Here is a 144,179-nt window from a genome sequence, read left to right on the forward strand (position 1 = left end):
GTATGAAAAGCAATTTATTCTACAATCAAATTCGGCAAAAAATATGTTGAAGCACACAGGTAAAAGAAATAACATGTGCGGAGACTTTGGAAAGCGATTTATTTAATAATCAAGTTTAGCAAGAAATATGTTATACCTACAGCTGAAAAATCACACATTTGCTCAAGGTGTGGAAAGCTGGGTTAATACATATTGGTGATAAACAGCATCCGTGCGAAGATTGTGGACAGCAATTTAATCGAAAATAAAATTCAAAACACATTTCAATACACACGAAATCTTTCATACATGCCCATAGTGTACAAAAGGATTGAGTCAAATATTACGTTTAAGAAAACACGATCATACAATTACGTAAAAACGTCATAAGTTTCTAGAGTATAGAACGGGATTCAATCGGAGTTTAGTTTTAATAAAACACATTTAAAGTTGGTCTGCTGTACAAGAGCTCGGATGGGAGAACCGAGCATACAACACTATAAATTGAAAACTGCTTTTACCATTAATTCGCTAATCCTGCCTAAATACCTCGACTAAAGGAAGCTAGCTATATGTTATTTTTTTATTATATTGTTTCAGTTCTTATTAACATGAAAATTATACATTTCTTGGACGGGATGGGATTCGATCTGGTGTCGAAATACTTGAACAACATATATTTAGCCTCTACCTACGGAGACTCTTCTAAATTTATATTTTGTCTTAAATTTTTGGATTCTTTTGTAGCAATTGCGAGTTTCACTTAGAACCCCAAGAAAAGAGTTTTGCTCTTTGTTTCACTATTTGCATCTGAAATCTTGGTTACAAACTAATTTATACTTGGCAGGCAATGTAAACACTAGGTTCAAACCAAGAACTTCAATATTTTAGTCTAATTTGCAATTTCTTGCTCCAGCGAATTTACTGGAAATTGTCAATTTCCCTTTTCAATCGCGCTCTGCTACTGCAAAAGTCCGTGGAAAGCATGATTGCCGGGATACATAAAACCGAGTGTAATTTTCCTTTTTGCTTATATTTTTATTGCTTTCCTATATATATTGAAAATATCTTCATGAACTGATTGTTTTCTATTATCTTCGCTCACCAATAACAGAATTTTATCCATAAATCTAGAGAAAATGGAATAAATGCGACAAATCTTGAGTTACATTATACATGCCATTTTTAGCATAGTTTTTACATATTGATTTCTAAGATATAGAGCAAAAATTTAAAAACATGGAAACATATAATACTCCAGAAGATGCGATAGGGCTATTCTGTATAAGTTATAAAATTGAAAAATTCATTCAGCAGAATTAGGTATAATTCCATTCCGTTCTTACAATTTTTTCATAAAGTACGTAATCTTGAGTTACATTATACATGCCATTTTTAACATAGTCTTTACATATTGATTTCGAAGATATAGGGCGAAAATGGAAAAACATGAAAACATATAATACTCCTGACGATGCGATAGGGCTATTAAATTCTATATAAGCTATAAAATTGAAAAGTTCATTCAGCAGAATTAGGTATAATTCCATTCCGTTCTTACATTTTTTCATAAAGTACGTAATGCACTTTAAAATTCATAAGTACTGGTACAATGTGATAAGTAAGTTAATCTTGTGAAATTATATCTTAAATGTGACAAATTTGATAAGAACTGGTGTAGCCAGGAAATTTCTAACTTTCTCTTGGCCCTTCTTAGTGCAGGTAACCGTCTTCTAGCGGGTCCTGCTACATGGAGACTTTCCCATTTGTGGTCCAAATATTAGAGGACTTCCTTAGCTCGCAGGGTCTGGGATGGCTTGAGGCAATGGCACAATAAATTTCAGAAACATGGTTTTATTAAACCCTGAAGTGAATTCGCTCTTACTAAGACGCGAAATTAATAACCAGTGGAAAATCTTGGTGCATCTGGCAAAACCTATACTGATGTAATTGTTCTGTTGCCTAATGAAACATGTTTGATTCGAGTATGTCGTTATTAAAGAATAAATTGATATCGTGTGCTGAAGTTTCCGATATGAGTGTTTCGATACTATACAGGGTATTTAAAAAAAAAACTTACGGATTTCATTTAAGTTCAGAATTTTTAACTGAAGTACTATTTTTATGCAGTTTGTGACAATCGATCAAGGAAAAATGGAAAATTTATCGAACTATGTTTACTGGTTTAGATTCATCCAGAGTAATATCGCGCATGCCTCAAAGAAAACAGCAAATATTCGCCAGTGTACCTTACAATTAGAATGAAATGTGGTGCGGTGTGGATATTTTTCTTAGATGGCACGTTGCCAAGGTTAATACAAAACAGTAAGCTTGGCTGGAGTATTGGGAATTGTGCTGTACAGTTCTGTGTTAATGTGTGAGTAAGATCACGACACATAGAGAATAGTATACTCTTTGGAGCAACATGAGTTTATCGTTAAAAATTTTGGAGAACGGAATCTGTTGTTCCACGCAAAGGGCATTTACAATCAAATTACCCCCACGTTCTGCTCAGACAGAAATATAATATGGCCACTAGTGAAAAAATGGGAAGAAACAGAACTATTTCTGAGTGAGATACGGAATCATAGGACCCCGCAGGCTGGTGTTGTGGAACATATCAGTTATCGTACCGTAGGTAGCCCAAGAAATCTCATTGTTGTTTGTCGCAAGAAACCGACTATAGCTATTCTATGTGTGTTTTATGGGTATTACCATTAACACTTAATTTTTATTCTGCGATTTCGCTTCAAAAGTCCAAAATCACATTCCAGTTCTAATGTATACTGGCAAATATTTGCTGTTTTTCTTGAAACATTGTCGGTATTACTTCGGATGAATTTAAACCATTAAACATAATCTCCCAAAACTCCCATTCTTATTTGATCATCTGCCACAAACCATATGGAAATCGAACATCAGTTAAAAATTCCAGACCCAAATGAAATCAGTGAGTTTTAAAAAAAGTTACCTTTTTTTTACACTTATCTCATTGTGGTGTTCCTCCTGATAGTAGCACATTCGACAATGAGATTTTGTGCTTCCGTGGCTGCATCCTATATAGATGACAATTTAATCATTGTAATTTATATTGTTTCAAACGTAAGGTTCTTACGGTATACCTTGTGCGCCAGAGTACGTTGACTTGGACTTACACTTGACTGGCGTTTGGTTACAAATAATAAATTTCTGACTTTCTCAGGAGATATGTGTAAAGGTCGCTATAATGGTCTTTTATATATTATACGGAGAATTTAACACTTTAGGTCTGAACTCACCATTGTATCGTCATCAGGGAATTTGGAATTTATTTTATCTCGCAGAATTAAAATTTACCCAAACGCTTTTCCTCAAACTAAAATATCAAGCTGCCATTCGTGACCTGTCTATCTAGGAGTTACGCTTTGCCACCAATAGGATACATAGTAGTACGCATTTAAGATTAAATTATCTAGGCGCCAGACTCGTATTTGCAGTCTCCAGTTTTGGAGCCCTGTACGCATGTATATTGTGACTAGTGATGGGTAAATTCCCGGGAATACACGTGTTTCAACATTTTATTAACATTTGCGCATATATATTTATGTTCACAATATTGCAAGATACTGACTTTTCTTTACACTTTTGCATGTAACATTGCCACATGACCTTACGACCTTTATTCCTACCTATTTCTCGAAATTTCATGCGTTAATTCACATATAAAAGAAATCCGAGTATTTCTACAGAAATTCGAGTCAGGGATAATGACTGGCAAATTCCCGGGAAGATATTTTTAGGGAACATGCCCTGGAAAGATTTCCCAAAATGGAAATTTTCAGGGAATTTATGTACAATCACAAAGAAAATTGCATTCTTTTAGTATATTGTGATTTCAAAATCAAAGTAGTTTTTTTATCACAGTATATTATTACTGTTGTCCCCCGAGGATTCTTTAAAATGTATATTCTGAACGGTATTATGTTATTATATTAATATGTTATTATATTTAGAGAGTATTCATAAATGTATGTTTACTTACAATATGTTCTATGCGAGTAAATATGTGGGAAAAAATGGTATAGTAACTCCAAATACTTTTACACCACTAAACAGTTTAAATTTATATGTAAGTGGAGTTTCTAAACTTGATTCTACTACTGATATTATAAACATATATTTTTAAATGTTATAAACAAATTAGTTTGGATAACTTCCAGAAGACACATGTTTCACCATTTTATTAACATTTGCCCTTTTATATTTGTGTTCACAATATTTGCAATATACTGACCTATCTTAATTTTATACTAACATCGCCACACACGACCTTTCTTCCTACCTATTTCTCAAAAGTTCATGCGTTAATTCACATGTAAGAGAAGTCCTAGTATATTATCAGAAATTCCAGTCAGAGACAGGAGACAGACCGACGTCTATTACTAGCGGTGGTTCGGGGTTTATTGATAGTATTTCATCTATATTTCCACATAATTTCTACATTACTAACTGGTTCCTTTTCATCGTTTGTAAATTAGCACTCTCTACTTTCTAGTGCAAACGTAAATGGAATTTAAAAAATCATATTATTAGTTATGTAAAGTATAGTCAAAGAATTTTATTTTTTTAACCTTCAAATTATTTAAAACCGACAAGTAGATCATAATAATGAAAATAAAGTAATTAGTTATATTCTTCTTATAATTTGAAAGATAAGATAAAGAAATAGATATAAATTCTTTCCGGGTAATTTATATACTAAGAAAAAAACCGGGAATATTCCCAATTTTTATTTTCCTTCCTTACTGGGAATATTCCCACTGCCCATCACTAACTGGTTTATAGAATGATGAATATAGTATTTTATTAATATTCACATAATACATGACTCACGTTAAATTCACGCTTGCTTCGTTTATGACCCGAGTATGAAACACCTGGTACTAAAATTGATGTAATAAATGAATTGTATTTATTATATTGTACGTGAATAAGAATCCTGTCTGGATAACCAGCAGGTAATCACGCAAATATGATTAACCCTAATGCACTGAGAATGAAGATATAAATTGAGTGGATACCTTCTTAAGAATATTAGTATTATCAATATAAAAACACGCAAGGCTCTTATGATTATAACATATTTATTGAATGAGACAATCACTATACTTCATGAGAAGTGCCCTAGTAATATTGTTCCTCCAGTTCTAATATTTATTATATGTACTTCAACAAAAATGGACAACTGAACAAACGAACAAAACAAATAGATAGTGATGAACGTCGACTCCATGCACCCATTAAAATATAAAATTTAATCAACATCGTGAAATATAATGTGTTATATTAACATTTTATTGTTGATATCTCTCTTCTCCCAACAGGTCACCTTATAATTATAATATTTCTCCAGATATGGTGATGAATGTAATACTTTGTACATGTAAATAAATGGATAAAGATATCAATGAATATCAACTAATACGTTGCTGGTTTTCTTTGCGATAATATTGTAAACACTAGGAAACATGAGGTATCTACTTACCTTACTATTTATTCCTCACTTTCGCAAACGGATGATTTTAGCTTTCCTATATTTTTTGTATATAAAATTATGGTCATACCACTGGACATGTACAGATTGGTAGACAATGATACGGGTAAATATCGATTTATATACTTTCACCTAAACAATAATATTATAGGTAATATGAAGTGTGAAGCATTTACTTATTATTTTGCTAGTTATTCTTTACTCTCAATAATGAATAACTTGTGTATTTTTAGTTTATTTTCGTTTCATTATTTCAGCATGCATTTATACTGTACAATGCGTGGTGCACGTGTATATGTATCAGAAGGTCTGGTCAGAACACTTAATATCCCATGACTAAACATTAGATTCACTATCACTCGTTTCACAAATAACAACGACTCTATATCACTCAACAGGTGGTTAATATATAATTAGATTCTTCAGAACGCCTTATAAAACTCTCGAAACGCCAAAGCTGGAAAAATATGCTTCCACCCTCAGTTGTTGACCGCCCGTACGGTACAGCGTCGGGTTCACTCTCTTATTGGTAATAATTTTGTTGCTATATGTGCTTTATCTGTGAATGGTGTTACAGACTAATCTTTCAGAAAGAGCTAACACCTTAGGCCACAACGTTGCGTATATCTTTGACTGCACACAATCCTACAGCGTTTTCTCGTTTTTGGGCAAGGTTAGGTTGGAATCTGTTGAACTTCAGCGACACTACCAGTGACGATACGAGCTTTAATTTTTATGAGGGCAACGAAGGGGCAGAGATATTTTATGGGACTGCTATTTTCGGGTACAAGAAATGATATTTGTATGATCTTTGACTTACATAGAGTACAACGTGAATTACTTTGTTGTTTTCATATTGCATAATTGTAAATTAATCTTATTTCAACTATCAACTAAAGTAACGTCTGTTCATGAAATATATTTCAATGTAACTTTTGACAGCCTAAAAATAAAGAGAATGACTTCTACATATACTACAAGTATCACATTCTTCTATATTATACGTAGTACAGTGAAACCTCCCTTAACGGACACCTCTATAATGCGGACAGATTTTTTTGTCCCGGCAAAAATATATGTTCTCTTACGGAACAAAACACTCCCTTTTACGGACACTCTCAGATACGAAAACGGACAGTCCTTTTTTACCCCAAACGTTTCATTAACCTTTTCATACCGGACAGGAATTATTCTTGGTTCTGCGATATTTGACAGTAGACAGAAAAGTCTTTTCCCCACAGGTGTATTTATCATCAAACAGAACAACTTCAAGCTGAACTAGAAATGCTTCTTTTTTTCTGCCTGCAATAAACTGCTCTCTGGTGGAAATTCTAGAAAATCTTCAATAAGCACTAACACTCATGCAGGGTTAGTTGTATGGTCAAGAATTCTATGCGGGTCTTACCTTCCCTAACAAATTTAGTGCTTTTTCCTCTGGGCATTGCATCTTTCCCGACAATTTCATAGATAACAAAGAAAACATTGCTTATTTTGCGATAACATTTTTCAACGAGCAATGTTTTCTCTCTCACTTTTTTTGGAAAAGAAAAATATTTCTTTTGTACAAATTGGTGTCTCAAACAGTTGAACAATTAAAGAAATTTACCATTAATCGCTGTGAAATAGAAGGTTTCCAATTGATCCAACAGTTGCAAACAAATTTCGAACAGAAACTAGTGTCCGTAAGTTGCACACGGCAGAGAACTACTGCAGACTTTTCCCCAAGAAATTTTGAGTTTCTTCTCCACATTTTCAGTATTTAACAATAATATTGCATACTTTTTAAAGCAATTTTTACTTTTAATATAGCCGGTATGTGAATTAATGGATTTTTTACAGGGTGATGACATGTCCTTAAGAGACTTACCATACACGCATTATCATAGCAGTATACGAACATATTAATACATTTCCCAACAATAATATTATTTAACAGAAATGAATTTCTCCTTCATCCGAACCAGTAATTCAAGTACGTACTTAATAGAGTATTTTCATATTGAACTTTACGTATTTACGTTCATACATAATGTATTTACTGTATATTACTGCATGCAATTACCGTTGAGAAAATTAATTTTTTGTAACCTCTCTGTAACGGACAAAAATTCCCGTCCCATTGTTGGTGTCCGTTATTCAGAGGTTTCACTGTAGTCTGTTTTGATATTTCGAAGTTGTACCGGAAAATGTTAAAGCGAGGACATTTGATGATTGTACAGCACAAGATATCTAGATTTCTACAGCACACTACATGTCCCTATGGACATAATAGTAGAGCAAAAGTATACCTTAGTTAATAAATCGTAATTCCTTTCTTGTCATGCGCTACAGAGAACATATCCAACACTTTCGACAACACAAGAAGTTTACGTTCTTTTCCTTTCCTCAGAATAGTAAAGTACGTTCAGCATCTTATATCCACCATTCTATTCTGAGCAATTTATTGATGATACAGTTATGATGTTAAGACTTAAAGGGAAAACGAAGGATCTAGTGGTGATACAGACATATGTACCGACGACTTCGCATGCAACTGAAGAAATAGACGAAAATTATGAGAAAATAAAAGAAATTATAGATTGGGAGAAGAGGGGTGTATGCGTAATTGTAATGGGAGATTTCAGTGCAGCTGTGGGAGTAAAACAGGAAGATAGTATCGTAGGCAAATATGGTATAAATGAAAGAAATGAAAGGGGAGAGGAACTAGTGAATTTCTGTACACATAATTCACTAGTAACTGGGAACACTTGGTTCAATCAGCACAAGAGAAGAAGATATACACGGAAATCACCAATAGACGGTGGAAGATATCAAATAGACTATGTTAAGATTCAGGACAGGTACCGGAATAGCTTAAAAAACGCGATGACCCTTCCCGGGGCTGATATTTTCTCTGATCATAATCTCGTGCTGGCCGAAGTAGATATTCAACTGAAAAATGTAGACAGAAGAAAAGTAGGTAACGAAGTATTGAATACTGAAAAGTTGAAAAACGAGGAAATAATAAAACTTTTCGTTGAAAAATTCGAAGAAAAATATTCAATCCAGAAAAGAATAGGCGCAGATAGTAACGCACAGTGGGAATACATAAAACTTTGCTTACAGCAGGCTGCAGAAGAAGCAGTGGGTTACCGCGAACACAAAACGGCTAAGAAACTATGGGTTACAGGGCAGATGTTGCAGAAAATAAGAGAAAGGAAGACGTGGAAACAGGTTGATACAGAAGAGGGCAGAAAGATGTACAGAAATATGAATTATGAGTTACGGAGAGAAAGACAGAGCGAGGTAAGAGTTTTACAAAAGAAAATGCGAGGACTAAGAAGAAGTAGAAAGAGTTGGGAAATATGAGGAATGTATAAGGAGGTGAAATACGTAAAAATTCGGAGGAAACAAGGGTGTATTACGGTGGCAGTAAAAAACAAAAATGGGAAGGTAGTCAGCGACAGAAATAGGGTCATAAAAAGATGGAAATAATACGTGGGAAACTCATATGAGAGTAGGAAGAGACCGTGTAGCCTAAATTTTGAAGTAGAAAATGAAGTAGGCGAGGATGATAAAGGATTTAGTATTCTTCGGGATGAGTGTGAAAAGGATGTATCCGAGATTAGGAATGGAAAGGCAACCGAGATAGATAATATACCAATCGAATTCATTAAAAATATAGGAGACAAGGGAAAGAAAGAATTGTTCCGACTATGCAATAAAATACATGAGACAGAGGAGTGACCAAAAGACTGCCTGAAGAAGATCATGATACCGATGGCTAAAAAATCGAACTCAATGAGATTGGAGGATAATAGAACTATTAGTCTCATATCTCATGCAGCTAAAATTTTGCTCTGAATACTGAAGAGAAGGTTATATGGAAGAACAAATGTAGAAGTTGAGAAGGAGCAGTTCAGGTTCAGAAGAGGTAAGGGTACAAGAGATGCTATTGGATTATTAAGGACGATCGGTGAAAGATTTATAGAAAAATTAAAAGAGGTGTATGTTGTATTTATCTATCTAGAAATGGCTTTTGACCGCGTGAATTAGAAATTGTTGTTAGACCGCGTGAGTTCTAAAGAAGATAGGTTTGGAATGGAAAGATCGAAGACTCACAAGAAAGTTATACATGAAACAACAAGTAAGTGTTAGGATAGGGGAAGAACTCGCGGAAGAGAGTGCAATGGGAAGGGAAGTTCGACAAGGATGCTGCCTCTCGCCAACACTATTTCATGTCTATCTAGAAGAGATGGTGAAAAAGAGTTTCTATGATGATGACGGCATTTCGGTAGGAGGTAGAATGATTAGATGCATAAGATTTGCAGACGATATGGCGCTTGTTGTAGAACCTGAAAAGGAAATCAATAAAATGTTAGAATACCTGAGGATGGGCATTGAAGAATGCGGGATGAAAATAAATGTTAGAAAGACAAAAACTATGGTGATTGGAACGAAGAGGTCTGTGTCAAATATAAAAGTGGGAAGGGAGAAAATAAAATAAATGAATAGTTTTCGATATCTGCGTAATATTCTTAGTAATGACATGAAGTGCGAACGTGAAATAAAAGCAAGGATAGGAATGGCAAAAAACCCTTTAGGAGAATGAAAAGTCTGTTTTGTGGGACCTTAAATAGAGAGTTGAGGAAAGGACTCTAAAATGCTTCGTGTGGAGTGTTGTACTGTATGGGGTGGAAACGTGGACATTACGTAAAATTGATGAAAAACGACTGAAAGCATTCGAAATATGGGTGTGGAGAAGGTTGGAAAGAATTAGTTCGGTCGAGCGGAAAACGAATAAGAGAGTGTTAGAAATGGTGGGGGAGAAAAGAACACTTTTTGATATTGTTAAGAATACGAAGAGAAAAAGTTTAGGACATTGCCTAAAAAGAAATTGTATCATGACGTCATAGAAAGTATGGTGGCGGGAAAACGAGGCAGAGGGCGAAGGAGACTACAATTAATGGATGATATTATAACCGCTACCAGGTTATAGAAGGATTTTTGTGGACACTGTATATTTCGTAAAGACAGTGATTATTATTTTCAATTTGTACTTTATTCTGCAACGCACATAAGTTCTTTCTTCATAATTGCTTCTTTCCCACACAATTGGACAAAGAAGTCTTTCATCGTTTTTCATATATATATTTAAAACATTGCTTTTGCTGAGAACATTTCAGTTAGTGACTAACCATTTCAGTGTTTCTCCCTGACTCATTATATACACAGTATATATTCTATAGTTATTGGGAACTGAATTAAGTGCTTTCTTTAATCGCTTATGGAAACATTATAATAGATTAGAGAAATACGGGCTGACCAGATGTTCAGCAACCAAAGTGGCACCAGCCTCACAATTTTCGCAGTTCGTTATCTGTACTTTCTCACGCCAGTGTTATCGCCGTGTCTAGTGCATTATAGGCAGTTGACTAAAATTAACATAAATTGTTTTCCGTATTCTGTTTGTATGTGCATACAGGTGAGTTAATTGAGTGGTTTTTGAAATGAACTGCCAACACTTTTCTGTTGACCATTGCAACCCGTAGCTTGAGCTTGGATGCTCAGGGAGTTTGACTCCAGGTCTGGAAGCCGTAACTACGCGCATCGCGTCGAGCTTCAGATACGACTTATTGTGAAGGGGCACAATCTATTTAGCCGGTGAAGGACGATTTCTTACGGCTAGCCCCAACTAGTGAAATCCCAGGTCCGCAGACCTTGTGCGTTTAAAATGTTATATACGCGCCCGCCAACAGCAGTATTCTACTTCGGAGAATTTCTTGTTTAATTTGCTGAAGAATCACCTCTACGTTTTAGGACGGTTCAGCGTAACAACTGGATTCATCGTGGGACAATCCAGACAACTTTTCCCTAGTGCTAATTCCCCAAGTGTGTCAATGGTGTGAGGGATTCATTTACAGTGATATCTGAATCATAATCATATATATATATATATATAAAGGGCTATATTGCTTGAAAAGGGCAAAGTTTAATTTCAGCGACGAAAATTATTATATTTATCCAGTGTTCAGTGTTGTATCCATTCCTCTTCGCTATTTCTTTTTCAAAATAGTGTTCTAATAAATAAGTATAGTGTCATTTAATTCAGTTTGTTTTCGTTGTTTGCATGAGTGATGTTTGTGTGCGTTATGGTCTGGATGACCGTCTGATCGTCCGTGATGTTTTCGAGACGAGACACCCGAACCTCTCGGCGCCTAATGCTCATATTATTGAGACCGACGAGCGATTTGGAAACAGTTTGTAACCTCTTCTTGGAGAGGTCCTTCATCGTCCTGTCCAGGTAAGTTAAAGTATCAGGAAGATACCTATTGGTAGTACCACGAGCCACGGACAGCGACCAGATTACACGGAGTGGTTACAAATAAATGGACGCTCGAACAGCGACTTGAACTCCAGGCGGTTACAAATAAATGACGCCCGAACTACCGACCCGAATCGAGACCGTTGGTGCTCGAATATACATATAAGATTAATATTTTAATATATGATTTCTCTTTCAGCTTAGTACCAGAAATCCGAAAAAAAACTTCTCTTTTAGGTGATTTTAATCATAGCTTGTGACATTATATTTTATTCTAATTGTATGTTTTTTCAAGTTTATTTTTGTCCAAGATGGCACAGGAAGTAGATATGATTACTAAGATAAGTTCACTTTTTAAAGAGAATTTTGATAGATTAGAACAAAAAGTAGATAAAAACGATGAGAATTTTGCTAGATTAGAGAAAGAAAGTAGAGTCCCGTGGTGAGAATAAAGAAAACCTAGCTAGATTAGAAAAAGAACTAAAGAGTGAGTTAGGTCAGAAGTTAGACGCTGTACAAAGGGAATGTCGCGAAAATAACCAAAGATTAGAACAAAGTATTAGGAATGTGGAGGCCGAAAGTAAACGAAGGAACGAAATCCTCGAACAAAAATACGATGGCATCACACTTAAGATTCATGACCAGCTTCACGAAGTCAGTCATAGTACTAAACAGGCAATCGAACTCGCCACACAGACCAGCGTCGAAGTTAGGCAACAGACTGAAGAAACATGCCATCGTGTAGAACAAATAGAAACAAAAGTCTGTAAAATTCAGAATCATTTAGGAGGCTTGCACGATTACACACAATCCCTCCAAGGGCAGTTGGAATCAACCCGAGATGTGTGTCAGGCTAATAAGGAACGCTGCGTTAGTTTACATATAGATACAATCGATAAATTAGATGAGATGCATGACCGTATTGAGGAAATTTCTGAACGCGTAGAAAGGCAAGGTAAAGACATTAAAATGGTATATGAAGAAGCGAAACTGATAGATTACAATATGAAGGTAAAAAATGAATCTAACGCAGAATGTCACGCCGAAATACGGGCAATAGACAGAACATAAAAGAAATTAGACGTGATATGGTAGAGCTCGCCCAGAGAGTAGAAAGTAACGAAAATAGAGCGTCAGAATTCCAACCCCGAGTAGAAGCAGATACTCCTAGGCAAGTTAGAAATAGGCACTACAGTGATTCGGCTTATTCGGAGTGTAAGAACACCAGTAGTAGTGATAGTGCAAGTGATGATTCAGAAATCAAGGTTGTATGTGACCGAAGGCGCAAGCGCGACAAAAATATTACTTTCACTAATCGCCAGAGAAAAAATACGAAATTAAAAGACGATGTCATGCTTAAGGAAATACAATGTTTTCCTAAATTTCAGGGGGATCCTTCCAGTGAATCAATTCACAATTATTTGCAAAAGCTAGAGCTTACAGCTCAATTAGCCAACCTTTCTGATAAAGCTCTGTTTAAATTCATTCCACATTTGTTGCAAGGAGTTTCGTTAAGTTGGTACAATATCAGGAAAGACGACTTTACTAACTATGAGCAAATCAAACAAGCACTTATTGAAGCTTTCGCGGGGAAAGCTACAGTACAACACAGGCTATCAACCTGTAAGAGTACTAGGTTCGATCCCAAGGTACATAGTTCCGTACATGATTTCGCGCTAGATCAATTCAATAAACTTCGTGAATTGACACCGCAATTGCCTGAATTTCTCATACTTACAGATGTAATACAGACTTTGCCTAATAGATTTAAAACTGAACTCTTTCTTCATTCATGTAATAATATCAGGGAGTTTTTGGCCGCAATTCAAAAATTAGAAACTTTACAGGCTCAGCAAATTCGTAAAGAAGAAAGATACAAGCAGGGTAATAATTATAATGCTAATCAAAATTTCAGTTTCCAAAATAACCAACGAAATTTTTCGTATAATAAGAGTAATAATCAAAGGTACCAGGATCAGCGTGTAAATAATATGAGAATTGATAGGAATCAGAACCGAGGTCGTACGCGACATGACAATAGTACAAATAATAGGAACCGACCCTCGAGATCACATGATCAGAGAAATAGTGAGGAACGGAACAGGAATCGCAACTCGCGCGATAATTTTAACACTGGACCTGAACGAAAGAACAATAATTCTAGGAATCAGCGAAACAATAGTACCAATAATGAAAGGAGGAATAATAACAGTAGAAATAACAACAAAAGGAAAAATAATAACAATAGGAACAACTCAAACCGGTCAAACCGACGTAATGATTGGAATTCTGGCCACTCGGAAAACAATTAGAAGGCGGTACTGAGGACCGGGTACCGGCCAATACATACTATCCCACTGTAGGTCCAACTAAGCATTTTCTGGTATCGCATACTCACATTTGTAGTGTAAATAATCCGGATTTAGCTAGAAGTGACTGTGAATCGGACACAGACTGTCTAGACCAATATATTAATGCGCAACCCAACCCTATCTCTGCTAAACTTAAAGTTTTAGTTTGTAATACTGAAGTTGAATGTTTGGCGGACACAGGCTCCGATACGTGCCTCATGTCTTTAGCGCTTTGGAAACGCATTAGCGCAGATGTGACGTCACCCAAACTCACTCCAGCTGATGATGTACTTTTAGTGGATTTCAGTGGGTCAACCAGAAGAAAAGTAAGAGGTTACACATTAGTCACTATTCAAATTGATAACATTTCTGTTTATGTAAAAGTTTATGTTACAGAATCTCTTAATCAAGATCTTATTTTAGGACTTGATGCACTTACTGCTTTGAGAAGCCAAATTAACCTCTCGGATGGTACGATTTCCATGGAATATAATAATTTGAAAACCATTATTAATCTTTTACCAGAAAACTTTGACTTTCAGGAAATCCCCGAAGATGAAGAGAGAGATACGATAGATAACAATTTTTCTATTTCAGCTGCCACTTTTGTAAAACAATGTGCTACAGACGAACGGATTAGAGATGCTGTTAACCGCACTTTTAATTTAAACAACCAACAGGAAAAACAATTATACTCTCTTTTGCCACAATATAGGGATGCTTTTACGAATTATCCAGGTCTCTGTAAAGACTTCGTTTATGAGATGGAGGTGAAAACTGACAAGCCACTGGTACGTAAACAATATCCCATCCCTCATAAGTATCTCCAAGATGTACGAGATGAGATTCATAAGTTATTAGAATTAGGATTAATTTGTCATTCGAATTCTGTTCACAGCAATGCTATCCTTGTAGTTCCCAAGAAAAACAGGAAACCAAGAATATGTGTTGATCTTCGCTTGCCGAACCGGTTTGTGGAACTTCGCCAAACAAAATCTGAGGGCATACAGGACTTATTATTAAAAGTAAAATGTAAACCTTTCCTTAGCTCCCTGAATCTTGTAAGTAGCTATAATCAAGCCTTGCTTACTCCTAAGTCCCAGGAATACACAGCATTCAATTTCGAAGGCCAGCATTACAAATATCGAGTCACATGTTTTGGTTACAAAAATGGTAGCAGTGTTTTAAACAGTATGCTCCAAAAAGTATTGGGACCAGAGTTACATGCTAAAATCTTACGATATATTGACGATTTGGCTTGCTTTACAGATAGTTTCGAAGAACATCTTGCATTGCTGAGACAAATCTTTGAAAAGTTTAGAGAACACAACCTTACTCTTAACATTGAAAAATGTTCGTTTTGCACTAGTTCAATATCTTTTCTAGGTTTCTTGATTACTCCCGAAGGCATCAAAAAAGATCCAAAAACCATAGAAGCGGTTCGTAACTTACCCAGACCCACCAATATTAAATCTTTACAATCTGTAATTGGTCTCTTTAATTGGTCACGAAATTTTATTCCTCATTTCTCAAAAAAAATGCAAAATCTTTTTCAGCTTCTCAAAAAGGGAAAACGGTGGCAATGGCTTGAAGAACACGAACAATCTTTTCAACAAGTTAAAGACGATATTTGTAAAGATGTTCTCTTGTCACATCCTGACTTGAATTTACCTTATTACTTAGAATCGGATGCATCCCGCTTGGGAGTCAGTGCAGTCCTATATCAGTACAGTGATGGACAGAAAAAGGTAATCCAGTTCGCTAGTCGGACTTTAACACCTGCTGAGTCTCGCTATAGTGTGAGTGAGATCGAATGTCTTGCAATCGTATTTGCGGTCCGAAAATGGCGTCAATTGCTAATTGGTCACCATGTTATTTTTATTACAGATCATAAAAATCTCAGTTGATTGGATAAGGCCAAGCCTTGGAACACTCGTCTTCTTAGATGGTCCCTGGAATTACAGCAGCTGGAGTACGAAATACGTTTCCAGAAAGGTTCCGAGAACCTTTGTGTAGATGCGCTTTCGCGTCTCTTCCCTTCCAAAGAATTACCAACTAAACGTGTTCATCTTTTACAGGCTATTCAAGACAAAATCAAAAATATTTCAGTTGAAGAGTAACAGAACGCACAAAAGGAAGATCCTGATTATCTCCCCATTATTTCTTTCTTAGCAGGCGAGAAGATAGAAGAGCTTCCAAGGAATTCACGCAATTGGGAAAAATTTTTCAAACTCGATAATGGTACTCTTTTGTACAGAGATTTTCATTTCCCACTCATATAAAATTTGCATTCCCAGGTCATTAGTGAATAACGTTCTTACAGCTTACCATGACGATTTAGATTACCCGGGAGTAGACAGAACGCTTCGGATCATCTCAAAATCATTTTATTGGAGCAAAATGAGATCAGATGCAAAGAAACATTTAAAGGATTGTGTGAAATGTATGCAATTTAAATCCGATCACCACCCACCAGCTCGTTTCTTGTCCACTAATCCTTATTCAGAACCTAGAGCTTTATTAGCCCTTGATTTTTAGGCCCATACCCATCAGGCAAAAATGGTGCGCGCTTTGCACTGGTTACTGTTGATGTGTTTACTCAATATTGTACAGCTTACTTCTTGAAGAATGCCACTGCTACTTCAGTTATCAAATGTTTATTTGATATATACATGCTACATTTAGGTCTCGTGCAGGCAGTGCTGACAGATAACGCTGCAGTGTTTCATAGCAAAAAGTTTCTACCTAAAATGCAAGAGTACAATATTAAAGTCCATCATACAACACCGTATCACCCCATGAGTAACATCACAGAACACTCTAATAAAATCCTTGTATCTACCCTTAGGTTATTATGTTGTCAGTCACATAATAAATGGGCAGAGAACCTGACGCAAGCAGTTCTGTTACATAACTATTCCATCGTTGAAAGTCTTGGTGTTTCACCAGCAAGTTTGTATCTTAATATTCATTTTCCTCGTCCCATTTTTAAGCATTTTGGTTTACAGGTATCTGAAGATTTTGATAAGGAAGACGGGATTAGTTGGTCGAATAAATTACTTATTGCAGGCCACCGACGAAAAGCCATCATGGGAAAAAGGAATGCACGATGGAACGACAGTCAGCAACAGCGACGACGTTTAAAACAAGGAAGTTTGATTTTTCTGAAGCAGCGTAACATCAGTAGTCTATTGAAAGGTGAAATATCAAAATTTTTTGATTTGTACCGAGGACCCCTTTTATGTGTTAAGGTCATTAATGACCGTGTTGTTGAACTTGTTGACCCTTCCACAGGTGAATATTTAGGACTTCATTCGATAGACAGGACCAAGTTATGGGAACCTACCCCTGAAACCCGTGAAATTTGGATGGCCTTGGCACGTCGCCAACTACCAGAAGATCTTTTGCATGACCTTAATTTGTCACCTGTTAATGAAACTCAAGAACCAATTTCTTTTTCCCCTAGTGGAGAAGTCAACTTGTCAAAATCCGAAAACGACAAGTCCGATGAGAATAATTCAACTCTTTACAGGTAATAACTTATCAACCACCCGTTTGTTATCTCTTTATTTAGGAGATCCTTGGTTACATTATTACTTCAATTCCACATATTGGGAGCCTACGTGTATCCCATTAATCGCACCTAACCTTACCGGTGGACTACAATTACGTAGAAGCTATACAGAGAACAGGAATTAAAACAAATGTTAAGTGAGGTTTACTTCATTTAAAAGACATCCTACATTGATACAATTTTTTCTCCTCGGCGAGCGACGCATTTCTAAGCGATAAACATGTATTCATTTTCTTCCTTTTTGCTTTTAGTTTTTGATAGAACACCTGGACACGAAAAGAAGAACTACGCATTTCTTTTAAACTCATTTTTGCTTCTAGCTTGTAACTGTTCACCAAAGAGCAGATAACACGTTTTTCTTTCATTATTTTGATAAGATAGTCGTTGCATTTTCGGCCACCTGTGTTTATGGTTACGAATAACGGGTGATATACAGCTGATTAATTCTTTTCCTCTTTTTGTCTTTGCTCCGTGTAGCACTTCATACCTCAGTCAGCTGTGCATTTCTGCTGCAAACCTTATCACTGACTTACTATTAGTTTAATATTATTAATTTTTCTTGTTTTCATTTCAGATGTTTGAATTTAGATTTTTTAGTAAATAATTAACGTATCCCATACGTAGGGGAACCGTACTTTTCTAAAACGGTTTGAACTAGTAGCGCAGTTCCGTACCCTCAGCTAGTGGGAAGATATTTTGGCCTTATAACATATTTTTATTAAATGTTTTAAATTTTAAATCCCGTTTTAGGATCCCTTCCCACTTTCGAAATTCTTAAATATGTTACTACGTTATTTACAAGAAATATTTGATTTTTTTTAGAAAAAAAGAAGAATGTATCCAGATGCGCAGGATCAGAAAAATTTTAGTTGTTACTTATATATATAGTTGTATGTTTATAATTAAAATTTAGTATGTAATCACATACGTAGGGGAATTGCATCTTAAAAGAAATTCGAGCTAGTAGCGCAGCTCCGTACCCTCAGCCAGTGGGAAGATATTTTAGCGTTATAATATATTTCTATTGTTTTATTTTTAAAAAAATCTTCTTGGAATCCCTTCCCACTTTCCAAATTCTTAAATATGTTATCATACGTATGACTCACAACTAGTTTGATTTCCTTTTAAGAAAAGGAGAATGTATAGATAAGAAAATTTTTAGTTGTTAGTTATGTATATATTTCTGTATTTGTAAATGAAACTTAGTATGTAATCTCATGCGTAGAATATGAAACTTTACATTTATAATCAATGTTAAATTTCTTTTCAGTGTTAACCTTAGTTTTTCGTTTTCATTTTAACACGTAACTAGATATGTGTAATCTTAGAATAGATGTTTTTTTAGGATATTTATCGTCTAGTGATATATCAATAAATATTTTAGTGTTTATGAATCGTAATTTTATTATGTGCATTTGTATGCTAATATGTTATAATGTTTAGTTTATACATGAATTTTCAGAAAGTTTTATTTTAGTCACAGTATGTCCCAAAACTATTTGGAATTTATTAGTAAAATTGTTTTTGTTATGGAGGATTTTTTAAATCAACATGGCCAAAGGTTTTGGAATATAAACCTTTAGGTTTCAGCCATAACAAACAGTATGGATGATTTTTTAAATCAACATGGCCAAAGGTTTTGGAATACAAATCTTTAGGTTTCAGCCATACTGCCAATTACGGATGATTTTCTTCAAAAATCGACATGGCCCATTATTTATGAGGTTTCAGCCGTCTTTGAGATATTGATATAAATCCCTAATGATAAACTTATTTTCTTTCCAACAGCATGAAGCCATAACGATTTTTTGAAAATTACTTTGTTAATTATTTCGTAAGCTCGATGACTTTGAATTTTAATGTGTCAATAAGAACAGTTTGAATATTTTGTAGCGAAGATGTCTAAGAAAGTTTAACTGTCGTGAAATTACATAACCGTTTTGTAGGGAATTTAATCTTGATGTTTTAGATTGACCAGAAAGTTGTAATGTCGCTGACTATATTTTTGTTTGTATCCCATGTTTTTCTTTAAGTAGGTCTCATGTATTTTGTCTTTTAGAGACATATTTTACGATGCTACGAGAGCATTTGTATTTTGTGCGTTTACACATCTTTTCAAGGTGGAAGACGTACGTTATATTCCAGGGAACATACGCGTAGTTTACTGAATATTAATGTTTATATTTCAGTTTTGTACAGAAACATTTTGTAAGTGCCTGTGGTTGCAGGCCTTTTCACGTTTCTAGTCTTGCCTCGCAGGTGTCGATGGCATATTTCGTGTGTAAGTACGTGTAGTATTACACATTTTTCCCACCTATGGTTTTGGTCAATTCATGGCATAATGACCATTCATCTTCAGGAATGTTTGGACTAGTGAGTCAACTTCCTTGATTCAGACCTTCGAAAAACTTGGATCAATATTGAATAGTTTTCAACACTTTATTAATAAAATTTTTGCAGATAATACCCATCTATTCTGGTAGCCCTACAATGGTTACGTTTTTGGAAGGAACAACAACCATTATTCTAGGCCTACGCTAATAATAACTTTGTTTCAGAACGAAACCATTTGTTGTATTGAGCATTATTGAATTAAAGTCTTGATTTTCTCGACGAGCAGATGGCATTTGATCTTATGGCGTGCCAAATTTTCTTCATGCATGTCAGCGAAATCACGATCTTTTCTTTGATATGCAGAATCATGCTTATTTCTTGGAATCACTATGAACGTCAATTTTGACACTTAAGTTTATTTTTTTTTATTTTTGAAAAACGATTTTTCGTTTTTTTCTGCAAAACAACACGAGGCACAGTTTAAAAAAAAGGAAGGACATACAGGTGAAAACCTTATTTTGTTTATATATTGTCAGTTTATCATGTGTTTACATTTCCATTCATTTTACTTTTTCAATGATTTTCATATTTTTCAAATATATTAGAGTGATATCGAAACTTTAACAATAATTTTAATATTTTAGTACCTTTAACATGTTTTGCCTATTTGCTTATTCATTCACATTTTGATATTTTAAATACAGATATCAGTATATTTACTAATTTTTATTGAGATATTTGATAATTCTTTAAGTCGATGTTTTCATGAATAGTTATTGTTTGTGTATATTTATTTCATATTGCACAAAATAAAGTGATCGAAACGGAACACTTAAACATTTTACGAAAAGAATTTATTAGTGTTAAAAATATATATATATTACTGTTTAAAAAAAGTAAGAATTTTAATAGCCCTATAAACGCTTTCTGCGTACTTAAAAAAAAATTATCATACAGGTGTTGTAACCGTACTTCGTTTCTCACACCAGTGTTAAAAAAATCTCCCCTTCTTCCCTCATCAACTCATCGTTGGAGAACCATGGAGGATATTCAACACATGGTTTCAACATGTGAAGAAACGGAAGATAAGGAAACCCAATTGCACCAATTGTTCAAGAGGATCTTGTTAATTCATGGAACGCTTGGATTGGACATTGCTCATGCAGGAACCTCATCATGTTGTAGTGAGTGGACAAGTTATTTAACTATTTTAAATAGCCCTTTTTCAGGTGAAAAACCATTCATCGTTTATGCACGTATGTCTCACACCATATGACAGTGTTGCCAACTAACTTATTTTAAATTTTCAGGTGAAAAACCTAATTTTATTCATATTTCGTCATACGGTCAAGGGTTCTCAACCTGTCTACGTGTGCACCTGACGGGTCGTTCCACGTTTCAGACGCCATATATAACCGCTACTAGGTTACAGAAGGATTTTTTGTGGACACTCTGTATATTTCGTAAAGACAGTGATTATTATTTTCAATTTGTACTTTATTCTGCAACGCACATAAGTTCTTTCTTGGTGGGAATTGCTTCTTTCCCACACAATTGGACAAAGAAGTCTTTCATCGTTTTTTCATATATATATTTAAAACATTGCTTTTGCTGAGAACATTTCAGTTAGTGACTAACAATTTCAGTTTTTCTCCCTGACTCATTATATACACAGTATATATTCTATAGTTATTGGGAACTGAATTAAGTGCTTTCTTTAATCGCTTATGGAAACATTATAATAGATTAGAGAAATACGGGCTGACCAGATGTTCAGCAACCAAAGTGGCACCAGCCTCACAATTTTCGCAGTTCGTTATCTGTACTTTCTCACGCCAGTGTTATCGCCGTGTCTAGTGCATTATAGGCAGTTGACTAAAATTAACATAAATTGTTTTCCGTATTCTGTTTCTATGTGCTTACAGGTGAGTTAACTGAGTGATTTTTGAAATGAACTGCCAACACTTTTCTGTTGACCATTGCAACCCGTAGCTTGAGCTTGGATGCTCAGGGAGTTTGACTCCAGGTCTGGAAGCCGTAACTACGCGCATCGCGTCGAGCTTCAGATACGACTTATTGTGAAGGGGCACAATCTATTTAGCCGGTGAAGGACGATTTCTTACGGCTAGCCCCAACTAGTGAAATCCCAGGTCCGCAGACCTTGTGCGTTTAAAATGTTATGTACGCGCCCGCCAACAGCAGTATTCTACTTTGGAGAATTTCTTGTTTAATTTGCTGAAGAATCACCTCTACGTTTTAGGACGGTTCAGCGTAACAACTGGATTCATCGTGGGACAATCCAGACAACTTTTCCCTAGTTCTAATTCCCCAAGTGTGTCAATGGTGTGAGGGAAGCATTTATAGTGATATCTGAATCATAATCATATATATATATATATAAAGAGCTATATTGCCTGAAAAGGGCAAAGTGTGATTTCAGCGACGAAAATTATTATATTTATCCAGTGTTCAGTGTTGTATCCAATCCTCTTCGCTATTTCTTTTTCAAAATAGTGTTCTAATAAATAAGTATAGTGTCATTTAATTCAGTGTGTTTTCGTTGTTTGCATGAGTGATGTTTGTGTGCGTTATGGTCTGGATGACCGTCTGATCGTCCGTGAGGTTTTCGAGACGAGACACCCGAACCTCTCGGCGCCTAATGCTCATATTATTGAGACCGACGAGCGATTTGGAAACAGTTTGTAACCTCTTCTTGGAGAGGTCCTTCATCGTCCTGTCCAGGTAAGTTAAAGTATCAGGAAGATACCTATTGGTAGTACCACGAGCCACGGACAGCGACCAGATTACACGGAGTGGTTACAAATAAATGGACGCCCGAACAGCGACTTGAACATCAGGCTTTTACAATATAAAAACAGAAAGATGATACGTGATGACGAAGAAGTTAGCGGGGGACCGTGGAGCATGGAAGCTTCTTCGCTGCTGCAAGTGACCTGCCAGTAAGGGCAGAACACCTATGATGATGATGATTCTGAGCAAGACACTTAATTTGCTTCAGAAAAGAAAACATTCTTTCACATCCAGAGCTGAAAACTGGTATTGTCAGAGAAATTGTCCGTTTATGTACTTCATGGAATGACAACATCTACTTGCTTAAGAACGGATGAAATCCAATAAATGAACTACTTTTGCACCATCTTCCTCGCATCGTTTTGAAGTTTTGGATAATATTTGCATTTCAGAATTCAATGATGTAAGGTCACATGAATATGATTTGGTGGATGGAATAGCTACGTGAAAATTCAGAAAAGCGTCTGATTGTACCAAAAATATACTCATAGAAGTAAGAAAAGAATTGCTTGTAAATTTCATGTCGATTTTATCCATAATTATAAGGGAAAAATGACATTGTAACGATTGTTCATCATTGTAGGAACTGGCACTGCTAGACACTCCTCAGTTCTGAAAAAAAACTTGTGAATTTCTCTGGTAGATTTATCTTTCTGTTACACTTGACAGTAGATCTCCCTCTCATTTCCTGCTTACTTGTTAATTTGAAAAATACCAAAGAGTTGAATTATTATTTAACACTATATACAGAATCCTAAACCTTGGTACAACCAACAATACACTCATCCATTTTTTGTTGCATGTCTGCACTTCAAATTTCAATTTAACAAATATGGCTTCAGTCAATATTCCTTGTGAATACGATTGATCTGGGATAGATTACTTGTAAATCTCGTCATGAAACAATACCTACGAGAGCAAACCTGCAATTTAGTCAACTATATGGTGGTTAAAGTATACTGTATAAGCTGAGCAAAACGCAAAATAAGCATATACGAATTTCGATTTGCTCAGCTCAATTAGCCCACGTAAAATAATTATTACAATGAAAACTTGTTTATAATGAAGGATGAACACCAGGTCATCTTAAGTAACTATATATCTTAAATCACTTTCAGATTTTCACAAAATCATTTTCCCTAATTATTTTATATATTTTATTGTCTTGAGAAAATATTTCAGAAGTGAATAAAAATGTTCTCTTAATACCAGTCCAAATGTGCCACTCCATCCAAATGTAACGCATTATTAACCTTAACCTCGCCACGTAAAATAAGGCTATATAAATAAATCCATACCGAGAATTATAATAGTTATTATGGATTTTAAACTGAGTAATTGGGAAAAAAATTTTACTCATTTCTTATTGTTATTTAAATGGGAAAATATTTACCTTCCCCCATTTTTCTACACAAGAATTTAAATTGACGTGTGGAGAAAGGGGTCGATATTTTCTTAAGTCATGGAAGACAGTAAATAAATAAATTGTATATATATTGTATATCCCAGTAGAAGTTGAAAAAATGTTTTGAACTCATTGTTTGAACACAGCAAAACAACCATGCAAAAATATTTTATCGATTTACAACAAAAAAATTTAACAGACGATTTCAATGTGAACAGAAACCAACATTACAGAATAAAAATTTCTTCTGAGTTTTGTTCCAAAAAGTAATGAAACTTTTTTGTGTGCGTTAGTAATCCAATTTTCATATTAATAAGAAAATCCTTATTGTTTTTTTTTTCAGGCCTCTGAAGTGATCATGTGTGTGCAACTGAGGTGATACACTTTATGCTAATTCGATTCTATGACTGGGTATCCAACTTCAAACGATCAGATTTACAGTAATTAGAATTCTGGCTGAATAAGTAAACCCGTAACGACCTTATAGACTCGTGACTAGGAAGTCACCATTATGTTGTACAAGTTGCACCAATCATTTACACCTTTGTTCATAGCTGACGTTAGGGGAAAGGAAAGAAAAAAAAATTTTGGTCGCCGATAAATTCCTTTCTTACGCTACAATTATAGACCAGTGAGCACAACGCTATTTAAATCCAGACTCTTGCACACTAATGGCATCGTCGGTACGGAGAAAGAGAAAGAAGGAAGAAAAAAATAATTTCGGAACAACACAACATACCTTGAAAATCATGTTTATTTAACTCTCTTGTAAATGCGTATAATATTGGAATTGGCATTAGTGAACATGGACAGCTAAACTCAGTTGTCAGAGAAAAAAAAACATCTGTATTCAGTCTTTAAAGATTCCAGAAAACTTCTAACGTCAACACAACTAAAAGATGAGTAACAACAATGTTTAAGTATTATCCTTAATAACAGCAGAAAAGTTGTTTACATTTCATGACCAAATATTAGGACATAATCATCGGTAGGCTGCATCACGGCGAGTGAAGGGAGATTAGAAATTACATTACTGTTTACATAACATCTCACCGCAGAGGGAGTAAGCATGTGGATGTGTCGACTAACCTTCCTCCCTAAACACATAACGTTTCCACTACCTTCCGCAACCAACTGTTAAGAGGACATTTCCCTCGACATAACTTACAATTTAACAGCGGCGGTAATAATAATACATACTGCAAAAACATTATAAAAAGTACAAGACCAACCAGTAAATTAGACTCTACTCCTGAGACCGTCACATCAAAATGTGAGTGCTATCGTATGCCCACCGTCTTCGACGCGTCCTAATGAACTAGTAAGTAGCATTATAGCTAGAGATATGACATGAAGACAACTCGAGGATCTACATAGCATTTGTTGTGTGGCAATTTAATACTTGGATTATGAACTATATATATATATATATATATATATATATATATATATATATATATATATATATATATATATATATATACAGACTGTTCCATAATTCGTGTTATTTTCTACAGTGCTGGGAGAAGATGAAGTTTATACACTATTAATGTAAAATTTGGCACTCTTATTGAGAAATATCTGAATTTTTCGAATTTCTAAAGAAAATAAGTGAAAATTGCTGTTTAGCCCCCCTTTTAGGGGTGTAAACACGAAAGTTCATTTTCCTTATGGGAGATTCAATGATAAATTTTAGAAGCAGTTTTCTCCAATAATTATTCGTGAAGATTTTGGAGCAAATGAGTTGTATTTGTTACAAAATGCAAAAACACTCATTCACAAAGCTAGTAAAGCCGTCTCAAACATTATTTTGCGAAGGTACTCCTTTTGGGGGGCAATGGGCGTAAAAAGATAGTGAGTGATATGTTACCAAAATCCCAAAATTTATTCTCGGAATGCCAGTAAGCGTGAGATTAATCACAAATGTCACAGAATTAATGCTCCAATGTCCTTACATGTAAGAGTGACTGATAATGGGGCTACAGCCCCTTTCAAAAATAAAAAAAATCACCATAAATATCCTTAGTAGGGACATACGAGAAGAAGGTATTTTTGTTAATTAATGTGAAATTTGGCGTCATTGTATCAAATGAGTATACGTTTTTCAAATCTGGAATGTTATTTTGATAACGCGCTGCCTTAGGGGGGCATAGGGGGCGAAGTACTCGATGATGGATCTTTATAAAAATTCAAAATTTTGTTCCGGAAATGCAAGTGAGCGTCAGATTTTTCACCACTGTCACAGACTTAATATTCTAATGCTCCTTGCATGTGCCAGTGACTTATATGGGGCTATAGCCCCCTTTCAAAAATAAAAAAATCACCATAAATATCCTTAGTAGGGACATACGAGAAGAAGGTATTTTTTTAAAAAAAATAATGTAAAATTAGGCGTTATTGTATCGAAAGAGTATGCGTTTTTCAAATCTGGGATGTTATTTTGATATCGCACCGCCTTAGGGGGGCATATGGGGCGAAGCACTCGATGATGGATCTTTATAAAAATTCAAAATTTTGTTCCGGAAATGCAAGTGAGCGTCAGATTTTTCACCACTGTCACAGAATTAATATTCTAATGCTCCTTGCATGTGCCAGTGACTTATATGGGGCTATAGCCTTCTTTCAAAAATAAAAATAAAAAAATCACCATAAATATCCTTTGTAGTGACATACGAAAAGAAGGTACTTTTTGTCAATTAATGTGTAATTTGGCGTTGTTGTAGCACAAAGGTATGAGTTTTTCACATCTGAAATGTTATTTTAGTAACCACTGCCTTAAGGGGGGCACAGGGGGCGAAGCACTCGATGATGGATCTTTATAAAAATTCAAAATTTTGTTCTGGAAATGCCAGTGTGTGTCAGATTAATCACAAATGTCACAGAATTAATATTGCGATGCTCTTTGCATGTGTCAATGACTGATATGAGGCTACAGCCTCCCTTCCAAAAATCATATTAAAAATTCACCATAAATATCCTTAGCAGGAACATACTATAAGAAACTATTCTTTTTAAAAAAATCAATTAAGTTAAATTTTGTGTTATTGTGCTAAAAAGCTATGTGTCTTTTAATATGGGATGTTACTTTGGTATCGCACCTCCTTAGGGGGCACAGGGGGTGAAACAACATAAAATGATAGATGTTTATAAAAATACCAAATTTTATTCTGGAAATGCCAGTGAGCATCAGATTAATCATAAATTTCGCAGAACTAATATTCCGATGTTTTTTTTGCATGTGCCAGTGATTGATATGGGGCTACAGCCCCTTTCCAAAAAATCACATAAAAAATTAGCCATAAATATTTTAGCAGGGACATCCGAGAAACCATTATTTCTTGTCAAATTAATGTAAAATAATTTGTAATCTTAGAAAAAAGGTTCGCGTTTTTGAAATATAGAATATTATTTTGGTGACATCGGATTAGGGGGGCACAGGGCGCGCAGCATAAGCATTTGAATCTTTATTAAAAATATCCAAATTTTATTCTGGAAGTGTGAATGAATATCAGATTAATCACAAATGACACAGAATTAAGATTCCGATGCTCCTTGCATGTGCCAGTGATTGATGTGGGGCTACAGCCCCCTTCCACAAATCACGATAAATATCCTTAACAGGGACACATCGGAAGAAGCTATTTTTTTAAATCAAGTAATGTGAAATTTGGCGCTGGCGTTTTTTTAAATTCGGTATAATTTTGATAACGCACCATCTTTAGCGGCAAAGGGGGTGAAGCATAACATTGTGGATCTTTATGAAAATTCCAAATGTTATTTTGAAAATGCTAATGAGCGTGAGATTAGTCACAAATGTCACAACATTAACCCTTAATTAGTCGCGTGCGGAATTTTGTTCCGCACTTTTACATTTTTGTTTTTGTTTTCCTTACTTTCGATCGTATGCTTTTGAACTTTTGTCTAGCTGTCTTTTAAAGTTTCATGATTAAACAACAATACATATTTGAATTGTTGCCCAAGCCACTAGTGAATATTTTGTTATTTATTTTGGAGTGATGCATTTTGCGGAGCAAAGTTCCGCGCGCGACTAAATAAGTTACCCTTTTTTTCTCCTACAAATTTTACGCTTTCTTTCAGTTTATTGTTTTTAGCCGACAACAATTAAGCGAAGACCAACAGGAAAACCAAATATTGTTGTGTCAAGTGTCAAAAATTTGTGTGCGGTGTGCATAAAGAAACTGTCACATATTGCAAAGAATGTAATCATCAAGATAGAGTGAAAAAACCTGAAGACGAGGATATGTAAGTAGTATGGACATGTAAACCGAGAGGCAAAACCATAATTTATATGAACGTTTCAAAATACATAAAAAACTATATTTCTTATCAGGTCTAATTATACATGTTATTATTCTTGTTATTTGAGAAAAAACGGAATAGTTCCTTCATTGTTTAGGTATTTATGTCTAACGTATTTTTATATTAGTTTAGGTCTTCATAGCATAAAATAAATTAAGACGCCTATTAAAACAAATATTTTAACCTAAAATTAAATATTTAAAAAAAAATTTACACGAGTTTTACTATGTAGTTATTATGCGGAACAAAAGTCCGCACGCGACTAATTAAGTAACTTTTTTCACGCGACTAGTTAAGGGTTAATATTCCGATGCTCTTCGCATGTCCCAGTGACTTATATGGGCTACAGCCCCTTTCCAAAAATCACAAAAATTAATAAGTAAGTTGTCATTATTCCAAAACAAAAAAAAAGTATACAATAAACCTGGAAATTACTGTAAATGAATAACTTCTGTCAGCGTAACTGATTATGCATATAGCTTTGTTGTTATGGTGTCACTGGAATATAATCAAAGAATTTTATATTTTTAAATATCAATTAGGGCTCTTTTTATAGCAGAAAATCTCACACACAAATCACCTACGTATTTTCTACACACTTAAGCAGAACCATCTCGAAATAGAACACAAAATGACAATGGAAAACGTAGCAGGAAAAAAAATCTTAATGAAAAGTAAGACCTTAAAAGTAAGATCTTAAGAAAAGTGAGCTTTAAGTTTCAATATTGTTTGCTTTATTCGTAAAAAGAAAAAGCATGTATTTTCATTACTTCTCACACAATAACCGTATTATCCAACTTTCCATACAACAACTTACTCGTATGTACTGCAGACGTAATACACACGGACACAAGGTTGTAATAGAAACAAATGTTTCCCGAGGAATAAGAATCAGTTGCTGGAAATTATTCTTTGTTGAAAACAACTCTTTTTGGCTCTACTATCACTAATTGTTTAAAAAGATCATTAACCTATGTGTAAAACCCATAAAATCAACTTACTTTTATTCGGCATGCCCTCCTGAACGAGCAAGACATAAATTAATGAAATTTACTAAAGAAACTGTGAACACCTTTTCCAACATATCTGGAGTGATCATCTCTATACTGTAGACAATCCCCTGTTTCAAGTCCTCTACACTGTTACATGATTTTTGGTAGACAATTTGTTTTAGGAATCCTCACAAGAAAAAATCGCATGGTGTAAGATCCGGACTTCTTGGTGGCCATTCGACACTTGATCCCATAGAAATAATCCGTTCCCCAAATTTCTCTCTCAAAAGATTTATAGTCGTATTTGAGCGATGCGCTGGTGCTCCATCTTGCATAAAACATAATTCATCACTTTGACCTAAATTTAAACGATCAAGTTCAGCAAATAATTTTTCTCTTAGTAGCTTTTGGTATGATGACGTTATTACATTTTCATCAAAAAAGAAAGGTCCTATCACCTCAGTCGCAGTTATACCACACCAAACCATTATTCCTCGTTTGTCCATTGACACTTCTGATCTCACGTTCGGCTGTATCGATGACCAATATCTTACATGTGATGAGGACACAGAACCATTTAAGAAGAATTTTGCTTCATCGGAAAACATCACTTGAAATAAAAACATAGGGTTTTCATTTAACTTCTCGATAAACCAGTTACAGAAATAAACACGATCACCATAATCACTTGCACACAATTCAGAAACCATTCGGACCTTGTATGGTTTTACCTTCAAGTTTCTTAAAATTCTTTGTAGCGTAGTTTTCTTAATATTTAAGCCTAAGCTTCGACGAGCAAGGGATTTCCGCGGTGAACTAGTAACAGATAACAACACCTGTCTTTTTGTTTCTTCTGTAGATACACTTGGATATCTTCCGGCACTTTTTCTAGATGCAAGATGGGCAGTGTGAAAACAATTGCTGTGGAACTGTTTGTACAAATGGTGAATTTGCATATCGTGTACTTTTAATCCGAGTTATTTAACTATACGGGATCTTGTTGCTCTTGCATATTTTTCTGATAAAATGTACCATTCAATTACATTAGCACGCTGATCCTGAATTAAAGACTGCATGATCGAAGGACACTACAGTATGAATGCACTCTTAAAGTATACTGGAAACGACAAGTAATTATCAAATGGTTAAGCCAGTCTATCCCCGATATTCACCTACTATGTAATGTCCATTTCCGAAAAAGTCAATCTAACCCAGGTGTTGATTACAGACACGAAATCCTATTGAACTGTCAACACATTAACTCGTAAATTGTTGGTGTATTGCGATAAGAAAAGGTCTGAAACTGTTGTCAGTACACATGAACAAGAAGTTGAGTCAGGAATTAGAGGGTGTTTTATAAAGAAAAGTTTGTTGACATTGCTTAAAATCAGCTTACAGTGGGACGCCAACACACATCTCTTAGCATGCATTCTGAAAAGTCTGACGCTCAGTGACATTTCCGGAACAAAATTTTGAATTTTTATAAAGATCCATCATCGAGTGCTTCGCCCCCTGTGCCCCCCTAAGGCGGTGCGTTATCAAAATTACATTCCAGATTTGAAAAACGCATACTCTTTTGATACAATGACGCCTAATTTTACATTAATTAAAAAAAAAAAAACAACCTTCTTCACGTATGTCCCTACTAAGGATATTTATGGTGATTTTTTTTATTTTTCAAAGGGGGCTATAGCCCCATATAAGTCACTGGCACATGCAAGGAGCATTAGAATATTAATTCTGTGACACTGGTGAAAAATCTGACGCGCTCTGGCATTTCCGGAACAAAATTTTGAATTTTTATAAAGATCCATCATCGAGTACTTCGCCCCCTATGCCCCCCTAAGGCAGCGCGTTATCAAAATAACATTCCAGATTTGAAAAACGCATACTCATTTGATACAATGACGCCAAATTTCACATTAATTAACAAAAATACCTTCTTCTCGTGTGTCCCTACTAACAAGTAAGGGACCATATGGTTGTCGCGCAAATCAGATGCAGACATACGCCATCTGATTGAGCATAAAAAGATATGGAGAACACAGAAATTTAAGGTGCTAAGGGCCATAGGGAGCGGAGCGAGGAAAGAGGAAACATTGAATGTCGGCAAAATTGAAGAAAGTCAGGAATGACGGGAAAAGTTAATTTCTTGCAAACAGGGAAAAAAATCAACCAAAAGAACGAAATTAAACATAACAAGGGCATCAAGGACGAAGAAAGACCATAATCAGGGTTGCCATCCGGACCGCAGTGTTGCCAGCGCTGCATAACATTGATATGGAAGGTATAGCACAGTATAGCAATTCATGCACAAGGAAAAATACTAGTAACACGAAAGACAATTGAAAAGACTCTGTACACGTGCGTAAAAAGGTTTAACGATAGTCGTGAGTAAATAATGTACATGAGGGAGGACAAATATAGACATGAAAGTGAAGGGGGTACACATTGCTTCCATATATGTATGTTCTTGTTCCGGAACCCAGTGGTAACTTTCCAGCGCGCATGGTCGCTGAATTCCCAAATGTGAAAGCATATGCAAGCAGATCACCGAATATGACCAAACGGGATTTGCAATTGCAAATCTTCCTGGAAGAAGTTTTGTGGCCCGATCTTCAGGGTAAGGATCGTGTTTTGCTTTTGGTTGACTCCTGGACTCCAAACAAGGATGACACTCTTTACAACATGACAGTTCCTGACGGTGTTCAGTTCTACAAAAAGCTGATTCCTCCAAAATGTACAGGCCTTATACAACCTGCTGATGTGTTCTTCTTTCGTCCATTCAAAAACATGGTGAAGTTCATCACAGATACGTTAGTGTTCTCCAATATTAATGTGTGGCAACGTGAGAACTTTCTCCGCCTTCAGTCATTTGTTCGTTACCAGTTTTCCTCTAGGCGATTCCAAAAGATGATACGCTTTGCGTTTTTCAAATGTGGCTACTCCAATGAACATCCTGGACAGTTTGAAACACCTTCCGCATATTGCTTTGAAAAAGGACTCACAGAGGAATGCTGCAGAGACGCGTGTGACCAGCTTGCTTTCATCCTTTGTGCTCACTGCGAGAAATGTTTGTGTGTTGACCACGCATTCATTCGTGATCTTCACGTCAACTGCAATTAAACCAAAAATGGTGCGTACTGTTCTCTATTTTCATCCATTTGTATTCACGCGGGTGTAATATTCACTCACGACTACGTTAAACCATTTTACGCACGTGTACAGAGTCTATTCAATTGTCTTTTGTGTTACTAATAGTTTTCTTTGTGCATGAATTGCTATACTGTGCTATATCTTCCATATCAATGTTATGCAGCGCTGGCTACACTGCGGTCCGGATGGCAACCCTGATTATGGTCTTTCTTCGTCCTAGATGCCCTTGTTATGTTTAGTTTCTTTCTTTTGGTTGACTTTCTTTCCCTGTTTGCACGAAATTAACTTTTCCCGTCATTCCTGACTTTCTTCAATTTTGCCGACATTCAATGTTTCCTCCTTCCTCGCTCCGCTCCCTATGGCTCTTAGCACCTTAAATTTCTGTGTTCTCCATATCTTTTCATGCTCAATCAGATGGCGTATGTCTGCATCTGATTTGCGCGACAACCTTATGGTCCCTTACTTGTAAGGATATTTATGGTGATTTTTTTTTATTTTTGAAGGGGGGCTGTAGCCCCATTATCAGTCACTCTTACATGTAAGGACATTGGAGCATTAATTCTGTGACATTTGTGATTAATCTCACGCTTACTGGCATTCCGAGAATAAATTTTGGGATTTTGGTAACATATCACTCACTATCTTTTTACGCCCCTTGCCCCCCAAAAGGAGTACCTTCGCAAAATAATGTTTGAGACAGCTTTACTAGCTTTGTGAATGAGTGTTTTTGCATTTTGTAACAAATACAACTCATTTGCTCCAAAATCTTCACGAATAATTATTGGAGAAAACTGCTTTTAAATTTAACATTGAATCTCCCATAAGGAAAATGAACTTTCGTGTTTACACCCCTAAAAAGGGGGCTAAACAGCAATTTTCTCTTATTTTCTTTAGAAATTCGAAAAATTCAGATATTTCTCAATAAGAGTGCCAAATTTTACACTAACAGTGTATAAACTTCATCTTCTCCCAGCTCTGTAGAAAATAACACGAATTATGGAACAGTCTGTATATGTATAATAGACAATACGGAGTGCCCGCTACTGGACGAACATAAGCTAGATGGTAGCGAATGATACATTATACATCTACGCAACACGGAAATGATTCCATTCAAAGCAGAGAGAAACTGTGTTGATATCAGACTACCCCTTCGGCGTATGATTCGACTTACTGAATAGAGACTCACTTTCGTTTACTCGGACATGTTACGGAAAGGATTTACTTGAAACAACATTGTAGACATTGTAGAATTGATATAGTATGTAAATGCACTGAGTAACCAATGATTAATAAGTATGTGTATATTTTCTTTGGTTTATAAAACAATTCAAGACGACAGAATAAACACACGACGGTAATAATATAGCACCGGATATTGTAAACAGAGACAACTTGGACGAATTATATGAACGGCGGACCAATTCCTTCACAGTTTTCAGGACGACATTACTCCTTCTATAGAGTGAGATAGAAAATAATGAAACATAGTTACCTGGGACGGTGACCAAAGCTCACCCAACCTTTTGACGTTTGCAAGTAGACAGTACTGGCACCACAGGCCAGTTCAAAGGGCTCCATTTCGGGCAGCATCCCAAGGTGGCAAACGGTCTCCAACGACCTCTCAGGCATCTCGGTACATGATGATCGTAATTATAGCCATAGGTGCAGGTTGACCAAATGGCGACCTTCTTTAATTAATAGCAACCAAGTACACTTCACCAATTCTCTCACCAGATAGACGAAATTTAACTGCCAAGTTGCTGAAACACTCACGTTCACAACAACGACCGCACATGAGAACATCACTGAAAGATACATTTGAGTCCCAGAGAAGCAGGTGGAATCAGCCGGCAAGTAACAAGGGATGGAGTCCCAAATTAAGGAAAGGCAGAGGACGGAGATTCACTACGTCAAGAGGAAGAGGCCATACACAAGATCGAACTTGATCCCAGAGACAGTTCTTGGGAAGGACTATCAGACTTCCACTTACATCACAGCAAACGATTAGCGAGTATCAAGACAATCCTAGTAATATCCTGAATGAGCACGAGCTGAGTGTTCGTAGGTAGGTAATTGTAGTTCACTGCACGCACACCAATCTATCATCACTGTTCTGTCACGGTATCTCCTATTCAAGGGGTTCGTGATAGGAAACAATTACCCCACACAGCAATGAAATATTTTCAAAACGTTTCTAAAACGTACCAAAATTTTCCTTCAGAAAATGTATCCTACTTCCCTTAAGGAAATATATTCCATATGTTGATGAAAATATTTTCCAAATAATACTAAAAATATTTTCGCAATATACTCAAAAACGTTGTAGAAATTTTTTATACGCCGTTAGAAAAGTTTTCCAAAAAATGTTTTCTGTATCATTTCCACAAATTACTGAAAATGTATTTGAAACGTTTTATACAATGTTAACGGAATGGTTTTTAAAATGTTTCGCATGGAATATTTTAAAATCATTTGCCAATAACACTGAAAATCATTTGTCTAAAATAAAGAATTTTTTTCTAAATATTTTTACAATGTATTGGGTACTTAGTTGAAATGTTTTCTGAAGATTTCTAATCCATTTTTAACAAAAATTAATGTTCTGTAAAATAACAATTTTAAAATATTTTCCACTCATACCAAAAAATATTTTCTATACATGACAAAAAATATTTAGTGAATATTTTCCGTACATCACAGAAAATATTTAATGAACATTTTCTGTGCATGACAGAAAATATTTAGAGAATATTTTCTGTACATGACAAAATATTTAGAGAATATTTTCTGTACAAGACAGAAAACATTCAGAGAATATAAGGTAGACATATCAAAAACATTTTCAAATTATTTTCCTTGGTGTTTTGTAACAGTAGAAAATGTTTAGAAAATATTAAACTAGTTTCAGATATGAATTTGTGCTAAGAAAGAAAATATTTACGATTCATTTTTCAAATAGCAATTGATATGTTTTTGATTTGTTATTGTATGTAGTTTAAGAACGTACTTAAAATACTTTCTAACGAATTCTGGTTTTCACATAGAATATTTTAAATTCTTTCTGAATATTTTTTCGTCATTACCACGATAACACCTACAGTTTGAAATACATTTCTTTCTTCAATACTGAAGGAAATGCATACTGAACAGTTTTCCAACCCTTGTAAGTTAAAATATCTGGATTTCATTTTTACAAATTGATGGGGTGGTAGAAGTCTGTGTATGTTGGAACCGGTTTAGAACACACGGAAATTTCTATCATCACATAAATTTGTGGAAATAAATTCTAGTATTCTAACTTATAGATTGAAGAAAGAAATGTATTTCAAACTGTAGGTGTTATCGTGGTAATGACGAAAAAATATTCAGAAAGAATTTAAAATATTTCTCTGTGAAACCAGAATATGTTAAAAAATATTTTAGGTACATTCTGAAACTACATACAATAACAAATCAAAAAGATATCAATTTTTGAAAAATAAATCGTAAATATTTTCTTTGTTAGCATAAATTCGTCTGAAACTAGTTTAATATTTTCTTAACATTTGCTACTGCTACAAAACACCAAGAAAAGTAATTTGAAAATGTTTTTGAAAACGTGATCATATCACCATGAAACCATTTTATTGCACCATGACTCTTAACACAAGGACGACGTGGACCACTCAGATGTCCACAGTCGAGGTGTCTTAATTGTGCTCTTCGTTGTATGTTTTACACAACACTAAAACAGCTATTGTAGTGCGTAGAATAAATGATAGAGCACAAGGAAGACATCCCAGCTATCAACACGTGAGTGGTTCATGTCGTCCTTGTGTTGAAAGTCATGATGAAATAACTCGAGTATAAAGAAATCAGGTCTACTAAGCTAAAGTACATAATTACAAAAGGAAAGAAAATGCAAGACTGGACTAAGATTTGAACCTGTAACTTCAACTTACCGTGTCGATGCATTAACCACTAGGCTACTCACTGTTTCCGAATAGTCATTCATTCTACCACTCCTGAAGTCAGTGCTCAAGCAACCAGACCGCATTGACTATACCGGAACTTGTGAAGTACTTGGGCAATAGTGTCTATACTACAGAACCCCACTGGTGGTAAGATTTATACATGATAAATGGGGAAAATAACTTATTTTATATCATGTAAATATTTAATGCGATATAGAATCGATTATTTCTTTGAGTTATCGTATATAATAGAGAAATTATTCTTAAAATGATCTAAATTCCACCATCCTACATTACTCATGATTACATAACAAACCGAAAGCCAAATAAAGGAATGAACCTTTAAAAGACAATACATAAAATAAAATCCTGTAGATTTATTGAGAATAATTACAGTAATAATTTATTAAATTTTACATTAAGTATACATTTGTAGTAAACAAAAAGTCTATATTAATTTAAGTCTACTAATTGCATACCGTACATTATAATAGTTTGAAATGTATATACACCTCATCAGTGTATCAATTTTAACAAGTTTTATTTAACATTAAAAAAAACTTACTTTGTAAGAAAAGTTTGAACAGAGTTGCATCTTATAAACTCTTTCCCACACCTTAGTATTGTAGTTCAGATGACTGTACCAATCACCGAAAACCAAGCAGCAGAATTATGCGTTTACTTACGTCCCCCTCCCCTCAACACACACAAAATAAATTAAACTATTTCTTGAAAAGTTCTCTGTCACCTTCATCTAAGAATATATTTAACGATACGAAGTAGATATATTATACATTACTTTAGAATCTGAAGTGTGATTTAACTGCAATAAATTAAAACTGAGCATAATATGCACGCAAATTAGCTTAAATGAGTACCATACACATCACACGAAGCGAGCTACGCCAATAAAAAAAAATCACAGTCAATAAGAATTAATTAGATCTTCACTCTATATTTTTAAATTGGTGTTATGTTGACGCTATGAATTTTGGGCTTCCTATACTAAATGTCTCTATGCCAAACTCTCTCTATATAAAACGTTTTTTGTCGAATCTGCAAATTGAGCAAGCCGCGCGCTAATGATGGGAGGTTGATGATAGTTCATCACATAGGAAGACACTTTGACATGCTAGGTGAGTCACAACACTTTCTTCCTTTTTCTGGGATTCATCCTTACTTACGGTCAAATTTGGTACCGTCTATGTGTTACCTGTGTGCGGCGTACCTTCAAATCATCTCGGTTGATAGCCTCCAAAAACAGTGGACTCCTAAAATAAAGCAATTGTTGTAAAATTACTATTTGTAGCATGTGTGGCAAAATTTAAAAACGAAAGATATCTCAGAATCAAGGTTAAGTCAAACGAAGCGTTTTATGCGGTTTTTTATCTTACCTCAGGCTATCCAAAATACTAAAACATTGTTTCCTATACTTTTGGAAGTTATATACTAAATATCTTAATAACTATCACTCAAATTTGGTACGCTGAATAAAGTTATAGTGTAGATATAGAATTGAAACTATGATCCAAACTTAAAATAATGATATTACAGAACACAATAAACTTAACTTAGGATGAAAATGGAAAATGTAGATGCATGAGTATTACTGAGCGAAGGAACGAAAGTAACTCAGCTGGGTTACGAGTTTGACAGAGTTCATACACAGAAATCGTTCGGTGGTTTATATTTCCTGCTTCGACTTAAAAGATAACGAAGATAAGCTCGCTTTAAAAAGAGTTAAAAAGAAAAAAAAAACTTTTAAAAGATTTAATTTATTCTGAATTTTTGTTCAGTATTTGTAAATAAATAATGTAGAAAACCGACACAGAGCTTGTCCGCTGGACTCTGGCGCCCAAATCCCAACTCCGCTATATGCATGCCTGCCTTAAAGTAATAGAGATATAAACTTTTTTTAAAAGTGCAGATTAAGCCTAGCTTAATATTTACATTTTTTTAATGATACCTACTGTATGGCGCTAAATTCGTCGTACAAAAGCAGAGGAGTGTTTCCTGAGAGTAAAACAAACAAAAAAGTTCCAATAAACTTAGGACGAAAAGCCCATCGTTCACGTGTTATAGGCTGCCGAAAACATGAAAAAATCAATTCTGAAGGTCCATAGCTCCAAAACTATGGGACCTACCAAAGTCGGGTCAAGACTTCACTTAGGAACTAATACGTGCTCTATCCAAAAATACATGTTTTAGAATCCTAAGTTACTCACGCAACAATTTTTATGGAGGTAGTTGGAGAGTATATCATAGGCCCGTAGTCAAACTCCCTCTATAAACATTGTTGTGGAAGCACCTCAGGATTCTGAAACACGCATTTTTGGATAGGGAACACACTAGGTTCTAAGTGAAGTTTTGACCGGACCAAGGTAGGTCCCAAAGTTTTGGAGCTATGAACCTTTAAAGTTCATTTTTTCATGATTTCAGCAGCCTACAACACATAAACGATGGAGTTTTCGCCCTATGTTTATTGGATATTTTTTTTTAACTCTTAGGATCACCCCTCTGCTTTTGTATACCGAATTTAGCGCCATACTGTATAAATTAATAAGGTAGAAGTATATGTGGTCCTTCTCACTATGCTCACTTATATATATATATATATATATATATATATATATATATATATATATATATATATATATATATATATATATATATATATTACTTCAAAAAAAGAAACCGGATGATTACGTACTAAAAGCCTTAAAAATAGGCATTAATATCACTAAAACTCAAAAAATAACTGCACAACCTAAAATTAAGAAGTTCGGAAAGGTTAAATTTGATTAACATTTTCTTTAAAATGCCATGGCAAACAGTCACTGAAAGTCTCAGTTGCAACAAATGCTTAATTTAGTACTAATATTTTTTTGTATAATGCAGAAAAAAATGGGACTAATAATTTTGTTTTTAGAATGATATATCCTAATTTCAGGAAAATCAGAGACAATGACCTGCAGAAATTTTTTCAGCATGAATCTATATTGGGCTAAAATAAAATTTGCTGTAGGCATCCTACAACACCCCAAAGTAAACTTCTGTGAAGTTATCTTTACAATATCTCTAACGTAAAGGATATTCATAACTTCATAGCAATTCATAACACTGCATTACTGCTTATTACTACGTATTTGCAATACAGATAATTAGAAAGGAAACAACAGTGAAATCTAATATACCTATTGAATAATTTACTTTGTCTTATGTTACAATTACCATGACATTAACATACCATGACGGAATTATGGGCCAAATCCAGCATTATTCTGCAATGTCAACAGTTTCAAAATTCTGTACGGCGAATTCTTTCATCAGCTTGAATCTATTTTCTTCTTTCAGTTCAGTTGAATTTGAGTTTAACGTCCCGTGAACAGCGAGGCTATACAAAACGTGAACCTACTGATTAACGTGGAATCCGAACCACGACGTGAGCTCTCTTCGGGAGTTTTGTTCTTTTCTTGGGCGGATCGTCTTCTCGAAGCATTGCCTCGTGTCCTGCTTCTCCTTTTTCCTTCGAAATGCATCAATAAAGCGCCAAATCAACCGATGTCGTTTCTTTACGTTCGATATATTATAAAGAGCAGAAGTTTGTTTATTTTGGGGTGTCATTGGCTGCCTACAGTAAATTTTATTTGACACACTTCCTATTTAAATGTATAGTTAGTGCCTATTTCTATGAAAATTTATTAATATTATAGTGTCTCAACTTTCTATCAATACAATAGAGTCTCAACTATATGGTTTAATGGGCATATCGAATAATAATAATAAAACATTCAATAAATACTCACTTCCTGAACTACCCAATACATAGCATAAAGAACACCATTTTCTTTCCAAAACCAGCTCGTATTCATCTTTTCTGATCTCCCGGAACAGGACAGTACTTAATAAACATTTCTTATGTTTTGTACCATGTGTTTTAAACTATTATAGAAAAAGAAAATGCAAAAAATTAAAATATGTACAGTATTTTACAAATTTTAAGTCACATCTTTATAGTAACTAAAAATTAATGACAAACGTACATTGTTTTTAACTTAAATTAGATATCTGGTGCCTTCGATTTCAATTGAGGCAAAAATAAATAAATAAATAAATAATAAAATTGTACCATCACCATCTCAGATATTGTTCAAACTTTTTTTAAATAGGAACTAGACATGTTTTTAAGGGACCCGTATTTTTTTTTCGGAAAAAAAAATCCCACCAAGTAATGGGCCATCAAGGACGGGGAGTACAATTCATGAATTGTAGAAAACGTGGAAAATGGTCAAATTCGGAGCCTCACAATTCAGCAATGGAGACATGTAGAGTTATAATTCTTGTTGTGGTATGCACATAGGGAAATGAATAAATTATATTTTATTATAGTTTGGTTTGCGTATGCGTATCTTTTTGTACATAAATTAACAAATGAACGTAAGTTTATGTGAAAAGTCGAAGTTTATGCTTTCTTTCGAGCACTTCCGGTTCGAATTTTAAATTCCGTTTTCAAGGTTGGTAAGACCTAGTTACCCGCTCCCCCCCAAAAAAAAAGTATCGCTTCTGTGTGCAACCGTTTTATCGCAAAAAACTCGAGAAATCGGCAAATTTTCAAAAATCGTCATTTTCTCGAAAACATCATAATTTAAAATTCTTAAATTTTGTCAGATGGTTCAACTGTACATGAATAATAAACACCAAATAGCATTCTCAACCAATGCTTCATGAATGAACTACAGCCTTTTTAAGTTAGCAAACTTTCTTTAACTTTGAAATCACAGTTGGCAACAATGAAAACAATGAAAGTGTAAAAAAATGTTTCCGCAAAGCATCGTGTAAAATTTCAAGATACAAATTCTATTTTACTGCATGTGGACTTCGCTTAAATAGGACTGTTATTCTGCAAAGGGAAGTTCAGAATGATCACTGGAGAAACGAGCAAATGTCCTTCTTTACGGGAGTGATATATTATTATGAAACAACTGACAGTTTTGCCGTAATAAGCGACGACAAAACACACGATTCGGCTCGTACTCATAGCCATGAATAAGATTCTAAAAATACTCGAAGAAAAGCGATAATATACGTTATAGAAAAAGGTTCGAACACGTGAAAATAAGTGTCTACAATTTAATAAACCGTTTCAGTGATTTCTGATGGTGCTGCATTCTACTTTAAAAATTGCTTTCAGATGTCCAAGATGCAGACAGGTCTGATAAAGCAGTGGCTTTTCAGTGAAACTGGCCGTGGTAAGGGTCTCTGCGACGTATTGGGGAGAGGGGGGATAAGAATGTGGCAACCCTGGAAAATGAAAAACAGATTCACAGTATTAAACCTGCAGAAAAATTCGTGAGTATAGTGCAAGTACCAACACCGGGTATTACTCTCGTCTTGTTGCCAAAAACCGAATTCGAAAAAAAAAAAAAAAAAAAGTGAGAAAGTGTGCGACCGGTAACTAGTATTTACCGAAGTCATCTTTGGCTTTTATGGCAGTAACGGGTCACCATGGACTAACTTCATGCTTTTCCCGAAAATCGAGCTTCTCCAATTCAAAGTGTAGATTTAAGAAATCTGCAAAAATGAACTTTTGTTACATGCACATATGATAACCAGTGATGGATAGCAGAAATATTATCAATACATCATAAATTACATGAAATTGCAGTGATCTTTGTTTCCAGGAGGCGCGGTGGCTCAGTGGTAGAGCGTTCACCTCCGGAGCTTGGGGTCCTTGGTTCGATCCCAGCTCGCGCCGTGTGGACTTTGTGGTGGACAAGCACCTTATAGTGGGTTTTTCGGGGTTCTCCCGTTTCCTCCCACTTTCTTCATTCCACCATTTCACTCATTTCTCCTAATCACCGTCTCCTTCAGCCTAACCGGCAGAAACGTGGGACGTAAAACTCCAATATTTCATTTCATTTTTTTCTTTGTTTCCACATGGTTCTTCAACAGGTTACAGGTTTCCAGAAGAGAATAAGAGAAGAGAATATAAATGTTTTGTGACAACGTGCTACGAGTTGTGAGTGCACCAACACCTATTGGAGCATCTGCCATGGTAACGTGCTATTAGCGAAGAAGACACTAAGCAAGCAAATAATTACTTCAGAGTGGAAAAAATCAGTGAAACTTTGTTTCCGAAAACCATTTTAAGTAAGTTTAAAATTTGTTTCGTAATCGTAATTTTCACCTCAGGTTACATCGGTTTAAGAAAACGGAGTAGGGGGAGGCAAGAAAAACTTTTATTCTTTATTTAATGAATGTGAACCACAAACACCATCAAATTGTTGCACTTTCATTCTTTTCAGTGTTGCCAACCGTGATACTGAACTTAATGAAACTTCGTTAACTTCAAGGGGCTGTAGTTCATTGATGAAGCATTGGTCGACAATGCTATTTGGTGTATTTATTATTCATGTAAAGTTGAACAATTTGACATTTCAGGATTTTAAATTATGGCGATTTCGAGAAAGGTGATTTTTGAAAATTTAACGGTTTCTCGATTTTTTTTTGCGACAAAACGGATGCACACACAAGCAATACATTTTTTTTTCGAGAAGCGGGTAACTAGGTCTTACCAACCGCAAAATAGAATTTTAAACTTCGAACCGGAAGTGCTCGAAAGAAAGCATAAACTTCGACTTTTCAGATAAACTTACGGTCATTTGTTAATTTATGTACCAAAAGATACGCATGCGCAAACCAAACTATAATAAAATATATGTTATTTATATCCCTATGTACACTCATGTCCAAAATGATTGTCGCATATCTATAACTGTCTTCTTGTAAGAATATAATTTGATAATGATTTTGCAGGGTACTATTAATACTGATACTACATGTATAATCGGGAAATGTATACTCGTAGTAAATTTCAGAAGAAAAGAATTACAAACACGAAAATTAGAATGAGTAAAACAAAATGTTGCTAAGTTTTAAATGGACAAGAAAGTTTTATTTTCATTTTATTGTTCTTATTTACTGCTCTTTTGACATGAAATTTTCCACATACATCGTCTTTCCCGATTATACACATACTACATTATAAGAAATACCAGACGAATTCGTTATCAAATTATATTCCTACAACATATTTATAGACATGCGACAATAATTTTTGTCATGAGTGTACATACCACAACAAGAATTTTAACTATCTGTCTCCATAGCTGAATGGTGAGGCTACGAAGTTTACCATTTTCCACGTCCTCTAAAATTCGTAAATTGTACTTCCCGTTTTGATGACCCATTACTAGGCGGGAAAATCTTTTCCGGCAACAAAAAATAGGGGTCATTTAAAAAACATGTCTAGTTGGTATTAATAAAAAGTTTCAACAATATCTGAGATGGTGATGGTACTGTTTTTTTTTTTTTTTTTTTTTTTTGCTGAGTTGAAATGGAAGGCGCAAACCATTATTTATGTTATTTATATGTTGATTCATTTTGCAATAGCAATCTACATGTAACTACATATCGGAATCTTATATCTATTATATTTATCATAGGTAGAAATACGTAATACGTAATGCATAGTACTCCGTAAGGAAGCTATTATGAACTCAAGGCATTATGTAAAGTGATGATGCAGAACCACAGGAGTGAAGTAAAGCTATATTAGATGTAAGGCAAAGATGTATGGGATATAAAATTTTTACACTACCCTCGGTTACGTGCATATCCACCGTCGCTGACATGCCCGCTCCATACGGAAGCACACCAAGCTCATCCTGCTACGCCCTTGTGCTCACTCTGTTAATAATATTCGTGCTTTTCATTGGCTATCTAGCACTGGTTGGTTCGTATTTTTCGCACTGTCGTTTTATCATTGCTTTTTTTCATGGTAATCTTTACTTTCAATTTTCAATACATATATATTTGCACCTGATTTACATAAGAGTTGTACATCTGCACTTGTGATGCAAAGAGTTAAGTTGTTCTAAAGGAGAATATACTTTCGGAAAGAAGAACAGGTTACAAATACAAAACATACCTAAAAAATAAAAACTTACTATTTTCTTTATCATAGCACTATCGTATTCTAGATTTCTCACCCAACTAAATGAGGGTTTCACTTACGAAGTATCAATAACACTAAAACTGTATTCTGCAACCATAGCCGCCCGCTGCAGGGAGCACTTGCTTTAACAATGGATTTTCCCAATTAGTATTAAAATATGCTAATTTTTTTTATTCACACACAAGAGTTAGTGAAGTTAGCAGTGAGTTGTGTTACACAGTTATATCTCGAAGTCCTAAGCCGGACTCAAATTATGGGGCGAGACGCCCGCGCTTTTCAAATTGTGTGTGCAGCAAGGAAAAGAGAGAAAGGGAGAACGGAGTCAGTTGAGGCTCTGATTGTATTAGCAGCCTGATGCCTCATTGACACCAACCCACACGCATGTAATAGTGGTATGACCCTGGCTTTGATTTACTCAGATCACAGCGCCGGGTCCCGGACGGAAATTTAGGTAATACCACGCAAGCGATAAGTACATGAAAAACATTATGTATTTGGAGCTATGCGTGAAATAAAAATGTAAAAGTAAATGTAAAATAGAAAGTTCAACCCCGGCGTGAAAGGGAAAACTCATAGAAAAAAACTAGATGTCTTAGCCACTATTGAGCATGAGCGTGAAGAAACTTCTCCAAGCTCGTCGACGCTCGTAACGTAGCTTCGAGCGACGTCAGAACTGGCAGAAATGCGTGGGACGAAGCGCCTATATAAGCGAGGCCTGTTCACCGGCTCGGGTGATTCTGCGGCCTGCCTACCACCAGTGTACTTCGCTCTTGTTAGGGACGCTCTGCATAAAATCAGGTATGTGATTATTTTTTCTAAGTTCCCCCCTCAACTCGAGATGAGCACCTTGAGAGTGTTTAGTGACAAATATGAATTTTTTCAAATCGAGACCAAATTCCCTCTTCGAGAATTAACACTTTACCTCTTGGGCCAATGCAAGTTGCGATGTACGAAGTTTCAATTTCACTATTCTCAATAAATCGCGGTTTAGCATAAAAACCTTCTAGCATCCCTTTGGTTACGAAGGGGTTGTGCCCAGATACGTGATGTAGTAAGAATTTCAAGTTGTAATTCCAAGTAACCGATTTGTGAAATACATCTGTATTCGCATTTTAATTTTTTTTATTCTTATAAATAAAATGTAAAATGGAATGGTCTCTTTAATTTAGTCAAGCTATCCCTCCCTATCTAGATTCAGCTCACAGTCTTCATATGTTACCTGGGTTTCGATTTCCAGTACAAGCTCTACCACTGAAATACGAGTCTCCCCCCATTATTGAGACTTTTAGTGCACTTTCTCATCATCTTCGAACCAGTAGGCCAAAGACGTTTCAATACCGAGGCTTAAAGGGAGTTGGACTCAGAACCAACTTTGTAATGCTGGGTGGAGAGTAGAGGAGTGATCTCAAATACGATTTCACAAAAGAAAGTGTACACACATGTAATGCCAACCTCAGAACACAACAAAACATATAACAGTTTTATGGTGTTCGGTGTTCGCCGGGTAACGAACTGTGTGTTCTTGAATCTCTAAACAAATCTCTGGTGCTCATTCACTTTATAGGGGAACCAAAAAATCTCAGTTGCGTTTTAGGGCAAATCGCGAGTGATTTTTTTTATCGAAGAGTTTTCGATAGATAAAAGTGTACAGTGTACGCGAAGTTTTTCTTTTGACTAGTCAAGTGGTGTATCAGTACTATGTAAAGTCAGTAAAGTTCAGTGGCGTACTTGGCCTAGGCGGTGCTCAGCTTATGACTCTGGTATACAAGTATAATTTTTCTGCTCTAAGTAGTGCGTTTTACAAGGAGTGAAGTAGCGACAAAATTTTTTTATTCTCAACTTCTCTCGCTTTAAGTTGCTATAAGTCAGCGGAATAGTTGCTAGGTTCCGCAGAGCAAGACTCAGTTTACCTCACGACGTTTTCTTGTGTAGTGATGGAAATGAAAAATCGGGACGCGAGTGTTAAGACAGAATTCAGCTTTTGATTCATGTACTTGCAAAACCCTAAATCTGCTTATGCTTCTGCTAGCTTTGGTGGGGGTCACAGTCACTTTTATCTCTGGGCAACAGAACCTCCCGTTTTACGGGATGAAAGTTCGACGGTCTGTCCGGCGATAAGTGTCTAAAATCCTCTCCCATGCAAAGCTTGGGGGTCACAGGTATCTTATTCTTTTGGTCCAGCAGGGCCCCTCTGCACTAAGGGTGCATGCCCGACGGCTGCCTGGAAATAACTGCCTAAAACTCTCCTTTATGCAAATGCAACACCAAAAATCAAAACGCAGGTACATGATCCAATGGTTGGATGTTCGTAATCCCCCTTGTGTGCTTTTAAAAAAATAGTTTAAAAAATGATGTTTTGTTTAAAAAAAGAAAACAAGTTAAAGAATAGAAGTAAAAAGTAAACTCATCATAAGTGAACAAATAAACATTATCTGTTATAAACAGCTGTCTAGTCACTTTCCGTTTCCCGTCCTAAAAAGTAAAGCCAAATTTATAAAGAAAGGGAAGTTGAGTATTCAAGTTCAAAGGAAGCTAAATAAAGATATTGAAATAATAATAAGTATCTTAATATGTAAAAATTTGACGTAGCATTTCCGAGGGAAGTAGCTATCAGTGATTGAATTCCTATTATATCAGAGGAAATAGATTGATTACCCACTGCCCTGGTTTAAGAGGCCACTGACTTGCAAAACAGAATTATTCATCAAAAATGAGTTTCGCGCAGAAAATAAAAGAAAAGCTATTAGATTTAGGGCAATCCCATTGTCCTAAGACACCCACGGGCAAGCACCGTTATATTTTGGATCGGTGGAATAATTATTATTGTATTGAATGCAATAAAATAAAAGTTCATTGGCATTCTCCTCCTCAATTTGGCCGTTGGAAAAAGAATCCATTACCGAGATACTTGGATATGTGGAGTCAGCCCAGATATCTTGAACCAACGACCGCTAGCCCGCAAACTCCTGACGCTCCGGCGAGTGGTTACGATCTAACGCCGCTTGCCGCGTCTAGCCCTATCCCGACTAGAAATGATATAGAAATACAAAGTGCTGGTTCAAGTGATAAACCAATACCAGCTCCCAGAACGATATATGTAAATTCAGATACTGACGAGACCCCACCGGGGGTAGATCCAAAAACTCTAGTGAATGAAGTAAATTTAAAAGATGAACTAGAAATTGCAGAGCTAATAACTGCAGGTCAGGAATGCCCCAAGCAACACTTGAGATAGAAACAACAGCAGGTGTAATACCTGATGTCCCCTCGAACCAAAGATCCTTAGATGATAATAAGTTAGCTGATAAGGAAAATAGATTAAGTAACTTAGTGTTAAGTGCAGAAAATAAAGATATTGGTGTATCAAAAGAACCAGATAGCCCAGTAGCGCTATATTTTCCTATAAAATACGAACTGTCAGATCCTACAACGCCGTTAGAAATGCAAAGACCGACCTTTCAATCCTTTTATGCTGGTAGTAGTGATGAAACAGTTTATGCTGAGATCGGTCCTAGAACTATGTATGCTAACTTAAATACTGAATCACGATTCTCAACGAGTAAAGAACCAATTTATGAAAATATTGGTATCGAAGCCCAGACTTCAACGAATAAAGAGCCAATTTATGCAAATGTAGGAACCGAAACAAGGGAAACGAAAATTGAGAGCCCTGTCGAGAATAATGAAAATGAATCGCGCTCTCTGACACAACCTAACGATGAAGCGTTAATAGACCAGATTAGGCATTCATTAGAAACGGAACTGTCCCCGGCAGTAGGAAACTTAATTCGACCTTTAACTAAACAGCTACGAAACAAGAAAGTACAGGTCACAGTTGTTCGTCGCCAAGGTGACGACGAAGAGAAATTAGGTATTCTATTTCAAGCCGACCCCTCAGCCCCCTTTGAAGATTTATTACCTGAGGAAAATGTAGTTGGAAATTTTGATATGGAAATACAGACCGACGATTTTCACAAGAAAGATCTTAGCGTTCAGACCGAATATAAGTTTCCTAAAATGATCAGGATTGACACAGATCGTGAACTTAAGGTTATTCGGACAACAGCTACCCAGATCAACCCTGTCATGTTAGAAGATAGCCTTCCCCTTTAAGAGAAACTGCAATATTTGGACAGTATAGATAACATACTCAGTGTAGTTACTAAAGTTAAGTGGTCGAACGGAGATATTAGTAGTTCAGATTCAGATGGGGGTGAATCGTTGAAAGACGATTGGTTGGGATACGAACTACAGAAATTACAAAACGAAGAAATAGCGCAAATACAAGACGACAACCCGGAGTCTCCTCCTGCGTCATCCCTAGAGGATGAGTCAAAACCTACATGGAACTCCGAAGAAGAACTCCGATATGACCATTGGGATCCTCCCACGGTTTCTACTCCCCGAGCAGCGAACCAAGACCCTCCCGCAGAGGACGCTGACCAGAGAAATGACCTCGTCGCCCCTGCTCCAATTGAGAGGGGGTTAGACGAAGAGAAGAAAAGTGATGATGCTTTTCCCTCAGTTTGCTCCGACCACCAGAAGCAAATTGAAGAAAAAGAAGAAGACAACGATTCCTGGTCGGAGAGTAGAATAATCGAAAATATTGGTAGAATATTTGAGTACGCAAAATTTCACATTCATCAAGTGAAGATAAGACCTCTGACAAGAAAAAATCAAATTTTTCGTTCTCTTTAAAATTGAATCCTGAGGATAAGCCTCATATAAATTTAAAATCTGAGCAAGAAATTAAAACTAGTCCGGTTACCGAGCCATCTTTACCATATAGTTTTGAGAAACCTAAATTTACAGATACAGTTAGGACAGACCAAGTTAGCAACCCTCCTCCCGAGGGTGACACTCAAAATTCTACTATTGGTGCTAAACCACAAGCATTCAAGATCTATCCAAATGTTGAAATTCCCTCCTTCTCTGGTAATAAACATGAGTGTGTGGAACTTTTCCTGCAAGAATATGAATTAGTGGCTAGCATATACGAATGGTCAACCCTAGAGATAGTAAATTACCTTCCGTATTGTCTGAAAGGGGAAGCTTTCTCCTTCTATTTAGTAGACATAGCGAACATTTTACCTTTAAGCTATAACGAGATAAAGGAAAAACTTAAAAAGGCATTTCCTAGTATTGAGTATACTGCCAGATTAGAATACGACGTTGATACAAGAAAACAACACCCCAATGAAAGTACTTTAGCGTTCATTTATAAGTTAATAAAGGATTTGAAATTCTTACGAGGTTGGGTAAATGAAAGTGAATTGATGAGTAAACTTAGAATAAGTTTGTTACCTGACATCCTAAATAAGCTGATTCTTGAAGTGGATGATTGTGATAATCTCGAACAGTGCCTATAATATCTGAGAAAATTTCACACAGCACAAAGATTAGTAAGTCAGAGAATTAGTTATGACGTAATATGGGAAAATGACCGCTCGGACTGGTCAAGCATTAAAGAACAACACCAACCTGGATTTGTACGCATTAGCTCTTATTACTCAGACGAAGTAGTAGCAGAACCGGGATACAAATTGTATCGGAACACTCACCAAAATGCCTATGGCCTTGACCATGGGCAGGCGCAGCTTTGTACAGTCAAGATAAAAATAGGAGACCGCTGGGCGCAAGGTCTTATAGACACAGGCTCAGAAATTTCGCTGGCTTCGAAAACCCTCTTACCCCCAAGATTCCCACTAACTGAAAGACTGAAGGGTTATGTAAAGCTTCGTGGCGTAGGTGCCCAGCCCACAGATTACATTCCTGTGGTGAGAATAGCGTGTTGTTTCAAGGATCACTTGAAAACAACGAAACGAAGGTTTCTAGACGTAGCTATAGTTGTCCCACAGTTTTTCGCCTCTGACGTTATTTTAGGGATAGATTTTTTGCACAAGTATGTCACAACCATCCATTCCAAAGACTTGGAGCTAGCAGATAAAGACGGGAATCATTTTGAAGATTCATGGTTCACAATCCCAAAAGGTACATATGGGCATCGTCAAGGTGTGATTCATACCTTAGACTTAAAACATGTTGAACGATACCCTCCATCGGTAGGAAAAAGATCGTTTAGCGATTCCCAATCAATACAGAACGATAATGCTAGACAAACAGGTTTCTCTATCCCCCATCATAGAAACAAACCAACTTATAGGAAACGGAACCTCCCACTTAGAAGTAAGGATCCGTCTCCAAAGTTGGTCACCAGAAATCCCATAATTTCCGTTGCTAGTGTGGCTGATAAAAGACAAAAAACTCCCTGCTAAAGAAATTACATCTCGAGTATTCGTGTGTTCCAGGGAAACTACAATATTTTCCTCGGCGCCTACGAATAAAACGAATGGAAAAGTCAATAGGAGTAAAAAGGCTAGACGTAAACGAACTAAGAAAAGTAAGGTATCTTCCAGTGCTCCTGAGCTGGAACTTACCAATACGCCTGACTTAGAAAAAGAGGAAAAGAATCTATGCAGTTTTGACCCTCAACCAGGCCCTAGTGGAACTTTGGTAGCTAGTTCTACAGAATGTTCGGGTACAGAAATTATTCCAAGAAAGAAAAAGAAAGCGTTTTATGCGACAAAATATAGCAAAAAGAACCAACACTCTGTAAAGTCACCCCTGACCTCACAGGCGCCTTATGAGCCTGTAGACGAACAATCAAATAGAGGACAGTTAGAAACATTAGAAAAACGATTGACAACGCAAGGAAGTGTAAATGACCCAGCAACTCTCCCTGACCTAGAGAGTTCGGCTCAGGATCATAGTAAGAAAAAGGTCGTGCCAAACCCCTTGGGGTTAAGCGACGAAATTTTTGATATCTATCCGGACACTACCTATAAAGTGCACCTTCCAGCAAATGTGCGCGTGCCGTCCAAGGCTTCGTATGACATAGAAATTACCGCACCAACCGGGAACGTGCATATTTGGGAATTCTTACCGTCCAAAGGAATTCGACATTGGCACTCCTGTTTGATCCCAAGAGGTCCAGTTTTTACTGACCATGGAAATATTACTCTGACTATTTTTAATAGTTCAGATCGAACCAGATCTTTGTCTAAAAACCTTTATTTAGGGAAACTTGTTCCCCAGGTCGAGTCCTTAAATGACGAAACGGACAATGACGTACAGGCCGTTAATCAGATCATACACCTTACTAACAAAGCAAAAACAGACGACGTGGAAGTCCCTGGACAACCCCAGAAAGTCCCCCAAACAAAGGAAGAATTAGCTCAAGTACTGAATATTGGTCCAAACTTAAACCCAGAAGAAAAGAACCAGTTGCTGGACTTATTGATGGAATTTAGGGATGTTGTAGCCTGGGACAAATCTCGTCTGACTGCGGCGACCGATAAATTTATGTGCCCTTTAGAGGTCATTACAGATATACCTGTTTCACACCCCCCATATAGAGAAACACCAAAACAGAGAGAGATAGTCGCGGAAGAGATCCAGAGAATGTTAGACAGCAATATTATCCGGGAAAGTAAGAGCCCATATTCGGCACCAATTGTGATAGTACCTAAAAAGATGGCTCCCCGCGCATATGCGTGGACTTTAGAAGGCTAAATTTGATATTAAGGCCTAATTATACGCCAGAGCCGCGCATAGATGAAGTACTAGCGTTTCTAAATGGTACCAAATACATAAATACTTTGGACATGCAAAATGGATACCATCAATTATTAATCCGTCCGTGTGATATAGAGAAGACTGCATTCATCTGCAGCCGGGGAAAATTCGAATTTTTGAGACTACCATTCGGTCTAAGCATGGCCCCTGCCCTTTTTCAAAATATGATGAATGTTATATTTGGGGACATTATGTGGAAGTATGTAATCTGTTATTTAGACGATTTGGTTTGCACTAGTCTTTCCTTCCCAGCTTTAATAGAAAGAACGAGAATTATTTTATCTCGACTCCGGGAGGCCAACTTAAAACTCAACCCTAAGAAATGTTACTTTGGTTACGAAGAAGCCTCTGTGCTTGGTCACATCGTCGGTAGACGAGGAATTTGTGTAGATCCCGCAAAAACGGAAGCTATATCAAAGGTACCATACCCCACCAAAGTCAAAGAAATACGTAGTTTTATCGGACTTTGTTCATTTTACAGAGCTTTTGTCCAAGGGTTTTCTTCTATTGCAAAACCACTCATTTCATTGACTAAAAAGAACGCCAAATTCGAGTTTGGAGAAACCGAGAAACAAGCATGGGATACCTTGAAATCTTGTCTTATATCTGCCCCAGTCCTTGCACACATTGACCCAAATCAGGACGCCATAGTCTATTCGGATGCCTGTCGATACGGAATAGGTGGATACGTTGCATAGATTAAAGAAGATAACAAAGAACACCCAATAGCCTATTTTTTGAAATCTTTGTCTCCAGCGGAGCTCAACTACTCCACGGTTGAGCTTGAAGCGCTAGGAGTTACTAAGACGATTTTGCATTTCCACTTTCTATTGGCCCTTTATTGTGCGGACCGATGCTTACGGCATATGTTACCTCAGAAATAATAAGATGCTAAATTCTCGTTTCTGGCGTTGGGCCATCCGTTTGCAACCTTATCAATTTACAATCGAACACGTCAAAGGCCGCAATAACGTGACCGCCGATTTTCTGTCAAGATGTCCGCTAAACGATGAGTTACCCTCAAAATTTGGTCAAGAAGAAGATTGTGCAGACGTGTGCAACCTAGTGTTATGTCCCAAAATAGATATCAAAACAATGCAAAATGAGGACGATGAAATTAGAGAATTAATATAAAAGAAGACAGATAACCCTACTGATCGTGCTCTAAAACCCTATGTGGTAGTTGACGATGTTCTCTACCGAGTCATGAACAAAGATAAGAAACTAGTGATACCGGAAAAGGCTATCCCCGATATATTACAAGAAGCCCATTCGTCTCCGCTGTGTGGAGGCCATACGGGATTTTCTCGCACTTACTCTAAAGTGAACGAACGTTACTACTTTCCTAACATGGGGAAAATAGTTAAGGAATACGTGCGCTCGTGTGACGAATGTCAGAGGGTGAACATCCCTCGAGAAAGAAACAAGGTTTTCTTCACCCTTTACCTGTAAAAGAGGAACTATTCTCCCGTTGGAGTTTGGATATTTTTGGCCCGCTACATAGTAGCGCAGGCTACAGCTATATCCTGGTTTTGATAGAATATCTTAGCCATTTCGCGATATTAGTACCGCTACGAAATATGAAAGCTCCGACAGTGGCTAGAGCCATGTTGGACGAGTTATTCACGCGTTTTGGCCCCCCTAAAGAGGTATTGACGGATAGAGGAACGAATTTTCTCTCAGCGATAATGGCCGAACTAAATGACTTATTTGACATTAAACATGTTCGAACCGCAGCATTCAAACCGTCAACAAACGGGCTGTGTGAGCAATTTAACTCTGTCATTGCAAATTTTCTAACTAAGTACACAGCTAAACAGTCTACTAAGTGGGCGGAATATGTCCGATTGTGTGCATATGCTTATAATATATCAACCTCCCCTATTAGGAAATACTCCCCATATGAGATTGTCTTTGGTCAAAAGGCAAGATTTCCCACTCAGTTGGACACCCAGTATCAATTTACTAAAATACAGGAACATCAAAAACAACTAAAGATAATCCGTAAGTTAGCACAGCAGGCTATGACGCATGCACAGCAGCAGACTAAATTACCAGTCGATCGCACTAGACAACCTATAAAGCTAAAAGTTGGTGACTTAGTATTGTGTAGAGATTATCTACCTAAGAAGGATATTTCTCCTAAGTTGACACCCAAGTTTATGGGACCGTATTACCTAAGGAGTATTTCTCCCACAAATGCCTGTAAAATTGAATTAGTAGCAAACCCTAACCACACTCAGATTGTAACTATTGAAAGGTTAAAGAAGTATTTCCCCCGAGACAACTCACACGAGCTGTAAGTTTCTAGCGATAGTGAGGACGATGAATGTTAAGCGTAACGTATAAGTTGACCATTAGGCCTCGCCGCCTCAATTTAAGACGAACTTATAAAAAAAGAGGAAAAACTTGGCGTATATTAATTAGTGAGTGTGTCGAATGTCTCATATATCGTATAGACCTCTAAAAAGTGGAGTACACGTAGTCAAACATGACCTCTGGCATACCGGAACACGTGAATACAGGGCTATAGATAAAGCCTAAAGGTATACGTTGTGAAATTGTGAACAACAATAACTATTTCGTATACTCTTCAACAGTTAGAAACAAAAAAAGTTACTTCCTGGGATCCATTCCCCCTAACCCTTCGATGCTGTAAAAGGCATTAGATACCCATGGCCTATTATGGATAATAGGCACTCATCTTAGTCGGCGGCGCTAAAATTGTTCTGAGGAGCAAATAAGTCATTTTTAGAATCAGGGCCCTACCATAACTACCATACCAAGGAAAAGTAGACGCGTCACAGAAAAGGTTATGTCGAGTTGATACCTAAATGAATATTTTGCCAACATATTGGGATGAATATATTCTTTTGTTCTTTGTATGAATGTGGCCGGCCACGAATGAGTTACCCTTCTTCTTCTCCTATACAACTCCCAATATGCTGCCAAACACAGAGAACCTATAGGAAACAAATGTTGACATAGCTGAAAAGAGAAATTATTATTACTGATCCGACCATTTATACATACATGCGTAGATCCCTGTATGATGTATACTCAAATCCGACTTTAAGTATACGACGTTGCAGCTGCAAACTCCTCAGTCATATTATAGAGATCCGTCCGTTGCCGACGTCTGATTATTTTACTTCTTTCTCTCAAGAAACTCGCCGCTCTTCCTCTTCGTATCTGGGAAAGCATTAACCTGGAAAATTAAAGCAAAGTCAATATTGCCTGTTTTTGGTTGCTCCGTTACAAACTTATGCCTACTTATGATGAACGCAATGTTTATGTGTCGTTTTCTTTTAATCCGGGTTATCTACCTGTAAAAAAAGGAGCGTAATTCCCCCCACCAGATATTTACGTAAGGCTACTCCACACAATGCCTCCCCGTTTGTTTTTCATTGAGCTGTTATTATTTTTTATTTTATTTTTTTTCCGCGTAGTTCGGGCGGAAAGCATATTGGTTAATTTTAAAAAAATAAAATAAAATAGAAAACGAAATAAGGAGAAATACGCCTTAGTCTCTGACATGTTGTTTTCTGCTGCTGCTGTGGACTTCGTATCCATAGATATGAGTGAAAATGTTCTGCGGCCCCTTCTGGGTGAACACAAGTGACCTTATGCTGCTGTAAAAGTGGCCAATCTCTAAGCGAGGGCCAATCTATTGGCAAACCACGGCAATGTACTAGCATAAGGTATACATTTACAATGATATATGTAACGGCCATTCATTTAAAAAAACTCTATTTCATCATTATTTCATCATAAACTTAAGTTAGTGTTAAGGCTACCGTATGTATTTCGTAAGAATATTGGGGGTAGATCGAGCCCCCTTCATTTTTTTCTGTCCTCCCATCACTGGGTAATGGGCTAGAACCCGCTTATTGTAACTAACTTGATTATAATACTATCGCCATGTCATGTAAGGTAACGGTTACAAAAATGACATCGTTGTGGACTATAGTAACTTCCCAGATGTTGTCCTACCACTACACCACTATACTCGTGTTTTTCGATCATCCCTGTGTAACTGCCTTCATACAAGTTAAAATCTTAGCTTTGTTTGAATTAAAAGGCAGACAACGCTGATAATACAACGCAGAAAGGTATTAAATCACGCTATCAGTGGTACATTAAAATAATAATAATAATAATAATAATAATAATAATAATAATAATAATAATAATAATAAAACATTGGAAGAGAATCATTATGTGTACATCAGGAGGTCGTAATGAAAATCAATACTCGAATAATAGAATCCTTCATACTTTACATGACACATATTAAGGACACTCGAGCTCTGTCAACTTGTTTTTTTTAATGAATCTGGTATAAAGTATCTTAATTTGAGTCAGAATAACACTTATGATTATACCCGTCAAAAGATTTAAAACTACAAGTCAGGAGACTTTCAAAGTTTGGTGGCCCCCTCCATAAGCGGCCCTGGTTATTAGATGGAAAACACTGCATCACAACAGCGCACGGCGCACACGAATTTTAGGATATAAATATAAGAACTTGACGTTAAATATCCATCCAAGTGAAATGAGTTATAAGTCAAAATAAACAAAAGTAGTACTCTTTACAACTTAAAGTTAATCGAATATCGTTTTGCTTAATGATTTTTTTTTTTAAATTGATCGCGGATACTTCCTCAAAACCCGTCTTTCATTCAGCGTTAAAACTAAAAAGGAAATCAACTCTTATCAGGTGACGGAAGTGAATCCAGCTGCTAACAAGAACTCAGAATGATGTGACGCGTAGCGTCAACATCGAAGAACACACTAGCATTTTATATCAGGAATATAGAAATAATTAAAAACAGGGGAACGAAACTACAACGAAACGAAACATGTTATTAATGTTGCCAAACAGATTATCACGATTGGGATACACCGTAGTCTCTGTTAAGCAATTGGTTCTTAGCGACCACTAGTTCGATCCCCCGATGGATCATTTTTTATTCTATATCTTAATTATCGCTCCTCACGAGCTCAAGTTTATATTCGAATTGGTTATGTGAAAGTAGGTTAGAATCAAATACTTTCAATAGACACTTAGTTTACCACATATCATCACTATCTACACTAGGGGTCCCGAGTTCGAGACCCGGAATGTTTGTCAACATTAATATCGTTGTTAAAATGACATCACTTTCTGGTGATTATTGGCATTTACGCAATTGTATCTAACTTTGAAAGGAAACAGATAAGTCAGAGATCGAACCCCGACTCACGCACTTTCTGTATGAGTGACGCGCACAAAACACCGTTTTTGTTTTCGTTTTTCCTTAAGGAAACACTTACTAAATTCACAGGTATTGCAAAACGCACACAGGTATTGCACAGTAACTTTGATCACTATCTTTCGTTGTGGTTTTCACTTAATTCAGCAATAATAAAAAAAAACGGTATGGGATACTCCCAGGATACGAACTGCGATTTCGTTGCACTCGAGTTCAGCACTAAACTATGTTAACACTCACTAGTATAACGAATTGGTAACTTGACGTGAAGAAATTGAAAACGCACGCTTCAAAAATAATACACTAACAATTCAGGGAGATAGTACTTACCCCGTAACAGGAAACCTCCGATCATTGTCTCTGGAAACATAAAATCTTTCCTTCTCTTTCCTGTGCGTTCTTCGAGCAAAGGATGATACGTATACCCCAACAAGCTGAAAAATATGAACCACAAAATTAAGAACTTATTTAAACTCATTTGTTATCATACTTACTAATTAGCATAGTGCAGAATCAGATACAATGTAACTACTACTTGAATTCAGTAACGTTTTAACTACCAAGTTCTTTAAATTTCGACTAATAAGTAGACGGGACACTACGAACATATTCAAGTCCCCGGATTCAATCTATAATACTATTTTTGTGTGTGAGAATTTTTCGTTTCAGACCTTTTCTTTCAGAGGCCTGACAGCAGTGCCCAGGTGAGAGAAGTGAAAGGACCTGCGCATTGGAGATAACTGAGTATTCATTTTCCTTTTTATATATTTGTTCAAAGTTATTAATTTTTAATCACTTGATTATCAATTTACTTCGACAAAGAAATTTGATATTTTCCTTTGTTATTCTAACTAAGCTACCTACAAAAGGTTGCAAATATAATGAACAAATCGCAATGTGCACAAGATAAGACTGCCTCCTCTGAGGGCCTCATTTGTCAATAATTAACTTTATCGAGCTCAAAACCCTACAATATTAATTCAATATTATTATAACAACTGAGACAACGTATCATCAAGGATCTAGTGAGACACTCTCTAAAAAACAAGGAAAATCAAATGTAAAAAAATAGGCACGTTAACTGAGCATTTCTCAGGTGCTGGATTGCCCTATTGTGAGATAAGTCTTATCTTGAACACTATGGGTACACAAGGTGTAATAAAGCGTAAAACTAGAAATGAATTTCAATAATGAAATTTTACTTGTATAAAATTTATATCAGTTTGCTTGAGATATTTTAAATTTTCAGTTCAATCCATTACCATAAATTTTGATGATACTTTGGAACTAATTCTCCTAACTGGTGTAGTTGTAAAGGTATAATTAAATTTAACTAAATCTTGTTGAATCTAAGATCTGTTTAATAGTCCTGTGGTTCACGAAGTTACTTCATTGCATCAACTTGTTAAGTTTTATCTTTGTTAAAATTCAATTTAAAAAAAGGGTAGATAATATTAACATTTCAAGGTATAAAAGACCGTATACAACAAACTTTTTGTACTCATGCATAGAAATCCAAACGACTGACCACTCCTATCTTTTAACTTAAAAATAAATACAAATATACTTATCTGACAATGTTAAGATGTCCCTGGTCTGAAGCCGGCATCTGTAACAGTATACTAGATGTGTTCTCTCAGTTGCGATGCAAAAGCCCCTTTTTCCCCCTCTCTCCGAACATGCGTCAGCTGAGCTGATAATTTACAAGCCACATATCATTATACCAAGCTGTATAATTAGCTAACTTCCGTCGCACTGACTCAATTCAAACTTCCTTTCAACACTCTATTCCTCGACCTGACTACATCTGAAAATAAAATATACGGCAAATGTATGTCAATAAAGTAATGTATGTTCTGACGTTTTAATAGCAAACAAGGTATTGTCCATCTTGTAAAGTACCTTGAATTTAATCACCATATGACTCATCGCCCATTAATCACTGCAGTAAATGAAAAGTATATTTAATAATCCACTTTCCTCCCTCATTATCATTCCACTCACGAAGAAACAAACCGAGTTAGGTACATCAATCAATTTGTGAAGAACTTGTTTTACCATGACGTTATCTTGATCTTCACCCACAGTCACAGATCAAACACAAGAGGCATCCTAATAGTAGTGTGTGGTCAGCGCACATACACTTATTTCCAGGCTTCCGGTCTAATTTGCTCATGGTACCACAATTGATTCTTAATCTTATTGTGATATTAATACAATCACATACATTATTCAAACAGGTATCTATACCTAGACTCTGATGATGTGTGGACAGCACACTCAGGACATCTGAATGAAAAACATTTTTCTTATTCGACTCTCATTTTCAGATAGCCTCATTACTGGTAACCTTCGCAGGTTCCATCAATCACTATACCTTTCTTAAAATTGATGTGTGGTCAGCCCCGGTAAAAAAGTATATATAATGAACAATTACAAGAAGGATTCAGTGGCCTTCCTATATAAACAAGTACTCTGCATAAGCCAAGGTTAATATGTAAAGCATTAATGATAATGTAAGCTAATAGTCTCTTTGATTGCAGATCTCTATCCATTGCCTTCCCAGTGTGATGTCTAGAGTAAGCCCCCCCCGCACCGTCCTGGTATCTGGAGGTACCCAAGGATCCAGATCACAGCCTATCGGCCCCATCCAGAGCTGATCCACGGGGACGATATGGAAATCGATTATTATTATTGTTCGATCCATCACTGTTTATTATTGGACAACAGATATCTAAAATCTAAACTTCCATCCGGATACAGAACTTTCTCTGTGCCTCAAGAATTATAAACTTCTACTGTGACAAGAAAATCTTTTTTATCTACGGACAGACTCCCATTGACCTACCTCAGTTCATTGCTTACAGGTGAAAAACTCTTCTCGTACCAGTACAACACAAAATTTCGACAAGTGATAAGACTCAAAATAAAAGGAAAAAAACTCTTACAAATCAGCGTTGTGACAAATCATAAGAAGATTGTAACACTAACCAAACAAGCAAACGTTAAGAGACTTTAAAACTTTCTCAATATATGAAATAACTCAATTTCATTGTCATAACCACGATCAAACGTACCAAAAGCCATGGAAGGTTATTGTCTAAATATAGAAATTAAATTCCTATTGTTTGGTCAAATAAAAGCACAAGTTTGTTTCAGAATATTGAAGAAGCCTATATGTGAGTATGGTAATCGAGTCTCCACATTCTCATTCCACTAGGTTAAAGACCGTAATTTTTGGAACCTCTGTATGTTTATCTTTTGGCAAACACCGAAGTGAAAAAGACAAGGAACTATTTTATTAAATTATCCATTGCACATTGAATTTAATCATATCCGCATTCAACTGTTGCTCAATAACAGGATACATACATGTCACCATGTATGTCGTCTCTATGTAGAATTATGCTCTGAAGAACTAAATCACTTACACTATATGTTTGAGATTTAAAAACAGGAAAGTTCACCACCAACGGAAACCTATGGTTGTTATCAGTCAAGGTTAGTTGAATTAAAAGAAAGAACGGAACATGCTTCCGGTGATTTTTTGTTTTAAAAAAAATCTCTAGGTCAACCATAGCTTTGTTGTGGTTAACTTTTGTGTTTAAAAATCTATCTTATAAAACAACAGGAACCACCAACATGATGGAACATGATGTAACTTTACTTCGTAAATTTCCTTTCTATGAAGAAATCCCTCTCGATTTCGTTTTGTACATAAAAAAAGAAGATAAAATACGAATGCTAATACCAATAATACTTTTAATAATAATAAGAATAGGAATACTAACAATACTAACCTATAGGTCCCCCTAACATCCCCCCCTAATTATAAAGAAACTTTATACAGTCCCCTTCAAACCATGTACTCTAGTATGGTAAATGTAACTGCATCCCTGAATATTATAATTTGTATCCGTTATTACCATAGGCCATTAGGGCATAAACTAACCCACTAACCATAGGGTCAACTCTTCAACCATTCAGTCTCCCCCCTTGCTAACAGAACCTCCCATGGAAATGAAATCTAGAGTGATTGTATGTAATCCCTAGGTGCGCTAAAATGCGCTAATCAGTTGGTAATGTCTGTATATTGCCAGTATACGTAAAATGTCAATGTGTCTAGCGTAATGCATACCACATAGGATAAGAGAAACCATATCGAGGTCGCAATAGCAATCAGACTGAGTAGAAGTTTATAAAAACACATGTACATACGGTGACCAACTTGTATAGGACAGAGCTATACAGTAAGTTTGTAATATATTACATTTATTGCATTACCCATGTAGAGAACAATAGCTAATAATGTGAGATTTATTCTTCTATAACATTAGGATGAGTTTAATATAAAATGTGTATAGACGCACTTGAAACATTTATTAAGCATTGTGTTTCAATCGCTAGTTGTTAATTATTCAAGTTATTTTACATATGCGATTTAATCATTTAGTATGCAATCGCTTCTATATTACAAATAAATATAATACAAGATATGTAATGAAGTACTCAAATACTTTCCAAGTTATATTTTCCTTACATGCCATAAATATTCAATATTCATTTGATTCTGGAAAGTAGAGTATAGCCTATGCTTTATGAAGTATAAATGGTATATTGAAACAACATAAGGAATTTTGTTCACAAACTGTAAGGCACAACATCGCAATAATTTAAGATTTAAGGCAACACAATCGAGTGTACTATTCTATATCATTGCATGTTTTCCCATTTGGCTTATACTATAACCAATGAAAACTGCTCTTGTAATTTTATCGTCCATCTCAGTCAAACCTTAACGTGCTTCACGCTAATTTTGTTTGAGTGTATTTAATGTTGATTTTCTTTCATTTTTAGCTGAATTATATTAGTAGCCTGAGACAAATCACATTCAACACGTATGACTATAATTGTACTCAGTACAGTAAATATAATGGTACTTAGCAAATCAGTAAACTCACAAAATCTTCATTTTCATTATGATACTCGAAGTTGTACTCATAATCGGTTCAAAGTCATGCTTAATACTATGGTTAGGAATTGGTTAAAAAAATCTACTATTGTGAGTTCACACGAAATCTCTTGACAATTTTAAGCTAGAAGGATACCATGATTGTAAGGTTTCATCCTACAACTTTTAAGTCATAAAGCTTCGTACTAAACATGGTAATACCAAACATGGTTCTTTAACCTACTAGTTTATTAGTGGAACTGTTGTAGCAGTTAAACGTAGTATAGTCAAACGCATGAAATCTTACAATCCCGTCTCTTGCAAGTTATTCGTTCATAATCTCCAAAATTCTCAAGAAAGTTTTGTTTTTAGTTTCTTAGCGCCTTACGTAAGGCCCGTTCTATATTAACCCTTTAAATCCCAGCAACTTGCCTTGGATAACCGTTTCCGTATTATTTTATTAGGAAGATAACTTTCGACATTTTTTTTACCGAGGTCGGCGGATAACTGTTACACAGTTATGCCTCGAAGTCCTATGCCGGACTCAAATTATGGGGCGAGACGCCCGCGGTTTTCAAATTGTGTGTGCAGCAAGGAAAAGAGAGAAAGGGAGAACGGAGTCAGTTGAGGCTCTGATTGTATTAGCAGCCTGACGCCTCATTGACACCAACCCACACACATGTAATAGTGGTATGACCCTGGCTTTGATTTACTCAGATCACCGCGCCGGGTCCCGGATGCAAATTTAGGTAATACCACTCAAACGATAAGTACATGAAAAACATTATGTATTTGGAGCTATGCGTGAAATAAAAATGTAAAAGTAAATGTAAAATAGAAAGTTCAACCCTGGCGTGATAGGGAAAAATCATAGAAAAAAACTAGACGTCTTAGCCAATATTGAGCATGCGTGTGAAGAAACTTCTCCAAGCTCGTCGAGGCTCGTGACGTAGCTTCGAGCGACGTCAGAACTGGCAGAAATGCGTGGGACGAAGCGCCTATATAAGCGAGGCCTGTTCGCCGGCTCGGGTGATTCTGCGGCATGCCTACCACCAGTGTACTTCGCTCTTGTTAGGGACGCTCTGCATAAAATCAGGTATGTGATTATTTTTTCTAAGTTCCCCCCTCAAGTCGAGATGAGCACCTTGAGAGTGTTTAGTGACAAATATGAATTTTATTTTCAAATCGAGACCAAATTCCCTCTTCGAGAATTAACACTTTACCTCTTGGGCCAATGCAAGTTGCGATGTACGAAGTTTCAATTTCACTATTCACAATAAATCGCGGTTTAGCATAAAAACCTTCTAGCATCCCTTTGGTTACGAAGGGGTTGTGCCCAGATACGTGATGTAGTAAGAATTTCAAGTTGTAATTCCAAGTAACCGATTTGTGAAATACATCTGTATTCGCATTTTTATTTTTTCTATTCTTATAAATAAAATGTAAAATGGAATGGTCTCTTTAATTTAGTCAAGCTATCCCTCCCTATCTAGATTCAGCTCACAGTCTTCATATGTTACCTGGGTTTCGATTTCCAGTACAAGCTCTACCACTGAAATACGAGTCTCCCCCCATTATTGAGACTTTTAGTGCACTTTCTCATCATCTTCGAACCAGTAGGCCAAAGACGTTTCAATACCGAGGCTTAAAGGGAGTTGGACTCAGAACCAACTTTGTAATGCTGGGTGGAGAGTAGAGGAGTGATCTCAAATACGATTTCACAAAAGAAAGTGTACACACATGTAATGCCAACCTCAGAACACAACAAAACATATAACAGTTGTAGTAATTGTTTTTTTTACATTAAATATTATGTGGTTCTAGGTATTTGTATCCGTGACTTTGCTTGTATGTCGGTCCTTTTGCCCACTCCCCCCTGTAAAAAAATCTTGTGGGAGTTACTATGTCTACATTTCCTTTTAAAATTCGCTTATATACTACATATACATCTATATAGCAACTAATTTTTAATAAAGATGAATAGATTTATGATTACGCCAACCACACGATTAAATTAATCGAGAGCCGTAATTAGTAGACACTACTTTAATTGGTTAGTGCATCACATACAAGACAATGACAACTAGCATATCTGAGGATGTTTCATACTGTGACCAGAAAAATTTACTTCGAAATATCCCATACTGTAGCTAATTTAATATTATATAAGAATTTCGATACTCGAAAAGAAAGATCAGTTGAGACGTGTTAATTTATCCTGAATAACTGAGTCCTGCAACCAAGGAAGAGAGGTTAAAATAACTAATTGTCTATAACAGCCCAAGTACCGGCAATAATTAAGTGCAATGAGCAATTACAAAGACGAGACGGCTATTTTTACCGGAAAACTGTACAGTTGTTATTCCTTTTGCTTAATGTAACCAAGTAAGTTGGTTAACACCTTTTGACAATTTTCTTGGTAACTAAAGGTCAGAAGTTATAGCGTCGTTGGCTTCCCGCACTTGGACCTGCTCGTCACTGGGGATGTGGTAAGAGGATAGCAAATCACCAGTCACCATTCACTGCGCTCAGCGAGCCACGAGTAACCAAGCTGGCAATTCCCCATAAACGTCACTACAACTTTTCACGGGAAAGCAACGACGTTATACGTTCCTTACTATAGTAATCCAGGAAAAGCCAAAGTGTAGTTTCACTGAGTACTGCTCGGTTACTATTCGGCTACACGACTTCTAGCGTAGTTTTAACCGAAATTCGACTACCAGCAGCTAAGTTATCATTTAATTCTTACTCTGCATACGAAAAGAAAGAAAAAAAGTTTATATGGACCCGTGGTCAAACGTTTATAGTTACAGGCTGCCGAAAACGTAGGAAAAGGAAATTTAGAGGTCCAGAATTCCACTACTGTGAGACCGATCCCAGCCGAGTCAACACATTACTTAAGAGCTAGTACGTGCCCTATCCAAATATCCATATTTCAGAATCTTGCGGCACTTACACATTAATTTTTATAGAGCCAGTTGAGGAATACTCAGAAAAGTTGAAGTGCTCATAAACTGTCCATTGATACGCAAGCACCGCAGAATTTTGAAACATGGGTATTTGAATAGGGCACATACTAGTTCTTAAGTGATGTCTTCCTTGACTGCGCTCGGTCCCACACTGAAGCTATAGATTTTTAAAGTTTATCTTATTATGTCTTCGACAGTCTATAGCTTCGAAAGTATGGACTTTTGACCACAGGTCCATATGAACTATTTCTTTGCTCTGATGTGACAAATCACCTCTGTAGGTTTGATGCTTTAAACTTTCTTACATCCTATATATATACCAGGGTTGGCTGGTTTAAACCAGCTGTTTCTTTTTTCAAAGAAACCAACTGGTTTAAACCAAAAAACGAAAATTGTTCGTAAAAGCGTAAGTGTTTGTAAAATCTTGATGAACAGACATTTGTGGGTTATCACGTTTCACTCCCATATATTATTCGTGTTATATTCAGACCTAAATTCCCCATTTATTACTCAAAAATATTATATTACAAAAGCAACTTTTTTTTAAGCTTATACACGTTTGTGATTTCTTTGTAGTTGTTATTATTGTTATGTAATTGCAATCAAAGAAAAATACTAAATATTCATTCGTTTCAATGTTTATTATTGATAAGATACTTCGAAATGCCGTACTTTTTGTGTGGGGGGAGGGGTCAAACAGCCCCCACGAGAGGCATTTAGTGAAATGAGAGTATTTTTGGTATCTATTTATGTATAAATGAATCTGAGCCAAAGTGGACACAAATAATTCGTATCTTTCTATGTAATTCTGTATAATAGTTTTACTTGTGCAGCTGTTCATCTTTTTCCTCTTCTGAAATTACTCTTGACAATTATATCAAGAAGCATGTAAAGATCAGTTCAACGTATTTTTACGAGGATTCCTTCGTGAGTGAGTCGGCAGACGTATCGCATTTGTGGCCAATTAGTCCTGGTTCCGAGTTCAAATGGATGACAATTTCTCTCGGATGTAACTCGAGAAGCGGTTTCTATTCCGCATTAAGCTTATGTGACCCCTTCCAGCATAACCCGGTTGTTGCATAATAACATCATGATGAAACAAACATATTTCTGTCCATATATGATATGAATATACAGAGCAAATTATTTAAACCAAACAAACCTGGTTTAAACCAAAAAAGAAGTTTTTTTTTTCAATAAAACCATGGTTTTTGCCAACCCTGATATATACTAATATAAAGAAACTTGGAGAAAGTTATATTGTCTACTGTAACGGTTAGTGACATAACCAAGAAGGCAGCAATCTTCTAGAACACAGGCCCGTCTTCCCATTTAGCAGCAATAAAAACAGAAAACAACGTGCTCTGCGGAGCACTAACCCGTCTCCACTCGCTAACGCTCACTCAGCATTATTATGTGAATTAAATGTAAAACTTTGGTAAAGAAAGAAACCAATTATTACTTTTAGCCAAAAAGTAGGCGACGACCAACTTCGGAATAAATACCTATTAGTGTGCTATTCCACTATCATCGTTTATGCGCGTAACCCCCATCGCTGACGCGCCTGCTCCCTACGGGCGCACCCTTATCACTTGTGTTTTCGTGCTGCACTCCTGCCCAGACTCAGTTAGATAGCTCTCGCGCTTTTCAGTGGCCACCTAGCACAAACTAGGGCTTAAGTTTAGAGTTGCCCCTCCAGGCTGTAGGTGCCCTTAGACTTTGCAACATACAAAAAACAGTGCTTAAAGTATTAAAAATTATTACATTTCACTTAACTTTAGTACTCCGTTGGCTTTTAAAAAATTTAAAAGGTTTTTTTCATTATTTTTGAGCATCCATTACACCTGTTCGCCATATTCTACAACTACCATGCTGCTGAAATCTTCCACGAATGCTTCCGCATCCGGCAAATAGTACTAACTTCCACATATCTTTTCTCGTATTAAACCTAACTCTCATGCCGAACTTAATTCTTAAACATCAAATAAAAACTTCAAATTATCATTTCTTACCTCATTTCTCCTGTAAATTTTCCTGATTTTTATAAAAAGCGGAGGGGTAACTCCGGTTTGTGATTTATGCACGGGTTAATTTACAACGCCCGCTCCAGCAGATACTTTCACTCAGAAAGTAGAAATTACACATTAATAATTTTATGAAAATGAATCAAAACTTACCTAATCTTAAGCTAACCCCTACCCTACTTATTTATATCTTACTCTACTTTACCTTACCCTACTCTACTATATTTTTTCAAACGGCCCTACTTATCGACGCGCAGTTGGGGCGTGTCTTGTAGTAAAATTTACCCTTATGCACTCTAGTTTTTACGTTGTACGTCCATACCGTCCTTATACTGACCTCTCCTTATGTCAATCTGCAAGTAGTAACTAACCCCTGCGGGGCTTCTAACCCGTTCCTACTACTACTTAAACTATCGATCCGTATAGTAAATCTCCACGCAGGTCAAGTTCAGACATACCACGCGAAATAATTGTTAAAAAATTATGGTTCTTTTACTAATTTATTGTCCGAAAGATTTACGGTAAGGGTTTTTCTCTTGGGAGTACGTAGGAAGAGTTGAGTGATTGCAACGAAAGGCTGATATTTTGTATCTCCCCCAATCTTGCACATATAAGATTTACAGTGTGTTAGTTACTTTACAAAATATAGCTGAGCTAGGGACAGCTAGCGAAGAGAGTTAGAAGCACCCAGAGCCCTTGTACTTCTACTTTTATCACAATTTAGACAAAAAAACAAAGTACTCGGTTTTGAAACCATGAAACGAGTTGGGGGAGATGCTAAATGCCATCCCCAAATTTTTCTGTACATTTTACAATCTGTGGATCCGTATAGTACAACTACATCTTGACCTGTACGTTGTTTTCATTTAATAATCCATTTATTTATTTGTTAAACACTTTATTGTAAGTTTTTACATTTACTATAACAGCGAAAAGAAGTTATGGCAATAGTATACATGGGAACGCCGTGATCTGCGTTTCTTCAGTGTTCTATTACCATTTCTACATTAAATACCATAAATTTTCTACGTAGTGCAATAGTAAGAAGTATCCATGTGCACAAGACATGCGATATGCGTGAAATTCCCTCCCCCCCACACACATAGTCATAGATAAAGTACAAGGGCACTAGAGATGCAGATATAAAGTACAGGTACGTTCTTTTTTATTTTCGTATCAGTCGATAAGTAAATCAAAGTCGCTTTGTTACCCCTTGGTAAGTTCGTAGATACTCAATGAATAATCCCTAAAAGTATGAGCGTCCACCTCCCTCGGGAACTGACGCGGCTTTACGTATACTATATCCGAAGTTATTTTTACTCCTTGAATTTTATTCATCTTAAAAATAAAAACATCTAACATTAAAATACGTTAGATAGCATAATTATTAATATTACTACTATTTAATGATGTAATTTTTAATTCCATCTGGTACAAGGTGACCAAAATTTTTACTTGCAAAAACGGGACGCATACGAATCGGCGATGGGGGGTAAATAAATATCTGACTTCCAGGTTGCATTTTGGGACTCACTAGTGTTTTCAATTATAAAATACACAAGCAAGAGTATCGTTTCTAACTTAAGTACTACTAATAAGCTACTTACCTCATTATTGAACATACGTTATTCTTTACTATATCATCTAGCGTAACTTTCACTGGTATTTTTGGGATGATTGGATCCTCTTTAACAGTTCTTTGTTTGCATTCAATAGTTTGTAGAAATTAATACAAGACTAGTCAAAATTAATCTTACTGATCTGCACAGCTTTCAAAGCACCTATAGATAGTTGGGTTTTCTCACTTGTCCACAAAACATTCATATGCGAGAATACACGTTCAGTTAGATCATTAGTCCCGGGTAAACAGAGAAGGAACTCCACAACTTTTAGAAGATTTGAGTACGGTATGTTAGAATAGAAATGGGAAAATACTTCTACCCAGAATTTGTCAGGAGATACTCTATTTGAGTTCCACTTAGTCAATATTTCTGGTGTCAAGTATTCTTTTAAATACATACAGTCGTTGTAAAGAGCAGTAGCATCAATCTGAACGAAAGAACTATTTTCCAGAATAAAGTACGGTATACAGTTTCTGTATATTCTGCCAACATGGTACACCTTTAAGCGTAATCTAACTAAATTGCTTCAAAAGTTTCAAGGGCTTTTATTCGCTTATCTAAATATTCAACTGCAGTTTGATAGAAAGTGTGAACATACTGGCGAATCTTAGCTCCTTCAGAAATAAAACTTCCCCTATCCAAATTTCAAAAGTTTTCCTCGCAGCTACTGAAATGAAGCAATCTTGAGATTTTGAAGCTAAATTTTTCTTTAAATCATATAAAACAAAAATTACCTCAAAAACTGTAAATGTTTGACCTTGTATTTTTTCTACTGCGGAGTGGAAAGTTGAGGGCTGATGAAGTAAGGCCATGCTTGGAACATTCAGAAGTTCCAGACACAGCTAAACCTTTCCAATGAGTGTTGGTACGAAAGAGTGTAGAATTTGCATTGACCATTTATATTTTGAATAATAATTACGGGACACCTGGGTCACTTTTGCTTAAAAACGGGACATTTAGGCGTCCCGTTTGAGAATCAGAAAAAAAAACGGGACAGCGGTTGTGAAAAAGAGACTGTCCCGGCTAATACGGGACGTCTGGTCACCTTGATCTGGTATGGTGTTCCAGAAAACGAATACCCACATCAAGCTTCTCATTGGAATTGCTTTCTGCAATGACAGGCAAAAAATATTGCAAAAAGAATAACAACACTTTGTGTTGCATTGTTCATGTTAACATTTAGTAATTTATGTATTTATTAGACTTTGCCAGCAATTCTTCATACACAACATAACATAAACACCCATCGTAACAGTTTAACAGTTACGACCGGAGGGAATTACAAACATATTTTTGAAAACAAAAGCAGGGTGGCAGTGATCGAAAACTAAATACTCAAATATCAAACATCCCATTCGTAATATTGTTTAATACTTATTTTAATAAGTTAATTATCAATCCTTATGATAGCAAACACACCATACAATAAAAACTACATACTCCAACAATTTCTAGAACCCAATACCAATTCTAAATTACTAATTTATATTTTAATCCTTTTTTATATTATTAAAAAAATATGTCCAATATAAGCAAAATATTAATCTTTCTATTATTCCATTTCATTTTGACTTCACATATAGTCAATATCAGACATCATTAACTTCGCATGCCAAGTATCTGCCTTTTCACATTGCTTTTGTTATTAGAAGCCAACAAAACTGGAAACCCCACTCAGCAGTCCGCAAACGTTAAAATGGAAAACGACCGGAAAACCATACCTCACATAATTAGCTCTGGCTCTTAAATTTTGCTCTTCAGTCAAAATATAAAATCAGTTTCGGTATCAAGGAGAATCAATCAAGCGGAAAAGCAATGAAAAACATATTTATTATTACACATATTTATTCAATTTAATTTAAAATTTAAATATTCCAATTTTTAATCATGCTCTAATGAATTCATAACTACAGGCTTTCTATTAATCCATTTCTTGTTGAATTCATATATAGCCAATACCAGACACTATTTACCTCGCATGCCAAGTATCCACCTTTTCACATGGATTTTGTTATCAGAAGCCAACAAAACAGGAAACCCCACTCAGCAGTCCGCATACGTTAAAATGGAAAACGAAAGGAAAATCATACCTCACATAATTAGCTCTGGCTCTCAAATTTTGCTCTTCAGTCAAAATATAAAATCATTTTCGGTATCAAGGAGAATCAATCAAGCGGAAACCAAAGAAAAACACATTTATTATTACACATATTTATTCAATTTAGTTTAAAATTTAAATATTCCTATTTTTAATCATGCTCTAATGAAAACATAACTACAGGCTTTCTATTAATCCAATTCTTGTTGACTACACATATAGTCAATATCAGACATTATTAACCTCGCATGCTAAGTATCCAGCTGTCCACATTGCTTTTGTTATCAGAAGCCAACAAAACAGGAAAGCACACTTGCCAGTCCGCATACGTTAAAATAGAAAACGACCGGAAAATCATACCTCACATAATTAGCACTGGCTCTCAAATTTTGCTCTTCAGTCCAAATATAAAATCAGTTTCGGTATCAAGGAGAATCAATCAAGCAGAAGACCAAAGAAAAACACATTTATTATTACACACATTTATTCAATTTAATTTAAAATTTAAATATTCTAATTTTTAATCATGCTCTAATGAAAACATAACTACAGGCTTTCTAGGCAGATGGGATCTTGTCTAAATGTAGCTAATTTAGCTTTATGTGGAATACCATTTTTAGCTGGGTTTTATTCTAAGGACTTAATTTTGGAAATTTCTTCTTTATCTTTAATTAATGTAGTCAGCTTTTTCTTATTGTTTTTTTCTACAGGCCTAACTGTATGTTATTCAGTACGTTTAAGATTTTATTTAACGGGAAAGGGCTTTGGGGGTACTAATATTCATTCTATTAGTGATAATGAAGGTTGAGTTATATGTAAGGGAATATTAGGATTGGTAATCATAGCAATTTTAGGAGGTGCGACATTGAGTTGACTAATTTTTCCTGGTGTTAATTGTGTTGTTCTACCTTTACATCTAAAAATAGGTGCTCTACTTGTGAGTGTAGTAGGTTTGTGAGTTGGTATTTTATTATCAAACTATTCTATTGGACAGTCTTTAGTGTGTATAAAATTTTATTTTAGTTCTACAATAATAGGAAGCATGTGATTTTTACCTTATTTATCAACAAATTATATTATTAAATTACCTTTATATATAGGGGGTGCATATTATAATAACATTGATCAAGGGTGGAGAGAATGTCTTGGTGCTCAAGGGATGTATAGTAGTTTTAAGGACGGTTCAATATTAATTCAACATTCACAGGATAATTTATTTAAAATGTATTAATTTTTTAATCTTTACAATTTTCCTTTGCTTCTTTATATTTATGTATTTGGGTAGCTTATATTGAAAGCATAGTATTGAAGATACTAAGAAGAATTATGTTCCCTAAATATACTCCCTGAGAAGAGCACTCTCTTTTTTACCCCGAAAAGGTAATGTAATATTTATACTAAGGGGGTTATAATTATTTTATATTAAGAGATGTTAACGGTACAATCCGCTAAAGATAAAGTTAGCAGCTTCTTCTTGATTATTCACATCTCCTTAGTTGGGGTGATAGGAATACCCGGTAGTATCATTAACAGTGAAATGCCTCTTTTTGGCTTCAACTAACAAGCAGGGGTCAAGAGACCAAAGGTTCAGGTCGAAACTGAGTGCAATTGTTTGCTTCCTACTTATGAGATAAGTTGACAGCAACACCTTTTGGATGCAAACCAAATATTATATTTAACTATTATCCCATGTTCTTTACTTGTATTATTTATAATGTGGTTTTATATTAAATGAAAGATGTGGGCTTAGAAGTAGCCATCATTTGTAATTTTGTTATAACTTATTTGAGTTATTTATCATATTTTGTTACATTTAATTTATTACTGTACTTTTGCTTTGATATAGTTAAGGCAATTTATAATGGTGTTATTAGTATATTAGAGAGAATGATTAAAGGAATTCGGCAAGGATTTCCTCCGCCTGTTTATCAAAAACATGTCCTTTTGTTAAAATAAAAGGTCTGACCTGCCCAGTGAGGTTTTAAACGGCCGCGGTATCTTGACCGTGCGAAGGTAGCATAATCATTAGTCCTTTAATTGTGGGCTTGTATGAAAGGTTGGACGAGTGGAAGACTGTCTTTATTCGTAATATTGAATTTTACTTTTGAGTGAAAAGGCTTAAATAATTTAAAAGGACGATAAGACCCTGTAGATCTTTATATTTAAATAGTAATTTTTGTAGTTGGCAATGAATAAATTTGCTATTTAATTATTGCGTTGGGGCGACGAGAAGATAAAATAAACTCTTTTTTATATGGTTACTTTTAAGTATTTTTATGATCCTTTATTAATGATTGTTAGACTAAGTTACCTCAGGAATAACAGCGTAATTTTTTTTTGAGAGTTCATATCGACAAGAGAGATTGCGACCTCGATGTTGGATTAAGATTTTATCTAGGTGCAGAAGCTTAGTGTATAGGTCTGTTCGACCTTTGAAATCTTACATGATCTGAGTTCAGATCGGCGTGAGCCAGATCGGTTTCTATCCTTTATTGATAGTAGTATTTTAGTACGAAAGGACCAAGTACTAGTAATATTTATTTTTGAGGAATAAAAGTAAATGAGGATTACTTTGGCAGATAAGTGCATTAGATTTAGGATTTAATAATGGATAAATTGAGTCCAGGTAATAATGTATTATGATTATGTTATAGGTGTGGTTTCTTATTTGATTTTGATTATTTGTGTTTTAATTGGAGTTGCATTTCTAACTTTATTAGAACGAAAGGTTTTAGGGTATATTCAAATTCGTCGGGGACCTAATAAGGTGGGTATTTGTGGTTTACCTCAACCTTTTGCGGATGCAATTAAGCTGTTTACTAAGGAGCAGGTTTTCCCTACTATATCTAATTATTATCCTTATTATCTAGCTCCTGTTTTTAGTTTGTTTTTATCTTTGTTAGTATGATTAAGAATTCCTTATTTAAGTGTTATACTGACTTTTTCTTTAGGTTTATTATTCTTTTTATGTTGTACAAGTATGGGTGTGTATACTGTAATAATTGCTGGTTGATCTTCTAATTCTTCATATTCTTTGTTAGGAGGTCTCCGAGCAGTAGCACAAACTATTTCTTATGAGGTTAGTTTGGCTTTAATTTTGTTATCTTTTGTATTTTTAGCTGAAAGATATAGATTGCTGAATTTTGGTTATTATCAGGAAGAGTTATGATTTTTATGAATCACGTTTCCTTTGGCGTTAGTTTGATTTGCTTCTTGCTTAGCTGAAACTAATCGCACTCCTTTTGATTTTGCAGAGGGCGAGTCAGAACTTGTTTCTGGGTTTAATATTGAGTATAGAGCAGGAGGATTTGCTCTTATTTTTATAGCTGAATATGCTAGTATTTTATTTATGAGAGCCTTATTTAGAGTTTTGTTTTTGGGATATGATATTTTTTCTGTTTTATTTTTTTGTAAGGTAGTATTTATTTCTTTTGGATTTATTTGGGTACGAGGGACGTTACCACGGTTTCGGTATGATAAATTAATATACCTTGCTTGAAAGTGTTTTTTGCCTTTGTCTCTTAATTATCTTTTATTTCTAGGAGGTATAAAGCTTCTTTTTATTTCTCTTTTAATTTAAGTGTATTAAATTGAGAATAAGTTCTTAGAGCTTTGCTCTGTTGTATGTTTTCAAAACATATGCTTATTCTCAGCCAAAGAACTAAGTTTTATTTAGTAAGAAATCTCATAAGGAGGAGATATATGGAACAAATAAGAAGTAAGCGAAGTAGATAACTGTAAGAATTTGGCCTGTTAGAATGTAAGGATCTTCAACTGGTCGGGCCCCAATTCAAGTTAAAAGGATTACAGTGCTAACTATAATTCAGAATATAATTTGGTTAATAGGGTAAAATTGTAGTCCTCGTATTTTTCTAGTATGAAAAAATGGCATAATTATTAAAATGAGGATTGATATTACTAAGGCAATGACTCCTCCAAGTTTATTAGGAATGGAACGAAGAATGGCATAAGCAAATAGGAAGTATCATTCTGGTTGAATATGTACTGGTGTAACTAATGGATTTGCGGGGGTGAAATTTTCAGGGTCTCCTAGTATGTAAGGATTTCAAAGGGTAAGTAATATTAGGGCTGTTATTATTGTTAAAAATCCAATAGTGTCCTTAGTTGAAAAATAGGGGTGGAAGGGAATTTTATCTTGATTTCTGTTAAGGCCAAGGGGGTTGTTAGATCCTGTTTGGTGGAGAAATAGGAGGTGTACCATGGACATGAGTAGTAGGGGTCCGCGTATGCCCGAATGACTCATCCTCACTCTCTTTCATGACCAGGGTGAAAGGTCAATGACCTGGCCCAGGGTCAATGACCTAGGGGTACCTAGGACCACCCCCTCTAAATTTTGGCAGGGGTACCTTGGCCCACCCCCTAAATTTTGGCAGGGGTACATAGGACCACCCCCCTTAAATTTTGGAAATTGCCAAATCTAAAAATTTGGTATGGTAGCCTAGGACCATAGTATGTACCTCTATCAGTATTGGGGGTCTATGTCGTTCCCTTTCATGGGTAAAAAATTGCCAAAAATTCAAATTTCGGGGGTTTTTGACCTAATTTATCCCCTTTGATGAGGTATTATTACCCTATATAGTTATATGGGCGTATACAGGGGTCCATTACCTTTCATAACATATGGGTATATTAATGCACCCCTTGAAAAATTTGGGAGGGGTACGTTGGCCCACCCCTTAAATTTTGGAAATTGCCCAATTTAAACATTGGGTATTATAGTACAGGACCCTAATATGTATCATGATAAATTTGGGTGGTCCACCTCATTCCCTTCTAGGGGTACAAAATTGCCAAAATATAAACGTAAGCAATACGTTGTACCACGTGTTTGGTCTTTTGGCCCAATTTGTCCTCTTGGATGAGGTCCTATTACCTTATATGGTTATATGGTCATGTATAGGGGTCCATTACCTATCATAAGACATGGGTATATTAATGCACCCCTTGAAAAATTTGGGAGGGGTACTTTGGCCCACCCCTTAAATTTTGGAAATTGACCAATTTCAACATTGGGTATTATAGTATAGGACCCTAATATGCATTATGATAAATTTGGGTGGTCCACCTCATTCCCTTCTAGGGGTACAAAATTGCCAAAATATAAACGTAAGCAATACGTTATATCACGTGTTTGGTTTTCGGCCTAATTTATGTGCTTGGATGAGGTCCTATTACCTTATATAGTTATATGATCATGTATAGGGGTTTATTACCTATCATAAGACATAGGTACATTTGTGCACCCCCGGGAGGGGTACAATGGTCCACCCCTTAAATTTTGGAAATTGACCAATTTAAACATTTGGTATTATAGTACAAGACCCTAATATGTATTATGATAAATTTGGGTGGTCCACCTCGTTCCCTTCTAGGGGTACAAAATTGCCAAAAATATAAACGTAAGCAATACGTTATACCACGTGTTTGGTTTTTGGTCGATTTTATTCCCTTTGATGAGGTGTTATTACCTTATATGTTTACATGAGCGTATACAGGAGTCTATTACCTTTCATAAGACATGGGTATATTGATGCACCCCTTTAAATTTTGGGAGGGGTACCTTGGCCCAACCCTTTAATTTTGGAAATTGCTTAATTTCAACATGTGGTGTCATAGTACTGGATACTAATATGTATCATGATAAATTTGGGTGGTCCACCTCGTTCCCTTTTAGGGGTACCAAATTGCCAAAATATAAACGTAAGCAATACGTTATACCACGTGTTTGATTTTTGACCTAATTTATCTCCTTGATGAGGTCCTATTACATCATATAGTTATATGGTCATATAGGGGTCCATTCCCTATCATAAGACATAGGTACATTGATGCACCCCGGGAGGGGTACAATGGCCCACCCCTTTAATTTGGAAATTGCTCAATTAAACATTTGGTATTACAGTATAAGACCCTAATATGGATCACTATAAATTTGGGTGGTCCACCTCGTTCCCTTTTAGGGGTACAAAATTGACAAAATATAAACGTAAGCATTACGTTGTACCACGTGTTTGGTTTTTGACCTAATTTATTCCTTTGGATGAGGTCCTATTACCTTATATGGTTATATGGTCATGTATATGGGTCCTCGCTATCATAGTACATGACCTCAATATGTATCATGATAAATTTGGGTGGTCCATCTTGTTCCCTTTCATGGGTAAAAATTGCTAAAATATAAACATAAGCAATATGTTGTACCATGTGTTTGGTTTTTTGGCCCAATTTCTTCCCTTTGATGAGGTTTTATTACCTTATATGGTTATATGGTCATGTATATAGGTTCATTTCCTATCATAAGATATGGGTACATTGATGCATCCTTTAAAAATTTGGGAGGGGTATCTTGGCTCATCCACTCGGTTTTAGAAATTGTTTAATATAAGCATTTGGTATCATAGTACAGGTCTCCAATATGTACCACTATAAATTTGGATGGTCCACATCGTTCCCTTTTCATAGGTAAAGAACTACCAAAAATCAAATTTCGGAGGTTATTGACCCCTATTTAGCATGTTATATGGTTTATTACCTTTATATGTTTATGTTTCCTTTTAAATTTGGGAATTATCAAATAACAAAATTCGGTAAACGTTTTCTAGAACCCATTGTAGATGTTGATGTTCCTCTTATGGCCAAATATTCAAAATTTAAATATTATTGACCGGCTTTATTATTGAATAAGTACAGGATTTATTACTTTTTTCATAAGACACAGGTGTATTTGTGTACCAATCTTAAATTTTGGAAGGGGTACATTTCTTATTGTCGTATCAATAATTGGTAATTGTTCATTGGGTAAATCATTACGATCACGTGATCGGTTATTGACCTATGATGGGATTAGGAGTCCAGGACATTGGTACATTGAAACTTTGTAGGATAATTTGATAATGCGTCATTGGTTTTGATTATTCCCACCAAATATAAACGTAAGCAAGACGTTGTACCACGTGATTGTCCTTGATGAGGTAGTGTACAGGGATTCGTTTCCTTTGTTGTGGTACTTCTTAAGTTTGAGTACACACACACTTCTAGAAAACAGTTGGTTCTACTCAGGTAAACAATTGACGGACATTATTGACCTTATTGAACATATAATGATATGATTAACTCTAAGACTTAGGTATATCAAGAGAAGTATTCTTTAAATTTGGGAATGGTGATAAACAGAATTTTAACATAAGGTGCGAAATTTGAAACAATACATTGAACTTTAGTCACAGCTCATAGTCTAAGATCATTGGTGGTGATTGATTTGAAATCTGATAGCTAACCTTATTGAATCTTATGACTCATAGACGAAAGGCAATACATGCTACAACAGTTTAAAATTTAATCATAAGGTGATGTAATCTGACACTAGCAAAGTTATTGTGTATGCAATTTGATTGGATGATCACTATCTTTCCTGCAATCTGATTGGTTGATCACTATCTTTCGTGCAATCTGATTGGTTGATGATTTTCAAATCTTTGCTGTATTCAGTTTTAAGTTTAACATTTAAAAATCTTGGTTTCGTTCAACATTTTGCACTCACTGATAAATATGATCAAAACCGTTTATTTGTTAATCGAATAGTTAAAAACCGGTTAAAGTTTGACGGTTAACCGTGAAACGTAAAATTTTTTGCTTGAAACTTTTTGTTTAAAAATTCTTGCTTTCAAATTTTTGTTTGATTTTTTTTGTTTCAAAATTTTGTTTGACATTTTTCGTTTCCCCCCAATTTTTCGTTTGAAATTTTTTGTTTGAAAATTTTTGTTCGAAAATTTTGTTTAAAATTTTTTGTTTGAAATTTTTCGTTTCCAAATTTTTTGTTTGAAATTTTTTGTTGCAAAATTTTGTTTGAAATTTTTTTCCTTTCAAAATTTTGTTTGAATTTTTTTCGTTTGAATTTTTTTCGTTTCAAAATTTTGTTTCAAAGATTTTTTGTTCTAAATTTTTGTTTCAAAGTTTGGTTTGACATTTTTAAAAGTTTGTGCACTCATTAGTAAAGAACCAGAACTGTTTAGAACAAAAACCTTTGACAACATTGTGGTGCACGTCAGAACCTGGGGTTGTACTTGAAATGAAAAAACACAATTCATTGAAATGGATCATTTTATTACACTCCACATACATCCATACCAGATATATGATCTGGATATTGTCGATACAATGTATTTTGAACTTCTTGCACTAGTTTGTCTTTAGCATATAATTTTAATTCCAGTTGAAGTCTTTTAAGGTCTAATGCAATATCAATTGGTGGAAACTCAATGTCCATTTGATCACAAATAAACTGTTTATCAATACAATTATGCACCCACGAACGATGTTGACAACCATCACAATATCTAGATACATGTTGTACAATATGCATAACACATTTTTCAAAATAGTACTTTTTCAGGAATATACTAGTTTTGTTGCACACTTCCACTGCATGTTTCACACACTGGAATACGCTGATGAATTTGTTCCATTCTGTTTCCGTTAGATACACCATGTTGCGAGGGACATGAGATGTACTCTTTTTACGTAACAGCACCATCTTCTCTTCGAGGACTGTACGCAGCACCACTTCATGATTTGAGCCTAATGATTTGACTATGGTCACATTTAGCTCATCATGAAAATAATCGTTCATTTGGTCGATTCGTGAACATAATATTTGCCATTCTTCACAGGTCAGTTGTACACCAAATTGTTCTGCTTTGCCCAATCGAATCACAGGTTCAAATGTTCTAGCACTGATACCAATCATCACATGTTTTGTTTGAAATATATTTATTGGATAATAGCTTGCGAAGATGAACTCTTTATCGTTAGAAGTACACATCTTTCCTCCTGAAAAGCACTTGCTCAAATGATTTCGTGGGATGACACTGTATTTGCTGGTTTATAGTTATTGCTGACGTCATTGGAAAGGAATGTGCTGATTCATGATTTCATCACAGTTGCTGACGTCATGCCGACCAACCAAATTCATACAACTACAGCTGACGTCATTGGAAAGAAATGTGCTGATTCATGATTTCATCACAATTGCTGTGTACTAAATTCAAGTTGATGACTTCGACCCAAGAATCCTTTGTAACATAAAGATACAGATCCAGTATTTAAGAAACGCAGTAGTTCTTCTTGTTTTGATGCTTCCATGGGTAAATATCTTGCCGGTAAAATTATATTCTTATCATTTTCAAGCTTCACTACGATTCTTAATCCAAACTTTGTAGGGATCATTTGGCTAGCTAAGATTCTATAAGGTACATTCTGTTGTAAATCAGTAATCTTGGTAAATGATTTCATCACATCACGTGTGTTTAGAAACTGCAGACAAGTAGCCATGATGATGTTATCATGAATACTAACTCGAACGATGATGCAAAACTGATGACGTTGCATTATCATGTTCTGACATGTACTATTGCACCACATGTTGCCAGAGGTTTTTGCTCTAAACAGTTCCGGTTCTTTACTAATGAGTGCACAAACTTTTAAAAATGTCAAACCAAACTTTGAAACAAAAATTTAGAACAAAAAATCTTTGAAACAAAATTTTGAAACGAAAAAAATTCAAACGAAAAAAATTCAAACAAAATTTTGAAGCGAAAAAAATTTCAAACAAAATTTTGCAACAAAAAATTTCAAACAAAAAATTTGGAAACGAAAAATTTCAAACAAAAAATTTTAAACAAAATTTTCGAACAAAAATTTTCAAACAAAAAATTTCAAACGAAAAATTGGGGGGAAACGAAAAATGTCAAACAAAATTTTGAAACAAAAAAAATCAAACAAAAATTTGAAAGCAAGAATTTTTAAACAAAAAGTTTCAAGCAAAAAATTTTACGTTTCACGGTTAACCGTCAAACTTTAACCGGTTTTTAACTATTCGATTAACAAATAAACGGTTTTGATCATATTTATCAGTGAGTGCAAAATGTTGAACGAAACCAAGATTTTTAAATGTTAAACTTAAAACTGAATACAGCAAAGATTTGAAAATCATCAACCAATCAGATTGCACGAAAGATAGTGATCAACCAATCAGATTGCAGGAAAGATAGTGATCATCCAATCAAATTGCATACACAATAACTTTGCTAGTGTCAGATTACATCACCTTATGATTAAATTTTAAACTGTTGTAGCATGTATTGCCTTTCGTCTATGAGTCATAAGATTCAATAAGGTTAGCTATCAGATTTCAAATCAATCACCACCAATGATCTTAGACTATGAGCTGTGACTAAAGTTCAATGTATTGTTTCAAATTTCGCACCTTATGTTAAAATTCTGTTTATCACCATTCCCAAATTTAAAGAATACTTCTCTTGATATACCTAAGTCTTAGAGTTAATCATATCATTATATGTTCAATAAGGTCAATAATGTCCGTCAATTGTTTACCTGAGTAGAACCAACTGTTTTCTAGAAGTGTGTGTGTACTCAAACTTAAGAAGTACCACAACAAAGGAAACGAATCCCTGTACACTACCTCATCAAGGACAATCACGTGGTACAACGTCTTGCTTACGTTTATATTTGGTGGGAATAATCAAAACCAATGACGCATTCTCAAATTATCCTACAAAGTTTCAATGTACCAATGTCCTGGACTCCTAATCCCATCATAGGTCAATAACCGATCACGTGATCGTAATGATTTACCCAATGAACAATTACCAATTATTGATACGACAATAAGAAATGTACCCCTTCCAAAATTTAAGATTGGTACACAAATACACCTGTGTCTTATGAAAAAAGTAATAAATCCTGTACTTATTCAATAATAAAGCCGGTCAATAATATTTAAATTTTGAATATTTGGCCATAAGAGGAACATCAACATCTACAATGGGTTCTAGAAAACGTTTACCGAATTTTGTTATTTGATAATTCCCAAATTTAAAAGGAAACATAAACATATAAAGGTAATAAACCATATAACATGCTAAATAGGGGTCAATAACCTCCGAAATTTGATTTTTGGTAGTTCTTTACCTATGAAAAGGGAACGATGTGGACCATCCAAATTTATAGTGGTACATATTGGAGACCTGTACTATGATACCAAATGCTTATATTAAACAATTTCTAAAACCGAGTGGATGAGCCAAGATACCCCTCCCAAATTTTTAAAGGATGCATCAATGTACCCATATCTTATGATAGGAAATGAACCTATATACATGACCATATAACCATATAAGGTAATAAAACCTCATCAAAGGGAAGAAATTGGGCCAAAAAACCAAACACATGGTACAACATATTGCTTATGTTTATATTTTAGCAATTTTTACCCATGAAAGGGAACAAGATGGACCACCCAAATTTATCATGATACATATTGAGGTCATGTACTATGATAGCGAGGACCCATATACATGACCATATAACCATATAAGGTAATAGGACCTCATCCAAAGGAATAAATTAGGTCAAAAACCAAACACGTGGTACAACGTAATGCTTACGTTTATATTTTGTCAATTTTGTACCCCTAAAAGGGAACGAGGTGGACCACCCAAATTTATAGTGATCCATATTAGGGTCTTATACTGTAATACCAAATGTTTAATTGAGCAATTTCCAAATTAAAGGGGTGGGCCATTGTACCCCTCCCGGGGTGCATCAATGTACCTATGTCTTATGATAGGGAATGGACCCCTATATGACCATATAACTATATGATGTAATAGGACCTCATCAAGGAGATAAATTAGGTCAAAAATCAAACACGTGGTATAACGTATTGCTTACGTTTATATTTTGGCAATTTGGTACCCCTAAAAGGGAACGAGGTGGACCACCCAAATTTATCATGATACATATTAGTATCCAGTACTATGACACCACATGTTGAAATTAAGCAATTTCCAAAATTAAAGGGTTGGGCCAAGGTACCCCTCCCAAAATTTAAAGGGGTGCATCAATATACCCATGTCTTATGAAAGGTAATAGACTCCTGTATACGCTCATGTAAACATATAAGGTAATAACACCTCATCAAAGGGAATAAAATCGACCAAAAACCAAACACGTGGTATAACGTATTGCTTACGTTTATATTTTTGGCAATTTTGTACCCCTAGAAGGGAACGAGGTGGACCACCCAAATTTATCATAATACATATTAGGGTCTTGTACTATAATACCAAATGTTTAAATTGGTCAATTTCCAAAATTTAAGGGGTGGACCATTGTACCCCTCCCGGGGGTGCACAAATGTACCTATGTCTTATGATAGGTAATAAACCCCTATACATGATCATATAACTATATAAGGTAATAGGACCTCATCCAAGCACATAAATTAGGCCGAAAACCAAACACGTGATATAACGTATTGCTTACGTTTATATTTTGGCAATTTTGTACCCCTAGAAGGGAATGAGGTGGACCACCCAAATTTATCATAATGCATATTAGGGTCCTATACTATAATACCCAATGTTGAAATTGGTCAATTTCCAAAATTTAAGGGGTGGGCCAAAGTACCCCTCCCAAATTTTTCAAGGGGTGCATTAATATACCCATGTCTTATGATAGGTAATGGACCCCTATACATGACCATATAACCATATAAGGTAATAGGACCTCATCCAAGAGGACAAATTGGGCCAAAAGACCAAACACGTGGTACAACGTATTGCTTACGTTTATATTTTGGCAATTTTGTACCCCTAGAAGGGAATGAGGTGGACCACCCAAATTTATCATGATACATATTAGGGTCCTGTACTATAATACCCAATGTTTAAATTGGGCAATTTCCAAAATTTAAGGGGTGGGCCAACGTACCCCTCCCAAATTTTTCAAGGGGTGCATTAATATACCCATATGTTATGAAAGGTAATGGACCCCTGTATACGCCCATATAACTATATAGGGTAATAATACCTCATCAAAGGGGATAAATTAGGTCAAAAACCCCCGAAATTTGAATTTTTGGCAATTTTTTACCCATGAAAGGGAACGACATAGACCCCCAATACTGATAGAGGTACATACTATGGTCCTAGGCTACCATACCAAATTTTTAGATTTGGCAATTTCCAAAATTTAAGGGGGGTGGTCCTATGTACCCCTGCCAAAATTTAGGGGGTGGGCCAAGGTACCCCTGCCAAAATTTAGAGGGGGTGGTCCTAGGTACCCCTAGGTCATTGACCCTGGGCCAGGTCATTGACCTTTCACCCTGGTCATGAAAGAGAGTGAGGATGAGTCATTCGGGCATACGCGGACCCCTACTACTACATGGCAGCTACAATGAAAGGTAAGAGAAAATGGAAGGCAAAGAATCGATTTAAAGTAGCATTATCTACAGCAAATCCCCCCCAAATTCATTGTACTAATATTGTTCCTAAATAAGGAATAGCTGATAGTAGATTGGTAATAACTGTTGCCCCTCAAAAAGATATTTGACCCCAAGGTAGAACATAACCGACAAAAGCAGTTGCTATCACTAGTAGTAAAATGGCAACTCCTACTCTTCAGGTATGAAGGTAAAGGTAAGAACCATAGTATATTCCTCGACCAACATGTAAGTAAAGACAAATGAAGAAAAAAGATGCTCCATTAGCATGCAAAGTACGTAAAAGCCACCCAAAGTTTACATCTCGACAGATGTGAATTACTCTGTTGAAAGCTAATTCAATACTTGATACATAATGTATTGCTAGAAATAGGCCGGTAGCAATTTGAATAATTAAGCATAAGCCGAGAAGAGAGCCGAAATTTCATCAATATGAAATGTTAATAGGAGCTGGAAGATCTACCAAAGCGTTGTTAGCAATTTTAAAAAGAGGTTGATGTAAGCGAATTGGTGTTGACATATGACTTAGAAGGCCGGAGAGGGCCTTGGTATAGTGAAGTGATCTTTACTACTGCAATTAGTGTAATAAATAGGTATGTTGCTAATATAATAGTATTTATTAAGATTGATGTTATATAAAATTTTATGCCGGGAATTTCTTGGTAATTAGTTGTGTAGTGCTGCGGGTCTGGGAGTGAAATTATATTTGGGAGTATAAGAGGGTCAATAATTATTATAAGGATTAGGAGGGGCGGAGCTAAAGAAATTAGTAAGAAAAGGTTAGGTGTTAGAGTAAATATCTCATTTGATGCCAGTCTTGTAACATAAATAAATAAAACTAATATACCTCCTAAAAAAACTAGAAATAGGATATAAGAAAATCAAGGCGATTCTCTTATGGTTGAAATAATTAAGCAGGTAGTAATGGTGTTAATAATAAGCATTAGTCCTATTGAGAGAGGGTGAGATATTTGAATTAGAATGAATCTTAAAACTACTAAAATTATAAGTAATATTCAGGTTATTTTAATTTCAAGAGGTAGTTTATTAAAATATTAGTTTTGGGGACTAAAGATAGGTTTGCACTTTCTCTTGATGCCTTTAGAATCTTATTCATTAATGGTTTACAAGACCAACGTTTTAATTAAACTATAAAAGCTTATGAAAATATTATTTATTTTATTTTCTTGTTTTTTAGTTATTTTAGGAATAGCTTGTTTTGTTATTCAACGTAAGCATTTATTGATGGTTTTATTAAGACTTGAATTTATTGTGCTGATAAGTTTTTTACTTCTATCTTATTCTTTAGGTAGCCTGTATGTTGAAAATTATTTTTGTTTATTGTTTCTAACCTTTAGTGTTTGCGAGGGTAGTTTAGGTCTATCAATTTTAGTATCTATTGTGCGAACTCATGGAGGTGATTATTTGAATTCTTTAGTTGTGTTACGATGCTAAAATATTTAATATTTATATTGTTTTTGATACCTTTAGGTTTTAATTTTAAATTATGGTGAGTTGTTCAGTTTTGTCTTATTGGAGTTTGTTTTTTATTTATAATAAGAAATAGTATGGGGTTGGTCCCCTGGGAAGTAGGCTACTATTTGTGAAGTGATAGTTTGAGCTATTCATTGATTTTATTAAGTATTTGAATTGTTATTCTTATAATTATGGCTAGAGAAGGTGTTTTGAGAAGTTCATTTTATAGTGCAAGCTTTATTAGTTTAGTTTTATTGTTACTTATTTTACTTTACTTGAGATTTTCTTCTTCTAGATTGTTTATATTTTATTTTTTTTTTTGAGGGTTCTTTAATTCCTACACTATTTTTGATTTTGGGTTGAGGCTATCAGCCTGAACGAGTACAGGCAGGGATATATTTATTATTTTATACCCTGTTTGCTTCACTTCCACTTTTGATTGGTATTTTCTATTTAGAATATATTAAGGGTAGTTTATTGATAATTAATATGAGAAGTGTAATAGATTTAGGGATTACATATTATATGTGATATTTTGCTTTAGTTATTGCTTTTTTAATTAAAATGCCTATATTTCTGGTTCATCTTTGACTACCTAAGGCACATGTTGAAGCACCTGTAAGTGGTTCAATAATTTTGGCGGGAGTTTTATTGAAGCTAGGAGGATATGGATTATTGCGTATTATATATTTTATAGAAAATGTAGCTGTAAGCATAAATTTAATTTGATTTGGTATTAGAGTTGTGGGTATTTGATCAGTTAGATTGGTATGTTTACGACAAGTTGATGTAAAGTCTTTAATTGCTTATTCTTCTGTCGCCCATATAGGCTTAGTGTTGATAGGCTTACTAACAATGGGATTATGAGGATTTAGAGGTGCTCTTACATTAATAATTGCTCACGGTCTGTGTTCTTCAGGATTATTTTGTCTTGCTAATATTTCTTATGAGCGTCTAGGAAGTCGAAGATTGTTAATTAATCGTGGAATATTGTCTTTTATGCCGAGTTTAGGATTATGATGATTTTTATTAAGAATTGCTAATATAGCTGCACCACCAACATTAAATTTATTAGGAGAAATTAGTTTGTTAAATAGAATTGTTGGTTGATCTTGATTGAGTATATTGGGGTTAGCCTTGCTTTCTTTTTTTAGAGCTGCCTATAGACTATATTTATATTCATATACTCAACATGGAATACCTTATTCTAATTTATATTCTTGTTGAGGAGGAAGTGTGCGAGAATATTTATTATTAATATTACATTGATTACCTTTAAATTTATTAATTTTTTTTGCAGGACCGAGATTCTTATGGCTGTAGCTGCTTGAGTAGTTTAGAATAAAATTTTAGTTTGTGGAACTAAAGAAGGTTTAGTTGCCCTTAGGCCGTGGTTTGACCTTTTTCAATTTGTATAACTAGATTTGTCTTTTTAAATAGAATAAGTGTTCTTTTATTCATAATAGGCTTGAGTTTTTTAATCAATAGATATAGTGTATTTATTGAGTGAGAAGTTATTTCTTTTAATAGAAATAAAATTATTATAACTCTTCTATTTGACTGAATATCATTTATGTTTATAAGATTTGTACTTTATATTTCTAGAATAGTAATTTATTACAGCGAACAATATATAGGATCCGAGCGATATTTTAATCGGTTTATTATGCTCGTATTAATATTTGTTCTTTCAATAGTTTTATTAATTGTTTCCCCTAATTTAATTAGAATTCTACTTGGTTGGGATGGACTAGGATTAGTATCATACTGTTTAGTAATTTACTATGAAAATGTGCGGTCTTATATCTTCTTTATCTTCACATTCTTCACTATCACTTCACAAATAGTAGCCTACTTCCCAGGGGACCAACCCCATACTATTTCTTATTATAAATAAAAAACAAACTCCAATAAGACAAAACTGAACAACTCACCATAATTTAAAATTAAAACCTAAAGGTATCAAAAACAATATAAATATTAAATATTTTAGCATCGTAACACAACTAAAGAATTCAAATAATCACCTCCATGAGTTCGCACAATAGATACTAAAATTGATAGACCTAAACTACCCTCGCAAACACTAAAGGTTAGAAACAATAAACAAAAATAATTTTCAACATACAGGCTACCTAAAGAATAAGATAGAAGTAAAAAACTTATCAGCACAATAAATTCAAGTCTTAATAAAACCATCAATAAATGCTTACGTTGAATAACAAAACAAGCTATTCCTAAAATAACTAAAAAACAAGAAAATAAAATAAATAATATTTTCATAAGCTTTTATAGTTTAATTAAAACGTTGGTCTTGTAAACCATTAATGAATAAGATTCTAAAGGCATCAAGAGAAAGTGCAAACCTATCTTTAGTCCCCAAAACTAATATTTTAATAAACTACCTCTTGAAATTAAAATAACCTGAATATTACTTATAATTTTAGTAGTTTTAAGATTCATTCTAATTCAAATATCTCACCCTCTCTCAATAGGACTAATGCTTATTATTAACACCATTACTACCTGCTTAATTATTTCAACCATAAGAGAATCGCCTTGATTTTCTTATATCCTATTTCTAGTTTTTTTAGGAGGTATATTAGTTTTATTTATTTATGTTACAAGACTGGCATCAAATGAGATATTTACTCTAACACCTAACCTTTTCTTACTAATTTCTTTAGCTCCGCCCCTCCTAATCCTTATAATAATTATTGACCCTCTTATACTCCCAAATATAATTTCACTCCCAGACCCGCAGCACTACACAACTAATTACCAAGAAATTCCCGGCATAAAATTTTATATAACATCAATCTTAATAAATACTATTATATTAGCAACATACCTATTTATTACACTAATTGCAGTAGTAAAGATCACTTCACTATAACAAGGCCCTCTCCGGCCTTCTAAGTCATATGTCAACACCAATTCGCTTACATCAACCTCTTTTTAAAATTGCTAACAACGCTTTAGTAGATCTTCCAGCTCCTATTAACATTTCATATTGATGAAATTTCGGCTCTCTTCTCGGCTTATGCTTAATTATTCAAATTGCTACCGGCCTATTTCTAGCAATACATTATGTATCAAGTATTGAATTAGCTTTCAACAGAGTAATTCACATCTGTCGAGATGTAAACTTTGGGTGGCTTTTACGTACTTTGCATGCTAATGGAGCATCTTTTTTCTTCATTTGTCTTTACTTACATGTTGGTCGAGGAATATACTATGGTTCTTACCTTTACCTTCATACCTGAAGAGTAGGAGTTGCCATTTTACTACTAGTGATAGCAACTGCTTTTGTCGGTTATGTTCTACCTTGGGGTCAAATATCTTTTTGAGGGGCAACAGTTATTACCAATCTACTATCAGCTATTCCTTATTTAGGAACAATATTAGTACAATGAATTTGGGGGGGATTTGCTGTAGATAATGCTACTTTAAATCGATTCTTTGCCTTCCATTTTCTCTTACCTTTCATTGTAGCTGCCATGTCCATGGTACACCTCCTATTTCTCCACCAAACAGGATCTAACAACCCCCTTGGCCTTAACAGAAATCAAGATAAAATTCCCTTCCACCCCTATTTTTCAACTAAGGACACTATTGGATTTTTAACAATAATAACAGCCCTAATATTACTTACCCTTTGAAATCCTTACATACTAGGAGACCCTGAAAATTTCACCCCCGCAAATCCATTAGTTACACCAGTACATATTCAACCAGAATGATACTTCCTATTTGCTTATGCCATTCTTCGTTCCATTCCTAATAAACTTGGAGGAGTCATTGCCTTAGTAATATCAATCCTCATTTTAATAATTATGCCATTTTTTCATACTAGAAAAATACGAGGATTACAATTTTACCCTATTAACCAAATTATATTCTGAATTATAGTTAGCACTGTAATCCTTTTAACTTGAATTGGGGCCCGACCAGTTGAAGATCCTTACATTCTAACAGGCCAAATTCTTACAGTTATCTACTTCGCTTACTTCTTATTTGTTCCATATATCTCCTCCTTATGAGATTTCTTACTAAATAAAACTTAGTTCTTTGGCTGAGAATAATCATATGTTTTGAAAACATACAACAGAGCAAAGCTCTAAGAACTTATTCTCAATTTAATACACTTAAATTAAAAGAGAAATAAAAAGAAGCTTTATACCTCCTAGAAATAAAAGATAATTAAGAGACAAAGGCAAAAAACACTTTCAAGCAAGGTATATTAATTTATCATACCGAAACCGTGGTAACGTCCCTCGTACCCAAATAAATCCAAAAGAAATAAATACTACCTTACAAAAAAATAAAACAGAAAAAATATCATATCCCAAAAACAAAACTCTAAATAAGGCTCTCATAAATAAAATACTAGCATATTCAGCTATAAAAATAAGAGCAAATCCTCCTGCTCTATACTCAATATTAAACCCAGAAACAAGTTCTGACTCGCCCTCTGCAAAATCAAAAGGAGTGCGATTAGTTTCAGCTAAGCAAGAAGCAAATCAAACTAACGCCAAAGGAAACGTGATTCATAAAAATCATAACTCTTCCTGATAATAACCAAAATTCAGCAATCTATATCTTTCAGCTAAAAATACAAAAGATAACAAAATTAAAGCCCAACTAACCTCATAAGAAATAGTTTGTGCTACTGCTCGGAGACCTCCTAACAAAGAATATGAAGAATTAGAAGATCAACCAGCAATTATTACAGTATACACACCCATACTTGTACAACATAAAAAGAATAATAAACCTAAAGAAAAAGTCAGTATAACACTTAAATAAGGAATTCTTAATCATACTAACAAAGATAAAAACAAACTAAAAACAGGAGCTAGATAATAAGGATAATAATTAGATATAGTAGGGAAAACCTGCTCCTTAGTAAACAGCTTAATTGCATCCGCAAAAGGTTGAGGTAAACCACAAATACCCACCTTATTAGGTCCCCGACGAATTTGAATATACCCTAAAACCTTTCGTTCTAATAAAGTTAGAAATGCAACTCCAATTAAAACACAAATAATCAAAATCAAATAAGAAACCACACCTATAACATAATCATAATACATTATTACCTGGACTCAATTTATCCATTATTAGATCCTAAATCTAATGCACTTATCTGCCAAAGTAATCCTCATTTACTTTTATTCCTCAAAAATAAATATTACTAGTACTTGGTCCTTTCGTACTAAAATACTACTATCAATAAAGGATAGAAACCGATCTGGCTCACGCCGATCTGAACTCAGATCATGTAAGATTTCAAAGGTCGAACAGACCTATACACTAAGCTTCTGCACCTAGATAAAATCTTAATCCAACATCGAGGTCGCAATCTCTCTTGTCGATATGAACTCTCAAAAAAAAATTACGCTGTTATCCCTGAGGTAACTTAGTCTAACAATCATTAATAAAGGATCATAAAAATACTTAAAAGTAACCATATAAAAAAGAGTTTATTTTATCTTCTCGTCGCCCCAACGCAATAATTAAATAGCAAATTTATTCATTGCCAACTACAAAAATTACTATTTAAATATAAAGATCTACAGGGTCTTATCGTCCTTTTAAATTATTTAAGCCTTTTCACTCAAAAGTAAAATTCAATATTACGAATAAAGACAGTCTTCCACTCGTCCAACCTTTCATGTCCTGTAGTTATGTCCTGTAGGTATGTCCTTTCTATCATTTGTGTGCGCCTTACAGGTACATATATACAGAAAGGGAAAGTAAAAGATGCCACCAAAAAGTACAGAAAGTGCTGAAGTTCAAAAAGTAAACATAACAATACAGTGACGACGCCAGAGGGGGGCAAGAGGGGCGAGCGACCCCTAGTAGCTACTTCTGCCCCCCTGACTAGACTCGGCTGCCCCTCCAGACTCGTACAATCTTTAAACATTCTTCACGTAGTATTGTATATCAGTATCATAACCAATCTCATTGACAAATTGTAGTCTACTTTCCATGAATTTACTATGTGGCAGATTAATCCTCAAGCTTTCTTCTTTGAGCGTCTGGGTATGCACGCATATTTCTGTTTTCTAATTTAGCCCCTTTTGAGGTAAATTTTAGTTATACTTCTTTCTTATGATTTTTAATAATTGTGCCTAGCGAACAATAGTAGATTTGGTCGACTTGTTTTCTTCTCATTGGATCAACTTCGATTGGAAACAAAAGAAAGGTAAAACCAGTTACGTAACTTGTTTGTATTTATCCAGGTTTGAAGTTTTCAGTTTCATATTTTGTTTTATTTAAAACTTCTTTTTTCTGAAACATTATTCTCGGCTTCCAATATTCAGAGGATGTGCTTATAACAGCTTAGTTTGCAACTACCAGGGCTTAATTTTTTGAAGGAGATAAAAAGAGTAGTGTTTTCCCTTCCTGCAAATGATAATAATAAAATTATGGAAGAAATTGATTCCCAATAAAATGTATTGTCAGAGTGCTGATCTTTAGTTAGTAATTGGTTTATACTAGTTCTCCTTTACTTATTTTGTTTCAAAGTACTGACGTGACGTCTACCATATTGACTAGGAACTGCTGAAAAATTCGTAGCCCAACCCAGAAGGAGTGCACGTGGATTGGTGAAGTTTTACTTCTTCTTCTCTTCCCCCGAGAGTCAATATACTACCTTGTACAGTGCTCCAGCTTTTGCAGAAAAGTTAAAAAAAATCTAGATTTCCTCGCACCACTGTTCGTAGCACTACCCCTATCAGATCTAAAATGGCGTCTTTCAAGTGTTATTTAAGTTTGGGAAATAAGTACACGTAATAGTTACACGGAGCTAAATCTGCGGAATAAGAATGATGATCTAGACATTGAAATCCTAGATTATGCAATGTCAGTTATGTTCGCAGGGGCTTGATGGACAGGTGTATTCTTCTGAAGGAACAGAATTCCTTTCTTTTCATTTTCCGCAGCGTTGAACTTTGAATTTTTCTTTCAGTTTTGTAAGTAATGTATAGATTCTGGATTAAATATCTGACCATTGAGGAGGTAGTCTACCACTCCATACTTATACCAGAAAAATGTTCCAAACAGTTTCTCAACCTACTTCTGTGTCTTGAACTTTTTGGGGCGATGGAGAAATGAGTGCTACTACTCCATTGACTGTTGTTCCGATTCAGGATCATAGTGGTACAACCATATTTCATCTATGGTTACTATTCGTCAGCGAAATTGATCAGCATTACAGTCAAATTGGAAGAAGACTTCTCTTAATGCCGTTACCCTTTTATTCTCCTGACATATATTTTGGGAACCCATTATGCCGAGAACTTGCGCATACCCAAGCCATTCTGAATTATGCTACCGACGAGTACCAAAGAAATGCCCAGAACCTCTGACACAAGTTTTGCTGAAAAGGTAAAAACTGAGAAAGCGGGGTGCAGACCTCAGACTATAATAAATATATCGTGAGTTTACTATACACTTTAAAAACTATATAGCTTAAATTATTTTTATCACACAAAAACTGGGGTGGCCTAGGCCCTCCGGCCCCGGGCTATATCCACCACTGGGTGAAATGCTGCAATTTTCAAGAATAATGTCACAAATTGCATCCATGATTCCAGGAAGAGTCACTGCTTTTAATCATCCTGGATGTAAAGCATAATTTGTTGAGAAATTGCTACGTTTATACTAAGCCACTTACTTCTTCACCACTGTATATAACGGAGGAGAGTCCCGTGGTGTTTCACTGATTTCCTAATTAATTTACTTCGGTGACTTTCCTTGGTGGAACAAAAATGTTATAAGAGTAAGGATCTGGATGTTCGTGAAATTATCTGTTTGGGCACACATAATCACTTCAGAGGCCTGAGAAACAATAAGAATTTCATTATTAATATGAAAATTTATATTTGTACATACAGAGATATGTTTTTCTAAACTACGGTTTCATTTTTCTACCTAGTACCTACACTCCTTCTGGATTGGACTACGACATTTTCAGCAGCTCCTCGTAAATTCTCTCTCTGGCTATATATATATATATATATATATATATATATATATATATATATATATATATAGAGAGAGAGAGAGAGAGAGAGAGAGAGAGAGACGTAGCATATAGACGAATGTGTTACTTGTAGCATACGCGAAAGTAATTCAATTTATGTTTAGGCTTCAAAAGTTTCATTGAAAAATATTTCATGTGCAGACGTTACTTATTTGTTAGTTACAAATTTTATTTGAAATAAATTTAATTTATAATCATATAGATCTAACATAAAAACAGCAACGAAATACACAATGTAATGTAAAATAAGTCAAACGTAATAAATATGTCATTTTTGGTATGGCAAATAGCCCCCCCCGAAAATGTATCTGCCCCTCCTTTGCCCACCTAAGAACTTAAAGCTGGCGTCGTCACTGTAACAATATATAGTAGATTGGGATGAATAGAGCCACTTTCAAGAAAATTACCTTGTACTGCTAAAATTAGTGCTTTATTAAAGAACTTTTTACAGAATTATAATATACCATATCTCTACTATAAAGTTCACAAAAAATTATCTTCTTCAAAAATTGTATAATACTATAAAAATGTATATATATACTCGCCTCGAATGGCCCTATTCATCCTAACATATCTGGGTGAATAGGGCCGTTCGTAAGGTGAATAGGGCCACATGTATTAAGTGGATTGAAACCACACATAATTGTAAAGTCGTACTAAAATATAGAGTAGAATTCGTATACATAATATTTTAGAATAATAGAAGGTGTAAGTGGTAGATTTACGTGCTCATAAAGTCATATATTTATATTTGGGTGGGAACAAGTTTCTCTTCAATGTATTTTAAGAGAACACAACACAAATAAGTAGTCTCTAACACCTTTTTGTATCAGAATAATCACATTCAACTAAAAATTCTTGAACAATCTGTTAATAATAAGACGAATGATCTCTTTGATCTAATCAGCAAAAAATCATTAATTAATCCGTGTCTATAGGCCTAGCCTATCATATACGAAAAGAGTACACAAAAACAAAACTTCAGTTTACATTGCAAAAAAACACTAAACTTTTCATTTTTAACTTTTATTTCGTTCTGTTGCTGGATTGCTGAGACAACGTCCACAAATAAAAATTTTCTTTTGTTCTCCTTCGATACATCGCGTATGATACCTCGCTTTGCATTTGTAGCAACATATCCAGTACCCAAAGGATGAAAACAAAGGGTAGTAGTAGGAAATGCAACAAAATCAACACACGATCATTTCATTTTTATTTGTATTTTTTGTTACATCAACTTCATCATATTTTTTTCTTCCGTCAGGTCTTCTGAACTTACTACTGACGTTCTACGTTGCCGATCACTTTTAAATAATGCTTTTCGAATAGATTCTGGAGATGTTAGTAGCTCAGCACGCTGCTTAGGTCTAGATTTACCGGATATATTTTTAACAATCTTTTTGGGGAGTTGGTATTAAATCATGGAAGGAAATGCTTGCCTTCTTGGACATAGGCATACGCTCAACTCTTTTTTTCACAGATGTAGTTGCTGACGTTTCTCACTCTGCAGACTTTGAGTTGTTAGCGTTAATTTCTGCTTCCTTATTAGATATTTCAATTGTGCAACAGTAGCGTACTGCTTCTTGTACGTCATCTGTGTTTAATGCTCATATTTTCCCATCTGAAATAAGAAAGAGAGACAAAAAATATCGAATTCTTATATCACCACTATGTACAAGACGATAGATAGGATGAATGGGTGGGGTGTGGTTGATTCATGCATTCGTACAAAATTAAAGTGGGAAAAAAATCTTTGAGTTTTACTTCCCAATGTTATGCAGGGTAGGCTAAAGGAGACGGTGATGATGAGAATGAATGAAATGGTGGAATGAAAAAAGTGGAAATAAACGGGAGAACTCCGATAAAATCCATTTACACGGTGTTTGTCCACCACTTGGTGCTAGCTGGTATCCAACCAAGGACCCTACACACCGGAGGTGAACGTTCTGCCACTGAGCCATCGCAGCTCCCTAATAAAAAAGTATGGCCCTGTTCACCCTAACTAGATATGGTCCTATTCACCCTAATTGGTAATATATAGAAAAACAAGTTGGCAACCCTGTTTAAGTTCCTTCTCGATTATCATACTAGTCATAACAATTTGAGTTAACCTTGTTGAAGATAAGAAAATCAAACTTCTGCACTTCCAACAAAACTACATAGCGTAACAAGAAAGAATACATGACAGAAGTATTAAAAATACGCTGTTTTTCTTAACACTTGCATTCAATTGATGATGAAAGTTGTTCTGTAATACAATCAGCGTCCAGCATTCACTCAATCTAACTGCACAATGAACTTGTAGAGACTCACAGTGAAGACACGGCGTGGCATTCGCTTCGCTGCTTCTGTTCTATAAACAAGTAAGGTGAATAACGTAATGAGTGGCCCTATTCATCCGGTGGCCCTATTCCACCGAAACTACCCTAGTATGGAGTTTTTGCATACTATTCATTGTTGGCAGAAAAATTTCTTCTTTTACTTTTTTCTTTTTTCCACATCAAAGGATTTCACCGAAAAGTTTACAGAAATAAAAATAAGCTTTTCATTGTTTGCATTGTTATGTTCTCAATGATTTTGCATTGTAAATATTGGCTTTAAAGATATTAACACAGTATGTTAAACTTTCAGTTAAAGAGAATTTTCCAAAAATTGTGCTATATATTTTAAATTATGCTTTATGCTTTATTTTCTAAAATTATGCTTTTAAAACTAGTTCCCCAATGTGAGTGCATTTTGGTGTTCACCCAGTGTCGTGACCATAGTGCTCTCAAACGGGTCGGGTTGACCCGACCCGACCCGTGACCCGACCCGACCCGACTCGGATCGGGTCAGTTCGGGTCGGGTCGGGTCGGGTCAACTCGGGTCGGGTTGTCGGGTCGGGTTATTTGGGTCGGGTTGTCGGGTCGGGTTATTCGGGTCGGGTTGTCGGGTCGGGTCAATCGGGTCAGCTCGGATCGGGTTGTCGGGTCGGGTTGTCGGGTCGGGTCAATCGGGTCAGGTCGTGTCAGGTTGTCGGGTCGGGTCAATCTGATCGGATCACGGTTCGGGTCAGTCGGGTCGGGTCGGGTCGGTCTTCAACCCGACCCGACCCGACCCGTTGAGAGCACTACTCTGACTATATAACAACATCGGGTTTGATACTAAAAAAGAAAAAAAAGTTATATTATCATATGGTATTACACAGTTTCAGAAAAAAAAATCTAACAAGCTATCCGCATTAAATCTGATACATATTTCACAGCTTTATGCGTAATATAAATCTATATAGTTAAGCAATTGATATCATACACTACAAGCATTGAAAAACAACGTAACGTTCTATAATAAAAAGAACGTTGCTTTACCAACCAATAAGTTAATCGCTCTACGAACCTTATTGTACACATTATACCCTAAAGTTACAACCTTATGCAGAAATCAATTCCAATCAGATATTGAACGAGTATGGTGTTTCTTTGAGAATAATCCATCACTAAGTTGAACAAGCGCCTTTGAAGGCTAATCTCTCTTCTTCGGTAATTCATATCGCTGCTCTTGTTCGATGCAGTTGAAACCATGGCCTCATCCTTTTGCAATGTCCATCCACAAGGAAGGATGGACAGGTTCAACCTTTTGGAATTTCAAATTCAAAGCTTCTATCAATTTACTCGTTCGTGTCTCTTTCTGTAATTTTGCTATATGAACGGGTATGTTGCGAAGAAACAAAAGAGGCTAGCAAAGAAATTGAATCGTAAGATCACCGTAAGATGAAAGTCGCATTCTCCAGATACAACCTGATGCGTAATGTTTATCAAAATAAATTAGGAATTCTTCAGTTTCTTCTGGTACGATTTGCTGTAAGTAATCCATCACTTCTGACCCTTGTCAGAGAGAAGGAAAACAAATCCATCCACCATTCCATAGAAATCGGACTTTCTCATTCTCCCTGTAAAAATTCGCCAATCCCAAGTGCTGCAGTATGTACTTCTTGTTCGTGTGACTTGGAACGCTTTGGCTTACGACTTCCCTCACTAGCCACGTCTGGTTGTGAGTTTAATTTACATATTCCTATATATGTTTGTTTTATCCCTCCTCGCTGGTCTAGTGGCAAGAACGCAAGCCTTTGGCGTATGAGGTTCAAAATTCGATTCCTGGTGGGAGAGCATTGAATGACCAAAGTGGTTCGGATTCCACTATAATCAGTAAATTCAAGTCTTCTTTAGCCTACCTGGCAAAACCATGGGACATAAAACTAAATACAAACCTATTTATTTATTTATTATTTTTATTATTATTATTATTATTATTATTATTATTATTATTATTATTATTATTATTATTATTATTTATTTTTTTATTTTTTATTTTTGCAAAGGGAGTTTTTATTATGAAGTAAAACACTATTCAGAGGTATAATATTGAAATTTGCAAGAAGAAAACTTATTTCTGCGTAACAATTTAAAAATTAATTAGTCACAGGTAATTGTTTTAGAATTCTCCATGTTTTTTTAGGTACTTTTCGCTACACTAATTAGCACTTTGATAAGTCGTGATGAAATGTAAACGTAGTTTCGTTGCAATTCTCCATGTCCAGTAGGCATTTTTTACGTACTGTTATTAGCGCTTTTGATATTTCGAGATCAAAGGTTTGAAGGGGTCTGTGTCCCACCCAACCATTTTTCCCAGGAAAATACGAAACACATATTCCATCATTTAACGTTTATAATATCTGTGCACAATTTCATTCACTCCGGCTAACTTCTCCTTGTCTTTCGGACCTCAAATTTCTCCAAATTTTGGGTGGAGGCTTTTACCCTTAAAACAGTTTTCCCCAGAAAAGAAAAAAAACACGTATTCGTTTATTTCATGTGTAATATCTACCTGCCAAATTTTATCAAAGTCGGAGTGTTACACTTCGAAAATGTTACATGTCAGTACATTCATGTAGCTTGCATTTGCGGCAAAAAGTTCTTGTTTTGTGCCCCCTCTTTGCTGGAGAGAATTTCTTAGACTGTTCCTCTTCAGTATGCAGGGAAGCTTCCATTCTCCGTGATTTTTTCTCAACGTTGGCAAACTGCTAACCAGACGAAATGAAGAATTTACGGCATTTCAAACTTTTTTAATGTCTGTTTCTCGTTTGAAATTACGCTTTGATGACACAATACCATAAGTGTTGAGTCCACTTACATCAGTTATGTAAAATACTGTCATAGGCCATTTTGTTCATTGTTTTGTAATCTAGCAGCGAGCCATATGATTGTTAGTGTGACCGTGTGATTTTGTTGTGTTGTAATATATGATAAATTTGAGTTTTTCCTCCGCTCTAGAAGTGACCACTTCAGGATAGTTGTGCATTGTGTTTTGTAATGGGTGATCTTACTGGGTATATATTGTCAAAAGAGACAGCGCACCCAAAAAATGAGAAATTGTTCGTCTACAGTCATATTATATGTAAGAATAAAATTATATTGCAGAATGTGTGAAGAATCTGCAACTTCACAAATTAGGAACAGTTCATCATCAGGTATTCTAATAGCGCCGATGTTGTCACCAAAACATTAGCACGTACTTTTGCATTAGCTATAGGTGCTACGCTTCAAACTTCTAACCAATCCTCTGGATAAGAAAACTACTCAACGTCTCATTTCAATATCGGTACCTGAACAAGAAACTTCAGTTGCATTTGTATATAAGTCTGCTAATATCTTATCGTCTGTCGGGAATCAATTTCTTCATTGTTTATTGATTTACCAAAAATATTCCTCCTCTACCATCAATAGTGATGTGTATTGTTAGTGATCTGTTTGTCTACCACGTGCAATGATCAAAACACACTAACAATAAACAAAACTTTACAAACAATCAGTGGCAAAGCCAGGATTTCTATTCGGGGGGGGGGTCAGTGTCCTACTCCGGAAAACTTTTTTGTTAATGTGGAGACTGAAAGCACAAATTTAGGTTTTATTCTAGCAACTTTTTAAAATTTTGGTTCTTGGGAGTTCATATCCCGGGAAACTCCCCCTGGATACGCAACTGCATACAATGGAAAAATTAATACAGTTTGATAGACAAAAGCAACTATTATGCTTCTGACAATGGGCTTATATAAGTGAATAAATAAAGAAAAGCTGCTACTAAAATAAGCAAAATTGCAAATAATTAAATCAATCAAACTAAATAATAACACATAAAGTTGCAATATGTTATATCTGACTTCATTGGGACAGTTAGAAGATTATCAGAACGTTCACTCCGCTACGAGCCACACTCTCAATCTATTCTGAATCTATCCTCATATTTCTTCATTAAGGCTCGAGTTTAATGGACCCACTCGGCACCCAATGCTATAAATTTTAAAAACTATCACTTAACTCACGGAAATGAAAAAAAAATACTTAAATAACATAATACAAGAACACAACCAGGGAAATGTCATAGAATTTCAATACTTACTAAGCCTTAGTAATTATTACAGAAAGTATGCGTACGAGTGCAATGGACCCACCTGGTAGTCCTAGGCAGTGGCGGCGGTTGGACGTTAAAAGTGGGTAGGCAAGACATGATCTGAATACAGTATTTGTATGTCAATGTTACTTTTCCTGGTTGCTTGTAACACTTTGTTAGACTAAAGGCTGTATAACTATTAGGAGGCTGTTATATAAACTAAAGGCTGTATAACTGTATAACTATCTTTTTCAGTTAAAATACCGTATATCTTGTTTCATATTTTGTTACGTAAATTGACAAGAGCAACACAAGATACTAACTCTTTGTACTCTTATACAACGAAGGTGTAAGAAGAGATCTGATTCCCTGCTCATGAAATCAAAAAATCATAAAATCATGCATCTTGAATTTCTGTCTGGAAAATTGTGTGATCAGATTAGGGACCTATTTAATAACAAATTTGCAAAACAAATAAATAGAAAGGATAATATTAATCAAATAATCATAGTAATGGATAATAAGGCTTGTTCTGCAAAAGTTATATTGAAACTGGAAATTAATGAACAACTTATATTTTTAATTCCACGCATGTTATTATATGTGTTATTACTCTTAGAAAGACAGTGAATACTACAAGCATATGCTACGACATTCAAAGAAATATTTTGCAGCTTCCCGAAACATGTTCGTTGCCATTAGATACAGTTTTCATTTTCTTGGAATACATGAAAACTCAACAACACTTAGTCACTCCACATTCCAGTTATACAAAATAATCCTAAAACCTAGAATTATGTTGAATTTACTAAATTTAATTGTATAACAAAACTGTATATGTACACCCCTAAACTCGTATATTACACTGCAAAATTATATGTTCCTTACTGAGCTCCTTCGTGGCTAAGCGGTTAACGTACGCACCTTTGACGTGGGAGACCTGGGTTCAATTCCCGGAGGGAGCTCACGTGGTTCGGACTCTACGTTAATCATTAAGTTCACGTCTCATATAGCTTCGCTGCTGAACAGGATGTTAAACTGAAAAAATGAAATCAAAATATTCCTTACTATAAGAAAGAAGAAAAGAACTGTCAATTTTTCAAGAAAAGAACTGTTTTAGGAACTGTCAATTTTTGTGCAATTAAAGAATAACTTGTGAAGGACTTCTTTTCTTGCGAAATGATATCTCAATTAGATCCATAGCGGCTTACTAACATATCGAGCCCTTGTAAGATGAAATGAAAGTACGCTCGAATTGTCTCGCTCCAACAGCTTAATTTTTGGGCCATTTTTAGTGGCATTTTTAAAACGCAATTTCTGTAGCTTTCTTAACTTCACGGAAAGATAACCAATACGTACTCATGGAACGACAAATATTTTATGGCACCATTTGTATTCTATGAACCAATAATACATACAAAACTTTATATTTCCAAATGAAACTATATACATTAATGGGTCATTTCAAAAAGTGGAGGGGCAGCCTTTGCCCCCCCCCCCTAATCGCCGCCCGTGGTCCTAGGGTTAAAAGTGTATCCTTGTATGGATATTTAGATAGAGGAAATACTAGTTCTTGCCGAATTTCTTTAACTACTTACGATATGTTCCATAATTTTTAAACTAGGGTTTAAAATGTGATTGATTGCGTTTAGGGCGGCTTATAACACTTGACACATGTTCATTAGAACGTTTTATTTTCATTTGATATAAAGAATTACCCAGCAAATTTTGGCATTTGAATTTTTTGACACCCTGTATTTACGATAGGAAATGAAGTTATGCAATGTGCATAAATAATTGCTGTTTTCCATGCAGTAGTATTTGCATTAAGGTGCGTGTAATTATTATTATTTAAAACTATATAAATTTTAAAATAACGCTGGCACATGAATTCACATCCATATATGAAAATCTCATAGGTGATATGGTAATGCTCTTAAGTCGTAATTAAATTTTACGTAATTACAGATGTACATGAAAAGTCAGAGTGTTAGACCTGACGGTAATAAACAGAAGAGGAAGAAAAGAACACATTTCTTTCAACTTGCCTAAGGGGTTTTAAAAGTGACATGACAATTGTGCAGGAAGTTTTAAAACCCCTTAGGCAGGATCTTTCAAGTGGAAAATTTTTGTTCTTTTGTCGTCAAAAGAGAGGGGATGGGATAGATGATTTGAGTACGAAACTACATTTATACATATAAACTAGTTCTCTCTTTGGTCAACCCTAGCACACTGATAAGCATCAAATATTTTCTGGGCGCTAAGTATACGATATTATATGTGGGCGCTAAATCTACGGGCGGTAAGTGCACTCCACGATTTATATATCGTCGATTAATTGTAGCCTATTTTGTTCTCTCCCGCTCTTTCCTGCCACCATACCCTCTAGCACGTCCCTCATGATGTGAGTTCTGTTCAATTTCGCTAGGTAGTTTTTATTATATGCTAATTCCAGAAATGTTTCTCCGAGTAAATTTATTCTTTATTGACAGATACTAGGCGCATTCTTTTTATTTGTAAATTTATATACTGTATATGCAGCATATATATATATATATATATATATATATATATATATATATATATATATATATATATATATATATATATATAAGTATGTTTTAATTTCGCATACTGCCTCCGAGCTGTTTCAACCCGAAGAAACCAAATGTATTCAAGAAGCTTTGGAGGCTTACGGAGCTGAAAATATTAAAAGCGACCTTGCGTTTATCAATACTCATTTCAGTTCGTGGGGTCCGCAGTAGCTCAGTGATAGAGCGTTCACCTCTGGTGTTTGGGGTCCTTGGTTAAAACCCTGCTCCCGCCAAGTGAACTTTGTGCTGGACAAACACCGTGTGCGTTGGTTTCCTTGGGGTTCTCCCGCTTCCTCCCACTTTCTTCATTCCACCATTTCATTCGTCTCTCATCATCACCGTCTCGTTTAGCCTAACCGGCATAACCGTGGGACGTAAAACTCAAAAAATTCATTTCATTTCCATTTTAGTTCAATTTCAAAAGTCATAACGAGATTAGAAAGCGATTATTAGGACTTTGTAGTGCATTAGAGCAATTTGATCCAATAACGAAACAGGCGCCACCAAGACCAATCGGACAAGAATTCCTTCGAAACGCAGTCAATAGACGCGAAAATTTCTGGCATAAAATTCTGGTTTGATATAAATAAAGTGTTCCTGAGAACAACGACTCACGAATTTCAGATTTATCGGCAAGTAACATCGCTTCTTTGAAATACTGTTTCTTAACGACCCGTGATATGGAAAGAACATTTTCCATATACAGTAATGTTTTGACAAATAAATGAAGGCAGGCAGAAAACATCAAAAAGTACATAGTTGTATATTGTAGCATAAATGCATCATAGTTATACATCAAGTATATATAGTTCATGTAATACGCCTTTTTTCTCCACATATAATAAAATTCCTCATTTAACTTTAACTTTTGAATGGTGCATATTTACAATTTTTAGTATATATTTGCATATTTTCGTAATTTTTAACGCATATTTACATGCATATTTTACCGCCTTTTAGTGCATATCGATCCGAAGTCTACTTATAAGTGACGGGCTTAAGATTGTAGATGCTGACAATGTCCACAAATCTGTATAAATAAATCAAAAATTTATAATCACAGAAATACCTTGAGGATGAGGAAGTCAGGTAAATCATAAGATAAGTTAAATCTTTAACTATATTTTTGTATTAATGTTAATAAAAGTAGAGAATCACGAAGTAGCACAATCAATTGGGATGTTTCCTGGAAAGGAAAAAAAATATTCTGTACTTAAAACACCTGAGTGGAGTGTAAAGATCGACGACGGTGCACATGAAAATTAGCGATGAGCGCAAGAGTCCTGGTCTTGCAGTTTTTGCAAGACTTGCATGCAAGACAAAAACCAAGACCAAGACCAAGACCAGGACTCAGCAGTCCGCATACGTTAAAATGAAAAACGACCGGAAAATCATAACTCACATAATTAGCTCTGACTCTCAAATTTTCCTCTTCACTCAAAATATAATATCATTTTCTCTATCAAGGAGAATCAATCAAGCGGAAAAGCAATGAAAAACACATTTATTTTTACAAATATTTATTCAATTTAATTTAAAATTTAAATATTCCAATTTTTAATCATGCTCTAGTATAAAAATATAAAAAAGGCTTCCAATTATTCTATTTCTTGTTGATTTCACCGATATTAAATATCACAAATTATTAACCTCGCATGTCAATTATCCAGCTTTTTACTTTGCTTTAGTTATCAGAAGCCAACAATACAGGAAACCACACTCAGCAGTCCGCATACGTTAAAATGGAATTGACCGGAAAATCATACCTCACATAATTAACTCTGGCTCTCAAATTTTGCTCTTCAATCAAAATATAAAATCAGTTTCGGTATCAAGGAGAATCAATCAAGCGGAAAAGCAATGAAAAACATATTTATTATTACACATATTTATTCAATTTAATTTCAAATTTAAATATTCCAATTTTTAATCGTGCTCTAATTAAAACATTAACTACAGGCTTTCTATCATTCCATTTCTCCTTGACTTCACATATAGTCAATATCAGACATTATTAACATCGCATGCCAAGTATCCAGCTTTTCACTTTGCTCTAGGTATCAGAATGCAAGAAAAGAGGAAACCATTCTCAGCAGTCCGCATACGTTAAAATGAAAAACCACCGGAAAATCATACCTCACATCATTAGCTCTGGCTCTCAATTTTTGCTCTTTAGTTCCAATATAAAATCAGTTTCGGTATCAAAGGGAATCATTCAAGTCGAAATGCAAAGAAAAACACATTTATTTTTACACATGTTTAATCAATTTAAATTAGAATTTGAATATTCCAATTTTTAATCATGCTCTAATTAAAACATAAACTACAGGCTTTCTATCATTCCATTTCTTGTTGACTTCACATATAGTCAATATTAGATATTATTAACCTCGTATGCCAATTATCCAGCTTTCCATATTGCTTTAGTTATTAGAAGGAAACAAAACAGGAAACCACTCTCAGCATACGTTAAAATGAAAAAAGAACGGAAAATCATACCTCACATAATTAGCTCTGGCTTTTAAATTTTGGTCTTCAGTCAAATAACAATATCATTTTCGGTATCAAGGAGAATCAATGAAGCGTAAATGCAAAGAAAAACACATTTATTATTACACATACTTATTCAATTTAATTTAAAATTTAAATATTCCAATTTTTAATCATGCTCTAATGAAAACATGACTACAGGCTTTCTATTATTCCATTTCTTGTTGATTTCACACATAGTCAATATCAGACATTATTAACCTCGCATGCCAAGTATCCAGCTTTTCACATTCCTTTAGTTATCAGAATGCAGCAAAACAGGAAACCACACTCAACAGTCTGCATACGTTAAAATGAAAAACCACCGGAAAATCATAATTCACATAATTAGCTCTGACTCTCAAACTTTGCTCTTCAGTCAAAATATAATATCATTTTCGGAATCAAAGAAAATCAATCAAGCGGAAAAGCAATGAAAAACACATTTATTTTTACACATATTTATTCAATTTAATTTAAAATTTAAATATTCCAATTTTTAATCATGCTCTAATGAAAAGATAACTAAAGGCTTTCTATTATTCCATTTCTTATTTTCCTCACATATAGTCAATATCAGACATTATTATTATGGCATGCTAAGTATCCAGCTTTTCACATTGCTTGAGTTATCAGAATGCAACAAAACAGGAAACCACTCTCAGCAGTCCGCATACGTTAAAATGAAAAACGACCGGAAAAATCATACCTCATATAATTAACTCTGGCTCTCAAGTTTTCGACTTCAGTCAAAATATAATATCGCTTTCGGTATCAAGGAGAATCAATCAAGCGGAAAAGCAATGAAAAACACATTTATTCTTACACATATTTATTCAATTTAATTTAAAATTTAAATATTCCAATTTTTAATCATGCTTTAGTAAAAATATAAACAACAGGCTTCCTATTATTCTATTTCTTGTTGACTTCACCGATATTCAATATCACAAATTATTAACCTCGCATGCTAATTATCCAGCTTTTTACTTTGCTTTAGATATCCGAAGCCAACAAAACAGGAAACCACAACTAGCAGTCCGCATGCGTTAAAATGGAAAACGACTGGAAAATCATACCTCACATAATTAACTCTGGCTCTCATATTTTGCTCTTCAGTCAAAATATAAAGTCAGTTTCGGTATCAAGTAGAATCAATCTAGCTGAAACGCAATGAAAAACACATTTATTTTTACATATGTTTATTCAATTTAATTTAAAATTTAAATATTCCAATTTTTAATCATGCTCTAGTAAAAACATTAACAACAGGCTTCCTATTATTCTATTTCTTGTTGACTTGACATACAGTCAATAACAGACGTTTATTAACCTCGGATGCTAAGTATCCAGCTTTCCACATTGCTTTTGTTATCAGAAGCCAACAAAACAGGAAACCATACTCAGCAGTCTGCATACGTTAAAATGGAAAACGAACGAAAAATCCTACCTCACATCATTAGCTCTGGCTCTCAAATTTTGCTCTTCAGTCAAAATATAATACCATTTTCGGTATCAAGGAAAATCAATCAAGCGGAAAAGCAATGAAAAACACATTTATTTTTACATATGATTATTAAATTTAGTTTAAAATTTAAATATTCCAATTTTTAATCATGCTCTAGTAAAAACATTAACAACAGGCTTCCTATTATTCTATTTCTTGTTGACTTGACATAAAGTCAATAACAGACGTTTATTAACCTCGGATGCTAAGTATCCAGCTTTCCACATTCCTTTTGTTATCAGAAGCCAACAAAACAGGAAACCATACTCAGCAGTCTGCATACGTTAAAATGGAAAACGACCGAAAAATCCTACCTCACATCATTAGCTCTGGCTCTCAAATTTTGCTCTTCAGTCAAAATATAATATCATTTTCGGTATCAAGGAAAATCAATCAAGCGGCAAAGCAAAGAAAAACATTTATTATTACACATACATATTCAATTTAATTTAAAATTTAAATATTCCTATTTTTAATCTTGCTCTAATGAAAACATGACAACAGGCTTTCTATTATTCCATTTCTTGTTGACTTCACATATAGTCAATATCAGACATTATTAACCCCGCATGCCAAGTATCCAGCTTTTCACATTCCTTTAGTTATCAGAATGCAGGAAAACAGGAAACCACACTCAACAGTCTGCATACGTTAAAATGAAAAACCACCGGAAAATCATAATTCACATAATTAGCTCTGACTCTCAAATTTTGCTCTTCAGTCAAATATAATTTCATTTTCGGAATCAAGGAAAATCAATCAAGCGGAAAAGCAATGAAAAACACATTTATTTTTACACATATTTATTCAAGTTAATTTAAAATTTAAATATTCCAATTTTTAATCATTTTCTAGTAGAAACATAAACAACAGGCTTCCTATTATTCTATTTCTTGTTGACTTCACATATAGTCAATACCAGACATTATTAACCTCGCATGCTAAGTATCCAGCTTTCCACATTGCTTTTGTTATCAGAAGCCAACAAAACAGGAAACCATACTCAGCAGTCTTCATACGGTAAAATGGAAAACGACCGAAAAATCCTACCTCACATCATTAGCTCTGGCTCTCAAATTTTGCTCTACAGTCAAAATATAATATCATTTTCGGTATCAAGGAGAATCAATCAAGCGGAAAAGCAATGAAAAACACATTTATTTTTAAACATATTAATTCAATTTAATTTAAAATTTAAATATTCCAATTTTTAATCATGCTCTAGTAAAAACATAAACAACAGGCTTCCTATTATTCTATTTCTTGTTGACTTCACATATAGTCAATACCAGACATTATTTACCTCGCATGCTAAGTATCCAGCTTTCCACATTGCTTTTGTTTTCAGAAGCCAACAAAACAGGAAACCATACTCTGCTGTCCGCATACGTTAAAATGGAAAAAGACCGAAAAATCATACATCACATCATTAGCTCTGGCTCTCAAATTTTGCTCTTCACTCAAAATATAACACCATTTTCGGTATCAAGGAGAATCAATCAAACGGAAAAGCAAAGAAAAACACATTTATTATTAAACATATTTATTTAATTTAATTTAAAATTTAAATATTTCAATTTTTAATCGTGCTCTAATTAAAAGATTAACTACAGGCTTTCTATCATTCCATTTCTCCTTGACTTCACATATAGTCAATATCAGACATTATTAACATCGCATGCCAAGTATCCAGCTTTTTACTTTCCTCTAGTTATCAGAATACAAGAAAAGAGGAAACCATTCTCAGCAGTCCGCATACGTTAAAATGAAAAACCACCGGAAAATCATACCTCACATCATTAGCTCTGGCTCTCAAATTTTGCTCTTTAGTCAAAATATAATATCATTTTCGGAATCAAGGAAAATCAATCAAGCGGAAAAGCAATGAGAAACACATTTATTTTTACATATATTTATTCAATTTAATTAAAAAATTTAAATATTCCAATTTTTATTCATGCTCTAATGAAAACATAACTAAAGGCTTTCTATTATTTCATTTCTTGTTTTCCTCACATATAGTCAATATCAGACATTATTATTATGGCATGCTAAGTATCCAGCTTTTCACATTGCTTGACCTATGAGAATGCAACAAAACTGGAAAGCACTCTCAGCAGTCCACATACGTTAAAATGAAAAACGACCGGAAAAATCATACCTCACATAATTAACTCTGGCTCTCAAATTTTCCTCTTCAGTCAAAATATGATATCATTTTCGGTATCAAGGAGAATCAATCAAGCGGAAAAGCAATGAAAAACACATTTATTTTTACACATATTTATTCAATATAATTTAAAATTTAAATATTCCAATTTTTAATCATACTTTAGTAAAAACATAAACAACAGGCTTCCTATTATTCTATTTCTTGTTGACTTCACCGATATTCAATATCACAAATTATTAACCTCGCATGCTAATTATCCAGCTTTTTACATTGCTTTAGTTATCAGAAGCCAACAAAACAGGAATCCACACTCAGCAGTCCGCATGCGTTATAATGGAAAACGACTGGAAAATCATACCTCACATAATTAACTCTGGCTCTCAAATTTTGCTCTTCAGTCAAAATATAAAGTCAGTTTCGGTATCAAGGAGAATCAATCAAGCGGAAACGCAATGATAAACACATTTATTTTTACACATATTTATTCAATTTAATTTAAAATTTAAATATTCCAGTTTTTAATCATGCTCTAATGAAAACATAACTACAGGCTTTCTATTAATCCATTTCTCCTTGACTTCACATATAGTCAATATCAGACAGTATTAACATCGCATGCCAAGTATCCAGCTTTTCACTTTGCTCTAGGTATCAGAATGCAAGAAAAGAGGAAACCATTCTCAGCAGTTCGCATACGTTTAAATGAAAAACCACCGGAAAATCATACCTCACATCATTAGTTCTGGCTCTCAATTTTTGCTCTTTAGTTCCTATATAAAATCAGTTTCGGTATCAAAGGGAATCATTCAAGTCGAAATGCAAAGAAAAACACTTTTATTTTTACACATGTTTAATCAATTTAATTTAGAATTTGAATATTCCAATTTTTAATCATGCTCTAATTAAAACATAAAGTACAGGCTTTCTATCATTCCATTTCTTGTTGACTTCACATATAGTCAATATTAGATATTATTAACCTCGTATGCCAATTATCCAGCTTTCCATATTGCTTTAGTTATTAGAAGGAAACAAAACAGGAAACCACTCTCAGCATACGTTAAAATGAAAAAAGAACGGAAAATCATACCTCACATAATTAGCTCTGGCTTTTAAATTTTGCTCTTCAGTCAAATAACAATATCATTTTCGGTATCAAGGAGAATCAATGAAGCGTAAATGCAAAGAAAAACACATTTATTATTACACATACTTATTCAATTTAATTTAAAATTTAAATATTCCAATTTTTAATCATGCTCTAATGAAAACATGACTACAGGCTTTCTATTATTCCATTTCTTGTTGATTTCACACATAGTCAATATCAGACATTATTAACCACGCATGCCAAGTATCCAGCTTTTCACATTCCTTTAGTTATCAGAATGCAGCAAAACAGGAAACCACACTCAACAGTCTGCATACGTTAAAATGAAAAACCAGCGGAAAATCATAATTCACATAATAAGCTCTGACTCTCAAACTTTGCTCTTCAGTCAAAATATAATATCATTTTCGGAATCAAAGAAAATCAATCAAGCGGGAAAGCAATGAAAAACACATTTATTTTTACACATATTTATTCAATTTAATTTAAAATTTAAATATTCCAATTTTTAATCATGCTCTAATGAAAACACAACTAAAGGCTTTCTATTATTCCATTTCTTATTTTCCTCACATATAGTCAATATCAGACATTATTATTATGGCATGCTAAGTATCCAGCTTTTCACATTGCTTGAGTTATCAGAATGCAACAAAACAGGAAACCACTCTCAGCAGTCCGCATACGTTAAAATGAAAAACGACCGGAAAAATCATACCTCATATAATTAACTCTGGCTCTCAAGTTTTCGACTTCAGTCAAAATATAATATCGCTTTCGGTATCAAGGAGAATCAATCAAGCGGAAAAGCAATGAAAAACACATTTATTCTTACACATATTTATTCAATTTAATTTAAAATTTAAATATTCCAATTTTTAATCATGCTTTAGTAAAAATATAAACAACAGGCTTCCTATTATTCTATTTCTTGTTGACTTCACCGATATTCAATATCACAAATTATTAACCTCGCATGCTAATTATCCAGCTTTTTACTTTGCTTTAGATATCCGAAGCCAACAAAACAGGAAACCACAACTAGCAGTCCGCATACGTTAAAATGGAAAACGACTGGAAAATCATACCTCACATAATTAACTCTGGCTCTCATATTTTGCTCTTCAGTCAAAATATAAAGTCAGTTTCGGTATCAAGTAGAATCAATCAAGCTGAAACGCAATGAAAAACACATTTATTTTTACATATGTTTATTCAATTTAATTTAAAATTTAAATATTCCAATTTTTAATCATGCTCTAGTAAAAACATTAACAACAGGCTTCCTATTATTCTATTTCTTGTTGACTTGACATAAAGTCAATACCAGACATTATTAACCTCGGATGCTAAGTATCCAGCTTTCCACATTGCTTTTGTTATCAGAAGCCAACAAAACAGGAAACCATACTCAGCAGTCTGCATACGTTAAAATGGAAAACGACCGAAAAATCCTACCTCACATCATTAGCTCTGGCTCTCAAATTTTCCTCTTCAGTCAAAATATAATATCATTTTCGGTATCAAGGAAAATCAATCAAGCGGAAAAGCAAAGAAAAACATTTATTATTACACATACATATTCAATTTAATTTAAAATTTAAATATTCCTATTTTTAATCTTGCTCTAATGAAAACATGACAACAGGCTTTCTATTATTCCATTTCTTGTTGACTTCACATATAGTCAATATCAGACATTATTAACCCCGCATGCCAAGTATCCAGCTTTTCACATTCCTTTAGTTATCAGAATGCAGGAAAACAGGAAACCACACTCAACAGTCTGCATACGTTAAAATGAAAAACCACCGGAAAATCATAATTCACATAATTAGCTCTGACTCTCAAATTTTGCTCTTCAGTCAAATATAATTTCATTTTCGGAATCAAGGAAAATCAATCAAGCGGAAAAGCAATGAAAAACACATTTATTTTTACACATATTTATTCAAGTTAATTTAAAATTTAAATATTCCAATTTTTAATCATTTTCTAGTAAAAACATAAACAACAGGCTTCCTATTATTCTATTTCTTGTTGACTTCACATATAGTCAATACCAGACATTATTTACCTAGCATGCTAAGTATCCAGCTTTCCACATTGCTTTTCTTTTCAGAAGCCAACAAAACAGGAAACCATACTCTGCTGTCCGCATACGTTAAAATGGAAAAAGACCGAAAAATCATACATCACATTATTAGCTCTGGCTCTCAAATTTTGCTCTTCACTCAAAATATAACACTATTTTCGGTATCAAGGAGAATCAATCAAACGGAAAAGCAAAGAAAAACACATTTTTTATTAATCATATTTATTTAATTTAATTTAAAATTTAAATATTTCAATTTTTAATCGTGCTCTAATTAAAACATTAACTACAGGCTTTCTATCATTCCATTTCTCCTTGACCTCACATATAGTCAATATCAGACATTATTAACATCGCATGCCAAGTATCCAGCTTTTTACTTTCCTCTAGTTATCAGAATACAAGAAAAGAGGAAACCATTCTCAGCAGTCCGCATACGTTAAAATGAAAAACCACCGGAAAATCATACCTCACATCATTAGCTCTGGTTCTCAAATTTTGCTCTTTAGTCAAAATATAATATCATTTTCGGAATCAAGGAAAATCAATCAAGCGGAAAAGCAATGAGAAACACATTTATTTTTACATATATTTATTCAATTTAATTTAAAATTTAAATATTCCAATTTTTAATCATGCTCTAATGAAAACATAACTAAAGGCTTTCTATTATTTTATTTCTTGTTTTCCTCACATATAGTCAATATCAGACATTATTATTATGGCATGCTAAGTATCCAGCTTTACACATTGCTTGACCTATGAGAATGCAACAAAACTGGAAAGCACTCTCAGCAGTCCGCATACGTTAAAATGAAAAACGACCGGAAAAATCATACCTCACATAATTAACTCTGGCTCTCAAATTTTCCTCTTCAGTCAAAATATGATATCATTTTCGGTATCCAGGAGAATCAATCAAGCGGAAAAGCAATGAAAAACACATTTATTTTTACACATATTTATTCAATATAATTTAAAATTTAAATATTCCAATTTTTAATCATAATTTAGTAAAAACATAAACAACAGGCTTCCTATTATTCTATTTCTTGTTGACTTCACCGATATTCAATATCACAAATTATTAACCTCGCATGCTAATTATCCAGCTTTTTACATTGCTTTAGTTATCAGAAGCCAACAAAACAGGAAACCACACTCAGCAGTCCGCATGCGTTATAATGGAAAACGACTGGAAAATCATACCTCACATAATTAACTCTGGCTCTCAAATTTTGCTCTTCAGTCAAAATATAAAGTCAGTTTCGGTATCAAGGAGAATCAATCAAGCGGAAACGCAATGATAAACACATTTATTTTTACACATATTTATTCAATTTAATTTAAAATTTAAATATTCCAGTTTTTAATCATGCTCTAATGAAAACATAACTACAGGCTTTCTATTAATCCATTTCTTATTGACTTTGCATATAGTCAATACCAGACATTACTAACCTCGCATGTTAAGTATCCAGCTCTTCACATTGCTTTTGTCATCAGAAGCCAACAAAACAGGAAACCATACTCAGCAGTCCGCATACTTTAAAATGGAAAACGACCGAAAAATCCTTCCTCACATCAAAAGCTCTGGCTCTCAAATTTTGCTCTCCAGTCAAAATATAATATCATTTTCGGTATCAAGGAGAATCAATCAAGCGGAAAAGCAATGAAAAACACATTTATTTTTACATATATTTATTCAATTTAATTTAAAATTTAAATATTCCAATTTTTAATCATGCTCTAGTAAAAACATTAACAACAGGCTTCCTATTATTCTATTTCTTGTTGACTTGACATACAGTCAACACCAGACATTATTAACCTCGCATGCTAAGTATCCAGCTTTCCACATTGCTTTTGTTATCAGAAGCCAACAAAACAGGAAACCATACTCAGCAGTCTGCATACGTTAAAATGGAAAACGACCGAAAAATCCTACCTCACATCATTAGCTCTGGCAATAAAATTTTGCTCTTCAGTCAAAATATAATATCATTTTCGGTATCAAGGAAAATCAATCAAGCGGAAAAGCAATGAAAAACACATTTATTTTTACACATATTAATTCAATTTAATTTAAAATTTAAATATTCCAATTTTTAATCATGCACTAGTAAAAACATAAACAACAGGCTTCCTATTATTCTATTTCTTGTTGAATCCAGATATAGTCAATACGAGACATTATTAACCTTGCATGCCAAGTATCCAGCTTTTCACATTGCTTTTGTTATCAGAAGCCAACAAAACAGGAAACAACACTCAGCAGTCCGCATACGTTAAAATGAAAAACCACCGGAAAATCATACCTCACATCATTAGCTCTGGTTCTCAAATTTTGCTCTTTAGTCAAAATATAATATCATTTTCGGAATCAAGGAAAATCAATCAAGCGGAAAAGCAATGAGAAACACATTTATTTTTACATATATTTATTCAATTTAATTTAAAATTTAAATATTCCAATTTTTATTCATGCTCTAATGAAAACATAACTAAAGGCTTTCTATTATTTCATTTCTTGTTTTCCTCACATATAGTCAATATCAGACATTATTATTATGGCATGCTAAGTATCCAGCTTTACACATTGCTTGACCTATGAGAATGCAACAAAACTGGAAAGCACTCTCAGCAGTCCGCATACGTTAAAATGAAAAACGACCGGAAAAATCATACCTCACATAATTAACTCTGGCTCTCAAATTTTCCTCTTCAGTCAAAATATGATATCATTTTCGGTATCAAGGAGAATCAATCAAGCGGAAAAGCAATGAAAAACACATTTATTTTTACACATATTTATTCAATATAATTTAAAATTTAAATATTCCAATTTTTAATCATACTTTAGTAAAAACATAAACAACATGCTTCCTATTATTCTATTTCTTGTTGACTTCACCGATATTCAATATCACAAATTATTAACCTCGCATGCTAATTATCCAGCTGTTTACATTGCTTTAGTTATCAGAAGCCAACAAAACAGGAAACCACATTCAGCAGTCCGCATGCGTTATAATGGAAAACGACTGGAAAATCATACCTCACATAATTAACTCTGGCTCTCAAATTTTGCTCTTCAGTCAAAATATAAAGTCAGTTTCGGTATCAAGGAGAATCAATCAAGCGGAAACGCAATGATAAACACATTTATTTTTACACATATTTATTCAATTTAATTTAAAATTTAAATATTCCAGTTTTTAATCATGCTCTAATGAAAACATAACTACAGGCTTTCTATTAATCCATTTCTTATTGACATTGCATATAGTCAATACCAGACATTACTAACCTCGCATGTTAAGTATCCAGCTCTTCACATTGCTTTTGTCATCAGAAGCCAACAAAACAGGAAACCATACTCAGCAGTCCGCATACTTTAAAATGGAAAACGACCGAAAAATCCTTCCTCACATCAAAAGCTCTGGCTCTCAAATTTTGCTCTCCAGTCAAAATATAATATCATTTTCGGTATCAAGGAGAATCAATCAAGCGAAAAAGCAATGAAAAACACATTTATTTTTACATATATTTATTCAATTTAATTTAAAATTTAAATATTCCAATTTTTAATCATGCTCTAGTAAAAACATTAACAACAGGCTTCCTATTATTCTATTTCTTGTTGACTTGACATACAGTCAACACCAGACATTATTAACCTCGCATGCTAAGTATCCAGCTTTCCACATTGCTTTTGTTATCAGAAGCCAACAAAACAGGAAACCATACTCAGCAGTCTGCATACGTTAAAATGGAAAAAGACCGAAAAATCCTACCTCACATCATTAGCTCTGGCTCTAAAATTTTGCTCTTCAGTCAAAATATAATATCATTTTCGGTATCAAGGAAAATCAATCAAGCGGAAAAGCAATGAAAAACACATTTATTTTTACACATATTTATTCAATTTAATTTAAAATTTAAATATTCCAGTTTTTAATCATGCTCTAATGAAAACATAACTACAGGCTTTCTATTAATCCATTTCTTATTGACTTTGCATATAGTCAATACCAGACATTACTAACCTCGCATGATAAGTATCCAGCTCTTCACATTGCTTTTGTCATCAGAAGCCAACAAAACAGGAAACCATACTCAGCAGTCCGCATACTTTAAAATGGAAAACGACCGAAAAATCCTTCCTCACATCAAAAGCTCTGGCTCTCAAATTTTGCTCTCCAGTCAAAATATAATATCATTTTCGGTATCAAGGAGAATCAATCAAGCGGAAAAGCAATGAAAAACACATTTATTTTTACATATATTTATTCAATTTAATTTAAAATTTAAACATTCCAATTTTTAATCATGCTCTAGTAAAAACATTAACAACAGGCTTCCTATTATTCTATTTCTTGTTGACTTGACATACAGTCAACACCAGACATTATTAACCTCGCATGCTAAGTATCCAGCTTTCCACATTGCTTTTGTTATCAGAAGCCAACAAAACAGGAAACCATACTCAGCAGTCTGCATACGTTAAAATGGAAAACGACCGAAAAATCCTACCTCACATCATTAGCTCTGGCTCTAAAATTTTGCTCTTCAGTCAAAATATAATATCATTTTCGGTATCAAGGAAAATCAATCAAGCGGAAAAGCAATGAAAAACACATTTATTTTTACACATATTAATTCAATTTAATTTAAAATTTAAATATTCCAATTTTTTATCATGCTCTAGTAAAAACATTAACAACAGGCTTCCTATTATTCTAATTCTTGTTGACTTGACATACAGTCAATAACAGACGTTTATTAACCTCGGATGCTCAGTATCCAGCTTTCCACATTGCTTTTGTTATCAGAAGCCAACAAAACAGGAAACCATACTCAGCAGTCTGCATACGTTAAAATGGAAAACGAACGAAAAATCCTACCTCACATCATTAGCTCTGGCTCTCAAATTTTGCTCTTCAGTCAAAATATAATACCATTTTCGGTATCAAGGAAAATCAATCAAGCGGAAAAGCAATGAAAAACACATTTATTTTTACATATGATTATTAAATTTAGTTTAAAATTTAAATATTCCAATTTTTAATCATGCTCTAGTAAAAACATTAACAACAGGCTTCCTATTATTCTATTTCTTGTTGACTTGACATAAAGTCAATACCAGACATTATTAACCTCGGATGCTAAGTATCCAGCTTTCCACATTGCTTTTGTTATCAGAAGCCAACAAAACAGGAAACCATACTCAGCAGTCTGCATACGTTAAAATGGAAAACGACCGAAAAATCCTACCTCACATCATTAGCTCTGGCTCTCAAATTTTGCTCTTCAGTCAAAATATAATATCATTTTCGGTATCAAGGAAAATCAATCAAGCGGCAAAGCAAAGAAAAACATTTATTATTACACATACATATTCAATTTAATTTAAAATTTAAATATTCCTATTTTTAATCTTGCTCTAATGAAAACATGACAACAGGCTTTCTATTATTCCATTTCTTGTTGACTTCACATATAGTCAATATCAGACATTATTAACCCCGCATGCCAAGTATCCAGCTTTTCACATTCCTTTAGTTATCAGAATGCAGGAAAACAGGAAACCACACTCAACAGTCTGCATACGTTAAAATGAAAAACCACCGGAAAATCATAATTCACATAATTAGCTCTGACTCTCAAATTTTGCTCTTCAGTCAAATATAATTTCATTTTCGGAATCAAGGAAAATCAATCAAGCGGAAAAGCAATGAAAAACACATTTATTTTTACACATATTTATTCAAGTTAATTTAAAATTTAAATATTCCAATTTTTAATCATTTTCTAGTAGAAACATAAACAACAGGCTTCCTATTATTCTATTTCTTGTTGACTTCACATATAGTCAATACCAGACATTATTAACCTCGCATGCTAAGTATCCAGCTTTCCACATTGCTTTTGTTATCAGAAGCCAACAAAACAGGAAACCATACTCAGCAGTCTTCATACGGTAAAATGGAAAACGACCGAAAAATCCTACCTCACATCATTAGCTCTGGCTCTCAAATTTTGCTCTACAGTCAAAATATAATATCATTTTCGGTATCAAGGAGAATCAATCAAGCGGAAAAGCAATGAAAAACACATTTATTTTTAAACATATTAATTCAATTTAATTTAAAATTTAAATATTCCAATTTTTAATCATGCTCTAGTAAAAACATGAACAACAGGCTTCCTATTATTCTATTTCTTGTTGACTTCACATATAGTCAATACCAGACATTATTTACCTCGCATGCTAAGTATCCAGCTTTCCACATTGCTTTTGTTTTCAGAAGCCAACAAAACAGGAAACCATACTCTGCTGTCCGCATACGTTAAAATGGAAAAAAGACCGAAAAATCATACATCACATCATTAGCTCTGGCTCTCAAATTTTGCTCTTCACTCAAAATATAACACCATTTTCGGTATCAAGGAGAATCAATCAAACGGAAAAGCAAAGAAAAACACATTTATTATTAAACATATTTATTTAATTTAATTTAAAATTTAAATATTTCAATTTTTAATCGTGCTCTAATTAAAACATTAACTACAGGCTTTCTATCATTCCATTTCTCCTTGACTTCACATATAGTCAATATCAGACATTATTAACATCGCATGCCAAGTATCCAGCTTTTTACTTTCCTCTAGTTATCAGAATACAAGAAAAGAGGAAACCATTCTCAGCAGTCCGCATACGTTAAAATGAAAAACCACCGGAAAATCATACCTCACATCATTAGCTCTGGCTCTCAAATTTTGCTCTTTAGTCAAAATATAATATCATTTTCGGAATCAAGGAAAATCAATCAAGCGGAAAAGCAATGAGAAACACATTTATTTTTACATATATTTATTCAATTTAATTTAAAATTTAAATATTCCAATTTTTATTCATGCTCTAATGAAAACATAACTAAAGGCTTTCTATTATTTCATTTCTTGTTTTCCTCACATATAGTCAATATCAGACATTATTATTATGGCATGCTAAGTATCCAGCTTTTCACATTGCTTGACCTATGAGAATGCAACAAAATTGGAAAGCACTCTCAGCAGTCCACATACGTTAAAATGAAAAACGACCGGAAAAATCATACCTCACATAATTAACTCTGGCTCTCAAATTTTCCTCTTCAGTCAAAATATGATATCATTTTCGGTATCAAGGAGAATCAATCAAGCGGAAAAGCAATGAAAAACACATTTATTTTTACACATATTTATTCAATATAATTTAAAATTTAAATATTCCAATTTTTAATCATACTTTAGTAAAAACATAAACAACAGGCTTCCTATTATTCTATTTCTTGTTGACTTCACCGATATTCAATATCACAAATTATTAACCTCGCATGCTAATTATCCAGCTTTTTACATTGCTTTAGTTATCAGAAGCCAACAAAACAGGAATCCACACTCAGCAGTCCGCATGCGTTATAATGGAAAACGACTGGAAAATCATACCTCACATAATTAACTCTGGCTCTCAAATTTTGCTCTTCAGTCAAAATATAAAGTCAGTTTCGGTATCAAGGAGAATCAATCAAGCGGAAACGCAATGATAAACACATTTATTTTTACACATATTTATTCAATTTAATTTAAAATTTAAATATTCCAGTTTTTAATCATGCTCTAATGAAAACATAACTACAGGCTTTCTATTAATCCATTTCTCCTTGACTTCACATATAGTCAATATCAGACATTATTAACATCGCATGCCATGTATCCAGCTTTTCACTTTGCTCTAGGTATCAGAATGCAAGAAAAGAGGAAACCATTCTCAGCAGTTCGCATACGTTTAAATGAAAAACCACCGGAAAATCATACCTCACATCATTAGCTCTGGCTCTCAATTTTTGCTCTTTAGTTCCAATATAAAATCAGTTTCGGTATCAAAGGGAATCATTCAAGTCGAAATGCAAAGAAAAACACTTTTATTTTTACACATGTTTAATCAATTTAATTTAGAATTTGAATATTCCAATTTTTAATCATGCTCTAATTAAAACATAAAGTACAGGCTTTCTATCATTCCATTTCTTGTTGACTTCACATATAGTCAATATTAGATATTATTAACCTCGTATGCCAATTATCTAGCTTTCCATATTGCTTTAGTTATTAGAAGGAAACAAAACAGGAAACCACTCTCAGCATACGTTAAAATGAAAAAAGAACGGAAAATCATACCTCACATAATTAGCTCTGGCTTTTAAATTTTGCTCTTCAGTCAAATAACAATATCATTTTCGGTATCAAGGAGAATCAATGAAGCGTAAATGCAAAGAAAAACACATTTGTTATTACACATACTTATTCAATTTAATTTAAAATTTAAATATTCCAATTTTTAATCATGCTCTAATGAAAACATGACTACAGGCTTTCTATTATTCCATTTCTTGTTGATTTCACACATAGTCAATATCAGACATTATTAACCTCACATGCCAAGTATCCAGCTTTTCACATTCCTTTTGTTATCAGAATGCAGCAAAACAGGAAACCACACTCAACAGTCTGCATACGTTAAAATGAAAAACCACCGGAAAATCATAATTCACATAATTAGCTCTGACTCTCAAACTTTGCTCTTCAGTCAAAATATAATATCATTTTCGGAATCAAAGAAAATCAATCAAGCGGGAAAGCAATGAAAAACACATTTATTTTTACACATATTTATTCAATTTAATTTAAAATTTAAATATTCCAATTTTTAATCATGCTCTAATGAAAACACAACTAAAGGCTTTCTATTATTCCATTTCTTATTTTCCTCACATATAGTCAATATCAGACATTATTATTATGGCATGCTAAGTATCCAGCTTTTCACATTGCTTTAGTTATCAGAATGCAACAATACAGGAAACCACTCTCAGCAGTCCGCATACGTTAAAATGAAAAACGACCGGAAAAATCATACCTCATATAATTAACTCTGGCTCTCAAGTTTTCGACTTCAGTCAAAATATAATATCGCTTTCGGTATCAAGGAGAATCAATCAAGCGGAAAAGCAATGAAAAACACATTTATTCTTACACATATTTATTCAATTTAATTTAAAATTTAAATATTCCAATTTTTAATCATGCTTTAGTAAAAATATAAACAACAGGCTTCCTATTATTCTATTTCTTGTTGACTTCACCGATATTCAATATCACAAATTATTAACCTCGCATGCTAATTATCCAGCTTTTTACTTTGCTTTAGTTATCCGAAGCCAACAAAACAGGAAACCACAACTAGCAGTCCGCATACGTTAAAATGGAAAACGACTGGAAAATCATACCTCACATCATTAGCTCTGGCTCTCAAATTTTGCTCTTCAGTCAAAATATAATACCATTTTCGGTATCAAGGAAAATCAATCAAGCGGAAAAGCAATGAAAAACACATTTATTTTTACATATGATTATTCAATTTAATTTAAAATTTAAATATTCCAATTTTTAATCATGCTCTAGTAAAAACATTAACAACAGGCTTCCTATTATTCTATTTCTTGTTGACTTGACATAAAGTCAATACCAGACATTATTAACCTCGGATGCTAAGTATCCAGCTTTCCACATTGCTTTTGTTATCAGAAGCCAACAAAACAGGAAACCATACTCAGCAGTCTGCATACGTTAAAATGGAAAACGACCGAAAAATCCTACCTCACATCATTAGCTCTGGCTCTCAAATTTTGCTCTTCAGTCAAAATATAATATCATTTTCGGTATCAAGGAAAATCAATCAAGCGGAAAAGCAAAGAAAAACATTTATTATTACACATACATATTCAATTTAATTTAAAATTTAAATATTCCTATTTTTAATCTTGCTCTAATGAAAACATGAAAACAGGCTTTCTATTATTCCATTTCTTGTTGACTTCACATATAGTCAATATCAGACATTATTAACCCCGCATGCCAAGTATCCAGCTTTTCACATTCCTTTAGTTATCAGAATGCAGGAAAACAGGAAACCACACTCAACAGTCTGCATACGTTAAAATGAAAAACCACCGGAAAATCATAATTCACATAATTAGCTCTGACTCTCAAATTTTGCTCTTCAGTCAAATATAATTTCATTTTCGGAATCAAGGAAAATCAATCAAGCGGAAAAGCAATGAAAAACACATTTATTTTTACACATATTTATTCAAGTTAATTTAAAATTTAAATATTCCAATTTTTAATCATGCTCTAGTAAAAACATAAACAACAGGCTTCCTATTATTCTATTTCTTGTTGACTTCACATATAGTCAATACCAGACATTATTTACGTCGCATGCTAAGTATCCAGCTTTCCACATTGCTTTTGTTTTCAGAAGCCAAAAAAACAGGAAACCATACTCTGCTGTCCGCATACGTTAAAATGGAAAAAGACCGAAAAATCATACATCACATTATTAGCTCTGGCTCTCAAATTTTGCTCTTCACTCAAAATATAACACCATTTTCGGTATCAAGGAGAATCAATCAAACGGAAAAGCAAAGAAAAACACATTTATTATTAAACATATTTATTTAATTTAATTTAAAATTTAAATATTTCAATTTTTAATCGTGCTCTAATTAAAACATTAACTACAGGCTTTCTATCATTCCATTTCTCCTTGACTTCACATATAGTCAATATCAGACATTATTAACATCGCATGCCAAGTATCCAGCTTTTTACTTTCCTCTAGTTATCAGAATACAAGAAAAGAGGAAACCATTCTCAGCAGTCCGCATACGTTAAAATGAAAAACCACCGGAAAATCATACCTCACATCATTAGCTCTGGTTCTCAAATTTTGCTCTTTAGTCAAAATATAATATCATTTTCGGAATCAAGGAAAATCAATCAAGCGGAAAAGCAATGAGAAACACATTTATTTTTACATATATTTATTCAATTTAATTTAAAATTTAAATATTCCAATTTTTATTCATGCTCTAATGAAAACATAACTAAAGGCTTTCTATTATTTCATTTCTTGTTTTCCTCACATATAGTCAATATCAGACATTATTATTATGGCATGCTAAGTATCCAGCTTTACACATTGCTTGACCTATGAGAATGCAACAAAACTGGAAAGCACTCTCAGCAGTCCGCATACGTTAAAATGAAAAACGACCGGAAAAATCATACCTCACATAATTAACTCTGGCTCTCAAATTTTCCTCTTCAGTCAAAATATGATATCATTTTCGGTATCAAGGAGAATCAATCAAGCGGAAAAGCAATGAAAAACACATTTATTTTTACACATATTTATTCAATATAATTTAAAATTTAAATATTCCAATTTTTAATCATACTTTAGTAAAAACATAAACAACAGGCTTCCTATTATTCTATTTCTTGTTGACTTCACCGATATTCAATATCACAAATTATTAACCTCGCATGCTAATTATCCAGCTTTTTACATTGCTTTAGTTATCAGAAGCCAACAAAACAGGAAACCACACTCAGCAGTCCGCATGCGTTATAATGGAAAACGACTGGAAAATCATACCTCACATAATTAACTCTGGCTCTCAAATTTTGCTCTTCAGTCAAAATATAAAGTCAGTTTCGGTATCAAGGAGAATCAATCAAGCGGAAACGCAATGATAAACACATTTATTTTTACACATATTTATTCAATTTAATTTAAAATTTAAATATTCCAGTTTTTAATCATGCTCTAATGAAAACATAACCACAGGCTTTCTATTAATCCATTTCTTATTGACTTTGCATATAGTCAATACCAGACATTTTAACCTCGCATGTTAAGTATCCAGCTCTTCACATTGCTTTTGTCATCAGAAGCCAACAAAACAGGAAACCATACTCAGCAGTCCGCATACTTTAAAATGGAAAACGACCGAAAAATCCTTCCTCACATCAAAAGCTCTGGCTCTCAAATTTTGCTCTCCAGTCAAAATATAATATCATTTTCGGTATCAAGGAGAATCAATCAAGCGGAAAAGCAATGAAAAACACATTCATTTTTACATATATTTATTCAATTTAATTTAAAATTTAAATATTCCAATTTTTAATCATGCTCAAGTAAAAACATTAACATCAGGCTTCCTATTATTCTATTTCTTGTTGACTTGACATACAGTCAACACCAGACATTATTAACCTCGCATGCTAAGTATCCAGCTTTCCACATTGCTTTTGTTATCAGAAGCCAACAAAACAGGAAACCATACTCAGCAGTCTGCATACGTTAAAATGGAAAACGACCGAAAAATCCTACCTCACATCATTAGCTCTGGCTCTAAAATTTTGCTCTTCATTCAAAATATAATATCATTTTCGGTATCAAGGAAAATCAATCAAGCGGAAAAGCAATGAAAAACACATTTATTTTTACACATATTAATTCAATTTAATTTAAAATTTAAATATTCCAATTTTTAATCATGCACTAGTAAAAACATAAACAACAGGCTTCCTATTATTCTATTTCTTGTTGAATCCAGATATAGTCAATACGAGACATTATTAACCTTGCATGCCAACTATCCAGCTTTTCACATTGCTTTTGTTATCAGAAGCCAACAAAACAGGAAACAACACTCAGCAGTCCGCATACGTTAAAATGAAAAACCACCGGAAAATCATACCTCAGATCATTAGCTCTGGCTCTCAAATTTTGCTCTTTAGTTCCAATATAAAATAAGTTTCGGTATCAAAGGGAATCATTCTAGTCGAAATGCAAAAAAAAAACACATTTATTTTTACACATGTTTAATCAATTTAATTTAGAATTTGAATATTCCAATTTTTAATCGTGCTCTAATTAAAAAATTAACTACAGGCTTTCTATCATTCCATTTCTTCTTGACTTCACATATAGTCAATATCAGACATTATTAACATCGCATGCCAAGTATCCAGCATTTTACTTTGCTCTAGTTATCAGAATACGAGAAAAGAGGAAACCATTCTCAGCAGTCCGCTTACGTTAAAATGAAAAACCACCGGAAAATCATACCTCACATCATTAGCTCTGGCTCTCAAATTTTGCTCTTTAGTTCCAATATAAAATAAGTTTCGGTATCAAAGGGAATCATTCCAGTCGAAATGCAAAGAAAAACACATTTATTTTTACACATGTTTAATCAATTTAATTTAGAATTTAAATATTCCAATTTTTAATCATGCTCTAATTAAAACATAAACTACAGGCTTCCTATCATTCCATTTCTTCTTGACTTCACATATAGTCAATATTAGATATTGTTAACCTCGTATGCCAATTATCCAGCTTTTCATATTGCTTTAGTTATTAGAAGGAAACAAAACAGGAAACCACTCTCAGCATACGGTTAAATGAAAAACCACCGGAAAATAATACCTCACATAATTAGCTCTGGCTTTCTACTTTTGCTCTTCAGTCAAACAACAATATCCTTTTCGGTATCAAGGAGAATCAATCAAGCGTAAAAGCAACGAAAAACACATTTATTATTACACATACTTATTCAATTTAATTTAAAATTTAAGTATTCCAATTTTTAATCATGCTCTAATGAAAACATGACTACAGGCTTTCTATTATTCCATTTCTTGTTGACTTCACACATAGTCAATATCAGACATTATTAACATCGCATGCCAAGTATCCAGCTTTTTACTTTGCTCTAGTTATCAGAATACAAGAAAAGAGGAAACCATTCTCAGCAGTCCGCATACGTTAAAATGAAAAACCACCGGAAAATCATACCTCACATCATTAGCTCTGGCTCTCAAATTTTGATCTTTAGTTCCAATATAAAATCAGTTTCGGTATGAAAGGGAATCATTCAAGTCGAAATGCAAAGAAAAAAACATTTATTTTTACACATGTATAATCAATTTAATTTAGAATTTGAATATTCCAATTTTAAATCATGCTCTAATTAAAACATAAACTACAGGCTTTCTATCATTCCATTTCTTGTTGACTTCACATATGGTCAATATTAGATATTATTAACCGCGTATGCCAATTATCCAGCTTTCCATATTGCTTTAGTTATTAGAAGGAAACAAAACAGGAAACCACTCTCAGCATACGTTAAAATGAAAAAAGAACGGAAAATCATACCTCACATAATTAGCTCTGGCTTTCAAATTTTGCTCTTCCGTCAAATAACAATATCCTTTTCGGTATCAAGGAGAATCAATCAAGCGTAAAAGCAACGAAAAACACATTCATTATTACACATACTTATTCAATTTAATTTAAAATTTAAATATTCCAATTTTTAATCATGCTCTAATGAAAACATGACTACAGGCTTTCTATTATTTCATTTCTTGTTGACTTCACACATAGTCAATATCAGACATTATTAACCTCGCATGCCAAGTATCCAGCTTTTCACATTCCTTTAGTTATCAGAATGCAGCAAAACAGGAAACCACACTCAACAGTCTGCATACGTTAAAATGAAAAACCACCTTAAAATCATAATTCACATAATTAGCTCTGACTCTCAAATTTTGCTCTTCAGTCAAAATATAATATCATTTTCGGAATCAAGGAAAATCAATCAATCGGAAAAGCAATGAAAAACACATTTATTTTTACATATATTTATTCAATTTAATTTAAAATTTAAATATTCCAATTTTTAATCACGCTCTAATGAAAACATAACTAAAGGCTTTCTATTATTTCATTTCTTGTTTTCCTCACATATAGTCAATATCAGACATTATTATTATGGCATGCTAAGTATCCAGCTTTTCACATTGCTTGAGTTATCAGAATGCAACAAAACTGGAAAGCACTTTCAGCAGTCCGCATACGTTAAAATGAAAAACGACCGGAAAAATCATACCTCACATAATTAACTCTGGCTCTCAAATTTTCCTCTTCAGTCAAAATATAATATCATTTTCGGTATCAAGCAGAATCAATCAAGCGGAAAAGCAATGAAAAACACATTTATTTTTACACATATTTATTCAATATAATTTAAAATTTAAATATTCCAATTTTTATTCATACTTTAGTAAAAACATAAACAACAGGCTTCCTATTATTCTATTTCTTGTTGACTTCACCGATATTCAATATCGCAAATTATTAACCTCGCATGCTAATTATGCAGCTTTTTACATTGCTTTAGTTATCAGAAGCCAACAAAACAGGAATCCACACTCAGCAGTCCGCATGCGTTATAATGGAAAACGACTGGAAAATCATACCTCACATAATTAACTCTGGCTCTCAAATTTTGCTCTTCCGTAAAATATAAAGTCAGTTTCGGTATCAAGGAGAATCAGTCAAGCGGAAAAGCAATGAAAAACACATTTATTTTTACACATATTTATTCAATTCAATTTAAAATTTAAATATTCCAGTTTTTAATCATGCTCTAATGAAAACATAACTACAGGCTTTCTATTAATCCATTTCTTATTGACTTTGCATATAGTCAATACCAGACATTATTAACCTCGCATGCTAAGTATCCAGCTTTCCACATTGCTTTTGTTATCAGAAGCCAACAAAACAGGAAACCATACTCAGCAGTCTGCATACGTTAAAATGGAAAACGACCGAAAAATCCTACCTCACATCATTAGCTCTGGCTCTCAAATTTTGCTCTTCAGTCAAAATATAATATCATTTTCGGTATCAAGGAGAATCAATCAAGCGGAAAAGCAATGAAAAACACATTTATTTTTACACATATTAATTCAATTTAATTTAAAATTTAAATATTCCAATTTTTAATCATGCTGTAGTAAAAACATAAACAACAGGCTTCCTATTATTCAATTTCTTGTTGACTCCAGATATAGTCAATACGAGACATTATTAACCTTGCATGCCAAGTATCCAGCTTTCCACATTGCTTTTGTTATCAGAAGCCAACAAAACAGGAAACCATACTCAGCAGTCTGCATACGTTAAAATGAAAAACGACCGGAAAATCATACCTCACATAATTAACTCTGGCTCTCAAATTTTGCTCTTCAGTCAAAATATAAAATCATTTTAGGTATCAAGGAGAATAAATCAAACGGAAAAGCAAAGAAAAACACATTTATTATTAAACATATTTATATAATTTAATTTAAAATTTAATTATTCCAATTTTTAATCGTGCTCTAATTAAAGCATTAACTACAGGCTTTCTATCATTCCATTTCTCCCTGACTTCACATATAGTCAATATCAGAAATTATTAACATCGCATGCCAAGTATCCAGCTTTTCACTTTGCTCTAGTTATCAGAATGCAAAAAAAGAGGAAACCATTCTCAGCAGTCCGCATACGTTAAAATGAAAAACCATCGGAAATTCATACCTCACATCATTAGCTCTGGCTCTCAAATTTTGCTCTTTAGTTCCAATAAAAAAATAAGTTTCGGTATCAAAGGGAATCATTCTAGTCGAAATGCAAAGAAAAACACATTTATTTTTACACATGTTTAATCAATTTAATTTGAATATTCCAATTTTTAATCGTGCTCTAATTAAAACATTAACTACAGGCTTTCTATCATTCCGTTTTTTCTTGACTTTACATATAGTCAATATCAGACATTATTAACATCGCATGCCAAGTATCCAGCTTTTTACTTTGCTCTAGTTATCAGAATACAAGAAAAGAGGAAACCATTCTCAGCACTCCGCATACGTTAAAATGAAAAACCACCGGAAAATCATACCTCACATCATTAGCTCTGGCTCTTAAATTTTGCTCTTTAGTTCCAATATAAAATACGTTCCGGTATCAAAGGGAATCATTCTAGTCGAAATGCAAAGAAAAACACATTTATTTTTACACATGTTTAATCAATTTAATTTAGAATTTCAATAGTCCAATTTTTAATCATGCTCTAATTAAAACATAAACTACAGGCTTCCTATCATTCCATTTCTTGTTGACTTCACATATAGTCAATATTAGATATTATTAACCTCGGATGCCAATTATCCAGCTTTTCATATTGCTTTAGTTATTAGAAGAAAAAAAACCGGAAACCACTCTCAGCATACGTTAAAATGAAAAAAGAACGGAAAATCATACCTCACATAATTAGCTCTGGCTTTCAAATTTTGCTCTTCAGTCAAACAACAATATCATTTTCGGTATCAAGCGTAAAAGCAACGAAAAACACATTTATTATTACACATACTTATTCAATTTAATTTAAAATTTAAATATTCCAATTTTTAATCATGCTCTAATGAAAACATGACTACAGGCTTTCTATTATTCCATTTCTTGTTGACTTCACACATAGTCAATATCAGACATTATTAACCTCGCACGCCAAGTATCCAGCTTTTCACATTCCTTTAGTTATCAGAATGCAGCAAAACAGGAAACCACACTCAACAGTCTACATACGTTAAAATGAAAAACCACCGGAAAATCATAATTCACATAATTAGCTCTGACTCTCAAATTTTGCTCTTCAGTCAAAATATAATATCATTTTCGGAATCAAGGAAAATCAATCAAGCGGAAAAGCAATGAAAAATACATTTATTTTTACACATATTTATTCAATTTAATTTAAAATTTAAATATTCCAATTTTTAATCATGCTCTAATGAAAACATAACTAAAGGCTTTCTATTATTCCATTTCTTGTTTTCCTCACATATAGTCAATATCAGACATTATTTTTATGGCATGCTAAGTATGCAGCTTTTCACACTGCTTGAGTTATCAGAATGCAACAAAACTGGAAAGCACTCTCAGCAGTCCGCACACGTTAAAATGAAAAACGACCGGAAAAATCATACTTCACATAATTAACTCTGACTCTCAAATTTTCCTCTTCAGTCAAAAAATATCGTTTTCGGTATCAAGGAGAATCAATCAAGCGGAAAAGCAATGAAAAACACATTTATTTTTACACATATTTATTCAATTTAATTTAAAATTTAAATATTCCAATTTTTAATCCTACTTTAATAAAAACATAAACAACAGGCTTCCTATTATTCTATTTCTTGTTGACTTCACCGATATTCAATATCACAAATTATTATCCTAGGACGCTAATTATGCAGCTTTTTACATTGCTTTAGTTATCAGAAGCCAACAAAACAGGAATCCACACTCAGCAGTCCGCATGCGTTATAATGGAAAACGACTGGAAAATCATACCTCACATAATTAACTCTGGCTCTCAAATTTTGCTCTTCCGTAAAATATAAAGTCAGTTTCGGTATCAAGGAGAATCAGTCAAGCGGAAACGCAATGAAAAACACATTTATTTTTACAAATATTTATTCAATTTAATTTAAAATTTAAATATTCCAGTTTTTAATCATGCTCTAATGAAAACATAACTACAAGCTTTCTATTAATCCATTTCTTATTGACTTTGCATATAGTCAATATCAGACATTATTATTATGGCATGCTAAGTATGCAGCTTTTCACACTGCTTGAGTTATCAGAATGCAACAAAACTGGAAAGCACTTTCAGCAGTCCGCATACGTTAAAATGAAAAACGACCGGAAAAATCATACCTCACATAATTAACTCTGACTCTCAAATTTTCCTCTTCAGTCAAAATATATCATTTTCGGTATCAAGGAGAATCAATCAAGCGGAAAAGCAATGAAAAACACATTTATTTTTACACATATTTATTCAATTTAATTTAAAATTTAAATATTCCAATTTTTAATCCTACTTTAGTAAAAACATAAACAACAGGCTTCCTATTATTCTATTTCTTGTTGACTTCACCGATATTCAATATCACAAATTATTAACCTAGGACGGTAATTATCCAGATTTTTACTTTGCTTTAGTTATCAGAAGCCAACAAAACAGGAAACCATACTCAGCACTCCGCATGCGTTATAATGGAAAACGACTGGAAAATCATACCTCACATAATTAACTCTGGCTCTCAAATTTTGCTCTTCCGTAAAATATAAAGTCAGTTTCGGTATCAAGGAGAATCAGTCAAGCGGAAACGCAATGAAAAACACATTTATTTTTACACATATTTATTCAATTTAATTTAAAATTTAAATATTCCAGTTTTTAATCATGCTCTTATGAAAACATAACTACAGGCTTTCTATTAATCCATTTCTTATTGACTTTGCATATAGTCAATACCAGACATTTTTAACCTCGCATGCTAAGTATCCAGCTCTTCATGTTGCTTTTGTTATCAGAAGCCAACAAAACAGGAAACCATACTCAGCAGTCCGCATACTTTAAAATGGAAAACGACCGAAAAATCCTTCCTCACATCAATAGCTCTGGCTCTCAAATTTTACTCTCCAGTCAAAATATAATATCATTTTCGGTATCAAGGAGAATCAATCAAGCGGAAAAGCAATGAAAAACACATTTATTTTTACATATATTTATTCAATTTAATTTAAAATTTAAATATTCCAATTTTTAATCATGCTCTAGTAAAAACATTAACAACAGGCTTCCTATTATTCTATTTCTTGTTGACTTGACATACAGTCAATACCAGACATTATTAACCTCGCATGCTAAGTATCCAGCTTTCCACATTGCTTTTGTTATCGGAAGCCAACAAAACAGGAAACCATACTCAGCAGTCTGCATACGTTAAAATGGAAAACGACCGAAAAATCCTACCTCACATCATTAGCTCTGGCTCTCAAATTTTGCTCTTCAGTCAAAATATAATATCATTTTCGGTATCAAGGAGAATCAATCAAGCGGAAAAGCAATGAAAAACACATTTATTTTTACACATATTAATTCAATTTAATTTAAAATTTAAATATTCCAATTTTTAATCATGCTCTAGTAAAAACATAAACAACAGGCTTCCTATTATTCTATTTCTTGTTGACTCCAGATATAGTCAATACGAGACATTATTTATCTTGCATGCCAAGTATCCAGCTTTTCACTTTGCTTTTGTTATCAGAAGCCAACAAAACAGGAAACAACACTCAGCACTCCGCATACGTTAAAATGAAAAACGGCCGGAAAATCATACCTCACATAATTAACTCTGGCACTAAAATTTTGCTCTTCAGTCGAAATATAAGATCATTTTCGGTATCAAGGAGAATCAATCAAACGGAAAAGCAAAGAAAAACACATTTATTATTAAACATATTTACATATTTTAATTTAAAATTTAAATATTCCAATTTTTAATCGTGCTCTAATTAAAACATTAACTACAGGCTTTCTATCATTCCATTTCTCCTTGACTTCACATATAGTCAATATCAGACATTATTAACATCGCATGCCAAGTATCCAGCTTTTCACTTTGCTCTAGTTATCAGAATGCAAGAAAAGAGGAAACCTTTCTCAGCAGTCCGCATACGTTAAAATGAAAAACCACCGGAAAATCATACCTCACATCATTAGCTCTGGCTCTCAAATTTTGCTCTTTATTTCCAATATAAAATCAGTTTCGGTATGAAAGGGAATCATTCAAGTCGAAATGCAAAGAAAAAAACATTTATTTTTACACATGTATAATCAATTTAATTTAGAATTTGAATATTCCAATTTTAAATCATGCTCTAATTAAAACATAAACTACAGGCTTTCTATCATTCCATTTCTTGTTGACTTCACATATGGTCAATATTAGATATTATTAACCGCGTATGCCAATTATCCAGCTTTCCATATTGCTTTAGTTATTAGAAGGAAACAAAACAGGAAACCACTCTCAGCATACGTTAAAATGAAAAAAGAACGGAAAATCATACCTCACATAATTAGCTCTGGCTTTCAAATTTTGCTCTTCCGTCAAATAACAATATCCTTTTCGGTATCAAGGAGAATCAATCAAGCGTAAAAGCAACGAAAAACACATTCATTATTACACATACTTATTCAATTTAATTTAAAATTTAAATATTCCAATTTTTAATCATGCTCTAATGAAAACATGACTACAGGCTTTCTATTATTTCATTTCTTGTTGACTTCACACATAGTCAATATCAGACATTATTAACCTCGCATGCCAAGTATCCAGCTTTTCACATTCCTTTAGTTATCAGAATGCAGCAAAACAGGAAACCACACTCAACAGTCTGCATACGTTAAAATGAAAAACCACCTTAAAATCATAATTCACATAATTAGCTCTGACTCTCAAATTTTGCTCTTCAGTCAAAATATAATATCATTTTCGGTATAAAGCAGAATCAATCAAGCGGAAAAGCAATGAAAAACACATTTATTTTTACACATATTTATTCAATATAATTTAAAATTTAAATATTCCAATTTTTATTCATACTTTAGTAAAAACATAAACAACAGGCTTCCTATTATTCTATTTCTTGTTGACTTCACCGATATTCAATATCGCAAATTATTAACCTCGCATGCTAATTATGCAGCTTTTTACATTGCTTTAGTTATCAGAAGCCAACAAAACAGGAATCCACACTCAGCAGTCCGCATGCGTTATAATGGAAAACGACTGGAAAATCATACCTCACATAATTAACTCTGGCTCTCAAATTTTGCTCTTCCGTAAAATATAAAGTCAGTTTCGGTATCAAGGAGAATCAGTCAAGCGGAAAAGCAATGAAAAACACATTTATTTTTACACATATTTATTCAATTCAATTTAAAATTTAAATATTCCAGTTTTTAATCATGCTCTAATGAAAACATAACTACAGGCTTTCTATTAATCCATTTCTTATTGACTTTGCATATAGTCAATACCAGACATTATTAACCTCGCATGCTAAGTATCCAGCTTTCCACATTGCTTTTGTTATCAGAAGCCAACAAAACAGGAAACCATACTCAGCAGTCTGCATACGTTAAAATGGAAAACGACCGAAAAATCCTACCTCACATCATTAGCTCTGGCTCTCAAATTTTGCTCTTCAGTCAAAATATAATATCATTTTCGGTATCAAGGAGAATCAATCAAGCGGAAAAGCAATGAAAAACACATTTATTTTTACACATATTAATTCAATTTAATTTAAAATTTAAATATTCCAATTTTTAATCATGCTGTAGTAAAAACATAAACAACAGGCTTCCTATTATTCAATTTCTTGTTGACTCCAGATATAGTCAATACGAGACATTATTAACCTTGCATGCCAAGTATCCAGCTTTCCACATTGCTTTTGTTATCAGAAGCCAACAAAACAGGAAACCATACTCAGCAGTCTGCATACGTTAAAATGAAAAACGACCGGAAAATCATACCTCACATAATTAACTCTGGCTCTCAAATTTTGCTCTTCAGTCAAAATATAAAATCATTTTAGGTATCAAGGAGAATAAATCAAACGGAAAAGCAAAGAAAAACACATTTATTATTAAACATATTTATATAATTTAATTTAAAATTTAATTATTCCAATTTCTAATCGTGCTCTAATTAAAGCATTAACTACAGGCTTTCTATCATTCCATTTCTCCCTGACTTCACATATAGTCAATATCAGAAATTATTAACATCGCATGCCAAGTATCCAGCTTTTCACTTTGCTCTAGTTATCAGAATGCAAAAAAAGAGGAAACCATTCTCAGCAGTCCGCATACGTTAAAATGAAAAACCATCGGAAATTCATACCTCACATCATTAGCTCTGGCTCTCAAATTTTGCTCTTTAGTTCCAATAAAAAAATAAGTTTCGGTATCAAAGGGAATCATTCTAGTCGAAATGCAAAGAAAAACACATTTATTTTTACACATGTTTAATCAATTTAATTTGAATATTCCAATTTTTAATCGTGCTCTAATTAAAACATTAACTACAGGCTTTCTATCATTCCGTTTTTTCTTGACTTTACATATAGTCAATATCAGACATTATTAACATCGCATGCCAAGTATCCAGCTTTTTACTTTGCTCTAGTTATCAGAATACAAGAAAAGAGGAAACCATTCTCAGCACTCCGCATACGTTAAAATGAAAAACCACCGGAAAATCATACCTCACATCATTAGCTCTGGCTCTCAAATTTTGCTCTTTAGTTCCAATATAAAATACGTTCCGGTATCAAAGGGAATCATTCTAGTCGAAATGCAAAGAAAAACACATTTATTTTTACACATGTTTAATCAATTTAATTTAGAATTTCAATAGTCCAATTTTTAATCATGCTCTAATTAAAACATAAACTACAGGCTTCCTATCATTCCATTTCTTGTTGACTTCACATATAGTCAATATTAGATATTATTAACCTCGGATGCCAATTATCCAGCTTTTCATATTGCTTTAGTTATTAGAAGAAAAAAAACCGGAAACCACTCTCAGCATACGTTAAAATGAAAAAAGAACGGAAAATCATACCTCACATAATTAGCTCTGGCTTTCAAATTTTGCTCTTCAGTCAAACAACAATATCATTTTCGGTATCAAGCGTAAAAGCAACGAAAAACACATTTATTATTACACATACTTATTCAATTTAATTTAAAATTTAAATATTCCAATTTTTAATCATGCTCTAATGAAAACATGACTACAGGCTTTCTATTATTCCATTTCTTGTTGACTTCACACATAGTCAATATCAGACATTATTAACCTCGCACGCCAAGTATCCAGCTTTTCACATTCCTTTAGTTATCAGAATGCAGCAAAACAGGAAACCACACTCAACAGTCTACATACGTTAAAATGAAAAACCACCGGAAAATCATAATTCACATAATTAGCTCTGACTCTCAACTTTTGCTCTTCAGTCAAAATATAATATCATTTTCGGAATCAAGGAAAATCAATTAAGCGGAAAAGCAATGAAAAATACATTTATTTTTACACATATTTATTCAATTTAATTTAAAATTTAAATATTCCAGTTTTTAATCATGCTCTAATGAAAACATAACTACAAGCTTTCTATTAATCCATTTCTTATTGACTTTGCATATAGTCAATATCAGACATTATTATTATGGCATGCTAAGTATGCAGCTTTTCACACTGCTTGAGTTATCAGAATGCAACAAAACTGGAAAGCACTTTCAGCAATCCGCATACGTTAAAATGAAAAACGACCGGAAAAATCATACCTCACATAATTAACTCTGACTCTCAAATTTTCCTCTTCAGTCAAAATATATCATTTTCGGTATCAAGGAGAATCAATCAAGCGGAAAAGCAATGAAAAACACATTTATTTTTACACATATTTATTCAATTTAATTTAAAATTTAAATATTCCAATTTTTAATCCTACTTTAGTAAAAACATAAACAACAGGCTTCCTATTATTCTATTTCTTGTCGACTTCACCGATATTCAATATCACAAATTATTAACCTAGGACGGTAATTATCCAGATTTTTACTTTGCTTTAGTTATCAGAAGCCAACAAAACAGGAAACCATACTCAGCACTCCGCATGCGTTATAATGGAAAACGACTGGAAAATCATACCTCACATAATTAACTCTGGCTCTCAAATTTTGCTCTTCCGTAAAATATAAAGTCAGTTTCGGTATCAAGGAGAATCAGTCAAGCGGAAACGCAATGAAAAACACATTTATTTTTACACATATTTATTCAATTTAATTTAAAATTTAAATATTCCAGTTTTTAATCATGCTCTTATGAAAACATAACTACAGGCTTTCTATTAATCCATTTCTTATTGACTTTGCATATAGTCAATACCAGACATTTTTAACCTCGCATGCTAAGTATCCAGCTCTTCATGTTGCTTTTGTTATCAGAAGCCAACAAAACAGGAAACCATACTCAGCAGTCCGCATACTTTAAAATGGAAAACGACCGAAAAATCCTTCCTCACATCAATAGCTCTGGCTCTCAAATTTTACTCTCCAGTCAAAATATAATATCATTTTCGGTATCAAGGAGAATCAATCAAGCGGAAAAGCAATGAAAAACACATTTATTTTTACATATATTTATTCAATTTAATTTAAAATTTAAATATTCCAATTTTTAATCATGCTCTAGTAAAAACATTAACAACAGGCTTCCTATTATTCTATTTCTTGTTGACTTGACATACAGTCAATACCAGACATTATTAACCTCGCATGCTAAGTATCCAGCTTTCCACATTGCTTTTGTTATCAGAAGCCAACAAAACAGGAAACCATACTCAGCAGTCTGCATACGTTAAAATGGAAAACGACCGAAAAATCCTACCTCACATCATTAGCTCTGGCTCTCAAATTTTGCTCTTCAGTCAAAATATAATATCATTTTCGGTATCAAGGAGAATCAATCAAGCGGAAAAGCAATGAAAAACACATTTATTTTTACACATATTAATTCAATTTAATTTAAAATTTAAATATTCCAATTTTTAATCATGCTCTAGTAAAAACATAAACAACAGGCTTCCTATTATTCTATTTCTTGTTGACTCCAGATATAGTCAATACGAGACATTATTAACCTCGCATGCCAAGTATCCAGCTTTTCACATTGATTTTGTTATCAGAAGCCAACAAAACAGGAAACAACACTCAGCAGTCCGCATACGTTAAAATGAAAAACGACCGGAAAATCATACCTCACATAATTAACTCTGGCTCTCAAGTTTTGCTCTTCAGTCAAAATATAAAATCATTTTCGGTATCAAGGAGAATAAATCAAACGGAAAACAAAGAAAAGCACATTTATTATTAAACATATTTATATAATTTAATTTAAAATTTAAATATTCCAATTTTTAATCGTGCTCTAATTAAAACATTAACTACAGGCTTTCTATCATTCCATTTCTCCCTGACTTCACATATAGTCAATATCAGAAATTTTTAACATCGCATGCCAAGTATCCAGCTTTTCACTTTGCTCTAGTTATCAAAATGCAAAAAAAGAGGAAACCATTCTCAGCAGTCCGCATACGTTAAAATGAAAAACCACCGGAAATTCATACCTCACATCATTAGCTCTGGCTCTCAAATTTTGCTCTTTAGCTCCAATAAAAAAATAAGTTTCGGTATCAAAGGGAATCATTCTAGTCGAAATGCAAAGAAAAACACATTTATTTTTACACATGTTTAATCAATTTAATTTGAATATTCCAATTTTTAATCGTGCTCTAATTAAAACATTAACTACAGGCTTTCTATCATTCCGTTTCTTCTTGACTTCACATATAGTCAATATCAGACATTATTAACATCGCATGCCAAGTATCCAGCTTTTTACTTTGCTCTAGTTATCAGAATACAAGAAAAGAGGAAACCATTCTCAGCACTCCGCATACGTTAAAATGAAAAACCACCGGAAAATCATACCTCACATCATTAGGTCTGGCTCTCAAATTTTGCTCTTTAGTTCCAATATAAAATACGTTTCGGTATCAAAGGGAATCATTCTAGTCGAAATGCAAAGAAAAACACATTCATTTTTACACATGTTTAATCAATTTAATTTAGAATTTAAATATTCCAATTTTTAATCATGCTCTAATTAAAACATAAACTACAGGCTTCCTATCATTCCATTTCTTGTTGACTTCACATATAGTCAATATTAGATATTATTAACCTCGGATGACAATTATCCAGCTTTTCACATTCCTTTAGTTATCAGAATGCAGCAAAACAGGAAACCACACTCAACAGTCTACATACGTTAAAATGAAAAACCACCGGAAAATCATAATTCACATAATTAGCTCTGACTCTCAAATTTTGCTCTTCAGTCAAAATATAATATAATTTTCGGAATCAAGGAAAATCAATCAAGCGGAAAAGCAATGAAAAATACATTTATTTTTACACATATTTATTAAATTTAATTTAAAATTTAAATATTCCAATTTTTAATCATGCTCTAATGAAAACATAACTAAAGGCTTTCTATTATTCCTTTTCTTGTTTTCCTCACATATAGTCAATATCAGACATTATTATTATGGCATGCTAAGTATGCAGCTTTTCACACTGCTTGAGTTATCAGAATGCAACAAAACAGGAAACCATACTCAGAAGTCCGCATACGTTAAAATGGAAAACGACCGAAAAATCCTTCCTCACATCAATAGCTCTGGCTCTCAAATTTTGCTCTCCAGTCAAAATATAATATCATTTTCGGTATCAAGGAGAATCAATCAAGCGGAAAAGCAATGAAAAAAACATTTATTTTTACATATATTTATTCAGTTTAATTTAAAATTAAAAAATTTTCCAATTTTTAATCATGCTCTAGTAAAAACATTAACAACAGGCTTCCTATTATTCTATTTCTTGTTGACTTGACATACAGTCAATACCAGACATTATTAACCTCGCATGCTAAGTATCCAGCTTTCCACATTGCTTTTGTTATCAGAAGCCAACAAAACAGGAAACCATACTCAGCAGTCTGCATACGTTAAAATGGAAAACGACCGAAAAATCCTACCTCACATCATTAGCTCTGGCTCTCAAATTTTGCTCTTCAGTCAAAATATAATATCATTTTCGGTATCAAGGAGAATCAGTCAAGCGGAAAAGCAATGAAAAACACATTTATTTTTACACATATTAATTCAATTTAATTTAAAATTTAAATATTCCAATTTTTAATCATGAACTAGTAAAAACATAAACAACATTCTTCCTATTAATCTATTTCTTGTTGACTCCAGATATAGTCAATACGAGACATTATTAAACTTGCATGCCAAGTATCCAGCTTTTCACATTGCTTTTGTTATCAGAAGCCAACAAAACAGGAAACAACACTCAGCAGTCCGCATACGTTAAAATGAAAAACGACCGGAAAATCATACCTCACATAATTAACTCTGGCACTCAAATTTTGCTCCTCAGTCAAAATATAAAATGATTTCCGGTATCAAGGAGAATCAATCAAACGGAAAAGCAAAGAAAAACGCATTTATTATTAAACATATTTATATAATTTAATTTAAAATTTAAATATTCCAATTTTTAATCGTGCTCTAATTAAAACATTAACTACAGGCTTTCTATCATACCATTTCTCCTTGACTTCACATATAGTCAATATCTGACATTATTAACATCGCATGCCAAGTATCCAGCTTTTCACTTTGCTCTAGTTATCAGAATGCAAGAAAAGAGGAAACCATTTTCAGCAGTCCGCATACGTTAAAATGAAAAACCACCGGAAAATCATACCTCACATCATTAGCTCTGGCTCTCAAATTTTGCTCTTCAGTCAAAATATAATATCATTTTCGGAATCAAAGAAAATCAATCAAGCGGATAAGCAATGAGAAACACATTTATTTTTACACATGTTTATTCAATTTCATTTAAAATCTAAATATTCCAATTTTTAATCATGCTCTAATAAAAACATAACTAAAGGCTTTCTATTATTCCATTTCTTATTTTCCTCACATATAGTCAATATCAGACATTATGATTATGGCATGCTAAGTATCCAGCTTTTCACATTGCTTGAGTTATCAGAATGCAACAAAACAGGAAACCACTCTCAGCAGTCCGCATACGTTAAAATGAAAAACGACCGGAAAAATCATCCCTCACATAATTAAATCTGGCTCTCAAGTTTTCCTCTTCAGTCAAAATAGAATATCGCTTTCGGTATCAAGGAGAATCAATCAAGTGGAAAAGCAATGAAAAACACATTTATTTTTACACATATTTATTCAATTTAATTTAAAATTTAAATATTCCAATTTTTAATCATGCTCTAGTAAAAACATTAACAACAGACTTCCTATTATTCTATTTCTTGTTGACTTGACATACAGTCAATACCAGATACTATTAACCTCGCATGCTAAGTATTCAGCTTTCCACATTGCTTTTGTTATCAGAAGCCAACAAAACAGGAAACCATACTCAACAGTCTGCATACGTTAAAATGAAAAACCACAAGGAAGTCATAATTCACATAATTAGCTCTGACTCTCAAACTTTGCTCTTCAGTCAAAATATAATATCATTTTCGGTATCAAGGAGAATCAGTCAAGCGGAAAAGCAATGAAAAACACATTTATTTTTACACATATTAATTCAATTTAATTTAAAATTTAAATATTCCAATTTTTAATCATGAACTATAAAAAACATAAACAACATTCTTCCTATTAATCTATTTCTTGTTGACTCCAGATATAGTCAATACGAGACATTATTAACCTTGCATGCCAAGTATCCAGCTTTTCACATTGCTTTTGTTATCAGAAGCCAGCAAAACAAAAAACAACACTCAGCAGTCCGCATACGTTAAAATGAAAAACGACCGGAAAATCATACATCACAAAATTAACTCTGGCACTCAAATTTTGCTCTTTAGTCAAAATATAAAATGATTTTCGGTATCAAGGAGAATCAATCAAACGGAAAAGCAAAGAAAAACACATTTATTGTTAAACATATTTATACAATTTAATTTCAAATTTAAATATTCCAATTTTTAATCGTGCTCTAATTAAAGCATTAACTAAAGGCTTTCTATCATTCCAATTCTCCTTGACTTCACATATAGTCAATATCAGACGTTATTGACATCGCATGCCAAGTATCCAGCTTTTCACTTTGCTCTAGTTATCAGAATGCAAGAAAAGAGGAAACCATTCTCAGCAGTCCGCATACGTTAAAATGAAAAACCACCGGAAAAACATACCTCACATCATTAGCTCTGGCTCTCAAATTTTGCTCTTTATTTCCAATATAAAATCAGTTTCGTTATCAAAGGGAATCATTCAAGTCGAAATGCAAAGAAGAAAACATTTATTTTTACACATGTTTAATCAATTTAATTTAGAATTTGAATATTCCAATTTTTAATCATGCTTTAATTAAAACATAAACTACAGGCTTTCTATCATTCCATTTCTTGTTGATTTCACATATAGTCAATATTAGATATTATTAACCTCGTATGCCAATTATCCAGCTTTCCATATTGCTTTAGTTATTAGAAGGAAACAAAACAGGAAACCACGCTCAGCATACGTTAAAATGAAAAAAGAACGGAAAATCATACCTCACATAATTAGCTCTGGCTTTCAAATTTTGCTCTTCAGTCAAATAACAATATCATTTTCGGTATCAAGGAGAATTAATCAAGCGAAAATGCAAAGAAAAACACATTTATTATTACACATACTTATTCAATTTAATTTAAAATTTAAATATTCCAATTTTTAGTCATGCTCTAATGAAAACATGACTACAGGCTTTCTATTTCTCCATTTCTTGTTGACTTCACACATAGTCAATATCAGACATTATTAACCTCGCATGCCAAGTATCCAGCTTTTCACATTCCTTTAGTTATCAGAATGCAGCAAAAGAGGAAACCACACTCAACAGTCTGCATACGTTAAAATGAAAAACCACCGGAAAATCATAATTCACATAATTAGCTCTGACTCTCAAACTTTGCTCTTCAGTCAAAATATAATATCATTTTCGGAATCAAAGAAAATCAATCAAGCGGAAAAGCAATGAAAAACACATTTATTTTTACACATATTTATTCAATTTCATTTAAAATTTAAATATTCCAATTTTTAATCATGCTCTAATGAAAACATAACTAAAGGCTTTCTATTATTCCATTTCTTATTTTCCTCACATTTAGTCAATATCAGACATTATGATTATGGCATGCTAAGTATCCAGCTTTTCACATTGCTTGAGTTATCAGAATGCAACAAAACAGGAAACCACTCTCAGCAGTCCGCATACGTTAAAATGAAAAACGACCGGAAAAATCATAACTCACATAATTAACTCTGGCTATCAAGTTTTCCACTTCAGTCAAAATATAATATCGCTTTCGGTATCAAGGAGAATCAATCAAGTGGAAAAGCAATGAAAAACACATTTATTTTTACACATATTTATTCAATTTAATTTAAAATTTAAATATTCCAATTTTTAATCATGCTTTAGTAAAAACATAAACTACAGGCTTCCTATTATTCTATTTCTTGTTGACTTCACCGATATTCAATATCAAAAATTATTAACCTCACATGCTAATTATCGAGCTTTTTACTTTGCTTTAGATATCCGAAGCCAACAAAACAGGAAACCACACTCAGCAGTCCTCATACGTTAAAATGGAAAACGACTGGAAAATCATACCTCACATAATTAACTCTGGCTCTCAAATTTTGCTCTTCAGTCAAAATACAAAAACCGTTTCGGTATCAAGGAGAATCAATCAAGCTGAAACGCAATGAAAAACACATTTATTTTTACACATATTTATTCAATTTAATTTAAAATTTAAATATTCCAATTTTTAATCATGAACTAGTAAAAACATAAACAACATTCTTCCTATTAATCTATTTCTTGTTGACTCCAGATATAATCAATACGAGACATTATTAACCTTGCATGCCAACTATCCAGCTTTTCACATTGCTTTTGTTATCAGAAGCCAACAAAACAGGAAACAACACTCAGCAGTCCGCATACGTTAAAATGAAAAACGACCGGAAAATCATACCTCACATAATTAACTCTGGCACTCAAATTTTGCTCTTCAGTCAAAATATAAAATGATTTCCGGTATCAAGGAGAATCAATCAAACGGAAAAGCAAAGAAAAACGCATTTATTATTAAACATATTTATATAATTTAATTTAAAATTTAAATATTCCAATTTTTAATCGTGCTCTAATTAAAACATTAACT

The 144,179-nt window shown here is 34.1% G+C and overlaps 1 long non-coding RNA gene and 4 pseudogenes across 5 annotated transcripts; 2 read left to right on the forward strand and 3 right to left on the reverse strand.

The window, feature by feature from the left end:
- Positions 1-37,198: 37,198 nt before the first annotated feature.
- LOC145674922 (uncharacterized) lies at positions 37,199-70,143 on the reverse strand. Of its 2 annotated transcripts, XR_014129075.1 has the most exons (4): positions 57,953-59,141; positions 55,401-55,575; positions 40,522-40,657; positions 37,199-37,986 (listed from the first exon to the last, which is right to left on the reverse strand). It is a non-coding gene; the product is annotated as an uncharacterized LOC145674922 (long non-coding RNA). The 2 variants fall into 2 exon arrangements; XR_014129074.1 differs by lacking the exons at positions 55,401-55,575; positions 57,953-59,141 and adding an exon at positions 69,174-70,143.
- A 3,013-nt stretch (positions 70,144-73,156) lies between these two features.
- Positions 73,157-90,152, forward strand: LOC145675718 (NADH-ubiquinone oxidoreductase chain 1 pseudogene; annotated as a pseudogene). The gene is made up of 2 exons (XR_014129195.1): positions 73,157-75,457; positions 89,695-90,152. The product of XR_014129195.1 is annotated as an NADH-ubiquinone oxidoreductase chain 1 pseudogene (transcript).
- LOC145675719 (NADH-ubiquinone oxidoreductase chain 1 pseudogene) lies at positions 74,949-91,765 on the reverse strand (annotated as a pseudogene). The gene is made up of 2 exons (XR_014129196.1): positions 89,968-91,765; positions 74,949-75,441 (listed from the first exon to the last, which is right to left on the reverse strand). The product of XR_014129196.1 is annotated as an NADH-ubiquinone oxidoreductase chain 1 pseudogene (transcript).
- On the reverse strand, positions 84,549-88,622 carry LOC145675295 (cytochrome b pseudogene; annotated as a pseudogene). Its single transcript, XR_014129113.1, has 2 exons — positions 88,492-88,622; positions 84,549-85,699 (listed from the first exon to the last, which is right to left on the reverse strand). The product of XR_014129113.1 is annotated as a cytochrome b pseudogene (transcript).
- Positions 85,736-87,409, forward strand: LOC145675296 (NADH-ubiquinone oxidoreductase chain 4 pseudogene; annotated as a pseudogene).
- Positions 91,766-144,179: the final 52,414 nt, after the last annotated feature.

This window comes from Thermobia domestica, chromosome 18 (assembly GCF_964235325.1).
Source record: "Thermobia domestica chromosome 18, izTheDome1.hap1.1, whole genome shotgun sequence".
Taxonomy (NCBI): domain Eukaryota; kingdom Metazoa; phylum Arthropoda; class Insecta; order Zygentoma; family Lepismatidae; genus Thermobia; species Thermobia domestica.